The sequence below is a fragment of the Podarcis raffonei genome, chromosome 1 (assembly GCF_027172205.1).
Source record: "Podarcis raffonei isolate rPodRaf1 chromosome 1, rPodRaf1.pri, whole genome shotgun sequence".
In the NCBI taxonomy this organism is placed as follows: Eukaryota; Metazoa; Chordata; class Lepidosauria; order Squamata; family Lacertidae; genus Podarcis; species Podarcis raffonei.
In genome coordinates this window covers 108,326,034-108,450,476 of record NC_070602.1, presented here as the reverse complement: position 1 = coordinate 108,450,476, position 124,443 = coordinate 108,326,034, and the positions used below count along the sequence as shown (strand labels likewise).

Here is a 124,443-nt window from a genome sequence, read left to right as displayed (position 1 = left end):
GCCACCGGGGGCATTTTACTGACAGACTTTGAGCCATCCCTTCCTGGGTCCTCTTCACACCTCCATTACTACAGAAGGACTGAGAGGCTGCTTTGCCTGCAATCAAAAAACATAACCTTGAATGGTGATCCAGATATCCACATACCAGTGGAAAAATCCAGATTCTCACCATGCAATTTGTTCCATTGCATTTGTGAGTGTTCCTCTCTGTTTCTAGGAGCTGCTGGAAACATGAAACGGATCCCAATTTTCCTGTCCCTGTCCTGTCTCTCATCCTTCTCTGTCTTATCACCATTCAAGCCAGTTGTCTGTCTTCCATATCCAGCCTTCTAGCCCTGCGTTGCCTGGCATATTGATACATGTGATCCCTCTAGTCCATGCTTCCATTATAAGTTGGTGCCCTCCAGATACTGCTGGACTCCAAATCCCATCAGTCCCTGCTGATGATAGGAGTTGCCTTCCACCCCTGATGTAGGCTGTGGCCAATAGCAGGCTATTGTCCTCCACCCCCACACCCTTCTATACCTTCTTTGCTTTCACAAACTGCAAAATCAATTCCAGGGCATAGTCTGAAAACATGGTCTGGAGGCAATGATACAGCCACCTTACTGAAGCTAAGCAGGTCTGCGTTTGACCAGTGCTTAGATGGGAGGCCCCATGAGAACTCTGTGGATGCTGCCTTCAGTCCCATCATGGAAGACAGGTGATGTGCCCTAAGTAAATGACTAGTAACAAACTTTTCAAATTGCTGCCTTCCGTGCCCAGAGCCAGCGTTTCACCTACTGAACTTGGGTACAGGCAAAAATGAGCAACCCCTACAAGGTAAAACATGAGTTACAGCAATCACAACATCTTAAGAATTAGGAAGGCCAACAATTAGATATAAAGCAGAATGTATACAGTTAAGCCTACAACAGAGAGGCTGGAAAGGAAAAATAGCAGCCACAGAGATCATAAAGCACATCAGTAATAAAACAGATATAAAAAGGGGCAAGAACCTTTTTGGGGCATAGCAGTGCCATATAATAACGATGTCATCCATCTAGGAGACTATTGCAAGCACATCTTTGCAGACCCAAGGGCTCATTTGTTTATTGCGCTGTTACTGCTAAGGGTGAAGCAAATTAGCAATACATATTAAAATCAAATGATCCCACTTCTCTGTGTGTGGAAAGTGTGCAGATTTATTAAACTGCTTAGGCTGTATAGTCTACTCGAATAAAGTTAAAAGTCTACTGAATGCTCCCCTGTCCACCAGGAGCATGCATTTCTTTTCATGAGATCTGATGATTTTTAAAGTTGTGTATGTGTATATTGAGTTGACCAACTTATAGTAATACTTGTTGCTACTTAAGGGAAAGATGATTTTACTCCTTTTGATTGGCCTGGATTTGACCAATCCTAACAAGATTACTGAATCTGATTTTTTTTTATTTTTACATAAAAGCATTAAGTTGCTCAAATATGACCCTATGCTGGATACTTTTCAAGTTCCCAACCTGACGGTTGTTATCAGATCAGGAAGTGTCTTATAACTCTGGTTGTTTCTTGTCCCCACCTGCCAGCTGCATGCCTGCCTGTCTTCTGTTGCTCTGCCTACCTCTTCCCTTCCCAGCTTCCCAGCACCTCTATTCCCCTGCCCATCATCCTGCCTATCTGTATCTTCATTCCAGTTACCATTTGGGCAGACTTCCCTTGGTTGCACATGCACCACGCACTTAAAGCATATTCCCACCTCCAAAGAATCTTGGGAACTGCAGTTTCCTCCTCAAAGAATGACAGTTCCCAGTCTCCTTAAACTACTGTTTCCAGGAATATTTTTTTTGAGGGGAAATTGCACTATAAATGTGCTTTGTGCACACAAATGTATGGTGTGCACACAGACCTGGGGGGATGTATTTTCAATGTACAGTGTGTAAACAGCTCTGTTTGAAATTGATTCTGTCTCTGCATTGACCCTTCTATATGGATCTGCCCAGTACAACTCCGTTATTGCATTCTCTGCTCCTTCTAGCTCCGTGCTGAGCTGACTCACCCCTACGGGTAATTGGGCATGGCAAAATGGCTTTAGCCATAGCGAGGGATGGGAAAAAAATCTGCCCATTTCCATTCCCCCACTTTTGCATTTTTGACAATCTTAAATTCAGTTCTTCAAATTTCTGCAGCAATTTGTGATTACCATATTCATCATGGAAATCCTTCAGCAAATTAGAGAATTTATCCCAGTACTCATTTCTTTTCAAGCAGTTTCTCATAATGCATTTTTGTATGTTATTTCCATGATATGGTAAAAAATTCCACAGTTTAACTACGCACCTTGTGAAGAAGTGCTGCCTTTTCTCTGCTCTGATCTCCCACCATTTAGCTTCATCCGATGACTCCTATTTTAGTATTGTGAGAGGAGAAAATATTCTGCTTTCTTCACACCATAATTTTATACACCTTTGTCATGCAAGTCTTCATGAAGGTTGTGTAGTACTCATGCATTCATATATCTTTATAGAGTATTAGCTTCAAGTATTCAAGTATTCACCTGCTTCAAGTGCCTTGTAGCCCTGATTCCAACAACCCTTATTGCATCTATTGTTTCTGTTTTAAGTCTCCCAGCGTATTATTATTGATAACAAACTGAATGAATGAGTGAATGTTTGAATGGATGCTGGCTCTGCCTAAATCGTTGACAGAAGAAAATAGGACGAAATGTGAAATGTGTTGTGTTACCCGGAATCCCTGAATATTATGATCAGCAAAAGTTAACAAACTGTGGTACTGTTGCTCTTGGTCCCTGTGTTTTCCTCCTGTGAATCCCGCATTGCACTGCTGACCCAATTATTAAGTTCTTCCATCCCAGCTTGCCCTTTTCCTTCCATAGATGAGAAACTGACAAAAAATTTGAACCCCCTTGTCAAATATTGCCTCGACAGTGAAGGGGCTTCTCCACCTCAAGTTACTTGGTTTCATCTTTGCGCTGAGAACTAAATAAAGCCCAATGTTTTGCTTGAACTCAGAAAATTATGTTGTTTTGTGTTTCCTATCAGGTTTCTGTGAGCGGGTTTTCTGTGAGCGTAGGTTGGCCTGGGGGCAATAGTGGGTGAGAGTCTGGGACTTGACAAAAGAGCGTCCAATAGCCTGAAATATTCAGCAGGTGTTTTCCATGAATAAAATGGTCCAAGGAGCGTTGGTGAGAGTCAGAGGAGATTTGCCAGCCCTCTGGCCAGGAGAAGGAAGCATTGTGTCTGCATAAACAGTTTGAGTCAGACAGGGTTGAAGAAAGGGAAAGAGATAGAGAGCTGAGGTTGTGTTCTCTTAGCAAAGGTTTGGGAAAATGTTTCCAGCCAAAGGACCACGTTCCCTTCTGGGCAACATTCGGAAGGCTCCATGCTAGTGCTGGGTGGGGCCAGAAGGAAATGTGGGTGGAGCAACAAATGTAAATGTGATGTTTGTACAGTAGGCTAGTTTCTGCACCCCACCCCAATGCTCCATCCAGGAAAGCATTACTGAACTTCAGGAACACATTCCACTACAGGGATAGCTCAGCTGGTAAAGCAGGAGACTCTTAACCTCAGGGTTATGGGTTTGAGCCCCCATTGGGCAAAAGATTCCTGCATTGCAAGGAGTTGGGCTAGATGACCCTTGGGTCCTTTCCAACTCTACAATTTTATGGTTCTTTGAAGCACTCAGGGCACAGAGCAGGGCCAGTGAAGGCTGCAGCCCAGGGGAACAGTGTGGGCAGAGTCTGAAGAGCCAGACGGAGAAGGCTGCAGAGCCACATTTGACCAGAGGGTCCCTGTCCCTCTGTTAGATGCTTAGGTTGCCAGCTGTTTTCCTTGGACATCTGAAAGGGGAGCAGCGGCTGTTTGTTAGAATGCTGAAGCTGAGCCTCTAGCTCATGCTCAACCTGCATATTTGTAAACCAGCTGAATACGACAAAATGACAGTCAGCCTCTGGCGACCTCCTTCCAAAGGGAACGGAACCTAGGTAAGCACTGTGCCCTTGCGAGGTCTCCTCACTCGGAGGAAAGATGAAACTGATAAGTTTGCATTGGGAGAAATGCCTTCAGTCTAGAGGTGAAACTGTCATGGTGTTTTAAATCCCTTTTCATTTTCACTTTTACGGTGAAGAGAGATTTTTCAGCACTAGCTAGAGAGAGAGAGGGTTAGGGGTGGTTGTTGCTGTGTTCCCTTGTCAGTTTCCCCTGGTGCTCTTTGCAGGCTTTGGGCACAAAACTCTACAGCGTTGCACATCCAGCACCATCTATTCCCCTCCCTCTTTGGCAGCATATGCAAGAATTTGCACATCCAACTGTTACGATTTTTCTTGATGGAAATTAAATTAGAACTGGATATAAAGCGAGTCTTGACTAGCATTTGTATAATGGTTCTCAAAGCAGTTCACACTAATATGATCAGTGATGAATCCAGAAACTCATGAATAATATCAAACAATGGACTTACTACTATAAAAGGTGAGGCTGGCAGCAAAAGAGGGAGGATGCTGGAGTGAGATGTCATTCAGAGTCCTCTCCCCAATCCACCAGTTGACTCTGTTGCCACAATTTATGCTAAGCAACGAGATGCTTTCAGTCTCTTTTAGGGCAGGCTTCCCTCTTCCCTACAACAGGCATCCCCAACCTTCGGCCCTTCAGATGTTTTGGACTACAATTCCCATCATACCTGACCACTGGTCCTGTTAGCTAGGGATCATGGGAGTTGTAGGCCAAAACATCTGGAGGGCCGCAGGTTGGGGATGCCTGTCCTACAACATAGTGCCATTTGGAATTAAGACAATATCCTCACTCTGATTTGCCTTTGTGATCTCATTATACAGAGGAATCTGAATTGCTGAATGTTGATACAATGCCATTGCATTGTTCTGTGATCCATGATTGGCTGGGATGGGTTCAGAAAGAAAGCTGCCTTTTTAACACACACACACACACACACACACACACACACACACACACACACGGTGCCCAAACAGCAGATGAGGCCAGGAAGACGACAGCTGTATATATATAAACCTTTCACGAAAAGGTATGCAAGCTTTTTGTGTATGTTTGGGACACTTTACCATCTCCTTTGAAACTGGGGGGGGGGGATCCTGGTTGAAAGTTCAGTGCAACCCAATGAAGATGCAACAGAGGTTACACTCCCCCTTTAAAAAAGTGGGGGTGGGGTTTCCAGTGTCAGTCAAACTCAGGCCTCATATGCAGCATCATTTCCTGAGCAGTTGCCTTAGCTTGCATTTGTGATTCCCCCCCCCTTTCCTTTTGTGTGATGTCCAACTTGAATTAACATGAGTGTAGCAGATGTTAAATGACTGTGACCAAGCCACTGATGTGCTATTTTACACTCCTCTTCATGAACTGTGTCTGGCTTTGGTGAGCACTTGATATCCCCCTCCAAGTCAGACCATATGCCCTTGTATTTAGAGAATGTAAATCTGAAATCAACTAGTCAGCCATTGTCTCTGTTGCTCTCTTCAAATGCCGATGAAATCGAATTTATGTGGGAATAAAACCTTGACTACTAAAATGCTGTTGCAGAAGTGTAATTGAGAGGAAAATTTGGCCTGATGTTTCATTTTACTGGGACTAGTGGTGGTGCTTGAGCAGAGCATAAAGTCAGCAGTGAAACTGGATATCTGAAAATGCACAGACATTTGGCTGCTTGAAGGATAATGTATTTTACGCAATCTATATATTGGAATGTAAATAAATGTCCTCAAGCGTATTTGTGATGCAGGGCTAGACAAATGTTGGACTGCTGCTTCCAACATCCTTGCCCGTTGGTCATGCTGGCTGGGACAGACTGGTGGGAACTGTAGTGCAATGACATCTCAGGGCGCCACATTAGCGATTGCTGTCATAATGTTTTAACAAATAGTTTCATCAATGAGTATTTCTTTTCTACCAAACTACACAATCTCTGAAATGGTGTTGTATCAAAGTGGGCACATTTTACATTTTGATAAATTGCTTTGGCAGATTAACATCCGATATGCTTTTAAGTGTGTTGTGGGAGGGGGGAGTATTGGTTTGCTTTTGTTCTTATGTTTATTATGTATTTTGTAATTTTTTATACATTTATACATTTTTATGTTGTGATCCACCCTGGGATCTAAAGATGAAGGGTGGTAGAACAGCAGCAGCAGCAGCAGCACCAACAGCACCAACACCACAGTCGTACCTTGGATCCCAAATGCCCTGGAACTCAGACATTTTGCTCCCAAATGCCACAAACCCGGCAATGATTCTTCCGGTTTGCGAATGTTCTTTTGGAACCCAAATGTCCGATTAGTTGCGGAGCTTCATGCAACTGCGGGGCGGAGAGTAGGCGGGGCTGGCGCGCTTCCTGGGGGCGTGACGCGCCGCCTGCAGAGGCGTGGCACGTGTCCTGGTGGCAGGGCACGCTGCCTGCAGGGGCGTGGTGCCCAGGGGGGGCAGGGGGGCAGCCGCGATGGCACCCTACCGGGATTGCACTCCCCCCACACTCCTCTTCCTCTGCCAGTGCAGCCGATGGGGCTTCTTTGGCTTCTGATTCAGAAGCTGCAATTTGGTTTTCAAATGTTTTTGAAGTCAAATGGATTTCCAGAATGGATTCCATTCGACTTCCAAGGTACGACTGTAATAATAATAATAATAATAATAATAATAATAATGCCAATCACAAAATGGTTGTCAAGGGGATGTGGCATAATGGACACCATGGCATAGCTCAAAATGGCTGTCATGCATGTTATGGCATAACATGTTCCCCATCAGCACTCCCCAGTGAAAAAAAGACAATAACATCAACTACGACTGTGTTCTCTCACGGAGAGAAATAGTCTCCTCTGTTCCAAACACAAAGGAGGGTGGGTGGCTGTCTACTCCTAGCATCCAGTGAAATTTGAGTATTTTTAAGCGGGCGTGGTCACTGTTTCATAGGCCAGGCCACTGCAAACAGGAACTGACAAGGGAGAAAAAGCTTTCTCTCTTGCATTGCGGATTTTTGAGGGGATATTTAATGAGACTTTCCGTGGGTATTCTACAAAAGTGTCTTAGAGGGTATAATAGTCCATTTAACCTACAAGTAGGAATGAACATATGAGCAGCAGAGAACACTAAATAAAGGAAGATTTGAGACAAAAATGGGTGGAATAATAGAATATGCAGCCGACAAAAGACTATCTAAATTGCCATGGAGAGATGGATTGGGAAGCCCAAGGACAAGAGATAAATGATGAGTATATAAATTGTAAAAATGCTTTTTAAAAAAGAGATGGACTTTCTGTGGGTGCCATGGGAAGTGCTGGTGGGTGCACCGATGCCTGTGGTATCTGCATGTATCATTCTACCTGCCTCTCTAAAATGTTCCTCACCTCTTCAACTTATGTTTTACTCTAGGAGGATGTGGCAGGGGTGGGGGGGAGGGGAGAGAGAGAGATGGGGAGAAAAAGAGACATCTACTACCTCCTTACTGGGCACATTGTATATCTGAATTGTCTCCTTGGAGTCAATAGGCCACCTCATTATGGTTACAATAGACAAATTCCTAAGCATGTGATCTGCTTCCATGGCCTTGACTTGTTCGTTTTTTACCTCAGAGACTTGCCACTCATGTTGACTCAGATTTGCTGTGTGTGATGAAGTGATAAAATCAATGGAAGAGAATGCACGTGCCTCTGTAGTGTTCAGAGAGAGAGAGACTATATTATTTATTGTTTATCGCTGTATGTTAAACCCACTCAACAATTTTCTGCCAAAGTGCATTTAACTGTTTTGGATTTGTTTTGTTTTTTATTTTACTTACAGCTGAGGGGCTACTTCCGGGGGACAGTATCCAGACCTGAACAGTGTGGTCCTATTAATGTCTACTTGGAGTAAAGCCCCTTCTGGTTCAGTGAGACGTTCTTCCAGGTAAGTGTTAAAAGGCTGCAGCCGAAATCTGTGAGTTATTGGCAAAAGTAATATTAAGACAATGGGGGAAAGGATTATATCAATATTTCTAGCAATGCAATAAAATAAAACACTGTGCGGCTTGAATTATAAATGCTGTTACAACCACCACCTCTAGAATATTACCAATTCAATGCAACTGCAACATTTAATAAATTAGAGCAGGGACTGAGAACATTTGATCCCCCAGACATTGCTGAACTACAACTCCCATCATCCCTTCCTATGAGTAGAAAAGCAGCTGGGGAAATAGGTAAGCATCCCCACCCCTGTCATTCCTCTCCTGAAAGTGGAAGTGTCTGATTCTGCTTTTCATTTTATTTTAATGGTACATACAACCATGATGTATTACAGCCTTCTGTAACCCAGTGCCCTCAGGATGTTGAAGGGCAGTAGCTAATGGGACTTATTGTCCAAAAAATATATAGGGAAGACTGATGTGTTGCATCTAGTTTGGGACAGAGCATGATCTGGGAACTAGAGCTCATCATGGTTAAAGTGAATAGTCTTTCTTTCTTTTTTTAACGTGAGAAGGTATTTAGAATGTTAACAGTTTTAATAAGAGACTCTGCTCCTGGCTTGGATCCTGCAACTCAAGGACTTTAAAAATAACCTCACCCTGAATTTTCTCCTTTGGGGTATGTATGTGTGTGTGTGTGTGTGTATTGTGGAGGTATCCTTAGAATTAAACAGACATCCATCTCCTTGTTTTCCCCACAAGAAAACATTTGCCCTATGAGAAACTGATCTGGATATGCCATAAAATGTTCTTGCACTCATAAATCCCCACATGGCAAAATTGGTTTGCTTTTTTAAACCATTCAATGTATGACTTCTTGGCATAGGTAATAAATCACACACCTGTTTTATTTATTTATTTAGGGAAGTCGGAAGATACTGCCTTTTAGCCTTCTGCGTTTGCCTGTGCACAGGTTTGTTAATATTTTGGTGGAAATGGGATGAGTTTTATCTTTTGTGCTAAAACCTTTAATTTAAAAATTTTCAAGCTGGGTGGTTTTCTTGCTTTTGTTTTGTCCAGTGGAGTCTAGTTATGCTTGCCATAAGGGCAATGATACCCAACAGGGCAATGGAGACAAGGTCACATCAGCTAAGTCAGTTTGCATTGTATATATGGCCTCTTTGTCACACGTTTCATTCAGTAATTTCATACTGAGTATACGCCCTATGTTGACAAATACTGGATTGATGTTGCTGTTATTATTATTGCCACACCACCAGTGTATGTGATACCTTACAGAGCTACATAGGGAACACAGAGAGGTCCTTGCAATCGAAAGTGGACAATGTGAAAACAACCAAGCTGTTGCAGTTACTATGCTATAAAGCAGGGCTGAGGAGCTTGTGGTCCTTGAGATATTGCCGGACTACAGCTCCCATCACCCCTGGCCACTGACCATTAACAATTGCAGGGACCACTGAGTGGTTTGAATGATCTAGAAATAAAATCCATTCCGAAGTGTTCCAAATGGAATTTTGTACCAAAATGCTGAACATAGCCTTTACAATTATGGACAATTCTTGAAGGTTGCACTCAAGTACCTGCTACATTATATGCAACACAATTGTAATACAATATATAACTTGTTTCGTACCATCAAGCACAATAGGCAAATGAGAAGCAAAGAAGGAAACCACGCCGGGCCTGTTCTCAGGTTTGAGAGATTCAACCCTTCAGTATTATCCAAAGCTTTTAAAAATGATTTACTTTCTGATGTATTTTGAAATGGAGGGTTTTCTCATTGTCTCCAGCTACAGCACAATCTAATACTCATGTTTACTTATTGAAGAGCATTTCACTTGGGAGGAAAATGCATAATATCAGTGCAGGCTTTGTGGAAATTCACCACTCTGGTATCTGAAAAGTACTTGAGACTAGGGGCTCATTTCAATAGTAGTGGGGATTAAATAACAACACCACACGCACACACCCCATAAGCTCTTCAAACAAATTCAGACTTTTTATTTGGTGTGTCATCTTTGTTTCATAAGCACACTAGTTAAGTGCATTTCCTTTCGCGGCTTAATTTTCCTGGCACTTGCAAAGATGATTCTCTTTCTTAGCTACGTTGAAACTTTTCTTTCTGCTTTACTTGCCCCTTTTCAGGAAATGACAACAGGAAAACCATGCATAAATTGGAAGGTATGGCAAGGCAGCCACAGTAGCTCTTGAGGGTTAGGTAAGTCAAGTCTTAGTTTTGGTGCATAGGGTCATCTGGTCTGTTCATACCTGCCCTGAGGCTTGTCCCAACCATAGCATCAGGGCCAGTCCTACTATTAGGCAGAGTGAGGAAGCTACAAGGCGGTGGTGCCCTTCAGCTCTTCCTCCTGAGCTCCCTGAGCATACCCTTCTGCTGGAGAATAGAGCTGTGTGTCATGCACCTTGCCCTCCACCTTTGTAATCTTATCGACCATTTGCAATGAACCTCAACAGTCAGAGGATATGGATTAACAGGCTATCTGCAACATGGTTACTTAGCGATACACATTTACTTGCATGTGAATGAGAAATAGGAAAAAGCCCCCACATCCATTTATGGAACTTCGAACACCAAATAATAATAATGATTTTATTATTTATACCTCGCCAATCTGGCTGGGTTCCCCAGCCACTCTGGGTGGCTCCCAACAGAATATTAAAAACACAATAAAACATCAAACATTAAAAACTTCCCCATACAGGCGTGCCATCCAATGTCTTCTAAAAGTCATATAGTTGTTTAATTCCTTGACATCTGATGGGAGGGTGTTCCACAGCGTGGGTGCCACTGCCAAGAAGGCCCTCTGCCTGGTTCCCTGTACCCTCACTTCTCGCAGGGAGGGAACTGCCAGAAGGCCCTCAGTGTCCAGTTTATTTTATTACACATGAGTAATTCTATCTGATTTTTTTTTGTGATGTGTGTGCATCTCAGTTATTCTACAATATTGCTTGTATGGTGCTGCTCTGGGCTCCTTTGGGAAGAACTGTGGGATATAAATTTAGTAAATGAAATGTAGAAATAATAACTAAATTCTGGTGATTTCCAGAATGCCCATTAGCCACACAGTTTCCTCACCCTTATCAAAAAATGACAATGCAAAGCCCGCTGGTATCAACTGGGGACTTACCACCTTCTTTTCCATGGAGTCTTTTGTGTGTTTGCATATTCCATATTGTTTCAGAATCAATTAAGGGGAATAGTCAATGAGCTGGTAGCTGCGTGCTGCGCTCACGCTGAAGAGGTTTGGCAAAATGATTTCACCTGGGCTCTGACAGGAAATGCATGAGTCATACTTTGAAGCCAATTGCTTTTCAAATTTGCTCTTTGGCTGCACATCAACACACTCGCTTGGGCCCCGTTTCGCAAGATGGACAGCTATAAGCCACATTGCCTGACAAAAGTGTCTATATAAGCAGTCGTTCTGAAGTGCTGATTCTGTTATTTGATTTGAGGATTAAACATGCAGTTGCAAGCCATCTGTTTCCCTGGGTTGACGTCCTTGAGAGGTTAGATTTCTACAGATAATGCCTCATAAATGCAAGTGGTATTTTGAGAGATCGGAATTAGCTGAGACATATGCCACTGAAATTATCTGCCTTATCCTGGAGAACTGCTTACATTTTGACATCCCTGCCCAAACTGAAAAGAGAAGTTTACTCTCATTGTTGCTGATTTAGAACCCTGCTGCTTTCTGGCCAAATGCCACGAGACTGAGACAGTACATTTTCAGTTAGTACATGAAAAGCTCTGCTAACTATTCAAGCTGTGGCGCTCTTCAGGATCTTCCTTCAAGTGATGCCTGGGAACAGGAAAAAATCCTTTCAGCTTCTATTATCAGAGCGGCCTCTCACGTTGGGCCAACAGGAACCAGAAGGTAGGTGAGAAGCTATTGCCGCTGAGCACGCTTGAAATCAGATGGATTTCTCTCAGTGTAATCCAGGGATTGCCAACCTTTTGGGGTCCGTTTGAAAAGCTGCTATGGCCACCACTTGCACATCCTGAAAATGAGCACAGATCTATTACCTACAGCATAATGATTATTTCAAGCCTATTTTCATTGAGTAGAGGACACCGTGTGGGTGCCAGGGATGGCTTGTGTGGGCCCACGTATCCTTTAATACGTACATGTTTCATTATACTGGGGATAGAATCACTATTTGCTAATAACTAAGACAAAGTTTATTACCAGGGCCGATTCTACTATTGGGCAGAGTGAAGTGACCACATCAGGGCAGGGAGCCGCTGTGAGTTGTTGCAGGATGGAGCTGTGTGACCATATGCCCTGCTTTGCACCCTCTGAGTTAACCTGCTGCCCTCAGGTGCAATGGAGGACATTTCCTCTCCTCAGTGTTGAAGAAAAGTTCAACTTTCAAGCCAGCCAGTCTTGGACATGGAATAGAAGAGGCAGCAAAGTGTATTGGGCTGATAGTTACAAAGGTTGCTTAGAATGGACATAAGCCTGTAGGCAGGGCTGACCTAATATATTTTACTGCCTGAGAAGAAGCTGTCCAACGCCTTCCTCACAGAGGAGGGCCTGGCACCTTCTGTGGGAGAAATTCCCCCTGGGGGTTTAAGTACAAGGCTCAAACCAATTTCCCAACCAGTCAGACTTTATCCAGTAATGCATTGCAGGTCAGAGTTCGAAGAGTCTGCAAGAACATTTGCATTAGGACACACACTATATAGGCAAAATATGTCTTCTGCCATCCTAGCACATCAGCATCTCTCAACCAACCACAGTCCCTGAAAGACAAGTTACTCAACCCATTTTTACTGCACGCATCAGAAGCTTCCTTGTACCTTATGTGGAGTTGTTTTTCACTTTAACATTTGAGCCACTTAACAGGTTCTTACCAGGTTTGTGGTTGGGCCATGCTGTTGCATATGAGACACTGGTCTTACTGATAAGGAGTTTAACAGAAATCCCATGCCACTTCCCTGCGAAGCTTTTGCCACATGCTGAAGATGCACACACATGCCTACCCTTTTCTTCTGATTGAAAATTGGTTTTAAATTATTTTAAAATTGTAATTTTATACTGTTGTAGCGCACCCTGGGCCCTTATGTTTAATGGTGGGAAAAATAAACAACATAAAATAAAATTGGATCCAAAGAGCTTTAAAGCTAATATTTATACCCCACCCATCTGGCTGGGTTTCCACAGCCACTCTGGGCAGTTTCCAACAAAAAATTAAAATGCAATAATACATCAAATATTAAAAGCTTCCCTAAACAGGGCTGCCTTCAGATGTCTTCTAAAAGTTTGGTAGTTATTTTTCTCTTTGACATCTGGTGGGAGGGCGTTCCACAGGGCAGGCGCCACTACCGAGAAGGCCCTCTGCCTGGTTCCCTGTAACTTGGCTTCTCGCAATGAGGGAACTGCCAGAAGGCCCTCGGCGCTGGATCTCCGTGTCGGGGCAGAACGATGGGGGTGGAGACGCTCCTTCAGCTAACACCTTGAACCTAGGAAACTCCCTTATACTGAGTCAGACAATTGATCTACCTAGCGCCATATTGTCTACACCAGTGTTTCCCAACTTTTTTCTGACAGTGGCCCCCATCCAACCTTGTTTCCTTCTTGTGGCCCCACCCCGTCCTGCCGGTAGAAAGGTAGCTATTAAAATGTTTTGTTTGTAAACAGAACGTGTCTTATTTATAATTTTTATAGTTTATACAAAATACAATCACGTAAAAGGATAGGATCATCATGAAATATTGTTGAAGCAGAAAAACAGAATCATAGCGCTGGAATGGTCATCTTTCTAATGCAACCCCCTGCAACGTAGGAAACTCAGCTAAAGGTAATTGCCCCCCCATCTCCTGCTTGCTCATCTTCCCTCTAGGTGGCTTCATCAGGCAAGCGTTTGCTGCTCCCCCCAGCTCCTTCTAGTGCCATCCATCCTCATGGCCTTGTGCCGCTTGGCATGTAGCACAAGCTCTGCTTTAACTGTCAGTCACCATGAGCTACTCTCGGAAAGAGGCTTACCAGCTCATAAACTGAAAGCAATCCTATTTACTGCCATTTCTAGATTCATAGATTGCTTGCAGCTTGTTACTGTTCTAGCAACACTTTCCCACCCCCCCACCATGGGCCAGACATCTCAGGTACTTTCCGTTTTTCCTGACAACAGTTAGGTAGTTCGAACGGCCGCATGCAACCTGCATTGTTTCATCTTGTGTAATGGGATTGAATTTAAGTGTGTGTTTGTGTGTGCATATATATACACACACACATAGTCCGATTGCCACACAATACATAGTGCATATTCGGGTCCAAAATAATTTTAATGGTCAAAATGGTAGTGTGTTACAGCTAGACTCCCCCCCCCCCATTTTGGAGGAATGTTAAGGGAATTTGCGGGGCTTAAAAAAAAATCTAGAAAGGGTTAACTGGCTTCCTTTATATTCCTCTCTCTGGTGACTTTTCTCAGTCAGCATTATTCAGTCCTGCTTCCACTCTGCAGACCGCTGATGGTAGATGTATATTCTGAAAATAAACTTGAATCTATTAAAGTGGCTAACATACAGTGATGTCCCTGTTTTGTAAATTGAGTTCAGGCATAGGCTATCTATCTGTTTGGCAGCCGCAGAGGTGTCTTTTTTTGTTTGAATTTTACTGTTTAAGATTGCTGAGTTGCTTTTGAAGGTGGAGTGGGGTCAGGGTGGTATCAGATTCACACATTACTGTCTTTACTAAATTTATATGAATGGCCTCCTCTGAAGATTGAGGAACTTGAGACTAGCCTTTCTGAAGCTTTTCTGACTTTCGGGGATATGATCGGGGTGGTGGCAGCAGGTGACGGAGGGAAGCTGAAGTTTGGGGGCAAAATGAGGAATTCTGTTTTGTTTTAGTTATTCACCTAGATTAATTTATGGCCTATTTTCCCCCAGACTTAACAGACCTGACGCGTGTTACAAAGTACAGATAGACAATGAAATCACAATAAAACCAATGGTGATCCATAAAACCAAATAACACCCACACATTATCACACCTTCAGCACATTAAAAGATAGTCCCAGCTAAGGGCACATAATTTCATATTTTTATTTTTTAAAAGTTAATTATTTATAAAGCATCTCCAGTTTGAATATGTCAGTGGACTTTGTGTAAGGATGCCCTCAAAGTTGCTTAAAATTCCCACAGTGTGTGTTTAATATAGTGTGCCTGAGGTTCTTATTCCCACTTGGACTATATCAAGCCTATCTCGGTAGCACATTCATCATAGCAATAGCTGCAAACTAATTCTAAAGCATTAAAGCAAAATTGTATGGCATAATAAAGGGGCAGTCCCCCCCACCCCCATTTTCTATTAAAGTACTGATGTTACATCAGGGAGAAGAGTCATCGTTCTTAAGAGAGAGTTTGCATTTCCCAGGGCTTCATGTTTGCCTGTCAGGCCAATCCAACATGTCTCAAACCATCATAAAACATTGTATGGCACAAGAAGGAGGTAGCACCAAGACTCACCCCCAAGTCTCTTGAAACCCTGGAGCAGAGGCAGTTTTAGGGCAGCGTAACCAGTTTCCCCACACTGGGTGCTGACTGGAGAGGGCACCTGGTAAGCACTTGCCTGGCTACAGGAAGGAGGTGTGAGGGCTCTGAGAGGGTCTTAGAGTTCTCCCTCCTTCTCTCCAAAAACTGGTTAGTGCTTGCTCAACTTTGGGAAGAAGCAGGGCTTTTTTTTTCACCCGGAACTCATTGGAACTCCATTCTGGGACCTCTCAGGTGGGCGCCATTGCCATTATAAGAGAACAAGGGTGGTGTTCATGGTGAGTTCCAGCATCTCTTTTTCTGGGGGGGAGCACTGGGAAGGAGAAGGGAGGGCTCTAGGACCCTGCCAGAGCCTCACACATCCTTCCCAAAGACCAGCACGGCACAAGGGTTGGAGGCACCCACTTTTGGCCCAGCTCAGGGCACCAATAGTAGCAAAGTCTGCCCCTACCTGGAGGGCTCTTACCAGACAGGGTAGATGAATACATGATCTCAGAAATATACAGGTCTGATTGATTCATTTTATGAAAGTTTGTCTTCCATTCTCCAACACTGGCATCCAAGTGGGAGCCTTAGGCTGAATGTTATCAAGCACCAGTTCATCTCTGTAATACCCTTCATTCAAGGGTCACAGGGTGGTTTACAATATAATAACACAAAAATACATGCCATAGTATTGAACAAAAGCAATCCCCCCCCCCAGTTTAGGTTATTGAAGAAGCCAAAGGCCTGGGAGAAGAGGAGGTTTATGCCTGGCACTTAAAGATATGTAATGAAGGCACTAGCCGAACCTCCCTGGAGAGAGCATTCCATAAATGAGGAGCCACTGCAGGAAAAGGCCCGTTCTCACGTTGCCACCCTCTGGACCTCACACAGAGGAAGTACATGAAGAAGGGCCTCAGAAGATGATCTCAGGATCCAGGTTGGTTCATATGGAGAGCGGCAGCCTCTAAGCTATCACAGTCCTGAGCCATTTAAGGCTTTATAGGTCAAAAGCAGCACTTAGAATTGGGCCCAGAAACTAATTGGCAGCCAGTGCAGTTGGGACAGGATTGGTGTTTCATGCTCAAACCATCTTGCCCTGGCGAGTGACCTGACTGCTGAATTCTGCACCAGCTGCAGTTTCTAAACTGTCTTCAGAAGCAGCCTCACATATAACGTATTGCAGTAATATAACCTTCAATGCAGTATTTCAATTAATGTGACTAGTAAACACAAATACCACTCATACCCCATTTACCTCAGTAGGACCTGCACCTGAAAATCTCCTGAAAGCTGTGTAATATCTTTTTGCTTGATACTTCACACACACACACACACACACACACACACACACTTATTTCTAAGTTTTGGAAAAGTATTGGACATGTGCTCAAAGTGCAGGAGGACCCACAAGCTCATGTTTGGTCCCATTTTAGCCAAAATATGCTCCCCACCCTGTAGCCTTTAAGCATAGCTTCCAACTTTTTTGATGTGAAAAAGATGTGCATCTTCTGGGACGCACTCCTGGGTGAGTCTTGTAATCCATGCCTCACTCCCCCCCTCCATGTGCTTTTCGTGGGGCAAAAGTGAGGAACATAAGCATGAGAGATTGCAGCACTCAAAATGGCCACCGAAATCTTGTGAGAAAAAACACAATGTCCTGTTTTTTTCTGGGGCACTTGGAAGGTATGCTTTAAGGATAGTATCTAGGAGGGCTTTCTCAGAACATAAAGGCCCTGGGATCCCTTATAACTCATGCTCTGGATATAAACCTAACACAAAATGTGACTGCCCTATATGCTGTAGTACATCCATATAGTCATCTGATGGTGGAGCGGATGGGTTAACTTTCCTCAGTTATTCTTCCCTAAATGTGACTCATAGTTTTTAATCTATAGGCTAGAGAAATGCCCTCCCACATACTGAAAAGCCACTCCACTCACCGTGTCTTCTTAAAAAAAAAGATGAAAAAATGAAACGCCAGCCCTACTTTTTGCTCACCCTGGGCAACAAAAATTTGGAGAAGTTGGAATGAAAAACGAATTCAGTGTCTCATTGCTGGAATCTTTCTTGAAGTGAAGTGGAAGCCTTCATTCATCGACCTAATGAATTGAAAATCCTGCTGACCAGTTCCATTTTGGTCAGGGGCCAGGAGCGGTGTGAGTCTGCTCTCCTTTTATGCGTATGCGTATGTCCCATTAATGTTAATGAGAAGGGTGTCTTGCTGTCGCTATGAAAACATTTTTGCCTTTTCCTTTCTTCCCTTGAGCTCTCTGCCGGGCTCTTTTGTCATTGAAAACCTATTCCACCCCCTGTTCATTGTGCTGGGGGAATAAAGGGAAGGACAAAGCTTAAGAGCACGAAAGCAATTTTTGGTTGGGTGTGGCTATGTATACGGCATTGCCGCCTTCTGCCCATCACTTCTCTAAACAGAATCACATAGCAACCCAGTTTCCCCCCATCACATAAACACAGACACATACACTAGCTGCACCCCTGCTGCTCCCACTTGCATTCTCATGGACATTTGCTACCAATTTGTGACACGAGGGCACAGAAAACCAAGCTGCTGTACTCTTGTGAATGCTTCCAAGTTAAAACATTCCTGGCCAGTTCAATGGGATTTATACAGTGGTACCGCGGGTTACATGGGACGTAGGTAGCGCTGCGGGTTAAACCACAGAGCCTAGGGATTGCCGATCAGAAGGTCGGCGGTTCTAATCTCTGTGACAGGGTGAGCTCCCGTTGCTCGGTCCCAGCTCCTGCCAACCTAGCAGTTCGAAAGCACGAAGTGCAAGTAGATAAATAGGTACTGCTCTGGCGGGAAGGTAAACAGCGTTTCCGTGCGCTGCTCTGCTTTGCCAGAAGCGGCTTGGTCATGCCGGCCACATGACCCGGAAGCTGTACGCTGTCTCCCTTGGCCAATAAAGCGAGATGAGCGCCGCAACCCCAGAGTTGGCCACGACTGGACCTAATGGTCAGGGGTCCCTTTACCTTGGGTTACAGACGCTTCAGGTTACAGAGACTTCAGGTTACAGAGGCTTCAGGTTACAGACTCCACTAACCCAGAAATAGTACCTCGGGTTAAGAACTTTGCTAAAGGATGAGAACAGAAATTGCGTGGCGGTGGCGGCAGCGGGAGGCCCCATTAGCTAAAGGGGTACCTCAGGTTAAGAACAGTTTCAGGTTAAAAATGGACCTGCAGAACGAATTAAGTTCTTTACCCGAGGTACCACTTTATAAAGTTCTTACTAGTGTTGTAGGTTCTGTACAAAGACTGTATACACACCATACATTTAAAACACTTTATCCCCCACCCCCCCAAAAATCCTGGGAACTATAGTTTAACCTTTACAGAGCCACATTTCCCAGCACCCTTAACAAACTGCAGTTCCAGGGTGTTTACACAGCCAAAGGTTAGCAAACAGCATAGGCTGTGCTCATTGGGCTTACAATCTAACAGAGCCAATATAAAAGCTTCTGGCAGCAGGACGCTCCCTTACACTGAAGCCGGTGTTAGAAACTCTCGGCTCCCAAACGCCTTAGGCGTCGAACATTCTGGCTCCCAAACGATTGAAAAAACGGAAGTGAGTGTTCTGGTTTTCAAACGTTGTTTTGGAAGCCAAACATCTGACGGGGCTTCCACGGCTTCCGATTAGCTGCAGGAGCTTCCTGCAGCCAATCGGAAGCCGCCCTTTGGTTTCCAAACATTTCAGAAGTCAGACGGACTTCCAGAATGGATTCCATGAGACCTCTGAGATACAACTGTATAAGCTAGGCACCAAATGGCTCCTTAAACCAGGGTTACAGTTCCCAAAATGGAATGCCTTGGGACAGACAGCCCTAAAGTTGTGTTTTTCAATATGACTTTCTGGTTCCTGAAATTCAATCTGGTTGTACAGATAAAATATAATGGATAGAATTCTACAGGATGTGGCGCTAGTGGGTGAATACAGTCAAGATCTCTAGGCATTCACCTCCAAATGGTGGAGGCAACAGGTGCTATCCTGCCACCAGGGCATGTACACTTGGTCGCAAGTGGCCGATAGGCTGTTGCAAAATGCACCATGCAAATTTCAAATGCTGATTGGAGCCCCTTCCATGCACAAAGGACCCCTGCTCTTTGTGGAAGGGCAACTTGCAATCCAATCCACTGTGTAGTTCTTACTCCTCGGCACGCCCTGTTGCTCAGTTTTATCCCCACCAACTGCAGTATGACAAGAATGACAACTGCCAGCTTTAAATGGTTGCAATGAGGATTTTGAGATGGTACATATGAACAGAAGAAACCTTGAAGTGGTGTATAAAAGTAAGGCATAACTAAACAACGAACGTTCTGAAGCACTTTAGCCATGTTAGGGACAAGAATTATTACAATTACTGTGTGTAACCCAAACCAGACTGGTTGCAAATTTTCATACCTTCTCCTTTAAATAGATTAATATGTCTCATAACATTTGAAAATTATGAAAACTGGTAAGGTACATTGCTGGCGTCGGTCCTCCTCGGGAGACAATGGAAGAGGGCATCTTTGGGGGTGAAGTCAAACTTTTGGAGTGTTACAGTGCCTGTTGTGCCAATGTAATTAAAAAGTTATACGGCTTAATTTCATTTTAACTGCCTAGTCTGCGATCAAAACTTTGCAAATACAGTATATTAAACACATATCTACAGTATGTGCTGTTTATTGGGCACCTCATTGATATAATTGCAAGGCACGTGTCCACACACACCTAGATTTTGAATGGAAGTATGAATATTATTAAGATATGTCCTCTACTTCCTTGCATGCACTTTAATTCCCCCCCCCCCTTTAACTGCAAGGAGAAGCCATCATAAAGGAATCCCTGCCTTGCTGTGGGTATAATAGAAGGTGCCTTCATGTTCTAACACCTTGCCAGTTGGAGAACTAAAATAAACCTAAAGGAAGAAAAGCTCCATTTACCACAGAAACCCCTAGTGAGATCGAAACTGTAGTTCATTTCTTCCAATAATAATAAAAAAGACACATCAGTGCCCTTCTTACTAGCAACTTTTTCTCTCTCCCTTTGCCATTGGAAGGCAGAATAAGGGAGGCAAAGCAGTATATTTAATTGTAACCTGCTATCTCTTAGAGTTTTCTACTCTCCTGCTTGCTTTAGCTTAGCGGGACATCCTGCTCTATTTTATCCGACTAACAAGGACCATGAGTAAAGCAGCTAGAGCTAGGTGTTAAATTTCCACCTTAAAAAAAAAGAAGAAGAAACCTCCTTCAATGTATTCCATGAAGGATAGCAATATGGGATGCTACTTGACCTTCTCATTGTTCTATAATTTGATTGGCTGGATGCTGTTTGTGCTCTTTTCCCAGTCTCAGCATCTTGCAGTGCAAAGGAGGGAGAGGCGCTTAGACAATGACCAAGCCCAACGCAGGAGATTTTGCACAGAGCTAGAAAAAGAAGGAAAACCCTCCATATATCTTGAAACAATGAGTTCTTCCTTGATAAAACAAGGCAAGTGTTGATAGCCCTCCACTTATGAATGAGAGGACACTTGGGCGAAATTAAAGAGAAGATCTAGCAGTTCAGCAATGGCTTTCTCTTCCCTTTTTCTTTTATTCTTCTTCTTTTTTTTAACAAAAAACCACCAGGTTTTTATTTTCTTTTTTAGAACCTGCACTTCCCTCTCTCCCCCTCCCTCTACTGATCAGCTGAAGCTTAACATCGGTAACCAACTGAGATACTTGTTGTATTGCCTGTAGAAAGCACTCTCCAGTTTGTCAGTTTTAACAATCTCTGCACCATTGTTAGAGTCCTCAGTGTGCTTGCTGCTACTGCTTCTTTTTCATTCTCTTTCTGCTCGCTTTTCATGTTTGGTGTCATTGTCGTGAAGGGGGTAGGATGAAGCATATATGAAGATCAAGGTAGGGGGAGCAGGGTATTGTTCTGATGCCTCTGTTCTGAGGACCAGGCAATGAGCAGGAAGAGCTTTTCTTAATCATTATTTTTATATAGTGTGTTATACCTTGAGGAACAGGAGAGTGGGGAAGCATAAGAAGGAACTGAGTAGGAGGAAAGGGGTTTGAGATGGGAGCACATTTAGAATCTGGTTGTGCACACAGAAAGCTGGGTTGTGCTGCTTTGGTTTGTGCACAGGCAATTTTCCGTGCTTACACAAGTGGACAACTTGGTCTCTTCCGTACATGCTTGCAGGAACCGAAACACAGAGTGGTGATAATAAAGAGTGACGGTACACCTGAAGGCAATTGCCTTTGATAACCTAAGTGTGTGAAACCACTAGGAAATTGACCGGTTTGCACAACCACATTATTTCCAAGCCGTGATTAGTTTTATTATCAGCTTGGAGTGAATGTGGGCATGGAGAAACAAGGGCCTGAGTCTTCCACCATCGGCCAATAAATGCATTTCAGCACAAGAGTGAGACACTTCAGCAAGACTTTGTCAGTTTGCTGTGCTTTGCTCTGGATGCTGTGCTGAGATCTGGAAGCAGGGAGCTTGTGTGTTTTGTTTTGTTTTGTTTCGAAGAAACCTACTGAAGCTCCTATCTATTTACTATTAATTGGAAATCTGTTGCAGGTGATATTGAAAGCACCGGTTTGTTAGGAGAGATTATGTAGGTCACTGGAACTCTCACTGAGAGGCAAGAATGGGCATCTTGAAATCAACTCACAGTAATTGCAGCTAAGCATATGGCCACAAGAAATTGCCTTATGCAGATTCAAACAACTAGTCCATCTAGCTCCATATTGTCAATACTAAGTGGCAGCAGTCCTTAAGGGTTTCCATGCAGGATGGGGGTCTTTCTCAGCCCTAAGCGGAGATACAAGGAATTTAAACCAGGGCCTTCTATGCGTACTCTAACCATTGATCCCCAGACCTTTCCCATTGATTCCCCATAGATATTCCATGATGGCAGTAGTGTCTTACTGTGCATTTTCTCTTGAATTTCAGAGAATTCAACAAAATACAGAACACTACCATGTGCATTTATATGCACACTTTAACCCAGTATATGATATTTTGTACACATAACCTGAAGGGAGAACAGCATGACAAAATTCAGAAAAATGCAAATGTTGAAGGATGACTATGTTTCAGTTAGCCTTTTTCTTTGATGGCAGGGCAGGGCAGGAGAGTGTGAACTGGACAAGTACGCCTTTAAATGCAAACTGAATTTAAATCCCCCATCTCCAATGATGGCACAAGAGGACTTGAACTCAGGTTATAAAAACCACCATCTTGCTGGCTTCAAGAGTAGCCAATTGTTGCAGTGGAAATGGCAAGAATTCTGCCTCTTCACAGGTAGAAGAATGTGCTCAATCGGGGGGGGGGGTAACAAGCTATATGCTGGCATACGCCTGTTGCTGGACTGATTAGTAGCCGGAGTAACTTCTAGTGTGCACTTGCGTAACTAGATGTGCTCAAGGAAGGGACTCTTGAGAGGCAATTGGTAGGAAGGAGAATAACCGAGGCCAGTCCATGCTCTCACTTCTCCTCCTTGCTCTTTAGCCATCCTTTGTTCAGCGTAAGGGCCAGCCCTACCATTGGACAATAATGAGTTTGCTGTATCAGGTGGCAGGTTCTGGTGTGTGTAGAGTGGCAGCAGCAGTACTCCACCCCAGTGGCGGAGGAAGGGGGGCGGGTGGTCGGCCCACCCCAAGTGCCATCTCGGGGGGGGGGGTTACAAGAGGGCACCCTGCGGGGGGCTCGCCCCTCTGCCTCTGGGCGTGGTGGTGTGAGCTGCCACCATCGTGCAGCTGTGTGCAGAGGATTCTCCGCTTGTGGCTGCACCCTCTGCCACGGTCCATACGGTGCTCCAGTGGTGCCGTCGGCAAACTGCCCAGTGACGCATGCACAGTGGAACTATGGACGATGCTGCACATGCACCCTACGTAGCGGTGCTGCACGTGCCATACATACGCGCATGTGTCGTCGGGTGGTTTGCACCCCCCCGACACTCTGCACCAGGTGCCTGTTCTCCTTCCTTCACCCCTGCTCCACCCACCATGCCTCCTGAGTCCCCTTCTGCTAGAAAATGGAGCTGTGCACCTGCTTTGTGCCCATTAAACTAGCCTGCTGTCCTCAAGGTGTGGTGGAGAACTCTGTCCCATAGCTGGGGGTTGAAGTAAGCCACCCTCCAGTCCAGTTGGTTTCTGTAGGATAGAGAGGGTGGCATATTGTCCTAAACTCCAGGCAGCAAAATGTCTTGGAGCAGGCCTGCTCAGTGGCTTCCCTCTGGCCCTCTATATTTAGAACTGGTGTGCATTGCTGTCCATGTGTGGAAGGATTAGATTAGGCTTCCTCAAACTCGGGCCACTCCAGATGTTTTTGGCCTACAACTCCCATGAACCCTAGCTAGCCGGACCAGTGGTCAGGGATGATGGGAACTGTAGTCTCAAAACATCTGGAGGGCCGAGTTTGAGAAAGCCTGGGTTAGATCATGGCCATTTCCCAAGGAAACGATTAAGCAATAATGAAACCAATAAAACCAATAATAACCTGACCCTGAGACTTGGGGCTGGATTGTGGTCAACGTTTTTAATACTTTTCAAGACCTTGGAAGCCTCTCTTATCTCAACACAGTTACGTTTTAGTTTCAAATATTCTTATACTACCACATTAGCTTTTATTATTGAAATAATTATAATCACTGTCTTTAAAAATGTTTGAAGTCTTGCCAACTACGCTAGGTCAAAATCATAAATTTAAATTCAGTTCATTAACATTGTCTTAAGGATCCATTTTTGAAATTATTTCTGTGGGCATGCAGGTTTCGAGTCCTAGGTGTAAAATATTTTAACGTTAAAAAAAAAAAAGACACCAATCTCTTGTTTTGCAGAGGACAAGGCCATCAGCAGACTATGTTCTGCTGCTTGCCGTCCACAATACTGGGCGGAGCATAGCAGAAAATAACTTGGGTATGTTGTTGGTGGTTTTTTTACCCTTCCCATAATCACTCGCTACCTGCCTTGGTTTACTGGCCTAAACTGTAGTTTGCTTCTTACTTTTAAAGATAATTCAATTCTGTATGGTTTTGATTTAATTGAATTGCACAGGGTCTGTAATCATAAAAGAAAAAAACAACAGTTGGGGGCTTATAACTGAGTTGGGTGCTTGCTGAGCTTCCAGTAAATTAAGACAATTCCTCTCTCCCAGCCTTCTCCAACTGATATCCAACTTTGGCTCAAAGCATTTTGGCATCCAGTTGTGTTGCTGAGAGGGAAGGGAATCAATTGACTCTGAACCTCTTCTTGCTGTTTTTTCAAACCTCTCCAATAGTCTCCTCCAGCATCTCAGAGGTTTGTAGGGGTGGAGAAGCAAGAGGCAGTGAGTGTTTGCCTATTCCTGCTTTTTTTAAAAAATATCTATTCAACAGTTCAATGCCCAGGGGCTTCCTGTTGTTGTGGTAGACTCTTGGAGTAGTTTGGAAGAGAAAAGAGAGAGAGAGATGTCCCAAACTTACTCCTCTTAGGAACACCTTTAAGTTGAAGATGAAAGTCAGCTGGAGAAGGCTGAGAGAAGAATTAGTTTACAGAACGGGCTCGTCCACACTTCTGCTTGTGTGGTGACTTTTGACTTTTCAAGGCTGGTCAAGGGGGTATGACTGAGTGGATTCAAGGTGTGGTCAATGCTTTCTTGTGGGAGCAACTGGTCCCAGCCACCCTGAAGAGCTGGTGATCCACTCTATCTTGAAAAAGCCCAGCCTAGAACAATTAGTTTGTGACAACTGCCACCCAGTCACAAATTTTATCTTGACCCATTTCAGTCTGGGTCCAGGACTGGCTATCTAACTAAAATGGCTTTGGTTGCTCTGATGGATAACTTTTATCAAGAGAAAGACAGGAGGAATATGACCCTATTGTTCTCACTTGATCTCTCACCAACTTTTGAAAACCTTGACTATGGTATCCTTCTGAGCTGACTTAGTGAGATGGTTAGTGGAGGCCTTGTTTTACGTGGGATCTGATAATGTCTCCAGGGTCATTTTGTGATAACAACATTGGCTGACTGCCTTTTGGCTGCCTGGCAGCTGGGCTGCAAGGTGTCATTGACTAGTCCTGCTCTATTCTGCCTTGGTCAGACCACATCTGGAGTACTGTATCTAGTTCTGTGAAGCACAGTTTAAGAAGGCTATTGACAAGCTGGAAAGTGTGTAGAGGAGGGTGACCAAGGTGACCAAGGGTCTGAAAATGAAGCCTCATGAGGAACAGATGAGAATTGGTTATGTTTAGCTTGGTAAAGAGGAGACCGAGAAGAGATAACGCAGCCATCTTCAAATATTTAAAGGACAGTGTTTCCCCCCCCCTCAAGAGATGCTCAGCCACATGGGGAACTGTGGCATGGGGGGCCCGGCTGCTGCTGCAGCCCCCTGGGGCTGGCTGGAGTGCAAGACTCCAGCTCCCCAAGGAATGAGAGAGTGGGTGGTGCAGCATGTGACACACTTCTCTGCCACGCACTGCTGGCTGTGTGCACCCTGGTCACCTTGCTGGCAGCGCTTGTGATGGTGTGGCAGGGCAGGCGCAAGAGCTGCCGTGAGTACTGGCACTTTTCTTTCCTTGGGAAAAAAAAAGCACTGCTAAAGAGCTATCGCATGGAATAACTTTCTGATGGTAAGAGCTGTTCGACTGTGGAACAGACTCCTTTGGAAGGAGGTGGACTCTCCTTCATTGGAGGTTTCAAAACAGAGATTGGATGGCCATCTGTCATGTATGATCCAGTTGAAATTCCTTCATTGCAGGTGACCCTTGGTGTCCATTTGAACTCTACAGTTCTATGCTGTTCAATATCCATATGTTGGGGGCAGTCGTTAGGGGGTTTGGGAAGGAGGTGTCATCAGTATGCTGATGACCCAACTCTATTTCTCTGTAGCATCTGAATTAGGAGTGGCTGAGCAAGAGTGCCTTGACTCTGTTGTGGGCTGAATGAAGGCCGAGAAAAATGGCTGTGAATCCTGACAAAATGAGGTACTATGGGTGGGTGGTTTCTGAGTCTGGATCATTGGTCAATTGCCTGTTTTGTTTGGGGTCATACACTCCCCTGAAACAGATGGTTCATAGTCTGGAGGGTCTCCTGTATCCATTTTTGCTACTAGAAGCTAAGGGACCTCAATGGCTAGGAGTGCCTTTTACTGGCTTCGGCTGGTAAGACAGCTGGGGCTGTTTCTGACCATTGATTCACCGGTAACCTCCAGGTTGGAATACTGTAATGCACTCTGTGTGGGGCAAATTAAGCAAAGGCATACGGCAGCAATAAACGTTAATGTATTTGTCAATATGCTATCTATTTAGCCTTCTGTGAGCATAACAGTTTTTTGTTTTTTTAAAAAAAGAACAGGAATCTGAGTAGCCGTGAAAAGAAACCAACCACCCTGTATAGCCGTGATAGCTTAACAAGAACAAAGGAAGCTGCTTAATTCCAATTCAATTTTTTCAAAGAGGCCTGATCCCTAAATATCAACAAGAGAGAAAGAGAGAGCTGCAGATCAAGTGTAGGTTAGACTCACAGTTATTAGCAAATGGGAAACACTATTTTGATTTGCTTATTTTACACACACACACACACACACACACACACACACACACACACACAGAGTACTGACTGCATACCAACCTAGCAAAGCCAACCAAGCAGGATAACTTTATTTAAAACAAACGCGGATGTACCTATGGGGAATAAAAAGGCATCGTGGGTTAGGTTTCCTATGGGGGTTAGCAGCTGGTGGCAAAAATCAATAAGATTCCTCAAAAATGAACTCCGGGGAATTAAAGATGGTGTGTCCAAATAACTTGTTAGTGTCTACTAATAAGAAGTAGCCATGGCGTAAGCAGCACCCAAATTTGACCTGGTGGACCTCTCCTACCCAGGGACACCGTTCTTTGTGGCTGATGGACAAACATAGTAATTGATAATTAAAATGAAGCTTCTCCTTATCATCTCTTGGTACAGGTGATAAGTATAATGAAAGCAAAATGGAGCAGTGCCCCCCACACTATTCTCTTTTTATCTCACCATCTTCATATCTACTTGCTATATTATGCCTTGCTGCATGCTGCTATCTGAAAGACCCTTTGTGAGAGCTAAGTTGCAACATGCCTGCACCTTAAGATAGGTTAAAGGACAGGTGTCGAATGCAAGCATTAAATGTACAACTTTTGTGGGAAAGAAATATGGAGACTTTGTTTGCTCATTTTATGGAGTGTGTCTTCTCTCCACTGTCGACCATTATTCTGAAACTAAAGCATATCTTTGCTAATAATAACAGGCAAGAACTTGCTACGGCACAAAAACCTAATTTTCCCTAATCTGAAATGGATTTAATTTAAAATGTTAAATTAAAAAGCAGGATTTTGGGCAGATTCAGCTTTCCTGAATTGGACTGGGGGCGGGGGGCAGGTGCGTGGGTGTGAAAAAGCGGGGCCCATTTGGTTCCTTCAACTTTTCAATGGAAATTAGAGAGAGATTTGTGTGGGTGTTCTGTGAGCATGTGCAGAAACCAGTGATTTCTGAGATGCACGCACAGGTTAAACTATTTCAAATGAGCTTCGTGAAGAACATGAGCCCTAGTTTGGCCTTTGGTACCCATGGATCCTGCCCTTGTGAGGGGACTAGCAAGAATGCACAGGCTAGCTCCATCCTGAGATGCAAACAAGTAGAAGTATGGCATCAACTACTTGCCACCAACTAGCGGGGACTCAGCTACATTAGGGAAAAAAACCCTTTTATATGTGTTATATACTGTGACACCAAATGGTGCTATGGAGTTCAGTCTTTCGCCAACATGCTTTCCCACTATGAGGTTTACAACGCATTTTCCTAAAAGACTTTTTTGATGTGTCTAGATCCAACCTGGGTGTTCGCTGACAGAATGAAGGACATTTTATATGTGTAGGGCACCCTCCGTGAGGGACTGGAACCCTCATTTATTGGAGTTCCTGTCCCCATGGAGGGAGGCCCATGCTTATGCATACATCTAGAGACTGGGGGTGGGAGTTGATTCAGTTCACATTTAAAGGCAAATTATCTAATCCACACTTCCTGAAACAATACACGAATCAAAGTGCAGGCATCCTTTGGAATTCACACTTCTCCAAATTTTGCAACCCAATTCTCCAGCCAAGTAATGTGTGCCAAAATGCAGGTAATTAGGGTAAAAGTAATGAGGACAGCACAGAGAATGCTTTATAGGAAGGAAAATTGCCTTGCAAAAATGTGTATACAGTGGTACCTCGAGTTAAGTACGGTACTTAATTTGTTCCAGAGGTCCGTTCTTAACCTGAAACTGTTCTTAACCTGAAGCACCACTTTAGCTAATGGGGCCTCCTGCATGATTTCTGTTCTCATCCTGAAGCAAAGTTCTTAACCCGAGGTACTATTCCTGGGTTAGTGGAGTCTGTAACCTGAAGCGTCTGTAACCTGAAGCATCTGTAACCTGAAGCGTATGTAACCCGAGGTACCAATGTATTATGTAAAATTGTCTACCAAAATGGGTATATGCGCGGGGGGGGGGGGAGAGAACTGCTGATGAATTTTTGTGAGGACTTTGTTTAATTCCCCACCCCACCCCCTCAACAAACTGATGTGGAAATGTAGAGAGCAGAACTTATGGGAAAATGAGAAAATGAGAGACACCAAAATTGACAGCTTCACCCATCTTTGCATAAATCCCTCTTTAGACTGGTGTCAAACATGGGGTAGCCGGGACATACGCCTAGCATGCACATCAGCATCTAGGATGTGGGGCCAGCCCATGTGTTATTCTTGGCTTCAGCACATGTTGGGTACCCAAAGCTACCAAACACCTGAACAGGGCTACAAATGCTGCGTATTGTGAGAACTACTCAAGTCAACACATGGGCTCTGATTCATAGGTGCATGTGCACGGCATTTACGTCAAACTGGTGTGGGTTGTGCATCAACTGCATTTGCATATCTGACTGAGCCAAGCCATGTGGTTAGCTTTTATAGTACTGGTACCATGTTCAAAAAATATATATGAAGGAATGGATGGGAGTGGGGTTTCATTCATGCCTTGTTCATCACTGTTAAAAAATTGTTAATGCTGACTATTTATTCAGGGTGGCATGCATAGGACCCTTTTGTCCACAGCCAGGCATCCAGTCCAGAAAGTGTGCTTTGAAACTTGCTTCATCATGCACATAAGAGGGACAAATGTGGCAGACGCTAATGAACATCAAGGGTAATCATAATTAGGCTGATCGTAATTAGGTTGATTTGGAAGCAACCTGTCTGAAACACCCAAACCGGGGGGGGGGGGGGGGGGAGGAAACAGTCTACTAAGTATACCAAGTATAGCTATCAAAGTGTGTGATTAATCATAGTTTCAATGCTCTACTCCTTAAAAGTGTGAAATAATATTGGTATTACTTCAATAATATGTTGCCGTTAAATAAGAAGGCGAGCTTTTTATATCCACATCCAGAGCTATCCTGCAGAGAAAACCCATGGTAAAAATTCTAAAACAGTACAGCACAAGCCTACTCTGCATGTCTCCTCAGAAGGAGGTCCCTTTGAGTTAAATGAGACTTACTCCCTGGTAAGCAAGCACACGATTACAGCCTTAGACAAGGATTGCTTTCCTCTCACTCACCTATATCCAAATATTAGCTAGGGATTTGTAAATCAACGCTATATTTCTTTGTTTCCACATATAATGTTGGGAGTAGAGAAAAAAAGAATACAAGTGATCTGCTTTGGGAAAGGAAATTGTTGCAAATCATAGTGGGTGCCTGGAATATACAATACTGTCTTTATTTCACTGTTCGTTATCTTTATAGTTTTACAACCTTTCAATTTGGGTACAACAAATACTGTCCCAGCTCTGCTTCTTCCTTACAAGAGCCTAACTTGTGAAAATGTATAGTACATGGTTGTCAAAGTTCACAATTGTGATATTTTTTATTCTTGGTTGGGAAGAAGGGGGGGAATGTGGAGAAATGAAGGACTTTTCATGTCTCTCAGATATATTGGCCTATTCTCCAAATGACAGGTTCCTGGCTGATCAACTATACCACCTGCTACTAAAGCTCAGTAATATTAGTCTGTGGAATGGTTTCATTCTCATCTCGCACCTCAGAGATCTTGAGTTCAACCCCAGGCATCCCTTGTGTGTTTAAATCAGCTTAACGGCTCATACAGTGTGCTGATTTCCTTGTAGGCCTCTGTTTTCTCAAAAAGTGATCACCTTTTGCCAATGCCCTCAGGATTAAACAGGGCAGTCTGGGCTTTCCTTTTCTGCATTGGCTCTACCTTTGTAGTCAATAAAAGACTAACTAGAAAAGAATCAGCTGATGAGAGAATCAATCTTCTGGAAGCCTCCCCACAGTTTTCTCATCATTTTTTTGTGCCGTCTGTCATCTCGGATTGTAAAATGGAAACCAAAACTCAGTATGTGGGAAGACTTTTAGTGCTCCTTGTTAACAAAAACAGTAAGACCAGGGGTTTTGATCTTACGAGTGTATAGGTAAACAGTAAGCTGTAAGTGTGCACTCTTGAAGTGGCTTTTCCATGTTCCTAATGGAGACTTGCAAGGAATTATCAAAGAAGTCTTACAAAGGGTCTCATAGCATACTGGTGCCTAGATATACACATTCTGAGCAGGTCAGGCTAAATCTGAACTTCTTCAGTATAACAGTACAGTACAGTTGAACCGTTTGCCACTGTGCAAAAGCCATATAAATAAGGACAGGGTGGGGGAATGAAGAGATGTACAGCACACAAGGACACGAAACTTTGGGCAGCTGAGCATATTTATAAAAGGAGGCATACTGTTATAGAAACTCATTCTGGCACAGATTTCAACAGAATGAAATTCTCACTTCCTTCAAATGTGATAGTATGTGAATTTAGGCAATCCCAGCATCTCTTCTTTACATGGAAGTCTCAGAGCATTTTACAGATGTAGATGTACCCCCCATAACCATCTAAACTGGGAGGACAGATACATTTTAAGGTAGGCACTCATCAGTGTTACTGCAACGCATGCCAAATGATCTGTAGACCCTAACTGAAATCTGCCTGCTATTTACTTGCTAGCAAAGGTCACCCCTGCACCATACCTTTAAAGCCTTAATATACTACTTTAACAGCCACAGCTATCCCCAAAGGAATACTGGGAACTGTAGTTTGCTAAGGGTAATGACTTCAAGGAACTACAATTCTCAGCACTCTTAACGAACTATAGTTCCCAGGAGTCTCCATGGCTGTCCAAGTGATATAACAGTGCTTTTAAATGGTGTGGATGTGACCTAACTCTTAGGCTACAATCTTGTACAGACTTACATGCAAGTAAATTCAATGGGACTTACCTCCCACTGAGTAGACCTAGATAGCATTGCATGGTCTTAGTTTTCTACATTTTGTCCTGTCTACGTTTCCAGTACATTTCCGAGCACAATTCAAAGTGTTGGTGCTGACCTTTAAAGTATACCTGAAGGAGCGTCTTCACCCCCACCTTTCTACCCGGACACTGAGATCCAGCGCCGAGGGCCTTCTGGCAGTTCCCTCGCTTCGAGAAGCCAAGTTACAGGGAACCAGGCAGAGGGCCTTCTCGGTAGTGGCACCTGCTCTGTGGAACAACAACTACCAGACTTTTAAAAGACATCTGAAGGCAGCCCTGTTTAGGGAAGCTTTTAATGTTTGACAGACAATTGTATTTTAATATTTTGTTGGAAGCTGCCCAGAGTGGCTGGGGAAACCCAGCCAGATTGGTTGGGATATAAATAATAAATTATTATTATAAATTATTATTACTTGCTTGCTTTTTTGTTCACATGTTCTTATCTACTATTTATATCAGTTCCTCACAAACGCTCACTCACATGTTAGAAATAGGTTTGCAGGCAATGGACACTGAGTAGAAGGAAGCACCGAGCTGCGATTCATGATTTGAGGTTTCTTGAGTCTTTCTTCAATAAGCCAGAGTGGGAGAAAAAGGAGTCATCTCCCCTCCACTACTGTACTAACCAGAGAATGAATGTCCACTAATTAGCTTTAAAGTAGTTACTTTTTCCTTTTCTATCTTGATGTCATTGGTTCCAGATAAAACTCAGTGGGACGCCACTTGAACATTAGCAAGCTCTTCAGATGCTACTAACCAGATATTGCCAATCTAGTGCCTTCCAGCTGTTTTCATCTCCAACTCCTGTCAGCATGGCCAAAGGTCAAGGATGATGGGAGTTCCATTCCAGAACATCTGGAGGACACCGGGTTGCTGAAGACAGCTATCAACGCTGCTCAGTGTTTGTAGCATGACATCCAATGCCAGTTATACTTGGAGCACACCCACTGAAGCCCATGGATAATAATTTAATGATAATTTATTATTTTTACCCCGCCCATCTGGTTGGGTTTCCCCAGCCACTCTGGGCAGCTTCCAACAAAAATTAAAAAAAAAACACATTAAAATACATGGTCTTAAGTAATTGATTTCAATAGGTCTAACCCTGACTTAGTTGGTTATTAGCCGCTATCGAGAATTTTAAAAAGAAAGTTACAACTGAAATTGAGGTCAATTTTAAAACTATGTAATTTTATATTTTTATTACTTGTGGTTCTCAAAAGCAGGAATGCAAACATCTTGAGCTGTATTCAACTAAACAATTGCATAAGTGGAATGGCCTTTCCTTGCTCAGTGGGACTTTTCTCTCTCTCTCCTTCTGGTGCACATGCCCTGCACCACCCCCAATTCTGCTCTGGAGGGTTGGGGAAAACACCAGAATTTTTTTGGGGGGGCAATGTGGGGTGGGAGGAGGGAGGCAAGAGCTATTTAGTACTACTCTGAATGCAACCCCTTGCCCAGGACTGGAGCAGGACAGCAAATTATTGGGCGGTCTCCCTGAACCCTATTCATGGTCACAGCTAGGAAAGCCTAGCATCTATCACACTGCTTGGTTTTCCAGTCCTGCACAAGCCACGTCACTTGGTCACAAAACTGACCACAAGGGACACTGAGGGAGCTCCTCACCCAGGACACTATTTCCTTTGGCCCAACCATGTCAGTCAGGCTGCTCTCAGATGACACACGTCCCTTCCTCAGCTGCGAAGCTGCAGCGTTTCGTTAGGTGACTGAAAAGCCCAGGCCGTTGATGTGAGCTTAGGAAAGGCAGAGATGCTGGAGTGCTGCTGATTCCTGAGCTGTAGGAGTCAGGACCAACCTAAGACATTTTGGTGTTTGAGGTGAAGGACAAGGATGACACCCTTCCATTCCACATGCAGAAGCCAACCAGGTTGACTGCTGAATCTTGCAAGGAAGTACAGTACCGTGTCTCCTCTAACACCAGCAGGCACCAAGATCGCTGTAGGGCGTAGGGTGGGCTGGATGATACAGCTAGCTCTATTCTCCAACACCTCACAATCAGTTTGTGCCTCTCAGCATCTGTTGCCTAAGACGGCAGACTCACTTTGCCCAACAATAGTGCTGGCCCTGGTAGAATCCCAGAGATGCCAAAGAAAAGTAGTTACGTCTGTGAACTTCTCCTTCCTGCCGCTTGCTATTCTATGTGTCTTCCTGCATTTGATATGGCTGTGTGCAACTTATTGGCCTGACTCTGATTGCTTTGCTCCCTGAAGCTTCCTGTCTTGCATGCATGCTCTTGGGACCCAGATAGAACTATAATGCCCATTCATTGTTCCCCATGAAAACAGGGGAGGGGAAAGAAGAGGGCAGGTCTAAGAAGGGTACCCCAACCTAGTCATTTATGTGCACCAGTGTAGAAAGAAAGGCAGAATCCTACTTTCAGTATGAGGTGACAGAGATGGAATTATTATCACAGGACCACAGAAAACTGCCCGGCACTGACTCTAGCTCTGTTTTGGCAGCTGTCTTCCAGGGTTTCAAACAGGGGTGTCTCCCCCAACTAGGAGATGCCAGGGACTGAGCATGGGGGTGTACTGCATGCAAAACAGATGTTCTAAGCCTGAGCCCTTCTCCCAAGTTTCCTAGTGTTGCCGCATTAAATATGAGGGTCAACCTTCACTGCTTCTTCTTTTTTTACTGCAGTTGGTAACTGCAACTTGTTAAAGTTTGCTCTGCAAAACTCAAAATGCCAATATGTCCAGGCCAGAATCTAAGTTGGGGGGGAAGGGGGGATTCTTGCCAGATTTCCTTTTTGTCAGTCCCATGTTAATATTTTTAGATACAATATTCTAGATTGCTAATCCAATACAATATGTTATGGCATCAAAGGGGTGTGTGTGTGTTATTTTTACTATTCACTCCTTGGAATTTTTCAGGACCTAGCATCCAATTATTTGATGGGGTGGAGTGGGGAGGGAGAATCTTCCGTCTCTTGAGCATATAGACCAAGTTGTGATTAAATTAAAACTGAATATAGAGTAGGTTTATACTGTGGGGTAGCTTTTGTGCATGCAAAGCACTTCTGGTAGGGAAAAAGACAGAGCTATCTGCATATGCATACAGAATCTCTTGGTACAGCTCAATTAGTCTAAATTAGATGACTCATTTATTGGCATCTAATGAGTCATGTACCGTAGTGTGTACTAGTGGGTATTTACAAATACAGCTATCATGCCATGAGCCCCATCAGAGAGTAGCTGTCCAGGTGTTTTAATTCCAGCCCGGTTTCCACTGACAAAGGAGCATGGAGTGGGGGATGCTCCAAACAGGTCATTTCTGCACTGGTGGGAAAAAGAATGAATAATGGGGTGGTAGTGGTGGAGCTGGTGGGGGAAAGCACATACCCAGAATGGAATAGGTAAAGATTAGCATTTACTCTGTGTAGCAATCAGTCCAGATTGTGGAAATAATGGTGTACCTGTCAATCAGATGTCTCCGCTGAACAACTGTATGCATCAACATCATAGCATTGTCATGTGGAACTTTTCAGAACATTGTGGTGTTTTTTTTAAAAAAAAGGGAAAAAAGAAACAATTGCTTAAAAGTGTGCCTCTTTCCCCTTTTTTATTATGTCCCTCCACTTAGAATGAAAATACAAAGGTGGCTTTTCTTTTTTCTTTTCTTTTCAAGGGACAGGATGCAGTGAGAGATAGAAAGTAGAATGCTACAGAATCGGGACCAGATTTAGGTTTGATGAGGCCCTAGGCTACTGAAGGTAATGGGGCGCTTTATATGTCCAGCTGTCCTTTGTCAAAAACAAATTGTCGCTTTTTTGTGTTGAATATATCATATATGGCAATTTATGGACCACAACGCAAAACACTTGCTGCATGTAGGTTTTATTTTATTTGTTTTTTATCTTATATTTTTGAAATATATATATATATATCCAGGGGTTTTTTTCCCCTTAAATTTTTTTGGGGGGCCCCAAGAGAGTGGGGCCCTAAGCTTTAGCTTCTTTAGCTTATATGTAAATCCGGCACTGTACAGAATACTAGAGAATGGAGAGACTGAACAATGCAAAATGGCTGACAGATTATCCGCTGATTGTAAACATCAGAAGAAGAAATGAACCATCAATGGCGGTTGTAGCTGTGGCCACAGACATTTATTCACCTCAGGCAAAATCTTTTTTAAAAAAAGCATGTACAGGTGCTTCCTACATACCCCATTTCCTAACCGTAATTAGGAGGCCCAAGGACCCTATATGCTCTTGGGTTCTGCCCTCCTCTGTAGTGATAGAGCATCTCCTTTGCATGCAGAAGGGCTCAGATTCAATCCCTGGCCATTTCCAGAGTTCCCTGGGAAGGTGGATTGGTTGTTAAACCCCTCTGGGAATTGTACCTCCCTGAGGAGGTCTCCTAACCACTCTCTGCACCCTTAACAAGCTGAAACTCCCAGGATTCTTTAAGGAAAGCACAACAGTTTAAAGTGCTGAAAATAGTGCTTAAAATGTATAGTACAGATGGAGGTAAACATTTTGGGGAAGGGGGGGCAGAAGAAATGAATACTCTAGCTCCACCCCTACCACCCTCCAACCCATGTAAACAATCTTCAGAATCAGGGAGCCCTCTGTACACGTGGAGAGGAAAACCGGGATTCTGAAATGCTTTGGGAGCCTCCACAATTACAACAATTGGAGTTCATTTTTTAAAATTTTGTTTTGCTCCTTTCTTAAAAACAAAACAAAACAATAAAGTAATATTTCCTTCTACTATATATTGGAGGTAGAATTAAATATAATTATTTTTAAAAGGCATTTTTAGTGTGGTCAGGACCTATTTTTGAATAGTTTTAACTGCACATGTTTTTAGCTTCCAGATAGTGCATTGAGCGCCTTTTCTGAAGGTAGGAAGCAGGATTTGTATTTGAGACTGGGATTTATCCAGCGAGCACAGAATCACCTCTTTGTTTCGCCCACAACACTGTCAAGTGACTTAAAGCCAGGCTGCATGAATTCCCTCTCTTGTGCCCATTAGATCCTTACCAAAGACCGAGGAGAAAACTCTGCAAACAATATGGCTTGCTATTCTGCAGTGTTAATTTCCACACACCAGTTAATTAACCTGCAGAAGCCATTTTATGACAAGCCATCTTTATGCACAGACTAACTGGGGCTACCATGCTTTTATTGATGAGAACAAATTCAAATGTATGCTTATTTTTAGTGTATGAGCGAGCAGGTGATTAGAAGTGAAAGTTATAATGAATTTTTTATCTAGCCATCATAAAATATTTATTTAATAAAATGTGGTCATCTGCAATTAAATATTTTTTCCCCTCTGGTCTCTCTCCCCTCTCTCTACATATTTGGAATCTGCTGATACTTACTGGAAGCTGTTTGGGATTGGAAAACTCAGCACTATTGTATTGTGATCAATAATTAAATTTAGTGCTGACATGCATCTCGTTTATGCAGCAATCTCTGACAATCCCATCTTGCAAAATTAATCCTTTCCAATTTATTTAATAGAAGACCCAAACAATAAAATAATTTCAATGAGTACCAATGCTGGATTATTTTTTGGTCAATATTACTTTATTATGAATTGGGTGCACATACTCATTAGTAAATTAGCTGTCAGATCTGAAAACAGCTTCTTCTTTTTGGTTTAAAGGTAATTATTGGTACTGAAGACAAGGAGGCACTTAACCTTGCTGTGCAGTTGTCCTTACCACAGTGGGGGTTTTTTAATAAAAAAAAAAATCCAAGCTATATCTAGCAGATAGATTCTAGCCCATCAAAACACCAGAGGAAATATAATTAGTGATATTAAATGTATAGAGTGTTAACTGTTACAAAGCCATGTTTACCTAAATGCATCTAAAGAGACAAGCTAATAATCAGGCTTGTCATCATCTCAGGAATTATTTATGTGTCCACAGTTTCTTTCTAAGGCTATATTTTAACGTTTAAAATTTGATACCCTCCGGAGGGCGCTCCGTGCTCCAGGCAGCAGGCTGCTATCTGCAGCCTAGGGAGACCTGCGGGAACTCCCGCGGGCTCCCCAGGCTTGCGGATATTTGCCCGAAGCGCGGGGTGCTCTGCTTCAGCGCGCCCTGCGCTCCGGGCAGCAGGCTGCTATCCCTCTCACTCTCCACGCTTCAGTGAAAGCCCGAAAGCCTGCATTCGCCCCATAGGATGCACACAGATTTCCCCTTCATTTTTGGAGGGGAAAAAGTTCGTCCTATGGGGCGAAAAATACGGTAGAATTCATATAGGAAGGGTGGATCCAAGAAACGGGGGGGGGGGAGAGAGTTAAAAAGAACCATTGAAAGAGAGGACGGGAAGTCAGTCACAGAATGTTTTTTTGTTTTCTGTTCTTTTAAGCTATTTCAAAATTTTATTTGATATTATTTCAGAGACCTTTTCCTTATTTTTGTACTATTTCTGTTTATGCTTTGCCGATAATGACATATATCAGAAACACACACACACAGGACAAAGGGACCTCAACCCCTAGGAGCTGGCTCCTATGTACCCAGGTGAGGGATGGTGAGGGATTGAGAGATACACACATTACCCATCTCTGGTCTATACTAGCTGGCAGTGGCTCTCCAGGAGGGGTCTCCCTCAACCCCACCTGGACAGATTGAACCTGTGCGCTTCTTTATGCAAAGCAGATGCAAAGGGGTGTTGCTTGCCCCACAATCTGATGACTCCCTCCTTCAAAGTACTCATGAAAGAACTTCATTTATCAGGGGATCAATTCTTACTTTGTGGACGAGCCATCTACCAATAATTCCAAAAACAAAAAACACTTTCGCCATTGACCATAACTGTCCATTAAATATTCCCCCCCAAGAGGAAAAAAAGTTTATAGAGTTTTGCTGTAATTAATTTCCATAATTTGCCGATCCACACTTTGGTTTTCAAAATGTTTTGTTTATGTGTGTGTTTATATAGCATAAACAGGATGTGTGGAATAACAAATGCTAAGGAAGAGGGCATGCAGTCAGTACTGTTAAATGCTGCATGAACAATAGGGGTTGCCTTTTAAGAATAAGATAGAAATAGAAATACTTTATTGTCACTGTACCACTTGTTTACAGTAAGATTAAACGAGCCACCCCTCCCCCCCACAATCTCTCAGGGTATACAAAAGGTAGAATGGTGGCAACAAACGTATTTGCCCTATACATCTGGACCTTCCCTTTCCCCTGCATGGCTCCCTGGTAGATATCAGTGCATTTTATGTACCTAATTGATCGCATTTGTGGAGATGAGGGATGCTGGTGTCCAAAGAGACAGTAATGACTATCTCTTCAGAGGAAGAGAGGCAAGGATCTCTTTCTTGCATCTCATTCTTTTGTTTTGACGTCTTTACTTGGACTGGTTTGTATTCAGGATTGGAACCTTCATCTTTCGACGTCTTTATTTAGACAAGTTTGTTCCTCAGTATGATGTCTAATGTAATGCTAGCATAACTGTATCAAGTGTGAAAGACATTGCTGGGTGTATTTTGATGGCACGGTGTCATCAATAATCAGTGGCCTATGAGAACTCAGTGTCATATTTACTTATGGATGGAAATGCATAGTAAAGCATTTAGCATGTCACTCACAAAGTAATATTTACTGTGTTTTTTAATAGTCGACACCCCGACATATTTATAATTCAAAGTGACAGGAGCCAGAGACATGCTTCAACATGGAAATTAAGCTACTTAAATCATGCATGATTGAATGAAAAATTGAAAATCCACCTTAGGTTTACTGTTTAATCAGCCCTCCTACTCATCTGCAGAAACACTCTGGAAGTTAAATACTTACTTATAAATGGCATGTTATCTTGCATTCAGCCAACTGATTTAAGAGCAAAATAATATTTAAATACTTTATTTGCTTCATAGCTTATGGCACACCTATTTACCAAAGCACTCTAGAAGGCTGCATAAAACAGAAAGAATTCAGAGCAAATAAACTGAAAGAATCAGGACAATAATGAAAACCAAACATAGTAAAAGGGGAGGGGAGGGAGAGATTAATAGCTGCTGGCAAGAAATGAGTAACATTTTTTATACAGATGTTTAAAAGATGTTCACATTAGGTTGTGTATGACTAAGCTATACTCAAAGCCAACCCATTGAAATTAACAGACTTCGCTTAGCCATCCCCTTGGATTTCATTAATATGACGTAAGCTAGATACAAACTGTTATTGCGATTCAGTACATGGTCTTTGCCATCCAGAGGAAATATTTGCTAGAATCGCATCTGCAGATATTAATGGAGGATTAATTGGGGGGGTGTATGCGTAGGGATGTTGGAGAATACCGATGAAAATGGGAATGGGAATTGCTCGTGTTTGTCTAGAACTGAAATCAATCCAGAAAATACAATTGGTATTCACTGTTATTGTTTATGATGCTTTCAGTATGCAAACGATTGATAACTGATTACATTTGCATTGCAGTTCATTTGCACTGAAATGAAAGGGCTGGAATAAGGTAACTATGCAACCTGCCCAGGTGCTCAGATCCTCAGGTAAGCACTTCATCTCAGTCCATCAGCATCAGGAGCACAGTTGGTAGTGACACAAGAGAGTCTTTTCTGTTGCTGCTCCCACATTGTGGAATTCCCTCACTGAAGAGATTGAATTGGCTCCCTCTTTGTTATGTTTCCTCCAGTGGGCTAAGACCTTCTTGTTCAGTCAGACATTTGGAAACTAAGGTACGGAGAATGCTGGTCACTGGGCAGCCACCAAGGCAAATTGTATTGTAGGGACACTGTGGGGTGTGCCCTGGGGAGAATCCAAGGATCAGATAGAGAGACCTGGATGGCCACATTAGGCCCTGGGTGGGCCTGGGGCTCCATAGTCCCATTCTAATCTTTCACATGATGAGAGAGAGAGAGAGAGAGAGAGAGAGAGAGAAGTTGCATAGACAACCTCTGAAGCATATGCTCTTCAGATGTTACAAAACTACAACTCCCATCATCCCTTGCCACTGGCCAGGCTTGGTAGCAATATCTGGAGAGCCAAAAGTTCCCCAACCCAGCTTATGATCATATCATATTCTTCATGGACGAGCTCTTACTGAAGCAACCTAAGTTTTATTGGGGGTCCCATGTTCCAACCTGAAACTCAAAGCATCCTTTCCCACTGGGAAGCATGCCTCCCTTATAGTCTTGAAATCTGAGCTTGGAATGACTGTGCAGCGACCCTCTTCTCCACAATTTCCAAAAATTGTTCAGGAGCATGAGGCAGCATATCCAGTTGTTGCTTTCATTAGTCTCCAATCTTTTTTTGTTTTGCAGTTTCCTCAAACCTCCTGAATCTTTGGATCACTTCTCTTCAAAAGCCCACATTTAGCCCTCACACCGGAAATGGGAAATGGTGAATCTTTGGGTCAAGCCCTTCCTCATTTGCAATACTGAGGCTCAGCTAATCATCGGGGACACCTTCTTATACAAGGATTCCCTTGTATAAGAAGCAACAATGCTTTTACTGGAACTTGTCTTTCAGGGGAAGTTCCCCTGAGTTTTCTGTCACTGCATATTTTGAGGAAGAGCATTTTAGACAAGTTATATTCTCCCCCCACTCCCCCAATATGGCGCCTGCAAGCATATGCCAGTCACACCACGAAGCTGCCCTTTTTTATGGATCTGAGATGTCCACCAGAAGGTCATTTCAAAGAGGCTAATGAAGAGCACAACTCTGCTCCCAATAATAAAGTTAACTGGGAATAGGAGTGCACTCTGTGTAAGTAAAGGCTTCCTCCTATTGAACTGTATTATTTCCAGACAAGAATCGAATATCATTAAGCAGCCCTTTGTTCCTAACTACAGTATCTTAGCAGTCAGGAAGAAGAGTAATCATAATTGCCACCTGTTTTTAAGGATTAAAAAGCTCCCTGCTTCCTCCAAGAACACCGCAAGGTTGCACACTTGTTTCTGGCAACCTGGCGTTTGAAACGCATAAGCTTTGAGGACATGCTCGGTAGGTTGTCAGATTTCCCCTTATTATTAAGAATGCACTTTCAGGTTTGCAATTGTCATGCCATGTCAGGGGCGATATCAGCTGCATATTGGATCTTTTCCATTACCTACCTAAGCTTATGGCAATCAATAAAATGAAAATGAATCTGAACTCATTAGCAGGCCGGCTGTTTGCTATTTGCAAGGAGGGCTGTGTGCAGACTTTTTCCTGAAGTATACGAAGCGTGTATTTATTATTTACAAGTTAGTGTGGCAGAGTGCATTAAAATATTGTAAAAAGCATTACAAATAGATTATGGGTGAGCAAGAGAAATGTATCTTAATTGGAAATCTGTTACTGTGCCTTGGATGTACTTTTGAAAATAGCAACACCACCTCTGCTATTCCTCAGTTTTTAAACAGAGGGGGAAATCACAGCATTTGGGAAGATCCAGGCTTCCCCCCCCCTCCATGAGGCTATTTTTTTTTATAAGAACAAGTCTTAATGTAGTTGGAAAAATCAAGATGTGAATGCTTGAACATGCTCCTCCAAAGGTGGACTCTTTCGATTATTACTGGGAAAGCAATTTATTCAAGCCCAAACCCCCTTCCCACACATTGTTAACAGTGGTCTGCACTCCAACTCATTTAACAGCTTTTTAATTCAGTAGCTATTCAGTTTTAATAGAGCCATTTCTTCATCATTCTGCATTTAGTGATAAATGGTGCCAGGACACGTGATAAATTAAACCAAAAGGAAGCTTGTAAAGTCATGTCAAGGCATTAACTTAAATGAAAGATGCACCTGTATGGCTTGCTCAATGGCAGCCATCCAAAGGTTTGTGGGGTGACAGGACCCTTCATGCCAAAAAAATAAGAGGAAGGAATGGCTGTTTATCCTAAGTCCGGGGAGCAGTTGTTTGCGGCCCAGTGTGACTATTGTCAAACTGAGTGCCTTCTTTCTGTCCCACGCAGCCATTGGGGGACAAAACCCTCCTCCTATGGCTGCATGAGTTGGCAGGAGCCTGCCTGTTGGAATGGGCCAATGACAAGCAGGCTAGTGGGCATGGCTGCGTCATTCATAAAGGGAGCCACAATTGCCACTCCCCCTCAACAATCAGCTGCTGAGTTGGTTGATTCAAGATGCATGCCCAGTGCCAGCACCCAAACCAATTTAACATCTGTTATCAATAAAGCTGTGGCCTATTCAAACCCAAGATCTTGTCCTGTGTTCCTCTTTCTCTCTCCTGGGTGGGTGGGGTGCTGGCCTTGTACACCCTGCACCTGGGACTGCAAAGGGAAAGCTTAAAAGACACCAATGCCTTCAAAGTTTGTTGCCACTATGCCATTTGCTGGGTAGCCAAAGTTCACAGCTGAAGCCTAAGTAGAAGCAGCACATCATCTATGAATTAGACCAGGGAGAGAGTTGTTGGTGCTGATGGGAGTTGGAGTCCACATGTTCTCCCCTCCTCGTTGTAAACACACAGAAAAATGAAGCATATCTTCTCACCCTTTCAGAGAACAGTAGTGAAAACCTTCTGCCTATCTGGCCTTTAATATTCATTCAACCGTTCTCTTATCAATACAGTTGATGTTGGCTGTGCTGTGGCTAGCCTTTGTCTTTATGTGTGTGGGTGGAATTATACTTAGATGTGTGTGGTGAAAAGAAGTAGGCTGATAGAGAGGATCTGCTCGCCACCCCCCACCTCTAGCAATGAAAGAAGCACATTCCTTCTCAAAGCTCTTTGTATTGAACACAGAAAAAATGAAATTGACTGCCCTCGCAGTGCAAGGGGCCAGACAGTATACGCCAGAGAGGCAGTGAAGGCAGCCAAACAAAACAATCCTTCTGCCATATGGAGGCTTGAAAACAAAGTATATGAAGCAAAAATTAAAATCAGTAATGTCCACAGTCAGCAATGCCTGGTGTGACAGCTAAGCTAAAGCAGTTTCTGTTTGGGCAGGTGCTTGAAAGGAACCAATGAATCCCTTCCTCCTCATTTGAGATGTGAGGAATCAATATTATACAATGATTGTGGTCTGTTTTCCTTTGTCTAAAAGATCCCTTCTTGATTAATCTTACTATGGTGACAGCAACCCCAGCCAGACCCCTCCAAGATGAGCAGAGTGAGCGATGCATTAAGTCATTTATATTCTTTGTGCTGAATTGGGTTTTCTTCTTCTTCTCCCTTCTCCCTCTTCTTTCCCCTTTTCCCTTCTCCCTCTTAACTCTGTCATAGTGGCATAGTCTTCTATTGACCAGACAGGAAAGCAGTGATTATTGCCTGTTTCTGACTGTTTCCTGATTCTCCCACCACCCACACTTTCTATTATGTCTTGGTTTGCTTCATTGTCCAGTTAAGAACCTGTAAGTAAGGCACCTTAGATCAAGTAAGGCCATTGTTCTACCTAGCTCAGCGCTGTCTACTCTGATTGATGAGATTTCAGACACAGAAACCATGTCCGGACCTACCTGGAGGTACCAGGATTGAACCTGGGACCTTCTGCATGCAAAACACCTGCTCTACCACTGAGTTACAGCACTTTCAAAAGTCCTGTAATGGTACAATACATCCAGATTCTCATGTTTACATGCACTACTACAGTTACTCAAGAAGTCCTTTTGCCTTTTTTTTAACTACATCCTGTGATCTGCCTCATTTTGTCCATTTCCTGGTTGTCTCCTCTGCTTGCCTCCCAACTAAAAAATCTTGCATCTAATGAAAAATGGTGCAATTTTATACAGGCAATTTTAGTGACTGGCCTCACCTGTTGTCTCCTGCAATCGTCTCATGTATTATCAAAGCTGTTTTTCTAAAGCATTTAGCAAATGTGTGCCTCTGCAGCCCTTCCACTCCTTTCACTGGATGGGTGGAATATATCTAAGCTTTCCTCAGAGCAGACTCAATGGTCCTAACTTGACTATGTTCATTAATTTCAATGGGTCTAATCTGATCGTTGCATTTTTAGTTTTTAATTGTTGTAATCTGCTTTATGAGTTTATGGTGAAAGGCAGGTAAGAACTCTAACAATATCAACAATTATAAAATAATAGTAATATATTTCACTGGTGTGTTTTTTTCCAGGCAGAAGCTAAAGCCAGATACATTATGGTTCTGGAACCCAAGCATGCAAAGTTTCTCCTCCTTATTTGAGGCAAGTTGTTTTGGGTAGGGGGATAAAATTTGATGGACATTTAGGTGCCTGGATGCAATTGCACAAATTCAAGACTGCCAAAGCCTGAAATTCCACAAGGTGGAAATAAGGGTAGCTTGGAAGCACGTGAAGAAAATAAACCATGAGACTGGGAATGATCAAGCGGAATTGAAACCCGGGATAAAGATCTTCTGATACTGGCATAGCTTAAGAAATTCTGCCCGCAAAGAGATGCCCCAAAGCTGGCTTTCTAAGTCACCTGGTGACAGAAGTGAAGTTATCCCCGTGCCCCTAAGGCCACTTGAGCCTCAAGTGACAGCAAAGAATCCAGAAGTACGCCCAAGCTATGTACCCACTCCTTCAGAGGAAGTGTAACACCAATAGCAGGCAACCTCTCACTACATAATCAGTTTGCGGAGAAAACTTTGGTCTTTTTGTTGGGAAGTACAGTGGTACCTCCTGTTATAAACTTAATTCATTCCGGAGGTCCATTTGTAACCCGAAACCATTCTTAACATGAGGCGCGCGACTTCTGCTCACATCCCGGGGCAAAGTTCACAACTGGGAACATCTATTTTTGGGTTAGTGGAGCTCGTAACCCGAAGCATTCATAAGGAGGGCGGTACGCAACACACGATTCTACTGTATGATACAAGTATTGTTAATATGAATGATATAATGCATTTTCCTTGTCCTTGGGAGCAATATATTTGTCTTGATATATTTCAGAATCACATATTAACCTCGAGGTGCAAACCACTACGCAGTTTTGCATATTCTGAGACCCTTCTTCATGTGCCTCCTCCACAAGATGTCTGGAGGGTGGCAACATGAGAATGGGCCTTTTCTGCAGTGGCTCCTCATTTGTGGGATGTTATCCCCAGGAAGGCTTGCCTGGCACCTTCATTATACACCTTTAGGCGCCAGGCGAAAACGTTCCTCTTCAACCAGACCTTTGGCTGATTGACACCTGATGCACTTTTAAATGTGGTCTGGGAGGGGGAGATTATTGGTTTGCTGTTGTACTTATATTCACTATGCATTTTGTGGTTTTTATATTGTAATTTTATGTTGTGAACCGCTCTGAGATCTGTGGATGAAGGGCAGTATACAAATTCACACACACACACACACACACACACACACAGAGAGAGAGAGAGAGAGAGAGAAAGAGAGAAAGTGTGTTATTTTTTATTTATTTTAAAGTTATAAACCACACCTCTCAAAAATGGATATTCCACGGGCAGTTTACAAAGAAATTTTAAACTACAGAATTAACGACTTTGTGAACCATGTCTTTATTTTGACAGTTGCACCCTACAGATTTATTTGCCCCTTTTGGGCCTCCTCCTCCCCTTTCCTAAGCTCTGTGTTGCTGTATCCTATTCTTCATAGTTTCGTGTAAGAAAATCCTGGCAAACTTTTTTAAACTGTCCAAATCAGCGGAAGTTCATGGCCCTTCGTTCCCTCTACTTAACAGAGACTCAGATAGCCTCCAGCACTGTTGCACTCCATCCCCCTCAGGGCTGTGTCCACCTTAATAGAGTTTCCTGTTAATCACCGGCTCCTTCCAACAAAACACAAAACTGTCCCTTACAACGAGGATCCCAGTTGGTCCGTCTCTGTTGCAGCCCTTCTTCAGACTCGCTTTGTCTAACAAGGTTACTAGAAAGCTCAGCTATTTGCTATCCTGTCTGGTGGGGAAACACAGTATGCTACGGTCACCGTTTTAATCAGTCGCTAATGTTACTCTTACTGCCTCAGAACTTGTTGCTTTTCCCCCCTCCCCCGCTGGACACCCAATTTGATACCTCCCAAATTGTATCTCATTATGTGACGAGTACCTGACCTTTCCCTCTTGATCTCTGTCCTGTTGCAGTTTGAACAGGCACAGCTGCATTTTCAAATCTGACGGGGGTGGGGACGTCGCAGTGTGCCACCTTCACCACACAACAATCTGCATAAAATGACTTTCATCCTGGTCAGCATGCAACCCTAATCCCACTGAGGCTGCGTCTCCTTAATATCTTTCCCTGTGATCAAGTCCCGGTCCGGAAAATAGCAGAGCAGATGTGTTTAGGAAGCTCAGGGCGACTTTCATTTATTTCCGTAGGGTTAGAATTGCACCCTCAGGCTCTCAGTTTGTCCTAAGCCACACTTGACTTCTAGCACTTTTCACCTTTCTATTGACTTCTTCCTCCCTCCATTCCATTTTCACATCAGAGAAAGGAAAAAAAAGAGCATCTTCCATTCTTTTCATTCCTTCAATCAGGCCATTAGAACACAAGGGGGGGGACGCTCTAGCCTAAACCCTGATGCTTACGGCATCATTCTACCTGCCTTTGCTGTCTGTTATGCACCCCCACAAGTGACCTCTGTCTAAAGTATCCAAGCCAGTTCTCTAGCCACCTTAGTGGCATTCTTCCTGACCTTTCCGAGTTTGATCAGTCTGTAGCTCTGCTGGTATTACAGAGAAGGGGGGAAAGTTTCTCTCCCCACCCCCCAACCCACTTAGCCCCGTATCAAAAGCATGCCAAAGTTGCAATGAATTTTGTCTACAAATTTCTCCCACAGAAACTTTTTATTACTTCTGCAAGAGAAAGAACTGCACAAACTTTCCCCCTTGATACAGCATCATCATTCTGGTGCCTCAACTTAGAAATTATATATATATATATCTTTCCTGGTCCTTGACATTATAACCACCACATACTGCTTGTACACTTATTTGATCAAATGAGAATTACTAGAAAGACTTGATTTAAATTGTGTACATGATTTTAGTCAACTTTCCCCCCTGGTCTCCACACCCTCATTGTTCACAAAGGTAGGATCTGAAGGCACAGAGGCCTTCACCCTGCTGTAGCTAAGGAGGTCTGGATCGGGTCACTGCCTGGATGGGACCAAATGTTTGTTGCCTTGGGTTCAGCAAAAGAAGAAAAGTGGGATATAGATAGAGGTGGGGTTTTTTTTGGGAGCACACAGTTTACTACTTCTATAATGATGAATATTGTCATGTCTTAAACATGGGCCCATCAAGCCCAGTCTAGCCTGACTGGCAAGAGTTCTCCATCACCTCCTCTCTCAGTGGTGGGCTATCTATGGCCCCCTACATGTTGCTGAACATCATCACCCCAGGCATTGGTCATGCAGGCTGGGGAATATGGGAGCTGTACAACAATATCGGGGGGGGCCATTCATTTCCCCATCCCTGTCCTCCTAATCAGAAATGCCAGGAATTGAACCAGTGACTTTCTGCATGCTAAAGAGTGCACCCTCCACTCTTTATTTCGGTATCCCTAGCAGGAGTCTCCTATGTGCCTTGTTGCTGCCTCAGAGTCACTTTGAGCAGTGTTTTGAAGGTTTTGAATATCAAGGTTTTGAATATACCAAACATAACAGAATGGTGTGTGTGTGTACTTTGCTTTTGATAAAGCACAAGATAATACAGATGCAAATCTAGAACCTTCCATGCAGGTTGATATTCATAGCAGATGGAGCTTTTGAGAACATTTGGATTGGTGGTGTTGGTGTTTGAAGATAACCTTGTAATTACAAAATAAAAAAATTCATTCCAGGAGCATCTTAGAGACCAACTAAGTTTGTTATTGGTACGAGCTTTCGTGTGTATGCACACTTCAGATAATGAGAGAGCGATCTTTGTATGGGAGGGCTACATCGCTGGATTCCAGCTCCTCTCCCCCGCCTTTGAAAAGAGTCAAAACTGTATGCGACAACAGCAGCAAGAGTACTTTTAGCAAAGTACTGGAAGACACAAGAACTACCCACACTGGAAGAATGGCAGACGAAGGTGATTGATTACATGGGACTGGCTGAGATGACCGGCAGAATCCGAGACCAAGGGAAAGAGACGGTGGAAGAAGACTGGAAGAAATTTAAAGTTTACCTTAAGAACTGTTGTAAAATTAATGAGTGCTAAAATGTTTTGAGTAATGCAAAATAGAATTGCAGCGATAAACAATTGGACATGGGAAAAAGGATTTAAAGGAAGTGCTATAAGTAAATAAAATTAGAGGTTGCTGGAAAAATTTAAAACAAGGATGCAGAAAAAGGAGGTATGGGGAAGTCGTTGAAAGAAGGTTTAAGGAAAAGAAGGTTAAGAAATTATACATGTTTATATGTGTGTTTGTTTTTGTATTGTCTTGTATTGTTATTTAATATGTGTTGGAAAATTAATAAAAATTTATTTAAAAAAAAATGAAAAGAGTCAAAACAAGAACTTTCTTTTCTGCATCTACAGAATTACAATTCATGTTCCAATAGGAATTAAACAGAACTATTTTTTCTATTGTTGAAACAGCTGTTTTTAACTTCTCTGTCTACCTCAGTGATTTCAAGTGCTTTAATCAGCCATTTTTTAAAAAACTGTAGGGATCCAGTTGTCAGCTTCCAGTGCCAAGTCTAGATGATTTTAGCAACAGCAAATGAATTTAAACAGAGCTGACAGAAAATAGAAAAATGACAATTGTCCTCAGTGTGACTTAGCAAGGCAGACACACAGCAGGTGGTTCAGTCTCTGAACTATACCCATCAGTTGACTATTAAGTGTAGTTCCATCCAAGATAAATAAAACAAGCACGGCTTACCAAGCACTTTCAACACCAAAACCTCTTTGTGTGGGACCTTTTATTTAGATTAACTAGATTCAGATATTGTCAACCATCTTACGCTGTGATTCCCATAAACTATAGCTAGCTGACATCAGTGTTATTAAATTGTGTTGTATTGGTCCAAATATTGGTGGGGATAACCCTTAAAGACATTTCCTATAATACCATATAGGGCTCTTTCTTGAGTTGGAGTATAGTTCACTCTCTCTCCTCTTTTCCATAAATCATCACAAATCAGTCAGGTTTCCCATACTGTCAATCAACACAAGTGTCTGCTAACCTTCTAAAGCAGGCCACATTCTCTTCTGGGAGCCACATGCCAGGGGGTAGGTAGGGCCAGAGGCAACAGAGTGTGGCGGAACAAATATAAACTTAACCTTTGCACAGCAGGCTAGGTTATTTACACACACACTCATACACCTGCTCTGCATTCTCTATCCAGCCAAGGAAGATTCGTCATCATAGTCTGAGAACACTTCCAGGCAAAAATATCTGGGGTGCAAATCAGGGCCAGCGAGGGGTGTAGCCTAGGGAGAGTTCCAACAGTCAGAAAGGAAGGTCTGGAGGGCTGTATCTGAGTCCCAGGCCTGAGGTTCTCAACCCCTGCTCTAGAGTTACCGTATGTAAAATTCATTGCACACACATTGGAAACTGGTTGTTCCCTGCCACAACATGGCTGCCTTTCTAAAGGAAGTATGCCTTGTTAATGCTTTTTAATGGAATAAGGTGGAAAATTTTGTGTTTTGAGAATATTTTTTTTACTAGAATTGTAGGTTTGGGTTTTTCTGAGTCAAATGAAGAATTGTCAAGCAGACTTAGATGCATTAAAAAGTAGCTTTTAGTTGAGGTGGTTTCAAAAAGGGGCTGCCAGTTTTGAATGCTGTGCACAGCTTAAATATTCTTCCTCTTTCCTTTGACCATCTGTTCTAATGGTGAGCGATTCCACCCATGTTTTAAAATGCTGTTAGCGTTATCATTAGTTGAAGTGGCTTCCAGAGGCAACGACAAAGCATTACTGTGGTGTAAGTCTGCCCCGAAACCTAAAGCACTTTCTGAGCACTATTTTCATATTGTTGTCATCCCATGCAAAAGTCTGGTGTTTTATTTCTTAAATGTATTTTCTACTTCCTCAGCACTTTCACAAATGATCCTACAGGAAAAGGGGAATATGTTGAGCAAGATCTTCCTTTAAAAAAAATAAAAGAAATAAACTTTTTTATTCTTTCAAGGCAGATTTTCTACTTTCTAAATGATTGTTGAATGTAAAGACCCATCACTTAAAATGACATGCAGTGAATATATTCTTTCAACATTTTCTTCGACATCAATTTTTCATAAGTAGGGTCCGGAGCATTAAAAGTTGGACAGAGAAACTCCAGTCAAGTGACTGCATGGAAATTTTTGTGGAGCAGGTTTCCCTCTAAAATAAGACATTGATATTCAAACTATTCTTTGTTCATTTGACTAATGAGCCTTTTGTTAGCTTCATGTGCTAAAGACAGTGGCTCTTCAACTGCTTATTAAAAAGGTCTGTCTGGCTGACTGACTTATGCATTAATGATTGAAAGTCTTCTTTAAAGAGACATGGCTATGAAGAAGTGACTAGACATCAAATCCTTATTCTGGTGTTAAAGCATCTTTTTTTTAAGGTATTCAGGTGGCGTGGAGATGGCGATGGTCTTTAAAAAAACCACAAATCTAACATCTGCAAGGCTGAATTTATTTCTAGCTGTCACAATTCCCCCCCCCCCTAAAGATTTTTTCCCAAAGGAGAGAACAGCAGAGGCTGGGGTTGAAATGTATCAATAGGCACAATGTAGTAAAATACATATACCTCACTGCTCTCTGTAGCCTTTTGAAAGGGTCAAAAACAGAACTTTCTCTCCTTTATGCAAACATGCAAGAATTATTTCCCATGCAGTTTTATCATCTATCACTAATTTGCTGCAAAGTTTCGCAAAACCATTTTAGCTTGTTCCATATATATATATATATATATATATATATATACTCTGTACACAAAAGAGGGATTCTGTAATTGTATGACACAGCAAATCAGTGTGCTTTATTGGATATAACTTAATTTAGTTCTGGTTATTAGGTCCTTTAATGTCAAGACAAGCTTTATTTAGGAGCCTCTGATAAAAGGATAACATGCATTAAATTGTTAAATCATGTGAATACACGCTTAATGGCACAAATAGTGATTTATTATTATAATCATTATCAGTTTCTTTACTGTTGTTATGTGAAAAATCTCTACAATTACACATTCTGCTCATATAAACATTGGAAAATCTAGAGGAATTAGGCACTCTGAAACATAGGAAACTGCCTTATACTGATAATGATAATGATATGGAGTCAGAATATTGGCCCATCTAACTCAGTATTAGGGATGCAGGTGGCGCTGTGGGTTAAACCGCAGAGCCTAGGACTTGCCGATCAGAAGGTTGGCGGTTCAAATCCCCGTGATGGGGTGAGTTCCCGTTGCTCGGTCCCTGCTCCTGCCAACCTAGCAGTTCGAAAGCACGTCAAAGTGCAAGTAGATAAATAGGTACTGCTCCAGCGGGAAGGTAAATGGCGTTTCCGTGCGCTGCTCTGGTTCGCCAGAAGCGGCTTAGTCATGCCAGCCACATGACCCAGAAGCTGTACACTGGCTCCCTCGGCCAATAAAGCGAGATGAGCGCCGCAACCCCAGAGTCGGTCACGACTGGACCTAATGGTCAGGGGTCCCTTTACCTTAACTCAGTATTAACTACAATGACTGGCAGCAGCAGCAGCTGTCCAGGATTTCAGGCAAGAGTCCTGCCAAGCCCTACCTGGAGAAGCTCTACCTATCCACCACTACCCTTCCCCTATAAAGTTATTTCTGTCAATTGAAATCTGCATATTTCCAAACTATTGTTTCTATAGATCTTCTTTGATAGTTCAATGCTCACCGTATGCTGCACCTATCAAGGATCCATTTCTGTCAGTTGCCTCCCCATATCAAAGTCCTTTCACTAACCGAGACAATACTGAAATGGAGAGACAACTTCTGTCTTCCTTGGAATTATCCAGTTTTTCTTTTCGCAAATTTCTATCCTGCTGGTCTAGCAGGAAACTCAGGGCACTGTCTTCATGGAGGTTAAGATAGAGAGCCTGTGGCTGGCACAAGCTCACTCATTGAGATTCAAGGCTGAATAAGAAGCACTTGTTTGGATATGGGCCAGGGTCTGATAGTGACTGTCTTCATGCGGTGATGAAGCATCTCCCCTCCTCCATGCAACAGCTGAGGCAATATACTCTGCACAGAAAACAATATGCGTAAAACCTGATTCCAAGGTCTGCTCCCATCATTTTTATGTAAAAGAATTGTGCGTAGGGTTCTCGGTGGAGCACCTGTATCCTTTTATGTGTGTGCTGAAGAAGAGCTTGCACCCCTTTCCCTGTGGATACCATAATAAATATCTGAACTGGGCCCACTGCTCACAAAAACACATTGTGCCATGTGGATCAAATAGATCCTGGCTACAGCCTGAGTCTGTTCAGCTTCTCCTAAATGTAGTTCTCCTAAGTGTATAATAGGAGGCAGCTGGGCTGCGCTGCTGTTCCCAAAAGACATCATGGGTGGCACTGGTACCGTTTCCTGGAGAGCAGCACATGTGCAGGATTCCACATGGTTGGGATCAGAGGCAGATTTAGGGGAGCGCAACTGGTTCTTCTGCATTGGGCACTGAGCCGAGAGAGCGCAACAGGGGACACTGCAACAATGATGTAGAACAGAAGGCAAGAAAACAAGGAGGGCACTGAATTTTGGCATTGCACAGGGCTCCACTGTAATTTGAAAGCCCAAAGTCCACCAGTGTTGGGATCCATAATCATGCAGGGACCCCAATTGTGCTGAAGGCTTACATGTGAGCCGCTGCTGATGTGAAGGTTTCCCAGGGTAGGCACCTGCCCCAGTGCCATGCATGGCATCAAGGTAGGGCTAGCAATGTTGTTTCCCCACCGCTTCTCTCTATGTAGCTTCTGCGTATTGAGATTGTCTGAATAGGGATCCAGACACCCAGACACCAAAACCGAGGTGGTGCATTTCCACACAACTTCCTAACCATGCAAGGAATTCACAGATCATAGACTATTCTTCATTTGGCAATCTGATGAAGGTGTCATGGCCCTGTAGCTAATATCTTCTTACTATGCTATGCTGCAGGCCATAAGAGAAAGAGCACCCTTGTCTTTAAGAAACTATTGCATGGACACCCCTCTTGGAACCACATGAAGCTAGTCTCCTCTGCTTACCATGTAAGCTTGATCCAGATTTCAGCCTTTGTGTGCTGTATCACAGCACTTTCCTTCCATTATTAAGTTGCAATTTGGATTTCCTGACCACGAGAAAACTGTTTGGCAAGAACCTGATTGTTTAGGCTTTAATTTTCACTGGTAAGCAAATGGAGCAACTATCAAGCTCATTGTCCTCTGTGGAATACAACTCTCTCATTGGTGACACTGAAGAAGCAGCTTGAAATGGTTTTGTTTTACAGTATCTTAGGATATATTCTTGATTGCTGGTATTCCACAGAGTAGGATTTAATAGATTTGAGCATCCTACTCGTTCTGTTTGCCATCTCTAATGCACTGATACAATGAAATAATACTGATAAAAGTATAGATACAGATGATGGAAAAATAGGCAGAGTGGATGTGAAGAAGCAGCAAGTTCGTGTTGGGGTGAGGAATCCACTAGACATAGAATTATAGCAAGTTGCTGGAGGGTTGCCTCTCCACACTTTGACTTTGTCACTAAAGTAATACTGTTTACATAATATTTAAACGGAGCTTGCATAGCTATCCTATCTCTCTCTTAATGAGCCTTCTTTATACAGATTCATTTCTGTCCCTCTGCCCTTCTTTCTGCAAACACTATGACAGAAATGTACTGTAAACTGGCAACATTAATTTATTTCCAATCTCACATGCATAAAAGATTCTGAAAAACCCATGAAGGAAATGCAAAGTGAAATGCGGGCTGAGCTATATGCTTAAACTGAGATAGAAGCGCACATAAAAAATCCTGGGACCAACCATGTAGGTTGTTCCTCACTACAATTCTGCATCTTCTTGGAAAGTAATCTATATTGCAATACCTGCTGCAATACTCACACAATGTATAAATACTGAGGATGTGTCAGCCAGCATATTATATCAGGAGGTGCTGCATAAATATATTCAGCATTGACTTTAATAGGAAAAGGATCAATCTGGTGAGGTCCTGAGTGCCCGGTGCTCACCTAGATGAGCACCGAGAGCACTGGGCACTCAGTAGGCCTTGGCTGTAAAGTCAGGATTTGGACCCGGACAGTCTGGCATCATTGTCAGTCCTGTTTATTGACAGGACACTATTCTTTGTTGGCAGCAGAGTCTCTCTCAGTCTCCCTCCTTTATAATTTTCCGCTTTTGATAGCGGTTTGGAGACTCCTCTATGCTGTACGTGCACAAGTCCTTCAACGCTTTGTGTGCTTTAGATTTGAGATGTCACTGCCTTTTACCCATTAGGCAGCAGTAAAGGGCAAATCAAAGATTGTACTGCTAACTGCTCCTAAGATGGAGGCTAAAAGGGTGCTGAGGTTTCACGGTACCTGTCACTGTTTCATTCTGCACTGTGGAAGTGCACTTTTTTTTTTTTAATGAAGAAGCTCTGTGTGTGTGTTTGTGTATAATCGAAGCCTTCAGCATGACAGAGACAGCAATGAGGGAAGCTTCAAAAGACTCCTTTTAAGAGCCCCAAAGAGCAAGGATTGGTGTGTCTGTTTTATCTCTAAGCATCAGAAAGACTTTAATTAAGCTCTCTCTGGGTTCATGCAAGTGCAACAGAGCTTACACACCAGGTGGATTTTCTAAGCTCTCGAAACTCATTTTGTAATGATACTATTCCCAGAGAGTTGCCTTGAGTGGCTCCCTTGAAAATATAACCCTGCACTGCACATAGTTTGCATCATTTGAACGTATGGTAAATGACCTGTTTGAGATGAAAACAATACCAGGAGTATATAGTTGTAAGGAAGGGAGTGTTGGCCACCTTGCTTCTAAATAATGATTTATTCTGAATTTTCTCTGCAGATTTGGGGAAATGGCTGCAACAGAGTGACCCAACTTGCAAGATCGCTCCTGACATAAAGACAACTACAAATATGTAGGGTATTTATGGTCCACTAACCTCCTGCCAACCTAGCAGTTCGAAAGCACGTCAAAGTGCAAGTAGATAAATAGGTACCCCTCAGGAGGGTAAACGGCATTTCCGTGCACTGCTCTGGTTCGCCAGAAGCGGCTTAGTCATGCTAGCCACATGACCCGGAAGCTGTACGCCGGCGACCTCAGCCAATAAAGTGAGATGAGCGCCGCAACCCCAGAGTCGGCCACAACTGGACCTAATGGTCAGGGGTCCCTTTACCTTTACCCACAGATAGTAAACTGCAGAATGTAAAATATATAAGACCATTAAAAAAGATAAACCATCAATTGTCCAAGCAACGTTTTGAAATGTTGCAATTTGCTTAGTAATTAGAGCTCTCCAATAAAAATAGCAGCAGAGGAAGGATTGTGTAATGAAGTAGATCAGAATTTATCTTGTCACCTGATTAAAAATACTACCCCTGCATTTAAAAAGAACTTGTGACACCGAGTCCATCTGCTCATGATCATAAGGGCAGTTTCTGTTATTTACAGGAACTTTGTTACACCTGCCCTTGAAACATTTCGAGGTTAAAGTGTTAACAATTCCAGGAAAGCTTTTTCTCTTTAACAAATAGTCAGTTCAGATAAGACATCCTTATGCTCCCACATCCTCAAGGGAGAGTGGTGTTGTCTTTGGGGCCTGTTTGTGGGCTTCCCATAGCCATCTGCTTGGCCACTGTGAGAAGAGGATGTTGGACTAGATGGGCCACTGGCCTGGCCTAGTAAGGGTCTTCTGATGTTCTGACCCTATTCTTAGGACTGGAACCTGCTAAACCCAGCAACCTAGGGAAACCACCCCAGGTTCTGCTATGCACACTGCTGCATGGTGATAGATGCCTCACACACAGAGGTGCTGTCCACTTTTCATAGTACGTGGCATGAGACATGTTCCAAGCATGGCCGGATTTAGGTTTGATGAGGCCGTAAGCTACTGAAGGTAATGAGGACCTTTATATGTTCAGCTGTCCTTTGTCAACAACAAATAGTCGCTGTTTTTTGTGTTGAATATATGCTATATGGTAATTAATGGACCTAATAGGTATCTAAAGCCATTTGCACATGCAGAATGTAGGCACCCTATATATAGAAATGAGCAAACCAGTGATATTTTAGGGAGCAGGCTAGCAGGCGGGGCCCATTACTTACATCATAGGAGCCTACACAACACAAAACACTGTTGCTGTATGCAGGTTTTATTTTATTTGTTTTTTATCTTATATTTTGGAAATGTACATCCAGTTTTTTTCCCTTTAAATTTTTTTGGGTGGCCCTTCTTGTAGGTTTGCAAGAAGTTTTGTGAGGAGTATTATTGGAAGTATTGCAAAAATGGAGAAGGGGAAGGATGATTTGTTAAGAGATGCAAAGGCAATATAAAGTTAAGAAATACATAAGAAGTGGGTAAAACGGTAGATCATCAGAGGTGCTGATGGAAGTCTAAAAAGATTGTATAAGTGATAAGTTTTGTGGTACATTTTATAATTTATATGTTAAAATCAATAAAAATTTTATATATATATATATATATATATATATATATATATATATATATATATAAATAAAATTGGGGGGGGGGGCAAGAGGGTGGAGCCCCAAGCTATAGCTTGTTTAGCTTATACGTAAATCTGGCACTGGTTCCAAGGACTTACAGTGGCACACAGAAACTCCTGCCAGAATCCTGTGCATGATGTTGGCTTTCATAACAACTGCCACCTGAAATCAGCATGCGCAGCACATACCAAAAGAGTGACGGTTAGAATTAGTCCTTTACAGGATTAATTGCATATCTGTCTCACACTTCCTCAAGGGATGTCGGAGCAGCGCACATGGTTATCCCTCCCACACATTTCCATCCTCTTAACAACCCTGTGAGGCAGGTTAGATTGAGAAGTAGTGACAGGCAACTTAGCTCCATAGCTTAACAGGGATGTGAACCCAGGCTATGTAAACACAGGAAGCACAGCTTCCTTATAACAAATCAGATTATGGGTCCATTTGTAGCCCTGTGCTGTCTACCCTAACTGGGAAAGGCTGAAGTTTTCAGCTGGATATGCTGTGGATTGAATCTGGGGGTCTGATGTACGCAAGTCACATGCTCTGTGACCATTCCCTGAGCCAGTGCTTTAAAAACTACATCTCATTGGCTTTCAGTGGTTCTGTTATTTACAGCACAAACCTAGGCATGTGCAGACTTAGATATGTGCTTCCTGGTAGGGAACATGATGCCATTTTATGCCAATAATTATGGAATTGCAATATATGAATAAATGTGAGCCAATATTCATTTTTCTTTTACAGTGGGCTACCCAAAACCAGAAATCCTGCTTAAATAAAAATATCGAAGTGCATATGGAAAATGCCCAGGCTACATTTTGATGGTTCTTTCTCCAAAGGGTAAACATTGCTGAACCATCAAGAACCCCTACATCTTTTCCTTTTGTGCTAATAAAGCAGTAGCTTTTGATTGAAATGCCCCATTCAATTTGAAAACATTGTTTGACTTGTAAAGTTATAGCTAAATGAGGGTCTATGAAATGGCAGGTGTATAAGTAAATAGGTACATACATGCGTGCATGTAATGGCTTCTTGAAATACTGGATTACTTTGTCAACGATTTACTTCCATGGATATTGTTAATGTTTTTTTCTTAATACTGCCTCATTATAGTTTAATGACATGGATTGTGATATCTCACTTGTATCTCAAAGCTGATGATAGCCCAAAGGTTTTATACAAATATATACACCTCTTGCTGATATAGACTTTGCCACTAGATATTGTACTTGAGTAGCGGCTTTGCAAATCCCTCCTCACAAAAAAAGATTAAAAACATCCTCCTATTACATCTGGAGATTTCTTTTTGTTAGTCAAAGGCATGAATATATTTAGAAAAAAAAAAAGGAATATCATTTTTATGCCTTAAACCAGAAAAGCTACCTTGATTCCTATTAAAAATTGGAATATTTAATGTTGTCGCTTCTTCTGTGGCACTTTTTTTTTTTTTTTGATACTGTGGAGAAGAACAAAAAAGGGTTTCAGAGAACATATAAAACAAAAAAACTGTGTTTGAAGTATTATAATAAAACAACCTTCTTCTTTTAATGCTAAGTCCCTTTTTAATGAAGATCCTCTGGCAGCTCTTGAATGTATAACTAGTTTATATCATGGGATGAAGCTGTCTGTTCTGATGATTGACATGAGCCCACATTACAATGTGATTCTGGAAATTAGTCCATAGAGGTCCTTTTCAGGTACTTCTCAGACTGAGAGCTGCCCTCCAACTACAGTAAAGCCTTTTTAACCCCACTCATTGGTATTCTAATCTGGAAGTGCTGTCCTGCTTTTTAAATAAATCAGGCATTCAGGCTAGTACCCCCCTTGACACATTACTTAGCCAAAGGATTCAAATGAGATTCAGGAAACATGCGGTAGAGCACAAAGGGATTGGAATATGCACAATTAATAATCACACAGTTAATTCATTTTTAATGCAGGGAGGTTTACCAAAAAATTCACATTCACATTTGTAACGCAAAGCAGTTGCTATCTATCCCTGCTATTCAGCCAAAAATAATACGATCTCTTTCCATAAATATCTGTCTTACCCAGTGTTGTCGAGTAATCACCCATCTATCATATGTATGTGTGTGTGTATTCCACACACTGAAATAACATTATGACTTTAGCCTAGCCAGATAAAGAGAACTAAAATTGTCCTTATTCTGTGAAACAAAAGGAAGGAGATAAAATAAACCAATTGTGTCCAAAAACAGAAACTAGTGGAAAGAATAGTGGCTATCCTTTTTGTGTCTTTCCAGACTTCTGCCTGTATTGCAAGAATAACATGTTGTCATGTAGCCCATACTTCAGGTTTCAGGCGTGCTGGAGCAATGAGAGGTTCCTTGAATACACTAATTTTCCACCAGGTTAAGAGGTATGTTGAGGACTGCACGGTATCTGTGTGCGTTTCCTTGCGCTAGCTGCACAGTAACTTTGCCTGTAACAGCAGTGGGCGAGGAAGAGGAAAAGGATGCCCACACTCGTCCCTTATTAGCTTCCGGAAAGGCTGTGCATTGGTGTGATGGGCTGCTCAGCACGCTGCAAGGCAGTTACTACAGCTCCAAAATGAGGCTGCCATTCATTGTGTACTTTCTTCTCTGTTTTTATCAAGCTATCCAGGCTGAGAGAAATGCACATTTGTTTTCTTTTTAACCTTGCAGTCATTTATACCGCTTGTTGTTTTTTTTAAAAAAACTACTACAACAACCTCATTCTCATACAATGTAACAAAACACTTCCACCCCTGTGCTGGAGAGGCTGCAAGAGGATAGGTACAACATTCTACACGTGGTGGGCATGTGACCATGCACAGCCCTTCTAGCAAAGCGCATTTATGGAAATAAGCCATATTGTGGGTCAACATGAGTCTCATCTGGTACTTTCATGACTTTTTGTAATTGTATTTATATACTGAAAATCAATAAAACTTAAACACACACACATCCCCTGCTCTCAGTTAAGACACTCTAGTATTCCAAAGCGGCTGACTTATGGTGTCCTGTTGCAACCATGAGTACCATTCAGTGCATCAATGAGTACCACCATTATTACTACTAGCATGCCAGCAATATAATTTACTATCGGTATTGTTCCAGGCACTGAACAGAAGTAAGGATTCAGATACTTATTGTGTATGAGGATACACATTTGTGTATGGAGGGAAGAGGTGTGCACCCTTCTCTCCATGCATACAACACTAATATGGGAAGGCACCCAAAAGGAGATCCTGATTTCTGTGATCTCTCTCCCACTCCATCTGGTTGGCCATTGCGAGAATGAGATGCTGGACTAGATGAACCTCTCCTATGGATGCCTGGCGCCTTCATTATACACCTTTAGGCACCAGTCAAAAATGTTCCTCTTTAACCAGGCCTTTGGTTGATTGACATCCTATGCCCTTTTAAAATGTATTGGGGGGTGTTATTGGGTTGTTTGGGGGTTGGGTTGTTTTTGTTTTTATTTTGGTTATGTATTTTGTGGTTTTACATTCTGGTTTTATCCTCTGAACTGCCCTGAGACCAGCTATGCAATCAAGCTGAAGTTATTTGCAGACATTGAATCTGGAGGGCTCCCATGCACAAGCCATTTTTGGAGAGAATAGTAACATTTGAAGCAACCATTCTTTTCACGGGAAGAAACTCAGGCACGGTTCCTTAGCAAACAGTAGGATACTGGATGAAGTGCAGTTCTGTCGTAAATGAGGACTTGTTTGTATCTGAATGAGGACATGTTTGTATCTGGAACTTCGGATGTTCTTGCTAAAGCTTTTGAAAAATGGCAATTTAAATCCCCAGGGATTTTTTTGCGGGGGGGGGGAACCAGTGTAAAACAAGGAAGAAAAACCGTTTTTTGTTTTAAGACACATGCGCACACTTGCTACCATGGAAAGGTAGCAGCTTTTTGCTTGTAACGAGCAGCACTGAGAGAAAAGGCCAAGAATAGGTTGTGGTGCTGACTTTTTCTGTTGGCATTGGACCCATTCAGCACAGCTGCTCTCTGTGTCAAGCTGTAACTTCACCGCTATTCACAAGCAGGTAGTGTGTAGGGAATTTCAAAGGTTGGCATTGCACCAGCACTTTTTTCTCTTCCTGTTCACGCTACGGTTGGCATAATCTGGCCATTTCTTCAGAGCTCCAGATAGCTCAACCTCCAGAAGATTCGCTCCCCCGCAATGGCGGTCTTCATGCACCCTTTTTTCCTCTCAGCCTGTTCCGTAGTCTTTAGCTGTTGATCTTTGCCAGGCTAATGCTTCTTTCCTGAACCACCCTCCTGATGTCATGTTTCCATTGAACTGTGTGAGCAACTTCCTAGCTCTTACTTGCTTGGCAGGGGAAAGGAAAAAGAAAAGGTCTTGAGTATGTTTTGCCTGACAAGCATATGTGCGATCAAAAAGGTCCTGTTCCTCCCCTGTGCTCATTTGCGTCCATCCTATAAATCTGTGCGCTGGCCAGAGAGCTGATCTCATCAAGAGTAAATCCAGACCATCAACTTTTCAGACAGTTATATGGAGAGCGTAACCCTGGGTGTGTATTAGCCTCTCTTCCTTTGTGAGGCAAGGTTTAAATGCTACATCAACAGATTTAAATAGACAGTTATAGAAATCAGCAAGATAGTCTTATGCAGGGCACCCATAAATCTCCCCCATTTAAAAGGTTTAAACTGTGTGCCTGCTTTCTGTAAGATTAATCTATTGCTATGGGGAATGTTATTTTAGGCCCTGCTGGCTTTCCCCTTAGCTTTACAATGGAGGATGCAGTGATGTCTATGGGGCAAAACCACTACAGCTGGTGACTTCCTTCTCTGCCTCTGCAATTGGCATTGCAAGTTGGTGTACAAGTTTAATGTTGCATGTTCTGTCATCCAAAGGAATTCAGGCAGCCCTTGTCATGTTCTGCTAGCATGCACTTCTAACCAAACCACTCTTGGTTTCCAGGAGGAGAATTTTAACCAGTTGCAAATATGCCTCCATATTTTCCTGATTATGGAGTTGTTAGGGCTTTAATCCCTAAGTATTCACATCCCTTTTGCACTCCTGTGCCTTTGGTTAAGTAGAGACAGTAACTATCGGTCCCTTGATGACTAAAATGCCAAACCACACATGACACCCTCTCTGCACTCCCTATTAAAATTTTACAGGTCAAAAATCCAAATTACCCACTTAATAAAAATTGTTCTTCATCCTAACTGACAAGAGAGTACAGGTCAATCTTTGGAATAATGGCGCAGTAATTAGAACCTTTGTAGTTGATAATGTGTGACTGTTAATCAATGTTTGGCTAATTAATCAATATTTTAATCATTAGACCTTTTAAATTTGTTTTAATGAGCATTTCCTCTAATTCCCTTGATTCTGTTGCTTCTACTGAGCCTGTTATTGCTATTAAATTGCAAAGCAAGCATTCATATGTGCAGAACATACTGCAGCTTGGAAGCCTTGTAGTATATTTCTGGGATAAAGGTAAAGGTACCCCTGCCCGTACGGGCCAGTCTTGACAGACTCTAGGGTTGTGCGCCCATCTCACTCAAGAGGCCGGGGGCCAGCGCTGTCCGGAGACACTTCCGGGTCACGTGGCCAGTGTGACATCGTTGCTCTGGCAAGCCAGAGCCGCACACGGAAACGCCGTTTACCTTCCCGCTAGTAAGCGGTCCCTATTTATCTACTTGCACCCGGGAGTGCTTTCGAACTGCTAGGTTGGCAGGCGCTGGGACCAAACAACGGGAGCGCACCCCGCCGCGGGGATTCGAACCGCCGACCTTTCGATCGGCAAGCCCTAGGCGCTGAGGCTTTTACCCACAGCGCCACCCGCGTCCCGTATTTCTGGGATACAAGAGCGTAATTCTGAACATAAGGAGATATTCCAGTTATTTGGTTGTAATGGCACCGTTGTGGCAGGAGCCCTGTACAGCATTCAATACAGCATGTGATTCCACATATGGTTGGATGGTGTTTGGGGGTTTTTTTGCGGGGGGGCGGTGGTCCTTTACAAAACTTAAAGATATGAAACAGAGATCAGGTCCAGCATCCTATCCAAGAACCAGAGGCCAAGGAAGGGCTTCATAACAGATGTTTGTCATTGTCACAATACATATCAGGGGGTTATGCAGCTAATCATCTTTAATAAAAACTTCACCAAGTGGATAGCTCTTAGAAAACAAGGAAGAAGGTGGTTTTAAAAGCAGTATCTTTAAGATAGGTAAATAATTCCAAAAGGGCAATGTGCAGGAATGAAGCAGGACTGTGAAAGGAGAAACTAATGAAATAAGAAAAGAAAAAAGTCACTAATATCCCACCACCACCCCATCTTAGTATCATTATGAACAATTTGGAGGACCTACTGCTTCCGTGTAGACAGTCTGTACAGACTGCACATGTACAAATGAACCAGGCTGAAGATCATTGTATCAATTTGCAAAGCCCTCCACAACTTAAGGTTCCCCGTGTCCCTAAGGACTGCCACAACCCTTATATTCCAACTTCATCACCAAGATCATCTGTGGGATTGTCATTGGTCATTTCTAATCATTCTTTTTCATCCCTAGATGTCGTGACTGGGCATTCTGGTCCATTGAAAGAGAATTGTAATGCACTTACTCTGTCATATCTTTGTGGCTACATTCATTTCCACTAAGAACATGGTGTGCTGCGCACTTAAAAATAATGCTGTGTTTACAAGTTATGCTGGGTCAGATCAAAGAGCTTAGTACCTCAAAAAGTCAAAGCCTTGGGTCAGCTCCATAGTTGCACTTTTGTTTAAAAGTCAGTTTTAGAGCATATCACTTGCTTTTCTAACATGGAGTTATGTTTTCTATCGTTTATGGATGCCTCTACCTGCAATTTTCTGTTCACGTCTTTCTACTGCCCTATGAAAGACATGGGTTTTACTGCATTTCCAGGTTGGCTAGCCTACTGCCGTCACTAAGATTTCTTTCTAGTCTCCTAAACTCCGGCTTTTATTTCTCCTGCTGTTTGTCAATCTTCTCCACATCCTTGGGTAGAAGTCAGTGAGGGATCGGGAAATAACTTGTTCCAGGCATTTAGAAATCCATGTTTACAGGACTCAGGCTGATCCACTGCTTTAGCTTAATCCAAGAAACTCTCTAAATCATGCCATTCAAGGAGAACCAATTCATTTGCTCTGTACAAAATCTAACTCTCTCAATAATCTTAAATGCTGTGGAGGTGCAGCCTGCTTTCCTTCAGACCCGCAAAGACTGTTAAGTGAAACTGTGCTATCACAGTCTAAAATTGGGCTGAAAATCAGAATGTATCGGTTATTCTTCTTATTTATTTATTCTACTAAAACTATGGCTCAGCATCCCAGATCAGCAGTTCTGGGGTACACAGAACTCTCTCTGCTAGCAGACGCTTCTCCATTCTGTTTTATGTCTTGGAGACAGGTGTTGTGGGAGACTATTCACCATGCTGACTGGAGATAATGCGAGTCCAGCAACACAATTGGCTTCAATCCTCCAAGCTATTTATCCAGATCCTCAGGCTGAACAAGTTGATGCCCATAGAACAAAAATGGGAGCCACCTCAGTCGCCGCTATAGATCCTATTCTCAATGGAGAGTGTAAGTCACAACAGAAATGATAGAAAAGTATGGGGAACAAATAGCTGGATTCAGTTGCACTTTCTCTTCTGCCTGCTTACTCTTGCATCTGAAGAAGTACTGAGATTGGGAAAAGAAATACATCCTGAAGTGCAGAACAGTCACCAGAAGTTGAAAGTGATGTGAGATCAGGGATGGGTGAACAATTTGATTCAGTCCACATTTAAAGGCAAACCTACCTAATCTGCAATTTCCCAAACAATCTGCAAACCAAAACAGAGCCGTCCATTGAAATTCACACATCTCGAAACTTTCATTGTAGTTCTCCAGCCAAGTAAATGTGTACAAAAATGAAGACATTGGTGTAAAATGTGCGTTAAAATACATGCATTGGTGAGAATAACACAGGACGTGCGTTACAGTAAGGATTATTGTTTTATACAAAAATGTACAGGTTAGGAGAAATTCATCCTGAAATGCTGGTGAATTTTGCAAAATGTGAATGTGGAAATGAGGAGACCTGAACTTAACATTGGCAAAATGAGAAACAGAGAATCTGAAATAGACAGCTTGGCCCATCCCGTTTTGTGGTGGGTTGATGCTGGTTTTGGGATGCCCTCTGCGGACAGTCTTACCTGGAGCAAAGTCTGTGACCGTACCATGTCAGGGGAAGACCTTTTTATTTGGTCAGGCCTTTCATGAACTGGTAGAGCCTTCGATTCAGTTTTTAGGCTGATATTGCTGCTGTAATTTTAGTGTTTTTATCCATTTTGGTTTTATTTAAAATTGTTGTAAGGCAAACAGGGAGCCTTAGGGTCAAAGAGTGGGTTATTGCATTTCTGAAACAAGCAAGCAAGCAAACAAACAAACAAGCAAACAAACAGTAAATAACAGAGTGAAAGAAGAGTTAAATCTGGAACAGCAGGGAAATCTTCAGTGAGATTTAAAAAAAATTACAAGCACAGTTGCATTGAGCATTAAAATACCATTAGCAAATTGTTTTCTGTATAAACGTTTAATTAAGCTTTTTTATAAGATATATAAAAAGTGTAAAATCTGAACACAGTTATTACATCTTTGTCTTTTCTCTTTCAATCTGATGTAATTAGTCAATTTTGACAACGGAATATATTCCTGCATTTTGTTCTTCCATTTTTACTATTGGACAAAAGGATTGAGATGTTGTGTTTTTTTTAATGAGACTAATTCACTCAGTAAATTTCTTAATTCATTACATTTCATTAGTTCAGTAGTAATGAACCAAAACAATATCATTTATTTTTATTACTGCTAGGAGCTAAATCACAGTGATTTATTCAACCAGATTGAAGCAATGACTATGTAACCATTCTTATTGTCAGTGATCTATATTTTTTCTTAAATAGGACACTTAAATCACACAAGGATTTTAACTTCTAAGTTTAAGGCATCTGACTTAAAAGCATTTGATTGTGATGCTCAGTGGATTTCTGTTTCAGAGCATAATCCAGTCACTTTTTAAGTTTCATTTATTTCCATAGGGGAGCTATTAAGCATGTGCTTAAATCTCTTGTTTTAAGCAGCAGGAGAAAATGGCCCATATTGTGTCTTTAAGCAAGGGGTATAGCCATGGTTCCAGTCCCACATTTTTAGCAACACTTAACTGGGATAAAGCACAGTCCTCAAGGATTTTCCCCACCTAAAAACATTCATGAAACAGGTATGGGACAGAGCAAAGAAAAGAGGAAGTTTCTCTTCTCTTTGAATTCTAAAACTTGTTCTGTATAAGCACTCCTGCATGCTGATATACAACCAGGAAAGACAGGCCTTAATATGAGCTGGGGAGCAGAACTCCTACTGGAGCAGGGGTCAGCAACCTTTCCCAGCCATGGGCCATGTGGTGGGCCAGACTATATTTTGGAGAGAGAAAAAAGATTTTTTTTGGAGGCCCCATTGGCGAAAGCGCGCCTTGGGTTACAACCTGTTTTGGTTTACAAATGGCCCTCCAGAATGGATTATGGTTGTAAACCAAGGTACCACTGTATTTATTTTGGCTAAGGCTTGGTATTTTATTTTATTATTTTAAAAAACCAACATTGGTAACCGAACGAAACAATGGAGGATCAAGCTACCCAAATCTATTTGGTCAAGGTATTGAAAAGGACAGCAAAGCTGTCACAAATGTCCCAGCTGTATCAAATGCTAACCTGAACTTTTATGTGTCCTGCCCTACCTGTCCTAGTTCTCCAGCTTCTCTCCTCATCGTAGTTGGAATTCAATAAGGGAGCTGGACGACCTTCACACTGATGGGAACAAAGAAGGGATAGAGCGAAGGAAAGGACATGTTGAGGGACCACTCCTGATTTCATCTTGCATAGAATCCTGGGTGAAGCAACATCCAGTAAGTTCCCCACTATTGAAAGAATGAAGCTTTAATCGATCTTCAGACTTTTTCTTCACTATAGTGGCTTAGCTATCCTGTTCTGGCAATGCTTATTGCGACCAACTGTAGGAAGAAGCTCTTCTGATACCCGTGGCATCTAGCGAGTCCTAGAATAACAGTACCTTTAGTGTCAGTGTTCAAATAGCACAAGGAGCGCTTTCAATTCTCATGAAAACAGAGTGATCTTAAGGGGCACTCAGCTTCTTGAAGGATTGAGTGTGCTTCTGTGATTGCTCTACGTTTTGTTTGTTTTTTTAACTCTATAGTGACCTTGAGAGCAGGTCGGAAAAACCACTAAGTAATATAGTTCAGGCCAGATTCATATGTAAATTTCTTTTGAATTCTTGTGGTTAATGTTCTCTGAAAAGAAACAAAAAACTACACAACAATGCCTTTAGAGACAATGTCTCTTTTATAAAGTACATTTGAAGTGGAAAGTTCCTCTCCTAGAAAAACCTTTGAGAATCGAAGGTGCTTTAAAAAGCCCCCCAACTTCATTATGAATATATCTTTTTTCTTCTTCTTTTCAGATTGAAAATAATACTCAAGCTATTCTTGAACTTCCATTGTTTCCATATCATAAAGACAGAGGATTTCCCAGGTAGGGTTGGGAATGTCCCTTGTCCGAAACCCTGGAGAGCCACAGCTAATCAGTGCTGGCAATATTGAGCTTAGGTGGACCACTGGTTTCTCTCTCCGTGGCAATTTCTTATATTCCTATGAATGCATGTCTCTGGGCCCCATCCTGCTGTCAGGAACCACTGTGACCTTTACTTCCTCCATTCTTTTTCTAAGTTACTACGCAGGGTGGAGGGTGGCAAGTGAGAAATCCTCTGTGTGAACAACAGATTATTTCAAAAACTTCCCTGAATTATAATGATTGGAAGCAGCATCCAGATTTCTCTCTTCTTTCAAGGGTTTAGCATAAAGAGACTGGCAAAGCCTTGTTCTACAGTGTACTGCTTCGATATTACGGTGCTAAGGTCTCTGCACAAATCTCAAGTAGAGTTGAGTTTTTGTGAGCTTCAATTTTTCATGTTGAAATTGGTGTTTTCAACTGGTGAGAATGTTTCATCAAAGGGGTAGGCAAGTCACACAGTAAAAGCATGTCTGTATTTTTTCATCTGAGCTCCTGGATGTGAAAGGACCAAGCACTGCTCAAGGGAGCTGCACTGTTAAGGAGAAGTATAGTGCCTGAGCTAGCTAGCCACAAGCTACGACTCATGGAAGTTCTCAAGACTTGGGTGGAAGGGATCCTTGTCATCCTTCAGCTAGGCCAGAAGTTCAAGGAAGTGAACTGACTGCGCAAAAGCTCAGGTCAAATCCTTTTTCTAAAATCTTTTTACCCTAAGTCCTTTACCCAGTGCAAATGAAGGGACACCCAAAAACAATTTTAATAGATATGTGCTTTGGACAGTGGAAAAACTAAATTGCAGTTCTGTTCCAAAATCTCAAGCAGCAGTTCTTAAGATGCATATTGTGAGAATCGTCTTTGTGATTCTGGTTTATATGACTCAAATGGCATCAATGTTATCAACTAGTGGCTTAGGCCAGAGGTTTTCATACACTGGTCTGTGGATCTCTGTGTCCATGAGCTCCATTCAAATGCTCTGTGGAAAAAGTTGCAGAAATATCTGTATTTTGCCCTGCATTCAGCTGCTTTTGTGTGTGATGGAGATCAAAGTGATGTTGGAATTACTGAACAGGCTAACAAGTCTGTGATTTACATAATACAGTTCTGGTGCAATCCATTTATTTTATTTTGTTTTACCTAACAAAATGTGTATACTGTTTAACTGTAAATAAAAATCTCCAAGCTCTTTACAAAGACCGCAAAATATACATAAATTTGTCAATAACAATGTTAAAAATGTGTTTTTAACAAAGCAAAATCAATAAAATCAATAAATATATACATTATAAACTAAAATGAGAGATTATAATTTTGCACCTGGAAAATCCATCAATTAAAGGATCCCTTCTCAGCAGCCTGACCATGATCTTTCATTATATATGGCACTGGTTTTAACAATGATGTCGGCACTGGGGTGGGGAATGCTGTTGTATTTTTCTTCATAGCTGATCCACAAACACGCTCAAGCACATTAGAAAGGCAAGACTATGCTCACTGAAATACATTATCTATGTGCTTTAATTCGTAGGAAAACAAAAAAGGTTGTCTACCAAGACCCCCCAGAAACTTTCAAGCACTCTGCTTGCAAAAAAATAAGAAATTGAGAAGCGTTCAGGTTCGGCACCCTTGCTCTTCCTCCTTCACTGCTCAACTACTCCTTGTTTGCCTGCTGTTTGAACCTAGAATGATAAAGTCCCCCAAGACCTACCAAAGGAGGCTGAGGAATTTCAGGCCTGGGGGCTAACTGCCACCCTTCATGCCTTTCTTTCAGGCCCTTGGGATTCTCCCCGGGGGACACTCCCCTCACCAGCCCTGCTCCACACCTTGAGTGTTTTTGCCTTGCTGAAATATGCCTTTAGACTCCAATAATGCTTCTATAGTTTGTCTGTCTGGAGGAAAGAGATGAATGCAAGAGCATATTTAGAAACTTAGCCTACTGTTAAAAGGTAAAATTCATAACTGGCATGTGGCCCCCATAAGGTTGCTGAAAAGGAAAAGTGGCCCTCAGTCTGAAAAGCTTCCTCACTCTTGATCTACCAGGTTAGTCTGGATGGAAGTGTGGAAGAAAAATATAAATATATTTTTACATTCATATTCCAAAAATGGCTAGCATTCTTCCAGGTCCCCGAGGAAGGATTAGTTTAAGATGTGTATTTTAAAAAGAAATATCAATATTATGAGCTGTTAGTTTTCACACTGAAAGGCATTCCAAAATTATCAAGGTTCTACAAAGTTATCACTTAGGGAATCGGCATAAAGGATTATTCCTTCAAGAGTCTACCTTTGAGTGACATTTTTCACAGCTTTTTGCAAATACGCACACCTATTTTAGAATCCACTACCTTTTGAATATATAAGCAGAAGAATTTAAGTCCTTCTGAGAATAATTTGATACCCATTTAAATAAAACTTTTCTGTTATCCAGTTCCTCCATTAAGGGAAATAATAAAAAAAGTTGCCATGAGTCTGTATGAACACCTAACTGAATATGGAACAATTCTCACCTTAAGGCTTGAACATCATGTATCTATGCATGTAGATGATACATTGGGATGATGATGAACCCTGATCTAGGATGCGGTGAAGATGAATCACAAAATAAATTGATCAGGTAGCACTCTCAACATGTTTAGCTGTTCCACTGTGGTGGAAGGGTGGTTTTCTTCCAGAAACTGGTTGGATTTAGTATGGAATTGGTAAGAACTGATGTCAATATATACATAGCTTAGAAAATAGCTTATAATAATGCCCATGAACTGTATCTGCATCTTTTAAGGGAGGGTCATGTTTTTTTCTAGTAAGATCCCTCTGCGCATGCTCTGGGGGAAAGTACAGAACAAAAGAAACACTTGCTTACATTGAGCGTGTGCATGTTGGGTTGGTTTTTTGTGCTCAGATTTTCCTACATGTGTCACCAAAAAAACATTTTCCATTTTAATCTCTATGTACTCTACTTTTTAGTCTCCTGAGATGTTCTTGGGGAGACACCTGTGTTTTACTCACCTGTTTACTATTTTACTGTTTTACTCACTACTAATGTACACTGCTTAGAATTTTTCCTGCCTAAGTGGTCTATACATTTTTCTATACAAACAAGTAAAAATCTAGCAAGCATCCCAAAGGATCTTGCAATGAATATGCTGAAAACTCCCTATGATATTTTATTACATTGTTCTATGCCAGGGTTAGGGGACCTGTAGACTTCCAGATATTGTTACAGTTCCCATCATTCTTGACCATTGGCCATGCTGGCTGGGGACCAACAACATCTGAGAGGCCACTGAGTCCCCTTCCCTGCTCTAGGCTTTTATTTTATTTTGAAATTAGAAACCTGCATTGGTTTTATTGATCCAAGTTCTAACTTCTAAGTTTAACTTCTGATGAAGATATATGATACCTACACTGTATGGATGTGATAGCGCCTCACATTATGGGAAGCAATAAATATCTTTCTAATCACTGGTCAATCTTCTTACAATATAGGACCATTGGACCATTATGAGAAATGGTCTTAAGCAACTCCAAGCCCATAATGATGGGAAAGGTTACGTTGTTCCACAATTATCCTTTTAATCAATCTCACATGATAATCATTTTTGCCTAAAAATCTGTTTCTCAATACCAGTTCCATTACCTAGGTGATTTTTATCACTAATCATTAGACTGTGATTCACTGTACCCTTAACACCTCTTGTTTTAACTATAAATGGGTGATTAGTCTCGATATACAGGATATTACCTGCATGACAGACCTCATAATATAATCTCCTTCCCAACTGTCAAGACTTTTCTCCTAAAAAAAAATTAAATTAAAAGCCTTTTTCTTATTAGCATCTCTTCCAGACTAAATCATAGCTTCAAATACATCTGTAGTAGAAAAGAAAGGAAAAGGACCAAAGCTTTCTCTCTAGGGTTCAACCAAGCAAAGCGATTCCTTCCGCAAGTGGAGCTTGCGCTCATGGAAGGGCAGACTACCAAACTGAAGGTGTGCTGCTGAAATGGAGCCATAGGCAGGCCCATTGAAACAAATGGAGGCTGCAGTTCATTGTGGAGTAGGCCGCTGTGTTCATGAACCCCTTTGCTTATATACAGTAGTTGTGCTGTGCCAAGCAGTGGGCTAGAAATCATAGAGTTGGAAGGGACCATGAGGACCATCTAGTCCAACCCCCCGAGGCTGAGATTAAGAGTCTCATGCTCTTCTGAGCTATTGACAAGTTCGAAGCAGCCTCCTTTGTTTTATCAAGTTCTAATTTCCTCTGTAATGCCTTAATGCAATGAAGGTACAGGCCTCTCTCAGAGGCTGAGCAATTATAATAGGGCATTGAACACTCCTATTGTGTCCCGTCTTACTCGCATTTTCTCTAAACTAAAAAGCCCCAAATGTTGTAATGTGTCCTCATACAGAAGCTGCTCCACTTGCTTAACTATTTGGGTCGTCTGCTGCCCTTTCCCCTCTTTGATGGCCTCCACCTCTCCCACCTTGAATCTCTGAGAATTTGGGGCAGTGGTCCATGGGCAGATTTTTACCCCTTGAATTTGGGCCACCCCTGCTCATCTCATGCATCTAGTGCATTTGCCTCAGTGAGCTGTCAGCAATTCATCTTCTGAAGCCTTTTACAAGTATGAAGAGAATTTTGGAAGTCAAGGGTAATGCCATCAAACTTGTCATCTACACCTGGGTGGCTTTTTGCTCTGCAGCTCATTGTGTGCCACCTAGAGGCATACTGAGGATCTGTTATTTCTGTACTTCAGCTATATCAGTGAAGGCAGGATTCCCACCCACCCCGCCGCCACCCCACACAATATTTCCAGTATTCACACTGAGTTCTAAAAGAATCTGCATACAGAACTTGTTAAGTTGTGGGCGAACATAGCAGACGACACAGCGATTTCTCCAGAGCAGCTCTTTATTTGTAAGCTGGACAGAACTGAACAGCAAACAGCTCAGCCGGCCTGCTTTTATAGGCAGCCGGCTGTCAACATTGTAGCAACAACAATCCAGGGTTTCCCGCCTAAAATAACTGACGTGGACCTGAGTGAAAACTATCTACAGTATCCCCCTGCTGGCCCAGGGTGAGAACTTCAGTACATAACAGAACTCTTCCATATCTGCACACAAGTTTCCATGCGCCTTAAAGTTTGCTCCCCACTGTGGGCGCTTCGCGGTTGCACGCTGCTTGGCCTCATCGGCGGATTAGCGATACCTCACACAGTGCAAGATTCCATAAGATGGTTTGCTCAGCGTAAAGCTTTGACTTTACCCATATCCTGTGAAACTCTGACCCTGCCAAGGTTCCTGTTGTGAGAATTAAATAATAATAATAAAAAAAAATCCAAACCCTGTCTCTAGAGATTATGGCCCCTTGACACATTGCCTGCTACTTTGAGCTCAGATTTATGAACTATATGTGTTTTCATTGAGCACTTAACCCTGAGTTTTTAAATGAGGCTGGGCACAGAATACTCATTTCACCTTAAAAACAAACCATTACAATTCTTCCCTTGCCTGGCTTTCCAAGTACATAAAAGAAAGGCGGGGTGGCCAGAATGAGCAAAGGGCTTGTTATATTCTGTTTCTCCCATATAGGAAAAAAAAATGGTATGAATGAAATATATATATGTCTTAACCAAATATATATATGTCTTGGTTAAGACAAAGAGAATAAGGATGATTAACATAAATTTATAGTAAAATAAGGGAAAGATTCGCTGAATAATTATAAGAATTTGGAATACAGAAACGGGAGGCAAGAGGAAGTCGAGGAAGAAAGGTTAAAGAAATTAGGATATGAAATGGTACTTTTTTTTGTTCTGTTATTGTTTGTTGTTTATTTATGTATGTTTTGTTTGTATTAATATAAAAATTGTTAATAAAAATATTATGAAAAAAAAAATGAATGAAATATATATATGTATGCAATCTACAAGCGTTATGCCTGTGACACTTTTGCACAACGATGCTCTATTTTTCATCCCTTTGAAAGGCTTATGTTAATTTATCGGAGCAGCTTTGGCCAGTGTTATTCTTCTAAAATTGTACCGGTGATCGTGCAGTGGAGAGGGGAAAGGAAGAACACCACCAGGGAAAGGCTCTCACCAATAAATCATAGAAATATGATCTACAGCATTTCTGATACCTCGCTGCCCATGAGATTAAACACACAGTGTATTGTTTCATTTAAAACAAGACTCTGCCCAGTTGTTGCTAACAGACACAATGGTTTGCAGGCGTGCGTGCGTGCACACACACACACACACACACACACACACACCACCTTCTGTCACAATGACTTATACAAGCTTAAGTAGCAGACTTCCTAAACTAAGACTTATCACTTCGGGGTTATTTCCATGTGACCTGTGGAGGATGTCCATGAATAGCGGTGGAAGGTATGCCATTTTCTTTGCTGTAGGGCTGAACTGCTCCGTGCAAGACTCGGAGGCCGTTCTGAGTGTTGTGGAGTAATCATTAAGTTACACGCTTGTCATTTCTTGTACATTCACTCAGAACTAATGCACATCACTTTTTCCAATTATAATCATTCCACCATTTAACAAGCACAAAAGGCCTTGGATTCCAATTTGCCACTGATGCTTCTTTCTCTCTCTCTCTCTCTCTCTCTCTCTCTCTCTCTCTCTCTCTCTCTTCCTTGCTTATTTCTTGCCATTTAGGCACAGCTAGGGCTGTGCACAGTTCCAATAATGGGAATATATATATATTAACCTGGCTTCCAAGCAGACTTACACATGATGAGGGCCACAGCAGCTTGTCTGGAAATACAAGAGCAAACTGTTTCCACCGGTATGATAATTGTTCCTCCCTGTAGCTCCCCCCTGCCCATTTCTGCGATTGTAAATATAAATTTATTTCTTGGCTCATTTCTTGCCCATGCCAAAGCAAAAAGTGCACAGTCACATAGCAAATACCCTTCCTATCACTCTTCTGTACTTGCTAAATCAAAGTCACAGCCCACCCCCGCTACTCTGAATTTCTCATTTTATTCAGCCCCCCCCCCCAATTTTCCTCTCTCCACAGAGAAAAACATAGCTCAAATATCTAGTCTTTAATCTTGGTTAGCTCCTTACTAATGACAAGAAGCTGGAATTCACAAGGAAATGTTGAAAACAACCTTTGCCTATAGGGTAACCAAGAATCTGAGAACCTAAGACTCCATCTCAAATAAATGTGGCTTATTTTTGCCATTGTTAAGAAATGGATTTTAACGCCTCTTTTGTCATTGCAGGCTTTAGATTTGTTCATGCTTAGTAAGAACTTTGCAGAAAAATACTACTTGTTTTGTCTCCATGTATGTTTTAGTCCTTAAACCAGATGTTGCTGCACTACAACTCCCATTATCCCTGGCCATTGGCCACGCTGGCTGGGACTGATGGGAGATGAAGTCCAACAACATCTGGAGGGCCACAGGTTCCCCCCAGCACAAGCGTAGATCCTACAAGGTCAGCAGGGAAAGAAACCACTGGTAGATAATTGCCCTGCCCACTGGGTTTCTCTTCTATACTAAAAGGTGCTATATATAATGTTTTCTACTGAAGGGTGGGGTACATACCCAGAAAATAAATGAATGGGTTTTGCCATCTTATTTGTCGTTGTTTTATAGTAGTTCATAGTTTTTTTTTATTTACTTTTTATTTTGATAGAGTTTTACTGTAAACCAAGAATATTATGAAAGGGTGGTATATAAATACCTCAAATAATAATAAAAAAGAAATAAAATCATCTCGGGCAGCTTGACTCTTCTAGGCTATGATATCTACAGCATCAGGTATCTCCAATGGCATGTTTCCCAGAGTGGCTCTGGACATTCTTAAGGAAGAAAAGCAGAAGTTCCTCTTTCTGCCGCTGTCTCTCTGCATCTTTCTGAAGTAATAAAGTACTTCCGTGAAAACAATATGACTAAGACACAGGGTGAAGAGACACATACATGCTAGAGCAAGGATGGGAAAACAGTGCCTTTCCAGAAGTTGTTGGACACCAACTCCTGTCAACTGTAGGAGCGCCACATTGAGTCTCGGCCTTTACCTGCCTTTTGCTAAGAAACATCTTTCTACCACATCAGACAACTGGGGAAGAGAGTGTTAGGATATTTCTGTTCCACCTTAAAAGGGAGCAGGCTTTGTGAGTCACAGAGTCTGCGTATTTCCTGTTCACAGGATGTTTATGTTTTCAGTTGCTTTCGTTTCCTTCTTGTTGCCTGAGCAGACCGGAGCAGGCGGTCATGTTTTTCTTTGTTCTGACCAACGCTGAATAAACTGTAAATATGCTCTCCTGCTGTGCATCTTTTGCTGTGTGAATTCTGCTGATAGAGTGTGCACCAGCCTAAGAATGTGGCAATCTATTTCTGAGGCTTCGTGTCGCTATTTGCTGATACTGCCTGTCTATGGGAGGTCGATGGATCGTCCGGCAGCCGGCTTGGGGGCTCAGATGGACTTTGTCTCCCTGGCAGTATCCCAACAGAGAGAACTGTATGTCAGTTCAAGAAATGCTGCATTAAGGTATACAATTCTCCAGGGATCCAGGAGAAAATATAGGGCATTTAGAGTCAATTGCTGTTTTCATGTGAGATTCAAGCGCATACAGGCCCATGTTGCAGAATGAAAGCTGATTTGGTATGGCCCCCCCGGACTATTTGCTGTAAGGAAACTGACAGGAAAATGCACTGGAAAATGTGGGGTAAAGGTAAAGGTTAGGTCCAATCGCGGACGACTCTGGGGTTGTGGCACTCATCTTGCTTTACTGGCCAAGGGAACTGGCGTACAGCTTCCGGGTCATGTGGCCAGCATGACTAAGCCGCTTCTGGCGAACCAGAGCAGCGCACGGAAATGTCATTTACCTTCCCGCTGGAGCTTGCACTTCGTGCTTTCGAACTGCTAGGTTGGCAGGAGCAACAGGAGCTTACCCCATTGTGGGGATTCGAACTGCTGACCTTCTGATCGGCAAGCCCTAGGCTCTGTGGGATAACAGTTGCTTAATGCATCATTGTATAACCTCCAAACAAACAAATCAAGATGAATGCTCAGTAAGCATGTAGTCTGGAAGTGACCACAGTGAAGTGGTCCAAGCAGAGTGTTGTTGTTTTTATTAAACCAACTTAAGTACTAACAATTAGTTACAATGAGGACTATCAGCAGCGTCGTAGCGTGGGTTGTCAGCACCCGGGGCAAGGCAAGTAATTTGCGCCCCCTAACCCGTGGATTTGCGCCCCCTAACCCTACAAATCTATGCCTATGAATGATGGTCCCCCTCTCACTCTCTCTTTCTCATATTCCAATTGATTCCCATTTCCGCCGATCGATCCCCGAAGCTCTCACCCAGCGAAATTCGTGCGTAATTACGCTTCGCCATCCCTAATCCTGCCGCTTCCACCGGGAAATCATGACGGTGCGTTTCTCCTCTCCAAACTTTCCCCGGCCCTTTGCCGGCCGGCGCAGCCCTTTTGGCTACGAGCTCCCCTCCTTCTCTGCCCGCTTCCAACCCCACCTCCCCGTCCAGCCTCCCTACCTCCTGAAAAAAGGCGCCGGCACCGAGCAGGACACCCCCACAGCCATCGGAGAGAGGCAGGGCCGAGGGAGGCAAGCCAATGGGCGAGGCGGGGGTAGGTGGCCACGGGGGCGGGCGCTGCCGCAGTCCTCGGGTAGGCAACATAGGAGCAGGCGGAGGCTGGCCGGCCGCTCTGACAATAGGGGCGGGCCGAGGGCACGACGGGGCTGGGCCCTCTGGACTCGCGCCCCCCCCAGATGTTGCGCCCGGTGCGGCCGGCACCCCTGGCACCCCCCACGCTACGCCACTGACTATCAGAATCTTTCATGGCTGCCTGACAAGGTTTAGCTTTCAAAGAGAAAGACGTTTGGATTGGAACCACTGCTGATTCCAGTATGGTAGAACTACTGGGGGGGAATGGAGTGGACTTTTAAATGCTATGTAAAGGTGTCCAAAAGGAAAAGGGGGGGAAATCTCCTCTTGATCTATGGAAGGAACATTGCAGGGGCTATAATGAAAGTCTATAGTATTGAGCTTTTAAAGTGTTCAATTGATTGAAGAATCAGTTAAAGCATCGTAGCTAATTGACTTGGAGAAGCAAAAAATAAAATAAAATAGAAATTTTGGTCACTTGACAAACCTACTTTTTATTTGTTTCTCAGCAGGGACATAATCCATCATCCCCACCCAATGGGCCTGAAAAGTTGCTTAGCTTCAACTTTCTCCTGCTCAAACGGGTAGGAGCCTGCAGCCACTGAAATTGTGGGAAGAGATGGCCATGTGACTGATACTTAACACTACAAAGTTATGCACTGACGCCATAGTAGTGGCTAGGTCACGAAATGTGGGATTTCGCAAGATAGTCTTCATCATTTCCTGTTGGTGAGGTTGACAAGGAAATAGAGACCTTTTATTGTCTGAAGATTTACTCCTCTGAAATAGAGGAAAGGCAGACCTGCTCTAGAATGCAGCGTTCCAGAGTTGCAATAACTCTGTTAGTCAGCTGAAAATGCATTTGGTCTCTCAGAAAGAAGGAAAAATAGGAAGAAAAATGTGTGGTTGTATTTGAATTTTTATAAAGAACAGCAATCACTTTCTTTTTACTTCTATGCTTTATCAAGCACATATTTTTTTCCTTTCTACATTTGTTGTAATCTATCATAGCAGCTTATTTCATGACTGCTGTAATCTGGTCTTCTCTACCTATGATCTATTCTTCTCTTAGAACCCACAGAGTGCTTCTCTTATTCCCTTTTTAAAAGCCTCTGGTATGGCTTACATTTCAAGCAGCGGGAGCAAGAAGAGAGGAGGGGAAGCTATCGGGGTATTTGGAACATCAGTTTTCCAGTGGATACAAAAGACTGCAGGTATATGGGGGGGGGGGTTGTATATAAAAGTGACAACACGCCCCCCTCACCCTTGTCTTTGGACCTGAGCCTTCATTTCATGTTTCCTCACAACAAACTTTGGAGGCAATCTAGGCTGTGTGGCACAGCAGAGATTTTGACTCCTATCCAAACGCAACACGTTGTTCACTGGAATATGTGCAAATTCGACAACTGATCTGTGAGAGTGTTTATTTTTGCAAGTTGATTGAGGAGGATGAGAGACAAACTTTGGCCACCTATCATAAGAGGTGTGAAATTCTGACACAACCACGCAAACTATTTGGAGCGGGGTGAAAAGTAAACAGCGATGAGATACAAAGCCAAGGACAGAGCAATTGATGAATGGCTGATATGCTGCTATGGTCTGTAAACCAAAACATTATAATACATAAGAGGGATACCCTACAGTGCAGACACAGCCTGAGTTGTCATCCAGATTGAATTGACTTTGCAGTCCTACAAGAAATAACACTGTATCTCTGAGATAATAAATAACGAAAATGCAAACATTCTAATGGAATGTCACATATACTCTCCAGAGCCTGAAAGAGAAAACCTTCTGCTGGTGATGGGCTTACCTCACATGTGGTCCTTCATGCCTAAGTGTTGCTGAGAACACCAATGAAATTCTTCTCTTTAAATTGTCTCTCAGCTCTATTTCAATCTAGCCTGTGATGTATGGGGGACTTGAAAAACATGAGAGTGCCATATAAAAATCTAGTTTCAGTGTGAGATCATTTCCCCCCACCAAATAATTCTTGGTTTAAACATTGTATTATTTAGAATAAATAACTCATGCAACCTAATCCTACGCTTGTAAGTCCCATTGCATTCAATGGGGCTTTCTCTTAGCAAGTGTGTTTAAGGTTGTGGCTTTAAGCAAGGAAAGGAGAGATCAAAATTTTACCCATGAATCTATTTTTTTTCTTTTAAGTCTGAAATGATTATTTCCCACCATGTTTGAGTATGTTAGATTTTGGCAAGCGAACAAATCTATTAAAACTGGAACATACATAGGATTGCACTGTTAATTCACAGAGTTTTGAAATCCACTTTAAAGGGCTGCTAACCTCTCCCACTGCATATTACACTGGAACCAGGAAAGATATATTTTTAGAAAGATAAAATGTTCCTTATATATTTCTCTCTATAGCCAATGTTTAATGCCAGCAATTTCTTTCTGTCTTCACTTAAACCTGCCCCATATATCTGATTTCTTTTCATAATTCATTTGTGGGGGGTGGAGGGGGGGAGAATGACTGCATTTATTTTTCTATTGATCTATTTTCCTTATTTACAAGATTTTCATATGTTAAAAGTATAGTATGAAAACACAAAAACAATCACCATGGAGATAACCTTTGTATGTAGTTTTTTCCCCCTCCAGCATTAATGCAGTTCTGAGGTTAAAATATCAAGCACTTAGAAAAGGCTTGAAAAGTTAGAATTAAACCTGCTCTTATTATTGTCTATGGGGCAAACCAGATGTTACACAGAAATGCATGTAACAAAGCTCAGGTTGTTTCTTTAGAAAAAATAAATAAATGGAAAGGAGCCTTAGGCTACAATTCTATACTCACTTGCCTAAGAGTAAGCCAAGGACTTCCTTCTGGGCAGACAGGTAGACAATTGGGTTGGCACTAAGCAACAATTCTAAGCTGTGCTGGGAGGAGGGGCGCTTAACTCTTTCCCTGCTGATCATTTTTCTGCTCAAAATCACTCCCCCCCAGAAAGCTGATCTTCATTGCACCGGGTTCCAGATGCTTGTTTTGCAGGGTACATTACACTTCTGGAACACCAGCAGGAGAAAAGCAGCTTGAGGGTATTTTGAGTTGGAAGCTGACCAGCACCAGAAATATTTAAGCACCCTTTGCTTTCCTACTTCGTGCAGCTTCACGAGGCTTCTCTCCATTTTCTTAATAAACAACCCTGTTTGAGATTTGATACATTTGTAGCATTTGTAGCATCTACTCTGACCCTTACTTTCAAATCTCTGAATTAGTTTTCAAATGCAAAAAAAAACAACAACAACAAGCAAACATATGGTTTGTCTTCACTACATATTTCCTGTTGCCTGTTGTGTTCAAGGTTTATGAAAAAGGATGTACAGTGGTACCTTGGGTTACATACGCTTCAGGTTACATACGCTTCAGGTGACAGACTCCACTAAACCAGAAATAGTACCTCGGGTTAAGAACTTTGCTTCAGGATGAGAACAGAAATCGTGCTCCGGCAGCACGGTGGCAGCAGGAGGCCCCGTTAGCTAAAGTGGTGCTTCAGGTTAAGAACGGACCTCCAGAACGAATTAAGTTCTTAACCCGTGGTACCACTGTACTTGATAACGGGTCCAGGATCCCTGGGAATGCAGCCTGGAATTGCAGGCGTATTGGTGCATAGGATAAACGTTCCTCTTCTTACTTATTCATTTACCTTATTTATAAGCTGTCCTTTGTCCTACTGCAATTCCAAGATGGTTTCCAATAAAATGGTGAAAACAAAATAGTATATGAAAATGGATCATCTCTAAGGGAAGTGCCCTGTACAGGGCATTGTAGTAACCAAGGCAAGATCATGCATCACTGTGGGAAGGCTATCCCAGTGATCAGAGGAGCATAGCCTGTTGTTATGAACAACAAGTACAGTAATTGGGAATTTAAGGATCAAGCTTACAAGGAAATTTGTAAAAGATTTCCTTAGGTATAGTTGTTTTTAAAACAGTTGATTTTATCTATATTTTGATAAATTATGTCATGTCTTCCTGTTTTTAAGTTTGTTTTCATTGGCATTTTATTACAAATATTACATATAATATGTAAGTCGCTTAAAGGGTCTTTTTAATGTATTTTTTTTAAAAGAGAGGATGTGCACTTTGTTCCCATTCATGGTTGGCTATTGTATTTTATCTATTTAAGTTCTAAAATGCACTTTGTACCATATAGAGTGCAAAAATATATAAGCAATAAGGCTGCAGTCCTGTAGATACTTATCAGTGAGTAAGTCTCACTGAACTCAATGGAGCTTACCTCTGAGTAGATAGGGGTAGGACTACATAATAATGGACCTACCTTGCCCTTAGGCACTGGTGCTACATTTAAAAGTAAACACTAGTTTATGTGTGCAGCTGAGAGCTAATTCAGGCAATCACATGTGAGACTCATTGCTCATCTCAGGTGACCCCCAATCGCCTTTCTTAATAAATGCAGAGGTGGAGGAAAGAGTCATCTGAATCTTCTGCAATGTAGCAATCATACCACAAGCACTTCAAATTAGATCATCTGCAGTGAAGCTGTTATAGGATTAGATAACCCTACATATAGAATTGAGCCAGAAAAGCATGGTTAGCTTCCTTTTTCTTGGGAACATTGCCATAGGATATTTAATTACCATAAGGGGTCATAACCTTCATTTTTATATCCAATCTAGCAATTAACACCTTTAAGCAATGCTGGGCATTGGTTCAATTTTGACTCAGAAAAGAAAAATGTCACATACTGAACAACTAGCTCCGGATCTTGCTGCAGACAAAGTTGTTGTTTTTATTTTTTTAAAAAAACCACAACCCATACTTTTTTTTAATGCAGGTTTCCAATGCAAGAATCAAGCAGAAGTGACCTTGCCTTTCCTGCAGCCAAAATGGTGCCATGCTAAAGATGACATGCAATCTGTTAAATACTACTGTTTACTATTAACAAGGAAGATTTAAGTCAACTGTTAAGATAATGTACATGCCCATTCTTCGGATTTGGGGTGGGAGGGGAAGCAAACTTAATTCTTTTTCCAAATATTGTTAAATGTGCGTATGGGGTTGAATGAAAGAGCGGGCAAGCTTTTGAGTACTCCAGAAACTTTTTATAAGGCTGAATGTCAAGCAGAGCAGGGAGGGGAGAAAAAAAATACAACCTGGCCTGAAGTTAAAGCCACAAAGTCTGCAATTGTAATAGTCCAAGATGGAGACTTGGGGTGCTTCCTGATTGATGTTCATACTATAGGGGTGTTCCTGATACATGCAGGGTTGTTTTGCAGTTTCCACACAATGTCATTGGCATTAAAATGCTATCCTATATTTCTGGATTTACCCTTTCAGTGGAAAATTCAGTAAGTTAAAAACACACACCCAAAAAACCCGTTTCCAATGACCTGTTAGGAATACAAAGCTCCCAGTCTGGAATACAGTTTCAGTTAAAATGAGATCGGCCTCTGTTAGGTATTAATGAGTTGCACCAAGGCTGCTTGGACAAATCAACAATCATGGGTTATGTAGTGTGTGTGTGTGTGTGTGTGCGCACGCGCACGCGCGCACCCATCCCTATGGTCCAATGTGGCCATCTATGCTTTTTTTATTTGACGAATGGGAAAACTCCAACTGAGGAAAGGTGTCTCAGAGGGACAATCGATCACGACAAAATGGAAGAACAGACTCAGACTGTGCAAGCTACTCAGAGTTTTGGCTAGGACGATTCATACAGCAAGCAGTCATTGCAACTGCAACTCAACAATGAGAAGAGCCTGAAACACATGGACCCTCATGCCAGATAGAGCAGGACAAGTGAGGAAAATTCAGGGCACATGGAACTGAAAAGGAGATGTGGTAAGCCTACTGCCACCTCATCTTCCTGCATTAAGAGTTCCAACTGAATGCAGTAAATCACACACACACACACACACACACACACACACACCCTCTTCTTGAAAAAAATTATTTCAGGGAAAATGATAAAGAGGCAGCCTTTACCGTTAGATTTGAGGCCATTCCCAAAGCTGCTGCGACGCAAGAATTTAGTTTCACTCCCCTAAAATGACACGCCCTAAGCTGCCTGCTGAGGCAACCTTTGCCATGACATTGACGGGAAGCTTGATACATTTCCAACGAATCTAATCCCCCATGGATAGGCTCAGAAATTTTTGATCTTTAACTTAAGGATCCGTCTTGGAACCATGGATCCTGTCACTCACAGAGATGCCATGTTCTTGGCTGCCTACCTTGGAGCCATATGGTACTAAACAGCAGATTTGGTTTCTTGTACATGGGCTGTTATCTAAATTGTTACAATCACAGACTTAAGATATTAATGTCTTTTAAAAATTGTAATGAATTGTAATGAATGCACTGTAGCAATAAATGAGGTTCTGAAACAGTTGGGAGAGAGTTCCCCCCCCCAACTCTTTATTAGGAGGCTTTGTCTAAAATAGATTTCATCACAGGCCATACATTTCCCCACCTAATTCTGAGCTTCAGTTTAACATGGGAGATGTCCTGTGCATCACTGAGATTTGTTGGGTTTCAGATCAGCTGCTTTAACGGGGAGAAATTATAAAGGGAACACACAGAGATAGTTCAAACAAGTTTTAATGAGTCTTCCAAATCTAATACTTGTTAAGCTTATAAATCTCAGAACTTCAGATTCTTCCCTAAGGATGACAGTTTTCTTTTAAACAAGAAAATTTAGTTCCATTAATGCCCTTTGAAAATTTCACATGCTCATCCAAGGGTCATATTTGGCCCTTATTTTCTTGCCATTTTTTCCAGTGGTTCCACCCATTAAAAAAAACTATTTCGAGGAGAATAGCCAAGGTCAAATAAATGTCTCTATGCTTACTGTATAACATAATGCTCCTGGACCTGCTAGAAACAATTTCATAGTTATTAGTATGACTGGATAGAGACTAAACTTGAAAACAAAAGTCATGAACTTAAAAACCAATTCCATTATTAGGTGGATATAGAGACATGGAAGTGACATCAAATCAAAAGTATCTCCAAACTGTTCCGTCAAGTTTATAAAAGCATTTTTTTCATGGAACAATGAGGATATGATATGAACGTGGGTAAAATAGGTGTTATTTTATTCAATTATAAAACTGTTCAGAGATGCTCATTACTGTATCTAAGTGTGCAATCCTATACTCACTTTGCTGAGCATAAGCTCCATCTGGTATGTCAATTTAAGGCAAGCAATGATTCTTGACCTCACTCTCAACTGACTTTGTAATAGCATCATGTAGTCACGCTGTGTGATATCATCCAGGTCCAGGGCCGTGTGGCACTGTGTTATCATCTTGCTTATGTCATGTTCCCAAATTGGCTAGGACCACTTTACAAGAATCCCAGAGTGGGGTGGGGTGGGGGGCAAAGCAGCAAAACATGGAAATGGCAACTGTAAACACAGGAGGCAGAAACGCTGTGACCAGGGGTTGGACAGCTTGGGGGGCAAAGCCCTTTTGCACAGAACATATTCAAATGTGAACATTTGGCACAGCATAGCTTTGGGTTTTATACATCGACGTTAAAACGTGAGAATATAGGACATAAACTCCTATTAACTGATATAGAATCTTGGCAGTTGCTGTATTACTTCATCTTATGGCTTGCTTATCTCTATTTTTAAAGGTGTTTCAGTAATACAACTGGGGGCCCCAATTCATTCCCATGCCATGCCAGCCTCCCATGCCTGGAGAGATCAGCATAGGACTCAATTGCACCCTCTTCCCATCAACTAGCATGCTTGGAGCATCCTGAGCTATTACCAGGAGAAGCTGGCTCATACATGCCTCCCATGTATCTATCCAGTCCTTCTTAGACACAGACAAAGATCATCCAAGATAGTGCTGCTGATGTAAACCGGTAAATTCAAGCTTGGATGCTCCTGGAAACGTTTTATTCCTTCACTAAAAATGTAACACGCTGTTCTCCCTGATTCCAAAACTGAATTTACACAGCTCAAATTTGCATGCTCCAACAATAATCAAATCGATTCATCAGTGTTTTCTTCAGGGGTTTCTATGAAATATTTGTAGCATAGATCAATCTGAAAAGCAAAGTTTCCCCTTTCTAAAATATTTTTGCTTACCTACACAAGTGAAGTGTTTGCTTATGACAAGGGCTTCTCCCCCCCCTCAGAAACTCAGTTCCGGCACCTCTCAGATGGGCACCATTGCCATTCAAAGAGAATGAGGAATGTGCTCATGGTGGGTTCTGGTACCTCTTTTTATAGAGAAATAGCATGGCTTATGATAGATATCCAGAAAATGAAACAGCAAAATACAACAAGAAATAGTGTGTGGCCCCTCTCCTTCAGGGAAAAGCTGGACACCCCATTAGATCTACTGACACTTTGTTCTTTATCAACTTTGTGAGCAATTCTTTATGTACTTTCTCTTACAATGGACCTCTGGAACAAATTAAGTTCTTAACCAGAGGTACCACTGTACTCTTTTTTTGCAAGAAAAGGTCTCTTGCTGATCATTTTAACCTACATAATTGAAAGACAACAACAACAAGATTATCCCTGTCTTTGTAATTTACGTATTTATCTCTGTGTGAAGTGTTGAGGACTGGAATGTTAAATATACATTGTCACCTGTGTACTGCCACTTACCACACACCGTATTCTAACAAATTAAATGAGTTTATTGCTAATAATCTTATAAAATTAACATGTTCCAAGGTGCTAGAAATATTTGAATTCCTTTTAAGGTTGTGTTCTTTGCAAAGCCATTATTGTTCTAATGGGATTTTCAATTTGTATGAATCTGAATAAAGTTGGGGAAATGAATATAAATAAAATGAGATGCTGATTTCTATCATGAGAAAAGAAATCCTCCAAAGTTGCAATGAGTATCCAATAGCATTTAAAAGCCTGAATATCTAATGGAGCTGAGCCAAATCAGAGCCTGTGGCAGCGATATAGAGAGTTGACCCACAAACCCTCTTGTTGTCTTCCGTTGACGCGGAGAGTGTCAGAGGAAGCAGCACTGTGTCTGGTTTTTTCATGGGGATTGGGAAGCAGGAAGGAAAGGTTGGATTTTATTTTTAAATATCCAGTACATTTTAGACCTCCTGGGTCCTTCATCAATGGGTTTCAAATACAGAAGTTCTATTTTTTGTCACACCATCTTCTATTTACTTCTGCTGTCTATTGCAGAAGGGAAGAGGAGAGAGCGTAAAAAAAAAAAAAGGATTAAACTTCTGCATTTGAAACTCCACAATGAAGGACCCAAGAGGTCTGAAACACATCGGATAATAAACCATTTTTCCTTCTTCAACCCCTTTGCATCACCTGCATTTTGCCTGGGCTTTCCTTTTTCTGCTGCACCTATTCGCTGTGGCTTATCACGGGGCATGGAGTTCAGGAGTAGTGAAGAATACCTTCTGAAGCCCACAAGAACACACAAAAGCTTTCCCTTTTAAATTGTGCACATTCTGCAAGAGAATGGACTTGAGGTGCATACTGCAGGTGTATGAATGTGAAGAAACGGGTGCGGGAAGAACAGAGGAATCACAGAGGTTGGGTAGTGCAATCACGTATTGTCTTCATCACCCTCCCAAATCCTTGTAGTTTAAAAGTGGGGAGGGGCAGGGCCACACATGCAAACTCCACCTCCAACATCCCCCCTTCACTTAATGCATTCACCCATTGAGAGAGTGGGATGGAAGCAGGATTCTAAGTGAGTTTGGGTGAAGATGCTTAGAGTCCTCCTGGTGCATTTGGGGACATTTGAGCAGGGCTTGCCTGCACACCTCTGCACCCTCCCCACTCACACAGATTTAGGCAAATGCCAGAATCAGGCTTATGTATCTATGGGTTGTAGGAAGAAACTACAGTACAGATCTACAGTATGTGGTGTAACAAACTATTGATTTAGAATAGTTTGTGGGAGGTTTGCTGGTAGAACCTCTAAGGGTCCTAGGGAGAATACAATACAAAAGGCAAAGACCAGTTTCGGTATTTGGTTAATAAATATGTCTCTCAGGCGGGGCCATATGTAAAGAAAAAAAGCACCTTTGAATGACCGTTTTAACAAAACAAGCCAAGAATCTAGAGAAGTCAATTTCTCTGTATGCTGTGTCAAAAGAATCCATCTAGAAGCAGCATATTTTAATTTCCCACCCATCAGGCCGTTTCCTTTCTTATTCAAAAGTACATTTCATACTATACTTCAATTTGTTGCAATAAATATGTTGCTTGTTAGGTTGTTCATTTTCAACAGTAACGCTAAGGCACCACTCCCCCAATGCACATTGATATAGTGAGGTTTAATCTGTCCCCTGCCACCACAATCCTGAAAAAAATCACTGTATATAGTGATAGGGGAAATCAAATGGAAATCAAATGGAAATTATTGTTCTATCATTATTTGTGATATGGGATGAGGCATTTTTTAAAGGGTTGTGGCGTGGGATGGAAGGGTTAATGCACAGTGGTCCCGATATAATTGGGCCCACCCCATGCTTGTCTTTAACAAAACCCTGACTTTTCACTGCAAGCAACGCATTAACCACCACCTCTGTCATGACACAATTAGACCAGAATCCTGAGGAGATTGAAATTGCTCTGTAAGAAACACCTCCGTGCTCATGGGGACACAGAAAGGGCTCCCCGACAGCAGGGCTCCCATGCTTCTTGGAAAACCACTCTCAAAAGTCAGGAGACCAACCCTAGTGGTCTGTGATGTCCAGGTTCCTCACTATGTTACTTTGAGCATCTCTTCATTTGTGTGAAGGAAATTTATAGCTAAACTTGTGGTTCAATTTGGGTGGTGTGTGTTTTTGCCTTCTCTTCTGTTTTGGCTTCTAACTAAACAAATAAATTGAAACCTAACTATCTCATATACATTCTGAAGTACTACACTCTCAGGGTATGATTGGGGGGTTGGTTGGTCGGTTGGCTGTTTATACATTTACTACCATAGCATGGGGCAAATAGGGATGGGTTAATCTGTCAATTTTGGTTTCTCTTAGTTTCTCATTTTTCTAATCTTCTTTTTGGTTTGCCACATTTCTACTTCAGTTTGCCAAATTCTTTTTTTTTTTAAAGTTCTCACAAGAATTCCCTAGCATTTTAGTGTTTCTTTCTCCTGATATACAAATATTTGTGTGCAATTTCTCTCTCTCTCTGTCTCTCAATCTTATCCCGTTTTTCACCATCTAGGTCTCAGAGCAGCAGGAAACAGCCCAGTTTTCAAGATCCGGGTTGCGTTTTCCTCCTGAAGTGACTCACAGGTTGCTGCTAACTACGGCAATGAAATATTTGATCGCTATCCCACTAGCCTAACAAATTTTTGCTTCGGTGTTGTGCTGTGCCTTAACACTTTTAAATAAGATCCTGACATCTGTGCAGTTCCATCAACAGTACAAATCCCCCACCTTAATTCAAACACACTACTCCCCCCCCCGCAACCCTGCATCGCCTTCCCATGACAAGCATATCTTATGGGCTCTCCATTTTAACCAAGGCACTAAAGGCTATTTCAATTTGACTACAGCAGTTTTCTGCCAAATGGCTACTCTAAGTTATATTGTGCACATTACCCACCAGAAAGCACAGAGATGATGAGAGTGCACTGTCAACTACCCTGCACATCGATATGGAGGTTATTTGATTTGAAATTGGATTCTAGCCTTCCTTGATCTGTTGTATAAATGGAGAAGCATGTTTTGAGGAAACGCTCCCAAAGTTTATGAAGAATCTTATGGACTTTTTCTCTTTCCTCCCTGAACCAAAAGTTTGCTTTCTGCTTTGTTAAGAACCCCCCAGTTCCAAGGCTATATCTTTGTGATAAATATTCAGAGGGGAAAAAAAATCTATGACTTTTTGTTTAAATGGAAAGAAAAACTTACTCAAATTATTCCCTGCATGATTTTATTCTCTGATATTAGTCAGGTGTGAGTTGCACACTTTTGTAGCAGGCTGGCTTTTTGACCTTTCTTTAAACATTTAAGACTTAGTTCAGGAGTTCACCGAGTATGATGAGATATGCTTCTTAAGTACAAAGAAGCATTCTCCCCCCCCCCCAGCAAAAGGAGAACCTTTCTAAACTTCTAAATATATAATATTCTCGGAGAGCCACATCAGTCATTGTCATGATGAAAGCAGTATAAATGATAAGTTCCTACTACAGTGTGTGTCCCCCATCTGAAGACCCTTTTCATGGGGAGCAACAGCTTACTGCATACCTGGCGAATGTGGAGGGGAAAACACACACACACACAATTTCATTGTGGGGCAGATTGAATTGCAGACATTGTGATTCAGAGAGGAAAGAAAACTTGCTGTGCAAGTTACATGCATATCGCCAGCATGTGGATGGCCCTAAGGGCAGCACACAGAACTTCACAGACAACATATTAAATGGGCATGGGGGAAACATCCCTTTGACCCACATAAAAGGGCCCTTTGTGCCGATCTCATGAGCACAAGGAGTTATTTTGAAACAGATCAAGATGTTCGGTTTTCTTCAGAAATCAAAGGTAAATTGGCAAACACACTGCCAGCCCGGTTGCAAATGGCAATTTCAAATCTCCCTGACATTCATTTTCAGATATTTTGCCATTTGCAGAATATTTTCTACGCATTTATTTATTTATTGCATTAGGGAAAGATGCTGTGCAAGACCCCACAAGAAAGAGCAGGTTTTTATCTGGCATTAATTAAGCCTCGCCTTTTGTAAAAATGCTTCCAGTATATTAAAAGGAGCAGAACGGAAAATGGAAAACCTAGTGCCGCAGCGAGTTCTTCGTAGGCTGCTGGCCATGTGGTGGATTAAAAGATAGTTCTAAAGTGATCAGTTGCAAGGGTCTAAGAATTTTGCCATGGAATGGGGTACATGAGGCAGTGGAAAAAGACAAATCTTGGAAGAGTTGGCATCTGGGGTCAAATTGTACCATTCACAGCTCATTTTATCACACTCTTTTGAAAGATATTGTACTAGTGCTTGGTGCCCAGCTTTTGACAAATTCAGCAATTGGGAACATGTGTTTTTTTAAAAAAGAGAGATTTTGAGCTAGTTCGGGGATATGATCTGAATCTGAACTATTGTGTGTTCATTTCTAAAGATGTAAGGGTAATATCTCCAAAGGAGGAAGTTTGCCTTTTGGGGAGACGTATTTCAGGGGGGAAATGGTTTATAGATATTTTTTAAAAAGAAGTCTTGAAGTTATGTATGTTTAAAGTACCTCTATCAAACCAATCTTGTAGACTATCCTGTGGAAATAAATACAAAGGAAGGTATGCTTGATATATTCATATATCACATTTTTAATGTAAACCATTTTCTAGATTCTGACAATTTGAACCCTATTGTGTGCCTGCATTAAAAAGGTTTTCATTAGCTTGGTGAGAAATAACAGGGATTATATTTCCATTTTCTTGCAAATTTTTCCTGTGCTGGCTAATCTGCCCAATACACATCATAATCTTGCAGTATTGAAGTTAAGTGTTTATGTCAACAAGACGCAAATAATTTCTGAAAAGCAAAGCTTGTTAAGAATTTACCAGAGTGACAAGAAAACAAGAAAATAAGCAATCGATCATCTGCTGCATCTCATTTGTGCTAATAACCACTAAGCTTATCATACCACAGAATTAAGCTTTCTGTTAAGGCCTAACCATAACGCTATACATTGAGTTATGACTAATGTTGGGTATCACCTGCAGGGTGCAGTCAAGGAAAATGATGGGACTCTTCTGAGTGAGATATTACCCAGTGCTTATATGTATTTTGTGTACAATTCCCCCTAATGCATACAATTTTGCATATATTGTTTGCTTGCAGAACTGCATTACAATACTTGGAGAAGTACAAATTTAGAAGCATAGCTTGCTTTGGGTCCACACACTGGTTCAAGAACTGCAAATTAGGCCACTTCTCATTAAAATGCAAACAAAAACAACTGCCCTGCCCATTTCTGCCATGCGCACAGAGAGATGCACCATACATTTAAACATACAAGAAGTTAAAATATTAAAACAGTTTAAAATTCACAACAGCTTTTCCAAGCATCTGGGTAGGCTTGATTAAACAAGAATGTTTTTTATCAGGTGCCAAAAGGAATACAGTGAAGATGACTGTTTGATATCAATAGGCAGGGAATTCCAATGTGTAGGCTCTGCCACACAAAATGATCAAGTTCTTACAAATGTGTAAAGAGTATTCTATATTGGTGTGGCAGCGAGGAGGCCAGATAGAAAGGGGAGGGAAGGAGGTTTAGAAAAATATGGCTAAGACTCCCTATTCATATGAAGATCTGGGAGGAAAAAGGAACATGGAGAGAATAGCCCACTCCCCCAAGTCTGAGCCCAAGACTTGCCCTGTTCCTTTCATCATGCATAGATATATCAGGGTTTCTCCCTCATCCTTTCTCACTAATGAAAAGTAAACTTTAAAAGCAGGTTGTGTCATCAGAAGATTTGACAAGCAACACAAGCTATTTAAGAAAAAAACAACCCCAAGTAACAAAAGCAGCAAGTCTTTGTTATCTGTCTTACAGTCTCATATTTTTTCAGTCCACTATCCTCACTTAACACATATTCCCTGGTCTCAGGTGCTGTGATGGTGACAGTTCTCTGCCCTCTTTTCACCTTCCGTTGCTTCCCTCCATTGCCAGAAACATTTTTTTAAAGCTCTCTTTTTCCTCATTCAAAATACATGCAGTAAAACACTGGTTCTGTTTTAGCAGTCAAAAAGATGCTGGAGCAGCATTAAATAACCAGCCATCTGTGCTCTCACTTAGAGAGAGACTTTGCTTTCCACCATATATTGTATCATGAGATGTGAATTGCAACCTCCAATTAACCCCTCCAATATAAAAATTAAAAATGTATGGATGTCCATACGTACATAAACATTAGAAAAAAAGAACAAATAACCATCAGTACAACTCTTCGTAGTTCTTCAAAATGATGAATTGGACTTATGTACATATGCACACATGCGTGTCTGCATTTATATCCCATCTTTCTATGCCAAATGCATACCCAAGGCAGCATGCAGAATAAAATAACAACAATAGCAATAAAACAAGCTAAAAAGCAATTCTTAAAACAACAAAGAAATCCAGCAGCAAAAAAAATCACAATGCAAGACACCAGCAACATCAACTAAAGGCACATAATCTAAGGACTCTAGTTTAGAAATATGGACCATAATAAAGGATCAGTCTTAAACTCCTGCTTGAAAGCACACAAAATAGGCGGTAGACAAATCACCTTTGTGTTGTAGTCTCAAGCTCAGTGGAGTGGGAGGCCAGCAAACCAGAAGAGTTTCTGAGGTGTACTTACCTGGAGGCAGTCAGCTTCCAAGGTCAGGTCCAGTCCTAGGGTCGGGTGAACAGCAATCTGTGGGGTCAGGCAGTCCAAGGGTCAAGGAATCTGATGATCATTGGTTCAAGACAAGCAGAAGGCAGCAAGGCAGGGCCAGAAACTGCAAGCATTTTTAACAGCATCTGACTACTGCTGGAAGCTCTGCTTCAGAAGGCTGAAGCCAGCTGGTTCTCATCAGCACCTTCTCCTCTGTGTCCTTGATGGCTGATCAGCTGCAGGTGGAGTCACTCTGCCTTCTCCCCCTTCAGGCTGCTGTTCAGCAGGTGAAGCTGACTCCTGGCCTCCTGGCCCATGACACCTTAGGACACCACAATTCACAGTGCAATCCTAGGCATGTTTACTCAGAAGCCCCCTTGTAGTTGGAGGGATATACTCCTAGGTAAGTACAACCAAACCCTTGCTTCAAGAGGTGGCAAAGCAACCCCCAGCCCTCACTTGTTAAAGGAAAGGATTCACCCATGAAAACACCACCAGTCACTGGTTCACATTCTTCAGTTCAGCAGTAGTCCTTTGACACTCAAGAACTAACTGGCTGTTTTGTGACTTTTAGTTGATCCTAATAAAGTTTTTGTGATACTGTTAAGATTCTTCCAACATGGAACCCAAGGATGCATATATATGGTTTACAGTCGGTCACCTATCCAGGCACTGACCAGAAACCACACCTGCTCAACTTCAGCAAGCTGATGACCTCTTGTGCCTTCTTTTTCATTGCTGTGGAAAAGGTTTCATGGGTTCTGACTGACAACATGTTTTCAGGACGAGTGAAGAACAGGAGCTGTCTCACATCATTAATAATCAGGACATCAAGGGCTACCAAGAGTTCACACATCTTGCTGGTTTTCTCAAATGACACAGCTGCATCAGGTGTGTTGCTTTTAAAAGCACTGGTAAATCGGATAGTAGCCTTAAGCTGAAATTCTGTACACACACACATCTTTGAGTAAGTTCCATTGAGCTCAGTGGGACTTACTTCTGAGGAAGTACATCTGATTGTGCTGTTCAGGTCTTATTTAGAATTGTGCATGGAGTTTGCAGGAAATCTGCAGCAGCAGCAGCAGCATCCATAGTATAATGCTGATATTTGGATACAGTTGTAAGAAGTTGTCTTTCATGGAGTCAGAGCTTTGGTCTGTCTAGCTCAGCATTGTCTACTCAGACTTTCTCCAACCTGGTATCCTTCATAGGTTTTGGACTACAACTCTTATTAATCCTGACAATTGGCCATAGTAGCCAAGGCTGATGAGGGGTGGAGTCCAATTATTATTATTATTATTTTTGAGGGCACCATATCGGGCGAAGGTTGGCATACTCTGACTAGAAGCAACTCTCTAAAGATATGTCCTTGTTCTGCTACTGGAGATGGCAGAAATGAATCTGTGATCCTATGCATGCTTTGCCACTGAGCTATGAACTCCCCCCTCCCATAGATGCACAGACTTTGAATGCAATGTCAGCAGCTGCATTCACTATGCAATCTGACTTTATATTGTATAGGCATAGTGGTGTTATTATATCCCGTGTTGTGATCTTGCCTTTTTCATTACTGCACCATGCATTTTATGGCTATTGGTTACAAGACAGAGGAGAGGAAACTTCAGTGTGCTAAAATGCTCACCAAAAGTGTGACAAATCGCAATGACAAGGTTGCGTTTGTAAAAGTAGCTACAGCCACTTGTGATATGTTGCAGTGGAACGAAATAATCCTCCCCTCGCTGCTCCCGCAGTCAAGGCAGGCTGTGGTATGTCCTGGTGTCGGAGATGGCCCTTGCCTGCCTCTTCACAGCTAGAGACATCTAATCATTCCACTTCTTTTTTTAAATCCAATTTCTAATCAATTCCTTTTTCAGAGAGAGAATGAATTTAAAGTAAATCATTAATGAATAATTATGCTGAGATGATAATGTTCTCTGACTTTGGCTCTTGTGGCAACTTTCCACTGTAATCAAATAAAATAGCTCCTTTGATCATTTGAGGCGGTGGCATAACCTCTTGTTATGTTCCATGGATGGATTTAGCTAGCAAACACAATGCTTTTCTCTTTCTCTCTCCCTCTCTTTTCCACTTGTGAGATTGTTTATGAAGATTGCTGTTGGTTTGGTTAAAATTAAATTCTCCAGACCACTTAATGCTGTCTGTTTGAAGATAGCAAAGCGCAACCCATCTCACTCCTCTCTGTTAGAGAACAGCATACAAAACAATCTGAGTGCCACATGGAAACCTATGACTAGAGGATGAGACTTGATATTACATGCAGATGCTGTTACATGCAGAAAGTGAAGGCTTCTTTACATGGGAGTAGCCAAAGGGGGAAGGGGAGCAGCTGCACCCCCTAGATCAAGAAAAACAATAGAAATACTTAACTAACTGACCAATCAGGGCAGTTCTGCCGCCCCAACAAAGTCCTGCCCCCGCAACAAAAATCCTGGCTATGCCCATGATTCTTTCTGTCTTGTTCCCTCTGCAGAGTTCTAAATGTGTGTTTTCCCACACCTGGAACACAGCAAGGGGCAGAAGCATTGAACAGGGCAGTAGTGGGCAGCACGGTGGAAGCTGCCTCTGACAGAGTTGCTGCTGCATACTAGGATGTAGGGGTAGGGGGAGAGGCAGCAGCAAGGCTGGCGTGGTGCAAACACACTAGTGAAGCTATCTGGTGCCCCTGCTGGCACATTTGCACCGCACTGACCTTGCCACCTCCTTGCCTGTCCCTGTCTCCATCCCTGAATGCAGCAGTAGCTCAGCCAGATGGAGGACAGGTATATAGCACAGCCCCACCATGCCATGTGCTATGGGCCTGTGGAGGTAATGTAGAGAGGGACTGTGGCATGCATGCAAAGGAGTAAGCAATGCTCCTTCGACGTTTGTCTAGTCCTAGCTTTCCCTCCAGGAAATAGTGTTTCCAGTGGGATCAAATAGGTGGGTGCAGCATCTCATTTGTTCCCAAACCGTACAAGCTTAGCGGCCTATATTCAGGACGCAACAGTCCAGTATCCTGATGGAAAACACAATGCCAAATTTGTGAATTATGGGAGTGTGTGAGCGAGCAGCTGGTGATGATTGCAGAGACAGACAAAGGTGCCAGAAATGGAAGGCACTGAGTTTACTGATGTCAGAGGTTTCACTTTGCCCCATTGAATTCCTGTGCTTGTGTTGTAGGCAGCTGCTACTGCTACTGTGCTGCTGTTTTTGCTTCCCCTATGCAAAAAGTAGGAGCCCTGCGCCCCTTGAGGTGCTGCTGGACTGCAGCTTCCATTATCCCTGACCAGTGGCCATGCTGCCAGGGGCTGATGAGAGTGGGAATTCAATAATATCTGGAAGGCCACAAGTTCCCCACCCCTGTGCTATGCCCTCAAGGCACTGATGGCACATTTCAGATTATAAACACGCATACTTGCTAGCGCAGGCTGGTCACTACACTATATTCAGTGATGTCGGCCAACTTTGCCCACAGCCGGGAAAGCACAAAAAGGATCAAAAGACTGTATTTCCAGACATCCCCAAACCAACACAGATTAGCCACATTTTTCACAGTTCGTTATAATCAGCGGCAGCTCTTGGCTGATTGTTATCAGCTAAAAGCATCTGGATAGCTGTCGATCAACAACCTGATACAGAAAAAAACATAATAGCTTCCTCGCGGTTATCAAAGCACATGTAATAATTTGTGATTGTATGATGACTGATAGCGGCTGTCTAACTTATCTAAACGCATTGAATTAATTAAAGCCAGTGGGGGAAATGTGTACCATATATGTTAAAAGGTCTGATTATTCCTTGGTCACACGTGGCTTCTGTTGTGGTATACCCTTCCCCTGTTATGGGTACACACTACAGTGGAATCCCGGCGCAAAAGCTGATGCAGCAGCTACAAGGAGCAGATAAAATGTAAACATGGAGCACACGGAAGCACGTTACCTTCTCTCATCCCCCAAGGGTAGAAGGTGAAGGGTACTATAATATACTGCCACCTCTGCTGATCACTTGCTAGTTTTCAGGTATGGAGGCTGATCTGAAGGACAAGTTACATATTTTTGTTACATCCGCAATTTCATCTTTGAGAACTCCCGACTGTATTTTTAAACCCTATTTTAACTATATTTTTAAAAAGTGTGTTGTGTGTGTGTGTGTGTTTTAAAAAAAGCTTAGCAGCCCCTCTCCACCATTGCTTGGGGGATGGATCCAGAGTGGGTGCTCCCCAAGTCAGAGAAGGTGGATCAGGTGGCTGTGCACAGTCCTACTGTTTGGGGGAACAGGTGTTCTGTTTTTGTCATGGGAGCAGGCAATGGGTGGGGATCAAGTGGGGATTAAGGTGAGAACAGGAGCAGTTGAAGTCCTTCAGAGAATGCAAGAACTTGATTTCCTGTTGAAGTTCTAAAAATTGAAGTAGATTTTAACTTATTTTGAAACTAAACCTAAAGCTGAGCTTTTAACTTTGACAGTGGATTACCTTTAACTCTTTATGTGTTGCATAATATATATAATGTTAGGTTATATTATATACTGTATTGTATATATAATTACCTTACACCAAGCCCAGAGTGAGTTGTTTTTGTTTTGTTTTTTAAGTGTAAGTCTCTAGCTTTCATTTGTAACTTGCCTCCTCCTTTTCCACAGGTCAAATGATGCCTTCATCTACAGTGAACTAACAATATTATTTATGAATGGCTTAAATCTATATGCATTAAAGACAGAGCTCTATGTATTAACAGAGAAGCAGAAGGGGACTTTTTGCTCTAGCATCCGATTTTATTATAACAAACTTCTTCCACATCTAAAGGAGCTGAGGTAGCTGTGAAATTTGGAGGAATGTTTACAGGGGGGAAAATTTGGAGGAATGTTTACAGGAGTTACATAGAGTTGCTTTTATGAAAGCATCCAAAGATATTTAAAATCAGCCTTGGTATCTGTCAATTAATTTGCAGCTGGAAGTTTGATTGGAACCCACCATGGTAAAAGAACGAACGCACAATAAGTATGGCTTGTCCACATTTAACTCTGCCTTGCTACACTGATTTGAACGGGTTTCCTGAGACATCTGCAGATCTCTTTCTCTCTCTCCTTGGCGCCCCACACCTTTCCTTAAAACACTGCTTTAACAGTTCGTGTTTTTGAAACTGGTTGTAAAGAAGACATTTCCTTGGCGCAATTGCAGTTTTTAACAACAGCTAAAACTCTTTGTAGCCAATCTCCACTGGGGTAGAACTAAAATCTGGAAGTAATCAGCAACCACTGAACATCAGAAATTCTCCTTCCCCCCCTCAAAAAAACAAAAAAAGCGCACAAAAACACATTTAGACACAGCTGGAGTCTGCTAGCAGTTGGGATAGGATTCAGGTACCTAATCCCTGGAGGTTAGTTGCCATCCCCCATCTTCCTTATCTTGTATGTGGAACTAAAAAGCCCCAGGGTGTTGATGGTTGTAAAGAAACCACAGCATCTGACACCTGCTGGGAGCAATAAATAAAGAACTAGGTTACCATTGTCAGCCTGTGCTGCTTCTCCTAACCACTGCAGTGGAATTCTTTTCTTGCAGTACAGAGAGAGAGAGAGAGAGAGAGAGAGAGAGAGAGAGAGAGAGAGGAGCCCTAACTGTTTAGCCATGTAAACAAATCAGATAAGTTAACAGAAATAGCTGCGGTTAAAGCCAACAGTTTTTGACATGCATGCTTGACCTGTAATACAAGCAAGACTGGTTAAGGAGTAAACAAAATTGCACCCTTCACTTCAAAGAGTTATTGTAGTAATTACTCAAGAAGCAACATCACCCACTGAGGTTCTTTGGAACCTGCTAAGTTCAGACTCCCTCCTATTTTTTCCCCTTCCCGCCCCCCCCCTTCAATATGTTTTGCATTTCCTAATTACAGCAAGTTAGGCTGGATGATCTGTGTGGGTAGAGTGACAGGATTTATTTCTAATATTTGAATGCTTTTGCTAAATAAATTAGTGAGATTCTTTTGCTTCTTAATGACCAAAGGACGGCAATATTATTTCCCCTCCCCCCTCAAAAAAAAGAGATATGTTATATATCATTTGTGACTGGAGCTACTACAGAAGAGGAGGAGAAGAAAAAGTGTGAGGCTTGGTATCCATCTACAAGCTACCAACTTAAGTGAAAGATTGATGCATTGTACAGTTTTTTTAAAAAGCTGATTTCACAATTTATTTATTTATTTATTAAGTTTATTTATATGGGTGTGGGTGTGTTTTTATACTGTTGTAACAGGTCATGTGACCTTATGGTGAAGGGTGGGTAAGAAGTTATAACAAATACCAAAACCGATGATGATGATGATGATAACAGGCTTAGTTTTTCAGATTCACCCAACAGGCAGCGGACAGTTTCTAATATTCTGGGCTGGGCTCTGCTTGAGAAATGACTTAGTATCTTGCCCAGATTGCTATCTTGCACATGGACACAAATGGATGTTTGGCATGGCACTGTTGTGATTTAAACTGACTTGAGTATGCTGAGATTAAAAAACAATTGTGATTAATTAAGGAGCAGAGCAATCTCACCCTGTGACCAGGGCCAGCCCTGGGGTATATCTCCCTGAGGCAAAGGCAGAGATAGCACCGAAGACCCTTGCCCACGCTGCTCCAGTTTCACGTACAGAACCCGATTGGACTGGCACCTAAAACTTACTGCAACATTGGCAATGGAATAGTCTAAGGAGGGGGGGTGTCCCAGGAGTAACCATGTGGCATGCACAGTTCTGTCACCAAACTGAGGGGGATATCTAGGGGGGCTCAGGAGATACAACCAGGATGAGCAAAAAAGCATACCAGTTATGCTTGCTATGGTTTGCCCTGCATGGGATGACAGGCTCTGTGTGTGTGCCTGCAAGGTTCTAAGGGTACGAGGCATGCTTACCTAGGTTTGTATTTCCTTTTGGACAATGAGTCCTATTCAGTATGTGTATATGCTGCATTTCCTTTGTTTAATCCTGTCTGCCATACACAGCGAACGGCTTGTCACACATAAGGAGTTATGTATTCTGCCTAGTCTGCTTGCCCCTCCTGGGATTCTCAATTTAAATGTTAATAGGTTTTGTTACCTGGTCGAGATGCAGTTATCCAGCTCCCGTGCACGATGTCGTTTATGACTTGCCCAAACCTAATTGAAGGTTGATCTGGTTACCAGGGTAGATAAGTTCATTTCTTTGTTTGTTCTGCACATATTTCACACCCCAGTCTTTAGTACAAAGACTTTTAGAGTGACTTACATAAGTTAAAAACACATTAATAATAAAGTCAGTAAAAGATGTCCAAAAACAGCAAGAACAAACATGACCTCTCTCTCTCTCTCTCTCTCTCTCTCTCTCTCTCTCTCTCTCTCTCTCTATATATATATATATATATATATATAAAACCCTACACTGACCCACATTCCTAAAAAGGCTCTCTAGAGGGTGGAAGAGACCTACTGAACATTTTGGGCTGTATCATATAGTTCTGCAGTGGGGATCTTTTGGGACTGGGGTGGGGGAAATGAACAAATGTCCATCTAAAAGCCCAAGGCAAATAAAAAGGTCCTCATCTAGCAAAGAGCATCAGACTCTGCACCAAGTAGGGATGTCAGAGAATTCTAAGAAAAATAGAAGCAAAAGCAGAGATCACCGATGTTCGTTTATTCGTCCGATAGCCGGAACGGAAATCAATCAAGCAAATACCGATCGGAATTAGCTATGCAGTTTTTCTCCCCGCAGTCTGCAAAGATACAGAAATTGATGACTCCCCTTCCCCTTTAAATTACATTTCCTTTGCACTGAAATGAATGGCCCTTCCATTGAAATGAATGGTGCTGTGTCATTACGTTAAATTTGTAAGGACTCAGCTATAGAGCTGCAAAAAGTGTTTTAAGTGCAATATACAATGTGACATTAGATGGCAATGGTGAGCCTTATGGAAAATGCAATGTTTTTTTTAAAAAAAAGCTTTAAAAAAGCATTTGCAGAACATTTTTTTAATATAAAAAATATGTTTGTAGATTCCACCTAACTTACATAAATTTCATAGATAATTAGGTAAACAGAGAGAAATTATTTAGTATTTAGTGGAAATCAAACTGCTGTGTAAATAGGTGCCTTCCTACATCCCTTGCTCCAGGTAAGTATTCCTGGAGAGGATGCCATAACTAGGGTACCAAAACAGAGAATACCCTATTCCTGGTCACCACTTGCTTCACCCATCACAAGTAATAGTAATAGTCACCAACTTAGATAGCTTTCAAAAGGGATTAGACAATGTCAGGGAGGAGGAGATCAGTTTCTACTAGTAATGATGGCTGCCTTCAGTATCAGAGGTGGCCTGCCTCAATACACCAGTAGATGGGGATCCTGAGTGTTATGGCTCTCATACTTTGCTTGTGGTCTTCCCATAGGCATTGGATTGGCCACTATGGGAACAGAATGCATGACTCGATGGGCTTTTCCTTTGCATGGGCTCTTTTTATGTTCTTCTAATGTTTTTGCCCTGGAAGGCAGGGGGGTAATTGCATTTTATAAAAGTTTAAACTAAGCATTAAAAAAAAAAGTGGAAAAAGAATAGGTTTCTGAAGATGACCTCTGCATTTGGAGTAAGTCATGTGGTAAAAGGTGGTCTTTCAGGTATCTGGCCCTATGCCATTCATGTCTTATCAAGGTATGAACGAGCACTTTGAATTGGATTCTGAATTGGGCTGAGAACCAGCACAATCATTTCAATTAGTCAGATATATTTCATTTGACTGGTCCCAGTTAATGAAAGACCTATTGCCCTGCTTCTCAATATAAGCTGGCAAGTTTCAGCATGCATTACAGCAGACATTACCCTGAAAATGAGAGAAATGGTGCAAAATTTCACTGTATGTTAAAGGGGCTGTAAAATGTAGGTGTCAATTCATTACATCCTTGCTACAGATCATACCCCATACATACAAACACACCCACACCACGTTTGGAATCAAGTAGCAATAACATACTGTAAATCTGGACAAATCAAATCAAACATCAATCAATGTCTCCGATCCAAGTGAATAATAATGGTGTGGAAATTTACTGAGCACTTTAAATCTCCTGATGTCATTTGACTGTCCAGATTTGTGTGACATTTGTGTATCCATTGTTACGTTTATGGCTGGATCTGTAAATTCCAATCAGAAAAAGGCAGTATTTTTGGCTGCATGTTATTTGCAGGGCTTTATAGTATTCGTGGGCATGGCAGAATCACAGACTCTGATGTTAGAATTAATGTGAAGCCACTTAAAGCATTTAAAATAGTCTACAGAACAGACCCTAAAGAAGGCTTTAAGCCTGCAATGATGATGATTATTTTTTATTATTTACATTTCGCTGGCTGAGACTATTTTCCATTTCTTCTTACATGATATTTGCTTAAAGTAATTATACCAACTGAGAACAGTGGCAGATTGAAATTAAATGTTTGGATTAAATATTTTGTCAGCAAACATGCAGCAACTGCTTTGCTGCTGCTTCTCTTCATCTCTGCATACTGATTACAGGAAAGATTAGCTTTTATCTTGGCAGGTTTTAAAGAGCTTAAATAAAATGTTATTGGATATGTGACTTTTTGAAATCACCAACAAAGACTCTAAATCTGGAAAATGAAACATTAACACAAATGGGAGTGGGAATAAGTGTTGTGGGTTTGATTGTTTGTTTAAAATATCTTCCATCTTTCTACATGCTTTTCCTAGAGACTTTTCACCACTGTGGATTGCAATAAGGGAGTGGTTCCCATACTTGGACCACTTGAATATTGCTGTGGGTCTTAGCGGACCACTTAATGATTTTTTGCCCGCTATCACAGCACCACTGCAGTGTGCTGCGCTAGATGCTGCTAGATGCTTATTTGCTGTTGTTTTTTGCTTATTTTATTTCTTATTTATTCCATTTTATCCCATTGCAATTTTAATTCCATACAGTTCAAATTGTAATACAATACAAGAAATAGAAGCAATAAAAATACAATTACAAATCGATTTGCATATTTAATGAGATGGATGTGCCATCACCTGTCTTCAATCACAAATCCACAGACACAACATGGATCACCTGAATAAAGCTTGCAGATCACAGTTTGGGAATCCAAACCTGATCACTTGTAATCTTCCCAATTATGGCTGAATCAAATGCAGGCAATTTTCTCATAGCTGGAGATCGGTGCATACTTCATCCTAGTCCTACAAAATTTGGAGATGAGGCATCTAGAGTTGTGCTTTTCTAGAATATGTTGATTTTAGCAGAATGAGTTAAGTGAAGTGGAGCAGGAATGCGGGAGAATGCTGCTCCAATACCTTTTCATAATAGCACTAATGACATAATCTGCAGGAGTGGCATTTGCCTGTATTTTAAGCTTGGGGCATTGGAGAACAGGTCTGGCCTGGCAGACAATCCCTTTGATAGCCAGGCTAGGCTCAGGCAGGGACTGGCCCATGGTCACCCCATGAATCTCATGGCAATCCAGTTGAACCCTGCCAAAGTGAATCCAGCCAATGTCCAACATGCTAATCACTGCACCACTGTTTACTAACTCACTGTTCTCTTAATGGCCTTCCAATCCTAATAATCCATTCTTAAGGAAATCAGCCCTGAGTGCTCACTGGAAGGACAGATCCTGAAGCTGAGGCTCCAATACTTTGGCCACCTCATGAGAAGAGAAGACTCCCTGGAAAAGACCCTGATGTTGGGTAAGACTGAGGGCACAAGGAGAAGGGGATGACAGAGGACGAGATGGTTGGGCAGTGTTCTCGAAGCTACCAACGTGAGTTTGACCAAACTGTGGGAGGCAGTGGAAGACAGGAGAGCCTGGTGTGCTCTGGTCCATGGGATCACGAAGAGTCGGACACGACTAAACGACTAAACAACAATCCTAATAAAATGGGTGTTAAGCTATGGATCAACACATTTTCCAGCATTTTTGGACTTCTTTGCTGGTGTGGTTATAGAAGATGGTCATGATTAGCTCCCGCATTTCAGAATTTACTACTGCATAAATCTTTCGCATGGAAAATTATTGAGACTTAAAATTGGGTTGTCTTCTGATGGATTCTTTCTCCCTACACTGAGAAAGAAATCTTTGTTTACTAGCAAGGAGAAATCCCCCCCCCAAAAAAAACCCCTACAATGGCATTTAGATTAAATTGTACTCATATTAAGAAATGTGTGCAGCCAAATAAATCCTTGAATTTATGAGCCCTTTGGCAGTAGCTCTTGAGAATTTACTGTAATTTTAGTTCTAATGCAATTATACAAATGGAGTCTAATACAATTATACTGCCTTTATATGTTAAGTCTAAGAAGAATTAGGGTAATTCGCCTACCCGAACCTGCGAGGTTTCCTGAACACACCTAAATTGCAGTGGATCCATCTCCTGAAAATCATCACCACACAGTGGGGAGAAAAATGGTTATGTGAATCTTCTTTTCCGGGGAATTGGTGACAGAGGCAATTCACGCTGTTATGACCCTTCAGGCAGATCAGAGATTCATGCATTAGCACACCTCCCAAAATGGCCAGAGAATTGTTTACAAAGTGGCATGCAGCCTTTATTATATTCATGTGGTGTAGAAACCATGGTGTTTCTGTCTATCCACCCCCCACAACCTCCACAGGGCAAGAATAAGAATTGGACTCACAATGTCACAAGGAGCTGCCTTATATCAAGCCAGACTAGGTACGGCTCCATCTATCTCAGCGCTGTCTACATTGGCTGTCAGAAACTCACCAGGTCTTTAGACTTGTGTCTTTGCCAGTTATAGCTAGAAGTGCCAAGGATTGAATCCGGAGCCTTTTGTGTACACAGCATATGAGCCACCACTGAGCTACAGCCTTTTCTGTGTAGATACTGTATATAGCAGGTACAATGCGATATCTACGATTATTTTAAGGTGTGACTGGGTGGTATTCAACTTGCTGAAATTGATAGGCCTTACTTAGCCATGTTCATTCATTTCAGTGGGTCTACTCATAGTTGGAGACTATCCACTGTGTCTGATATGATGCACCAAACCCAGCATCCCTTTGTTCTGAAATGTGCAGGATATTCCAATTTATTTATTTAATTATTTGTTCTGCAGCATATGGGTCAAACCATTGTTCATGTTAAATGCATCTCTAGGCATTTATTATACACCTTTTTTCATTTTGTAAGTAAGTCTAAGCCTCCCCTGCATTGCAGTTCTGCTGAAAATTCCCTGTGTCAGAAGTTGCCATTGGCCTTTGTGAAAACTTTCCTACTGGAACCAAAAAATATTTCTGAAGATGGATTTTTTGTTGTTGGGAGAAAACACTTAGTTGCCACACACACACACACACACACACACACTGCATGCAGCGATTTCAACTCTGCTTCCCTCTCAATACTCTCCCAATTTCCCTATGTTGTATGTTTACCCACATTTAACATCACATCTAATTTGGCCCTAGGAATTTCTCAAAAAACTGTTGTTTTTTCTATATGCACATACGTATATACATACACAGCTGAATGTACATCTACATTAAGCATCAAAAGAAAACTACTATTTCCAGTACCAAGGTGCAACATAGACATCATTACCATATCAAAATATATGTTGCAACACAGAAAATAAAAAAGTTGGGCTGCAACTCTCTAAAACAAACTTCTGGAATGGAAAAGGAATACAAAAGACCAACAGAAGCACTTTGAGCAATATAAACCGCTGGACGGTGACCCACACAAACGTTTTGTAAAACAGACATGAAGGGATACTGAAACTACATTCTCTGAGAACGCTGACCCTGAGAACCATCTCTTGTGAAGGTCTTAGAGAGCTAAGTCACAGCCAAAAATCATTTTCTGCCTTGAAATTTATACGTTGCCGGCATAAATAGGGATGGGGAAGAAACTCAATTCCATTTTCATTTAGACCCACCTAATTTGCACTTTCTGAGATCATATGCAAGCCAAAACATAGCCGTCCTCCAAAATTCTCACTTCTCTGAATTTTGCAATGCTATCCTTAAGCCAGGTAATGTGTACAAAAATGCATATACTAGGGTAAAGTGTGCGTCGAAATGCATATCTTAGAATTTATTTATTTATTTAAATCTATTTTTGCAAGGCAATCTTCCAGTAGACAATTGGTATGGCCTAACCCTAAGGCAAAATTGCATGCAAACATGTGCTTACTAGGAGAAATTCTCATTAAAGTGCTGATGAATTTTCAGGAGAACTTAACGAAAAAAGAATAACAAACCCACGTGAAAAAACAGAAACTGAGGGGGACCAAAACAAATAGATTCAACCAATCCCAAAATGTAAATAGGGGAAGCTTTTTTGCTCATGCTTGCCTTTCCTTCTTTCCTTAGGGTTAAGCCGTACCAGTGATGGAAGAATAGGTATTTTTAAAGTGATCATTCTAGGGACTCAGCTGGATGGGTGGAGAAAAAGTGTTTTATATGCATTGTATATGCATGGTAACACTGTGACCCCAGATGGCGTTCCATTTTTGCCAACGCAATTCCTCATACAAGGTTTAAAACGCATTTAACTGAAATGCTTCTTTGATGTGCCTAGATGCAGCCTAGGTTGCACTTACATACTGGCAAAAAGCTCCACCTATGCAATGATGTTGGAAGAATGCAACCCACCATCCCCACCATTGAAAGGTGGGTGTTGGTGTTGGGTGGATTGCAAAAGCAGCTGAAGCCAGGGGTGGATCTACTATGAAACTAATGAACCTTAAGCTTCAGGGCCCCCGGAGGGGCCTCATAAGTGACTTTAGTCCACATTACTTTAAAAAAAAACATGTCTAGCAGATGCAACTTGAGTTGCATGACTCAAATTTATTAATTTTGTTGTTGTATGTATTTCAACAACCCCAAAGCTTGAGAGTCAGTAGCTTAGATGTTGCAAAGGTTGTTGTAAACAACCCCATAGAAGAAGATAACAGTAGTTACTGAGACCCTGTTGCCGGTTGTGAAGGGGTTCCCATAATAGCTCAAGCTTCAGGGGCCCCAAAATGTAGGTCCACCACTGGCTGAAGCTGTTGTGCAGCAGCTAGTGCCAGTCTATAGAACAGGCCCTGCTGTACACCCTGTGTTAATATGCCGGAGGAGAAAACTATGATTGACAGGGAGGGACATGTTGCCTATTCCTGCCCTGCAGTCTGCTAAATGTATAGATTAGAAGGGTTAATGTGCTTCAGTCACTGATGCCATTGTAAAAGTTCCTCTTGGGCAAATTTCAAATGCAGAAGTTTGGGAAGCCATTAGCACAGCTGTGTTCGCCTTGTGCCAGTGCAAACAGCCCTCCCTTTTTATATTCTGCTGGCAGTTGTGTGAATTGTCAGGCAGCAGTGTGCTTGACCACATACAGTCATTTCCATTCTCATTTTAATTGCCTTTTAAGGAGCGCTGAGGAGGTCCAAATAAATATAACGAGCTTCATCAGCCACCTGTGAAATCTCCCACGGCAGCCACACAGAAATATCAAGACGTTGGGGAAAAAATTAATAATAATAAGCATGTACAAGAAGAGCAAATCACAATTCCACCTGTGGAAGTAAACAGGAGGATTTGAGAAGGGCCTAAGAGAGCATCAAGGAGGTGGTGGGAGGGGGGGGGAGAGAACAGGTCCCTGTTGCTGTGAGCATGGAACTAAATCCTTTATTGAGAGGAAAGCAAAAGGTGAATCACGTGGCTGCCTCATTCTGCAGGAGAGAGAATTTTGCAATTGCTCCAGAAAATCTATGAGGGATGCTGTCTGGTGAAAGGTTCCAATGCACATTTTACTCCTAGGCCAGTTCACGTCGTTCACATTTCTTTGCCCTCTGGGTGACTGCCCAAGAGCTATTCCCTGGCTGCTTCATCCCAACAAGCTTCTTTCACTCTTTCATAAGGCTCAGGGGGTGGTTTCATGACGCTGTGCAGTGGTTTCCTTCAGTCATTTCATGTGCTGCCCCTTTGTTTTCAACAGGCCTTCTTGCCAGGCCTGGATCCAGGCTTGAGGGGCATCTGGCAGTCCCTCAACATCATTATCCCTCAGTATAACTTTATTAGTGGTGAACTGTGGGCACCACCAGCCCTGTGATCTGTGGTGAGCGGATGCCTGCTACCCACAGCATTCCCATACAGCGTCACTCCGTGGTAGGGATGGAATTCAGTTCAGTTTGCATTCAAAGGTATTATTGTTTCAGAAACAATATGAGAACCGAAGCCAGTGGAGACTGGTCCGTTAGGACAACCAGGGCTTAGACCTACCAAGTGAAATCCTCAGCAATTTATTTCTAAGTTTCCCCCAAATTCCCAAAGCCACACTTTTTTCTGTTTCTTCTGTAATCCATTTCAAAGTAGAGAGCATCTTGGATACTTTTCTGCCAAACATCTGTCAAGGAGAAATTGCTGACAGAACTGTGCACAAATCTGTATGTTAGTAAAGACTGTAATACAAAAAAATTGGCTTCTTTGGAAGATATACACACCAAAATTCTGAAGAATTTTCATGAGGATTATTATTATTATTATTATTATTATTATTATTATTATTATTATCATCATCATCGTCATCGTCATCATCATTATTATATTTTAAAGAAAACGGATTCACTAATAGCTGCAGATAGATGGGTAACAGAATTTGAGATTGGAAAAATGAGACAGTTCCATTCATTGGGCATTGCGGAAAATTTACAGTCATATGTGACTTGCAGATGCCTATGTTGTTGTTGCTGCTGCTGCTATAGGCAAGACAAAGCCCAGGGTATCTGGGCCTAGTTCTCAGAGCAAGTGTTGGCACTACTGAGGCCTGCCAGAAAGCTGAGGCCCCAAGGAGGCTGGATCCTGCTTCCTGCAATGATATTTGTTACGTCCACACATTGTTCTCGTAGAAGTGAAAATAATGGGGGGGGGGTCACATTGCAGTGACTTTATCATGTCATAAACGAATGTGAGAATTTGAGCTGAATTTTACAGGGATTTCACTATGAGCTATTTTAAAATTGTTCTCCTGGTAGAATAACATATTCTGGATCAGCCAGTCGTTTGGACCAGAGTGTGGCAATGGCATGGGAAAACAAAGTATGCAATCAGAACAACATGGGCCAGATGTTTTCATGTTCCTTACGGTATGCAGTTCTGAGCTACGGTCCTATGTGTGCCTCATGTACCTGTTGTTTGCGGGAGGGGAGCAAGGAGAGAAAATGACTAAAGGTGACTTAGAAGCAAATATATATTCCTTTGCATCCATAGACAGCCCTCCCGACTGAAGTCTGATTGTGGTGTGGGTGTGGAGGGGCAAAGAGGCTAACCATCCTCATGAATGGCTTTGAAGGAAATGAAAGTGAAATATGAGGGCAAGTGTAACATATGAAACCACTTTTAACACTTAAAAACGACGATTTCAAGTTGATGGTGTCTCTTTAAAAGCACTTCGTATACCAGCATGGCAGAGGTTGCTGCAATAAAAGTGACTTCTTCTGTGCGCTTTGCATATATGTTCCAAACTCTTGTGGGCTAAAAAAAACAACCCACACACAAACACACAAGAGGAGGTAAGTGGTCCTTTAGCACTTATTATCCTGCCAACAAAGTATCACTTACTGTGTGGTGTATTCATGCAAACAGCCCTAGGTGTTTTCCTAGCACTTGCCTCATTGCCATCCTCTGTTGAGAAAGCAGAACAGAGGACAGGGCGGCCCAAGAGATTTGTTACCTGTGGTGAAGGACAAGAGGGCTGTCCAGCCACTTCCACATGCAGGCAGTACCGGATTTATGTATAGGCTAAGAAGTCTGAAGCCTAGGGCCTCTAAATCTATGGGGCCTCGCCAGCCCTCCCGCTCCCCAGTGGGCAGTCTCCCTTCTCCAAAATTGCAAACCCAAGACTTCATGCGAGGGCAGGGCAACTCAGGCCTCTAAATCTAGGGGACCTCACCAGCCTGCCCGCTCCCCAGTGCCGCAGTCTCCCCTCTCCCAAAATTGTAAACCCAAGACTTCATGCAAGGGCAGGGCAACTCCAGCTATGTCTCTACCTTCAGGTGGGAGATGGGTGGGCATCACTGGGGGTGTGTGTCAAGGACTTCCAGGCCAAATTGAGACCCATGTGAGGCTGAATTTGGCCTGTGGGCTAAAGATTCCTTGCCCTATCCTATGTAGTTTGTACCCTCATGCATCTGACTGCATGCAAAGGAGCTAAAAGTGCTAGGGAGGCAGATTGGGCAAGCAAACAACTTCTAATTTTATGTAGCATTTTCTATGATCTATCTGTCATGGATGCTTTTCTTGAGATTCTTGCATTGCAGGGGGTTGGACTAGATGACCCTGAGGATCTCTCCCAACTCTAAAATTCTATGATTCTATGATTTTACGAAAATGCTTTTAATAAAAATAAAATAAGTAAAATAATTAGGTACCTCTCCAATTCATCCTCCATCGCTGGTTGGACATTTGTGGTTTGTTATTTGAAGGAAAGGTACTTTTCACATACAAATATAACAGAACTATGTATGGAAATTAAATTATTGACACAGTCCTAAGCATGCTTACATGAAAGTTAACTCTCTCAAATACAATATGTCTTACTTAACAGAAAATATGTTTAGGATGGTCACCTTCATTCAATATACAGTTATTTTTTTCTTTTGGAAATTGAATATCCATTTATCCCTTTAAGAAGAGATGATTTTTTAAAAAATCCACAAAACTATGAATGCTCAAATGAGTATGTGCTTTTGAGAATCTTGTCAGTTAAACAAAATTAAACATTCAAATCAACAACAAAACATCCTTTTAATTCTCTTTGGTTCACTGATTTTATTTTATTTTTAGAAAAATAGACATCAGGCCTCCAAGTCTCCATGAAAACCAATGTGGAGAGACCACTAAGTAAAGTAAAAAAAAAAAATCACCAACAAGGAAAGAAGAGAATTCACATGGTTCCCGTTGCTAAGGAAACCATCATTTGTGCATGTTCCTTATTCCAACTTTGGCTCTCAGAGAGTGTCAATCATGTTAGGGCTTCAGGAGAAAGAAAGAGACAGAGAAAAGAGTAGATAAATGTATAGGTACAAATAGCATATGTGTGCATGCTGTGAAACTCAGCACAGTAAATTAAATATTGAAAATAATTCAACAATGGTGCCATGTCAGTGTATAGCATAATTCTTTTAATGGTGAGATGTATCATTAAGAACGACTCCAGACAGGGATGTGAGACGTTGTAGACGTGCTACTTTCTCTGTTGTGGGACAATATCTAGTGTTCACCCAACTGTTTAACACATTTCAGATCTTGACATAAGTATCTTAGACTGATAAAGATGATTTTTGTGTGTGTGTGTGTGTGTGTGTGTGTGTGCGCACACACACACACGCGCACACACACACACAATGAAACAAGCCACGTTTGAACCTTTTGTCCCTGGTGCATGTTACTAAAGGCTAGCTTCTGAATAGATTCCAGATAGAGGGAGAAACAGGAGTCGTTCATGGCTTCCAGTGGCTTCCAGCATGAGTTGTGGTAGCATGAAAAGCAACTCAGAGGCTTGTAATCAGGCTGCACTTGTGCCATGATGCAATTTGCATTAACTTGTACCAGGGCTGACCTACCCATGGAGGGGGCTGAGGTAGCCGCCTCGGGTGGCAGAACCCTGGGGCAGAGCCCCTGCGGGCACCTTGCCTACTCTACCACCTTCGCTGCTGGTGGAAAAGCGGAGGCAGCTGCTTCCGGTGAGAACCTATGAGATCTTGTGTGCTCCACAAGTTCTTGGCAAAGTCTCACAAGATCTCATGCACGCTGTGAGATTTTGCAAGATTCCAGCAAGAGCTCACTGGAACCTGCTGCAGGCACTGTCGCACCACCATATAAGGGAGGCTTGGGTAGCAGCAGGGCAGCACTTTCCCATTTAGCCTTTTATGGGTCCCCCATGACTGGTACCTCCGTGTTGGGCCTGTGTTTGGGACCACCATGATATCTCTGATTGTGGGGATTTTTTCTAACAGCTGTTGCTCTGGAAATTGCTGTGATGAGACAAATGCTGTCCAGCATCAAGACAGTAGTAGTGGCACTTTTATACTTCCCTTCAATTATATTTGCAGATCAATTCGCACATATATATATATTAAATATGTAATGATAGTTGTATTGATGAATGGCCTTCTATGTATAAGTCCCAATGTGGTTTACAGACATAGCCTTTAAAATGTTTTCCAAAACAGTACAACTGAGAGGGCAGGTTTTAAAACACAAATCGAACAGCTAAGGCAGAAAACTTTTCATTTAGCCTTTTTGTATAACCCACTCCCCTGCCTGGATGACATGTCTGTTCAAAATGTTGCCTCACATAGGGGCACTTGGGAAGCATGAACATAGACAATGGAGCAATCAATCTCATTTTGCAATACTGCAGTTCACATAGTTTTATTGAATACTTAGCAAACCTAGCCACCTGGTGAGGTAAGATGGGTGGCAATCAGACAAAAGAGGGGAGCCTTCTCAGTGGTGGCACCCAGTTGTGGAATACTCTGCTAGGGAGGTTAGGCTGGTGCCTGCTTCCAAATATTTCTGGCAACAGGCAAATTCTTTTTTCTTCTTCTTTTTGCCTTTTAAATAATTTGAAACTTGGAGGAAATTAGTTATGCTGCTTTTAGCTGCTGTTTTTCTGTTTTTAGGGTTGTTGTTGTTGTTTTAAAATTTTTTGCTTTTTATTTTATTTTTAAGTATTTATAAAGCTATCCCCAAACACAGGGGCCCTTTAAATGGGCAATCTCAAAAGCATCTATTTAACTATTTATGCATTCATTCATTTATTTACTTAAACCGATGAGATAGTTGTTCCTTAGCAGGTGACATACAAGATCAGGATTAAGACCAAACTCATTTTCATGGGCTTTGTGGGACCTGAATAATGTTAGTGATCAGTGCCCTGGGATGTTCGTTTGGACAGAATTGGATCATAGGTAGGAAAACTATACCTGCCCCAAAACTGCAACACCCAGAAGTGGACGCAATGATCCCATGAGCCTGACCCACCACGGTGATCAGTAGTCAACTGGAAGTCTTAAGGTCAAGGAACACAAATGAGAATATTCAGTCCTAGGTTAGCTTAAATGAAAGGCAGTAGGGTCAGCTGAGAACTGATTTGTGACACCATACTGCCCTAGAACCATAACTCATAATCTGGACAATGAGATTTTGTTTTGGAACCATAATTCATAATCTGGACAATGACAATGAGACTCACTCTCTCTCTCTCTCTCTCTCTCTCTCTCTCTCTCTCTCTGTGTGTGTGTGTGTGTGTGTGTGTATTCCCCACAATTTTGATTGCACTTTGAATAAGCTGCAATTTAGTAGTCATGTTGTTGTTGTTAATGAATTTATAATCCACATTTATGTAAAAAACAGCAAGATGGAGTACAATACATGAATATAAAATCAACAAAAGTAATCCTTTAAAACATCACCAGCAACCAAAATGGGGAGACAAAAAATTTAGGTGGACAGACTTAGCATATAGATTTCATTTACCGTATTTCCTATGGCTCACTAAAGCATTCTGCTTTGGGAGAAAAGCTGCAAATATTTGCCAAGGTTTTGGATTCTTGTTTATTTCAGTGGCTTATTTGTCAGCAAATCCAAGCTCTCTTTAAAGAGATGAATTAAATAAGTGATGTGTGCATATGCCACACACATATTTTAGGCGCCTTTTACAAGGAGTCCTGTTTTATAAGCCACTATTAATAAAAGAAATATTTTGAAGAGGAAACTAACAAAGATTGCTTCCTTCCCACCCCCCTTTTGCCTCTTTGTGTGTTCTGCTTTTCTTTTTGTTTTGGTAATGCAGGGACTGCAGAGAACTGACCCTTAAAGTTATAATGTCAGATTGGTAATAAACTGACATCCAGGGGAAAAAAGAAACCCACAAACCCGTTACTTCATTCTACCTTTTTGTGTTTTATCCTGTAATTAGACCTGCCACCATCAGGGACAATCTCCGTTATTAACAGCATCTCCCTCATGTCAGCAAGAGGACCAAAAGTATCTAAGTGAAAACATTCCCCTTAAGTACCAGGCTAAGATATGGACAGAAACTGGCATTCATACAAGCCATTTCCCCCCTTTTATTAACCTTCCTGTCATTAGGGACCTTCACTCTTGTCTATACAATTCTTGCTTCAACCTCTTTTAGTTTTCTGCTATATTGCCATTGGGGACCAGCCTTAAAGTTTTGTTAGAAACTTCCCCTTTGACATTACAATTCAGGCCTATCTAGACCAGTAAAAAGGCCCTGTAGAAGGATTCAAATATGTAAACTAAAGAACAGTAGTCCACTGAATCACATTCTCAGACAGATTGACTGGAACCAAGTTAATATTTAGAAAAGGTGATCATGAAGGTTCTATGGGGTGTATGAAGTGTTACGGGAGGTGTAGCACCTCTGGTGGGAGACACACCATGCTCCTTCTGGGGTAGTTCATCCAACTTTTGGTCCCAACTCTGCACTTCGCTGTCACCTGTGGCTCTTAGAAGCTGTTAGCCTGCAACAGCAGCCACGGCTTCAACTGGCTGGCTAAACTAGGCGAGGGTAGCCTATGGGTCTCCAAGCCTTAGTGCATTACAGATTTCTCCTTCATGCGAAGACGGGGTCAGGATTGAGCAGACAAGAGCAATAGTGGGTCCAACAGTCAAGAAGATGGTTACTGCACATGCTGTAGAAGGAAGTGAGGGGTAGATGAGGCTCATCAACATGGGGAGGTAGCCCATCCAGGGGAAGGAAAACTCTGATCTTAAACCTCTGCTGCCTTGTGGGACATCTTCAGGAGAAGAATGCCTATGGAGTAAACCCTACACAAATCTGGAGTGCAGTCCCTAAGAGGACTGGATGGCGTCTTGTACGCCTCCTTCTGGCAACTCCTGCATCCAAACTGGTGCCACATGTACTGCTCTGCTTTCCTTTGACATCATCGGTGAGGCTGAGAAGGGGGTCTTGTCATCTAGACCGCCCAGGACCCTCATACACACTGCCCAGGCTTACACCCTGAAGAGGTCATTTTAGTGCTGCTAATGCAGCAAAAACAATGCAGGAGACAGCAATTATGGGTTCCTTGTATCTGCAGCCACAGCAGGCGCTGTGATTCTCCAGCGGTTTGACTTCACCCCTGGAGGCACACCCCATTGTCTTCGTAAGCAACTAGAATTTATGCTCGGCACAATGGCCCTGCATAAGGAGGGAAAGGATCTTGTTTGGTGCCATACCATGCTCAAGTGGGTGTGTAAGCCACCCCTGCCATATTCTCCAGGTCTGGGCTGGAGAATGGGTAGTGAGGGTTGTGCTGAGTCTCAGAAAGCTGCAAAAAGTCTCACTGCTTTCCAAGCACCTCCAAGTCTCAATATACAGCTGGAGTCTTCATCTCCTCTTCAGGCTCAGGAGAAAAGACTTGTGAATGACTTTAATCCATCTTTATCACAGAGTTTTCTTTACTGCTGAGCTGAAATCAACAGTGCGTTTTCTCAGCATTTCTGTTCCTCATGACTGTGTCCCTTCCCTGGGGTGATTTTCTGAACCCTTGTGAAGAGGGTGTGAAACTGGGGGGTGGGGAGAGGGAGGGAGGGAGGGAGAGAGAGAGGGAGAGGGAGAGAGAGAGAGAGAGAGAGAGAGAGAGAGAGAGAGAGAGAGAACTTCAGGAGAAAGAGGAAGCATTGCCCTTGATGTGGCAATAGGGCTGATTCTACATTGCTTAGATTCCATTATGTTCATGGAGGATAAGGCTATCTATAGCAGCCAGTCCTGATGACTGTGTATTACCTCCACTGTTGGAGACAGTATGCTTTTGGAGACTTGTTGCTAGGAATTGCAAGTGGGGAAAATGTTGTTGCCCTCAGGTCCTGCTTGTGAGCTTTCCATAGGCATCCGGTTGATCAGGATGCTGAATTAGATAGGCCTTTGGCCTGACCTAGGAGGACACTTTTTATGTCCTTAGTTGATTAATTAGGATACACATCCAAATGTACATCCTGTTGAAAGTAAAGCAGTGCTGTTGAACACCTGAATGCAGATGCTTGTCCCTGTGCATAGCTTTACTTGTAATGAATGTATTTTCAGATATGAATCCCAATGTCAATCCACAACTCCATCCCAGTCCACCCCCGCCCCCTTTGTATAACCATGTGTGTCTAATGCTGCATCAGGTCTTGCTATGGAGCACTGGCAGGCAATGAAACTGCTAGCACAACACAGCAGGACACAGTGTTGGTCCAGTTGTCTGCATTCCACTTTCCCATCCCCTTTCAAAGTGAGGGCAAAAGAAGGGTTTCATGTTCCTCTACTGATACTCACCACATAGGAAAATCTGATTGGGTAAAGGATACTATGCTGTCATCATATGTGATTCTTGATTGGATGGGAGGATCACACAGTGAAGACGCTCAAGTTTAAAAAAATAGCAGAGGAGCAGCAGCAATAGTCAGCAAAAATGTCTGCAAACATGTATGGGGGGAAATGCTCACAAGAGTCGGCATCACTCTGTCTCAAGAGACCATGGAAGAGTGTGCCATGCGGGGTAAAGACAAGCCATTGCAGAGTTAAAGTGTCTGCTAATGCTGTAGAGACCAATAGGGGAGAGACATGTTTTATTGCAGCTGGGGCAGATGAAGGTGTCCAGTTTTGCTGTTACAGGTGCACCATGGCTTTTCTTCTCCCTGAGCACCTCCCAGCAGTCATTTCTCCTGGTCACTGCTGTGGATCCATGACCTGACTATCTGTCTCCAGGCACTGTGGTCAAAAGTGTAGGAGGCACATTTCTTTTTTGGCAAAACCTTTCACATCGCCCCACAAATGCCAACTTTCACATGACAGTCAAAGCTCATGAAAGTTCTAGTTTCTTACTGAGATATCTCCCTATACAAGTATGATTTAAAATGCTTCTTATTCTTCAGATATGTAGTTGGAGGTACTTTTTGGGGTGTGTTAGTCTTTGGGCCCATCACTTTGCTTTATAGCTTTTCCAAAAAAAAAAAGCCAAGATGAAAGGAGCTCTAGCTCCCTGCTGTTCCCTTTGCTTTTCTCCATGTGTGCTAAAATAATGCATGCAAAAAAGAACGTGCACAAGCCTTGGCACTAGAGAAACTGTGTTACTGAAGGCTCAAGACAGATCTTGACACACGTCACCTTTTTTATATATAAACAAATATGCACACACAACAGCGGCAGTTGGTACCTGCTTTGCCCAGAATTATCTAGGACCAATTGCATCGCCGGCATTGCTCAGGTTGCTCTGACTATTATTATTATTATTAATAGTATCATGATCATGATCATTATTTTGATTTATACACCGCCTTTTTCCCTGCCGAAACTCAAGACTATTTACAGGTAAAAATGAGAACCATTAAAACATAGGGGGGGGGGAACAATAATTAAAAACAACACAGCAGCAGCCCTTCATTAAAAGCAGTCAGCTCCCTGTTGAAACAAAAAAGTCTTCCCCTGCTGGTGGAAGGACAACAAGGAGGGAGGCAATCTGAATAGTTTTGCCTTTGCCTTATTTCTGGGCTGTGCCATCTCTTAGGCTACTTATACAGAACTGAACCTTACTGGCAGGAAGGTGCCAGTGGAATATGATTCACTGTGGAAGGAGTAAAGGAAAGGAATCGTTATTCCAAGGAGACGAAGTGTTCACCAGCGGAAGCAGTAGTGGTAGGTAGCCACTTACAGGATTTAATAATGTATAGTTTTATTAGCACTGATGGTATCATACTGATGGTATATGCAGTGCTATCTCCTTACCAGTCTGGTAGCACATGGTTGCCTCTGCACACAACAGGAACGGAAAGCTACAGTGAGAGCTGGAATTCACTATCAGCCAGCATTATAGCTGCAGTTCATGACTCCCATGAAGAAAGTGGTCATTGGGAGAGTTGGCTGTGATTTGTCACATAGCCAGCTTCAGGTTTAAGGGATCTATTGGCAAAGTGTCCTCTGACGGGCCTTGTAGGAATGATCGCTGGGTCTGAAGCACACTCCCCACCCGCAGGCTGCCTCAGCCTGCCTGCACGCGTGACCTTGGGGTGCGGGGCACACTGCCCCTCACAGACAAAGCCACAGCTGTCTGAACATCGTGCCCTTTGTCTAACCTTTCGTGGTCTCAGTAGTCTGCGGTGTCCTGCCTGTGACCTTTGTCTGAGACCTTTGTCTCCTTCGTCATACACTGTGCAAGGGGGAAATGATGTGGTGGAAACAGGTGCCAAAATAACTTTGTGCCACCCCACGATCTTGGGACTGGAAGATGTGTAAAGGTCACATCCCAAAATATATCTGCCTGGGTTTGCATATTGTGTCAATAAAAGGAGCCTCCACAGAGCTGGCCGGTAGCTTGCTTGCAGCTCACCTGTGCGCAGCTCACCTGCATTATCAACTCCTGCCATGTCCTTCACTTCACGGCCCCTGGCATAGGTACCTAGTAATGTCGATAGTGGTGGGCATCAGAAGCATATAACAGCAGTCCAATAGAGCCTCAATTGTATTTATTTATTTATTTATTTACAAATGTCCCTGTTGGAGTGCCACTAAAAGACATTGTGGGAAGTAAAAGTTCTGAAGTAGCAAGTAAATAACAGCATCAGGTTCATTCTCAAAAATAATATGGAACAAAAGGCTTGGGGGGCAGGCCTGAAAGAGAGATACAACCCAAGGCCCCTGTAGGTGCCTGGGAGCCACCACTTAAATTTCTCAAAGTGGCCCTTTTGATAGCTACAAATTGGGAATAAGCTATTTGTCGTTTACTAAGTGAACAAAGGATAGACGGTCTGCTATGTAAGTATATTTGGTTTGAGAGACACCATGCTCAAATAAAATGACTCAACGACTCAAGCAGGCTTTGTGAAAGCATTGTACAGTATCTGTGCCAAGGTAAAAGTAATGAGATTTAAATTAACTATAAAATAATTTGAGCTGAACAACAAGGGAAAACAAACTCCTAATAGCATGTGGAATAGTTTGCCAGGAAAAGTGGTGTTAGCATCATTATATTAAGCTATAAAAAGAATGGTCTAGACAAAGCAGAGTAGATTATACTGTTAGGGGCCGAACCTACATTAGCTGTTTAGGGGAGGAAATGGATTAGATGACCTAATAAAGCATTTCTACAGTCTAATGATGATGATAAACTAAGTCAATACCTCTAGGGGATTTTCCTCCTCACAAACCCTGAGGAGAAGGTAATATGGCCAAATTAATTCTTCATATAATTCAAGTGAGTTACATCAATACTGAAGTGGACCTGAGGTCTTTAGCATCAAAATAAGTCTTGGAGAGGGGAAACACCCAACGCCTTTTTCTTTTTTCAATAATTTTCCAGACATGCTATAATAATTGTAGACTGCTTAGGCAGAGTTTATTTAGTTAATCACTGCAGTGCTTAGTCACTTCTGTACAATGCCTGGCCCATGCATTTTTCCAGTGTGGTGACCAGCTTAGTACCCAAGAGTATTGTGGCATCCCCTTGCAGACAATAGAGCCCTGGGTGGTATCCCTTTCAGTTCCCTAAGCCAATTGTTCCATGTTAGTTTTGAGAATGAACATGAGGTTATATACTTTACACTTTAGAACTGAGAAGTAAGTCATGAGGGAGGGAGGAGACACAAAGGCATCTCATTCCTGAACCTCATCCCACTCAAGCAGTCCTATTGGGGTTTCTGATTGCCTCAGAGATATTCCAGTTCCTCTCCCTGATCCCCCCCTGCACTGCTGAAAAACGTAAGTCTTGGGCAGAAAAAACCAAGATGGAGCCGCTTTTGCATCCAAAGCCCTACCTGCTCACACCAGCCAGGGCACCGTTATAGTCATTGCATTTCTCTTCCATTTACACTTCTCACAACATTTCAGAATTTAATCCGTCATTGCTACTTTTTGTACTTCCCTTCCTCATAACTGGGTCTCTCTGTTTCTGAGCCATTAAGTCGCTTCCCTTTGCAAATCTTTCCATCAGGGAAAAAAAATCCTTTTCTGTTTAGCTTACGGTTTGAAAAGGAATTTGAGCATTTCTTTCCTAAGTTTTATTTTACATAAAAGGTATATTATAAAATGAAAAGCAAGTTGGGAGGTGGGGAGGGAATGATGCATTGTATGATGTGGTCTGCAAATGGAACAAAGGGGTATTTTTAATTCATGCAGTAAATAGAAAATAAAGAGACTGCCTTAGTTTACTATATGTCAACAAAACTGCAGCTTTAACCAGAGAATAAAAGGAACTCAATAACTCTTTGGTGAGTTAAAGAGTTTAGCAGGAAATCATCAGATATGGGGGGGGGCATTTATATTTGCCACTTCCTTGCAGTTGGGGGTTTTCAGTGGAAGGGCTACTGTTTAGGGCTTTAAGAAGACAAGATATCACCCAGCTGCTGTGTCTTCTGGTTTGGTTTCCTTCCAATGAGATGTGGCCAAGGTGGCTTGTATATGCACCCTCACTGTGTAATTATGTTTTTATATACTTTTTAAAAAAATCACAATCTTCTCACTGCACTTTTGATTGTTGTTAACACTATTTTTATCCTATTTTTTAAACAGGTCTCAGAGACTCAAATCAGTCTTTAGAGAGAGAGAGAGACAGACAGAGAGAGAGAGAGAGAGAGAGAGAGAGAGAGAGAGAGAGGCAGGGGCAGAGGCAGAGGCAGAGGCAGAGAGAGACAGACAGAGAAGTCCAGACACCAGACATCAGGCTTACCAATTAAAAAGACAAGACACGCAGGGAAATGGTGGTGGTGAGGCCGTTTATATTTTGTTCTGGCTAGGGGTGTAAGAAGGCATCACTTTCCATTCTGCCCTCTATTCATCACATGCAGCTTTGCTTTCGTTCCACTGCAGTTCATCTTCTACCAAATTCCATGGTCATTACATTATTACATCCTGTTAATTTAAATGCAAAGGAAATGCAATGCAAGTGGGGGATTCACCATACTGGATGACACAAGAGAGTCCCTCAGCCTAGCTCCGTGGAGCTCCTGACAGCGCCTGCTCAATGCATGAGTAGGTAGAAGCTGCTGTCGCCATATATGCTCAAATGGGGCATATCACTTCCTCTTTTCCATAGCTGTGGCACATTCATCATTCAGAATGAATTTAATTCCACCAAATACAAAAAAGAATGCCGAGGATACATATAGAGAGGGGGGAGCAGGTGAAACCTGCAAGCGAACGTAGCCACCTGCTGTGGGTCTCCAAAGCAGTCCACAATGATACCTCTTGAAGGGCCTTGAAAATTAACTGGCAAATGAAGGGGTGAGTCAGCCCATTTTGCAAGCACTGGCTTATTTATTTAATACATTTTGTGTCCCATGATTTTCCTAAGGTGTTCAAGATGGTGACCTCCTTCCGTTTTCTCCTCACAACAACCACATGAGGTGGTTTAGGCAGAGAGAAGTTCATTGGACCAGAATCACCCAGCTTCATGGCCCAGTAAGAACCAAAACCCGTATACCCCCCAGGTGCACTCAGCTCTGTAACCACTACAAAACACTGCAGTGCCCCATTCTCCTCAGCAGCGGCGGCCAGCCATGTGGGGGGCAGGGCCAGTCAGGGCAGGACGCTCCACGGGGCCTCCAAGGAGTCTGTCTGCCTCCTCTCTCTCAGCTGCCCTACAGCTGAGGGGGAGGTGGCGGGCGGACCACCTGGGGCAGCACAGAGCCTGCTGGCGCCCAAGCCACCACGTCACTCCCAGGAGAGATGCGTGGCTCGGGCGCGCTGCAGGCCCCACGGTGAGTGCTGCCCACCATTTTGTCACCCCCCCCTCAGTGGTGACACCCGGGTCAGACCGCGCCCACTGCCCCCCTTCTTCCGGCCCTGCTCCTCAGGCTCCCATGACTCTCATGTGCTCTGGCCACTGTTACTACAGCCAGCTTCTGTTACTTGCTTCTCATTTCCTTTTCCTTTGGCAGCAGAGGAAGCTTTGTGCCTCTCCCCATTTCACCCTACACTCTATGGATACTGTCGTTAGGGAGCCTGCCAATTAAATAGTTCTGTTTGGCAAACTAGATTAGTTATACTTTGATCTCTTCTTTTGTTTCTTTGTCTCTTTTAGATCCAAATCAAGCTGCTTAGAAATCTCCCCCACCCTCCGCCCGTCGCCTTTTTTGGGCTATGGTTTTGCTTCCTCTTGTGATAGAGCTGGGTGTATTTGCAAGGGCAGGGGAGGAAATGGGATGAGGAAGGGACTGGTGACCAGAACCAGAGACAGATTTGGTGGATACTGCAGAGGGGACAGGATTTTAGTTTATTTTGCTGAGGCGCAAGGGAGTAAACTGTACACTCTGCTGCCGAAGCTTCTTTCCCCATTCCTGTTGGTGTCCTTGAAAGATGACAACAAGAAATGGAACACACATGTAATGGACTGTTGGTAAGACCTAGTACACTGCTTGTTGTTTTTAATCTAACACTGTTATTAGTGGCCCTGAAATCCTACTAAGAATAAATAATCCCAAACTTTTTAAAAGACACTTGCTATAATGTTGAACAGAATGAGCAAAAGAAAATAATTTGCATTATGAAAAACCCAGTAAATAATATATGCTGAAGAACAGTGTGCTGCTTCAGAGTCCGGAAGAATATTGCTTAGAGAAATTTTTTGTTTAAAACATTTATTGGAGACATATATTATAGTATATCATTTTCTGGCTGGGAGCCATGCAATATGTGTCTTTACAAAAAAATTACCTTGTAATATGAGACCCTCCAAGGCATAATTATATAATAAAAGTTCTTATTGGGAAAACTGGAAGTAGGCCAAGCCTTGTCCAAATATAGTGAATGTCAGTGCCAAATTTATTATCCTTAGCTATTAACAGGAGAAGGCAGGTTTTGTTTACCAAGCCTAATTCTCTCCTAATTACAGCCACTATAAAATAATTACTATCCATGGGATAACAACACAAGACAGAGTGACTAACAGAAGAAACTGCAGGGGTTAGAAAACAGAGTGCAATTCTGTGTCATTTTGAACAGATTGTGTACTGCCATGAACAAATTAACGGACTTCATTAAGGAATTATATTTTAAGAGTGGCTTTGCGGTGAAGCAGTAAAGCAATTAATGCGTCTTATTTGGTCCTTTAGATCTGAGTTCCAGTGCAGTTTGAGAAAGCGGCTTAATTTTTGTTTTGATATACAGTATCAGGTTTAATAGGCTGCAAGCAACGTTACAGAGCGAGGTGCTTAATGAAAAATCTACTGGATGGATTCTATTATGGACAAATGATGTTTCTTGTTTGACTTTCTGTGTGTATTTTTGAGCAACGTCCTTTGCCAAATGGATTTCATTAAGATAGCAAGGGATCTTGCCTCCCCCCTCCAAAAAAGGCAATGTATATTTGAATAATCACAATAATGTTTTCCCCTTAATTTTTATTTAACAGTTCACGTGCATTTTTTAAAAGAAAAGAGGGGAAATTCTCTCTTAATATTTTGAGCAAAAAACCCATTAAAGCTTGCAATATTGTTTCAATATTTCATAGTTGCTTTGCTCACAAACCAAAAAGGGATATTATTATCCTGTTGAAGCATGCTGCTTCATTAAAGTTACAGTGTGTTGCCCACCCCTGCATCCCCTAACCTCTTCTGTCTCATCACACAACCCGAGGTGCAGAACAGACCCAGCTGTAGCTCTCTGCACAATTACAACGTATGTATCAAAATCAACCCATACACAACGTATTCGCAGTGGAAAAGGTTAGAGGTCAAGTTTTCCTCCCTCTGTGGAGGGCCACTTCACCCGAAAGAAGGACAAACTCCCTTATTTTGGTGACTTCGTGGAAACTGGCAAACTCAACGCACTTGGGGAGTCTGTTTTACAGACCACTTTTAATAGGCCTCCAGATGGCCACATGAAAGCAAAAGGATTATTATAGCAGCCCCCAGCTGTGCCATTCTAGATAAAGGTATATAAGAGTTCCCTTTACAACCCCCCTCCTCTTTTTAAGGATTTATAACTTGATCATAAAAATTCTCCCAGCACTGTAAGCAAGCAGATAACTTAGCCTGGAAATCATCTTTTGGATTCATTTATTTTACAAATAGTCCATCTTTTTTCTTATTCTTGGATTTCTGAGCAATACTAGACAGTGTGTGGGGAGCATTGATAGGTTTTGAAGTATTCATTTTCCATTAGATGTTTATGAAACAGTAAAATGTATTTTCAGGCTCTTTGGACAAGTTCTGCCCCCAGCAGATGTAAATAAATATATTTCCTTCCACATTAAATTCTGTTCTTCCAAATATTATCCATTATAAGTCTATTATATAGAGTGGTTTAAGAAAAGAAATTTAAGGGCTAGGACAAATAACTGAAGAAAAGGTAAAGTATGTGTAATGGAAGGAGAAGGATGATTAGTGTTTTTTTAAAATATAAAAAGGTATATAAAAATGATACTGAAAGCAGTAAATGTTAGTAATGAATCTTCATTTGTGTATTAAAGTAATATCAATATAGATCTTAGCTCTCTCCAATTCAAGGAACATTATGATCTCCAATCACACAATCTCACATAAAATACTGTGTTTTCTTCCCAGTTTCAGCTCCCATGGGATGAGATTCTAGAATTTTATATGGTATGCAAAATAAAATTAAAGAACAGCA

General features: G+C 42.2%; 2 long non-coding RNA genes across 2 annotated transcripts; one reads left to right on the top strand and one right to left on the bottom strand.

Annotated features, from left to right (window-relative positions):
• The first annotated feature begins 7,789 nt into the window (after window positions 1-7,789).
• LOC128402931 (uncharacterized) lies at window positions 7,790-10,243 on the top strand. Its single transcript, XR_008327808.1, has 3 exons — window positions 7,790-7,901; window positions 8,823-8,872; window positions 10,066-10,243. It is a non-coding gene; the product is annotated as an uncharacterized LOC128402931 (long non-coding RNA).
• A 343-nt stretch (window positions 10,244-10,586) lies between these two features.
• LOC128423380 (uncharacterized) lies at window positions 10,587-110,307 on the bottom strand. Its single transcript, XR_008332740.1, has 3 exons — window positions 110,237-110,307; window positions 92,823-92,879; window positions 10,587-11,937 (listed from the first exon to the last, which is right to left on the bottom strand). It is a non-coding gene; the product is annotated as an uncharacterized LOC128423380 (long non-coding RNA).
• Window positions 110,308-124,443: the final 14,136 nt, after the last annotated feature.